At 41.8% G+C, this 144,179-nt stretch overlaps 6 protein-coding genes and 1 long non-coding RNA gene across 21 annotated transcripts; 6 read left to right on the forward strand and 1 right to left on the reverse strand.

Moving 5' to 3' along the window:
* The first annotated feature begins 3,679 nt into the window (after nucleotides 1-3,679).
* hoxb3a (homeobox B3a) lies at nucleotides 3,680-102,026 on the forward strand. Of its 15 annotated transcripts, XM_074655164.1 has the most exons (8): nucleotides 29,056-29,508; nucleotides 33,869-34,011; nucleotides 41,056-41,318; nucleotides 54,737-55,101; nucleotides 83,079-83,145; nucleotides 89,757-89,915; nucleotides 91,253-91,974; nucleotides 97,542-102,026. In XM_074655164.1, the coding sequence occupies exons 6-8, from the start codon at nucleotides 89,854-89,856 to the stop codon at nucleotides 98,411-98,413; spliced, it is 1,656 nt and encodes a 551-aa protein (XP_074511265.1). In that variant the 5' UTR covers nucleotides 29,056-29,508; nucleotides 33,869-34,011; nucleotides 41,056-41,318; nucleotides 54,737-55,101; nucleotides 83,079-83,145; nucleotides 89,757-89,853; the 3' UTR covers nucleotides 98,414-102,026. The 15 variants fall into 15 exon arrangements, with proteins under 15 accessions (XP_074511263.1, XP_074511268.1, XP_074511266.1 ...); XM_074655162.1 differs by lacking the exons at nucleotides 29,056-29,508; nucleotides 33,869-34,011 and adding an exon at nucleotides 3,680-4,519; XM_074655163.1 differs by lacking the exon at nucleotides 33,869-34,011.
* Nucleotides 11,553-43,662, reverse strand: LOC141780104 (uncharacterized). The gene is made up of 3 exons (XR_012596549.1): nucleotides 43,343-43,662; nucleotides 13,066-13,222; nucleotides 11,553-12,126 (listed from the first exon to the last, which is right to left on the reverse strand). It is a non-coding gene; the product is annotated as an uncharacterized LOC141780104 (long non-coding RNA).
* On the forward strand, nucleotides 15,990-19,438 carry LOC141780097 (homeobox protein Hox-B6a-like). The gene is made up of 2 exons (XM_074655187.1): nucleotides 15,990-16,876; nucleotides 18,823-19,438. Exons 1-2 carry the CDS (start codon nucleotides 16,333-16,335, stop codon nucleotides 19,101-19,103), a joined length of 825 nt encoding a protein of 274 aa, XP_074511288.1. The 5' UTR covers nucleotides 15,990-16,332; the 3' UTR covers nucleotides 19,104-19,438.
* Nucleotides 24,209-28,000, forward strand: hoxb5a (homeobox B5a). The gene is made up of 2 exons (XM_074655179.1): nucleotides 24,209-25,153; nucleotides 26,608-28,000. Exons 1-2 carry the CDS (start codon nucleotides 24,457-24,459, stop codon nucleotides 26,853-26,855), a joined length of 945 nt encoding a protein of 314 aa, XP_074511280.1. The 5' UTR covers nucleotides 24,209-24,456; the 3' UTR covers nucleotides 26,856-28,000.
* hoxb4a (homeobox B4a) lies at nucleotides 45,934-52,795 on the forward strand. The gene is made up of 2 exons (XM_074655189.1): nucleotides 45,934-48,502; nucleotides 50,680-52,795. The coding sequence occupies exons 1-2, from the start codon at nucleotides 48,037-48,039 to the stop codon at nucleotides 51,000-51,002; spliced, it is 789 nt and encodes a 262-aa protein (XP_074511290.1). The 5' UTR covers nucleotides 45,934-48,036; the 3' UTR covers nucleotides 51,003-52,795.
* A 129-nt stretch (nucleotides 102,027-102,155) lies between the features above and the next one.
* On the forward strand, nucleotides 102,156-110,462 carry hoxb2a (homeobox B2a). The gene is made up of 2 exons (XM_074655178.1): nucleotides 102,156-107,434; nucleotides 108,932-110,462. The coding sequence occupies exons 1-2, from the start codon at nucleotides 106,951-106,953 to the stop codon at nucleotides 109,768-109,770; spliced, it is 1,323 nt and encodes a 440-aa protein (XP_074511279.1). The 5' UTR covers nucleotides 102,156-106,950; the 3' UTR covers nucleotides 109,771-110,462.
* A 23,463-nt stretch (nucleotides 110,463-133,925) lies between these two features.
* On the forward strand, nucleotides 133,926-137,616 carry hoxb1a (homeobox B1a). Its single transcript, XM_074657452.1, has 2 exons — nucleotides 133,926-134,939; nucleotides 136,776-137,616. Exons 1-2 carry the CDS (start codon nucleotides 134,063-134,065, stop codon nucleotides 137,150-137,152), a joined length of 1,254 nt encoding a protein of 417 aa, XP_074513553.1. The 5' UTR covers nucleotides 133,926-134,062; the 3' UTR covers nucleotides 137,153-137,616.
* The last annotated feature ends 6,563 nt before the right edge of the window (nucleotides 137,617-144,179 follow it).

Genomic DNA, 144,179 nt, shown 5'->3' on the forward strand with positions numbered 1-144,179 from the left:
GTAATCAGGACTTTCACACATTATAAACCACAGTAATGAGTGTCACAGTGCTCTTAAAATATCCTCACCTTGTTTACAGGTTTAAATATATTAATAGTCTTTTACCCCCCACACTGTTAGCGCTAACAGCTAAATAACATTTAAAGTTTCAGTATTTACACTTGCATCCTTATTTAGCAGTGATGCAATCAGGGCTGGGGCTCCCGAGGAAAATAAATAGAAAAAATTATATATATAATATAATACGTACACACAGATGTGAATATATATATATATATATATATATATATATATATATATATATATATATACTGTGTTCCAGCAGGCGCTATTTAACATTTATTACACCATATAAGTCGATGACGAAATCCTTAACATTGAAAAATTTAAATGAAATGAATGTTCTATTTCTATTTTATCTGCTACAAAAAGATTATAATTTTGATACTCAATTTTAATACTTACATACTACATACTATTTATACATGTATATATAGATGTAGATTTGATTTTTTTAATTATTATTTTTATTTTTTTCAAAGCTTAATACGCTGATGAGGACCATGACATGCGGTTGAAAGCACCAGATTATTTTCCTTTTTTAATAATAACATATTAGTTTTTCTTTCTTTTTTTAACTGGCCGAATCCCTTCTTTAAATGTATTTATTTGTTTAGTTAGTTAGATGGCGCATTGAGAAATTGTCGCTTAAGGCTCAAAACACGAGCACACCTATAAAATGCTGTATTTTGGCTTCAGTGTCTGAATATGATACACAAAATGATTTTAACAGTAACATCTCTGAAATATCAACTAACCCCTCTGAACCTCACCAACACATGACACCAACAAGCTCGTGGACGTTTTGTTCTCCATCACCAGGTTTATACAAAAAATAATAATAATAATCAGAATCAGAATCAGAATCAGCTTTATTGGCCAGGTATGAGCACACCGGGAATCTGACTCCGGTTTTTGTTGCATTTATTGTACATACACAGAAATATAAATACGGTTGAAAAAAAGCAGCAAGGCTGAACAAGTGTATACATAAACATGTAGCTATTACGCACATACCAGTATGTGAAGATATAAAAAAAAAAAAGCTAATATACAAAATGATATAAGTCAGACTGTAACTGTAAAAAAAACATCTAAATCAATATATATATAATATATGATCTCATGACCAACCTGATATAGTGCGGAAATATTTGCTCCCATAAGAAAACACATTTTTGCATTAATGTCGCAGAACTAAGCCTCAATTAAAACGGAAACTATAGGCTAATAATGTAGCTTTCTTTATGAAAATCTCCTCTTTTAGTTCAGATGGTCTGAAATTTTAATAATTCACGCATTCATTAGGCCTCTCTCTGAAGATGTCTTAATGCCTGTGTGGTTTAACGCAATAACAAGAGATTGTTTTTCAACTGTTCTCCCTCCAGACCGACAGACACCCGAACAACTCCCACATTGCATGAACTGCCGAGCTATACGACCAGTTCACCCACATTTTACCTGAGTTACTCCGCAGCTTTGCGTGCACCAAAAACATCCAATCTGCTCCATTCGAGCTGCACAAAGTCTCACCACATCCAAACGAAATGTCTAGGGGATATAGGGTTGCCTCTGGAAGTCCTCGGCTGTCTGTAGAAACCAAAAAGACCACATAAAGAGGTGGAGGGCGGTGGTGTATATATGTGTGTGGGGGATGTTATAGCAAGTCCTAATGTCTTTATTGCGCCCGTGAAAAGGCCGGAAACCCCAATAAAAGCCCCAAACACACTAAAGAAAGCGGACCTGTTTGTGCCTCCTGCTCTTGATTTTCTGTTAATTTTTAACTCGGGACATTTGCATAGAGGAAGCTCTGGATCCGCGTCTCCTGCAAACCAGACAAGCAGTTTGGAAAGGTCACATGCGGGTCAGTGAAGGTTTAAAATCAAGTTTTCTGGGTTTTAATAGGATACAAACAAAATGTGATCGTTATATGTGCTGGAAGGGGATTTTCTACGACCAACAGTCGTTAGTTTTGACATGGAGTTTGCAAGTATTTGTGTTGATAGCAGTTTGGATAACGCCGTCACAAATCCTGGCTTTCTTTGTAAATTCGCATGTATGCTTTATGTTACAGATTAAAAAAAAGACGGTAATGAACTTCTGTTATGATTTGACGCTATATAGAAATAAATTGAATTGAATTGAATAGATAGGGAACCAGAAAAAACAAGAAACAGTTGATCAGGTGTATTGTGAAGTCATATGTGGGTCGCTGCAGGCCGAAATTGGATGCTTTGGTTTGCAGCATTTTAATTTGACCCGAGAGTTTCTGACAATTTAGCACTTAAAATATCAATTTGGACAAATTCCGCACCTGCACCGTGCACTCTTAGTGAATCAGTAATTGTTAGTGTCTGTGCTGCAAAGGAGGCGGCATATATAGCTTATTAAAGATTCAGGAGGCGTTTTGACTCAGGTTTCCTGTGTGTGGGAGGACAGGAACTTCATTAGCAAAAACCAAGAAGATGTATTTCAATATTTAACTCGTGAATCAAGCAGGTGAAGCCAACTCCCCCTCCAAACCCGTTATAGCCCTTATATATCCAGCTTCCGGTTATTCAGGTGTGTTTTCACATCAGCTCTCCTTTGAGACAGAGTCGTCCTCTAAACCGCATCGGGCTGCTTTTAAGTGCTGTAAAGCAAGATTTTGTGTTAAAAAAAACAACTAAAAAACTAAAAAAACACACTGCGGTGTGTCTTCGCAGCGTCTCACAGCCTGCGGCTCCTGGGCCTGCTAGGCCGTTAAAACGGTGACGCGTTGCCGCATTGCGAAACCGCTTTTACGCACGGCTTTTTAAGGCCCACAGCAGCACTCAGGTGATGCTGTTGTTGTGGCTGCAAGTCCACATGGACCCAAATTTCACCTTGTTCACTAAATGTGCAGGACTTCATCCCTCTTGGTAGATACAAACAAAGAGCACGGACGCACTCGTTATACGCGTATAGACCGAGCTATTTTCCCTCTGGAGCCTTATTATTATATTAATACGTTTTAATATCAACCTATGCTTGCCAATACGGCAGTGATCAGCGTTGTTCTTGGTGTTTTTTTGCGTTGTGGTGCAGAGAGCCAGGCTTCACCTCGGAGCTGCTTTCATTCACAGACACCTTTCTGCTGGATCTGCATCTGCTGGCTGAGGTTTATCACACTAACACCGAAACCTGATTCAACTATAATGAATGGGGAGCTTTGTGCATTCTGCATTAGCTAGCTGCCAAAGTTCTACATGTCTATTTTTATTATTAATCACATATGTGGTTATTTTTTTTCTTTACCTTTTGTGTTTTAGTGTTAAAATGCATTTGACAACACTTTTCCAACCTCCACATATATCATGTCCAACATCAGCAGATGAATAAAACAGCCTATATAACAAGCCATATATACCAACACAGCACAAACGCAGATAGTGTTTTTAAAAAAGGTTAAAAAAGACAAGAAGAAAACAAAATCAGAATGTTCTTTCTGTGTGTTTTTGAGAGAGGCAGAAGAGAAGGAGAAAATGGCGGCGGACAGAGTGAGAGAGAAAAGAGAGAAGGAGCAGCTCCCCTCCTCTAACAGCACTCCATGAAGAAATGCAATAAATTCCTTGTTGTTTTATGAAAATTTACAACTTTGTGATACAAGTTTATGAGTGGCCGCGCGCGGGGATTGGCCGACGGGCTGGTCATGTGGACGCGCTTAACGTGAACATGAACTTTTTATGATTTCCCAAGTGGCTATATTGCTGCTGCACTCCGCTCCGGCCCGAGCAGCCGAACTCTCCTCTCCTCTCCTCTGCCTCGCGCTGCCTGCCCGGGGCTCGCGAGGAGGCGTCGCGCGGAGCGGAGCGCGAGGAGGAAATTAACGCCCGGCTTTAATTAAACGGACTAGTTAATGAGAATACTAGTTGCTACTGAGGAAAACCGGCACGAGGAGACGCTGGAAACAACCCGCCCACCTCCACCCTCCTCCTCCTCCTCCTTCTCCTGCTCTTCCTCCTCCGCTATGGCTCCGCGCTCCGTCTGGTCTCGTGCTGCTGCTGTCTACGCTAAATCGGCGGATCGAGATCGGGACAGTTCCGCCCGTGATGAGGCCGAAGATGGGACGCCAAAACCCGCGGAAGAACATCAACCGGAGATGACCTCATTAATTTTATTTTTTAATTCTAATATGACATTTTATTTAATTCCTCACTTGTCACCGCGAGGAGGAGGATGATGATGATGAAGATGGGTGTTTTGACGACTGGGTGACAACGGGGAACGCACCCCCCCCCCCCCCTCCAATTCTTCTCATCCTCATCCCCCTCGCGCCGCCACCACCCCTCCATCCAATTATCATCCATCCATCCGGTCTACACGCGGTATGGGCTTGTCTCGTGCCATTCCGGGGTGCCTTGGCTGCCTGCACGCGGGAGAGAGAGCGAGAGCTGCAGGTGTGTGCATGGTGGGTCTCGTGACGGATTATCAACAAACGGTAAGAGAGACATGCATGCTCCACGTTCCTCCTCCGGCAGCCCCCTGCGCGCGCTGCTGCTGCTGCTGCATGCGCATTGTTAAAGCAGCAAAACAGTGCAGTGCTGTTGTGTGATTCTGCTGCTTCTGGTTTACACATTAACGTTATAAATGAGGTGTTAGTGGTGTTTCCATCTCAGATTATATAGAGCGCTTCCTGGCTGGATTAGAGGCTCCATGGTGGACTATATCCAGATGAATTGGCTCTCTAAGTGGTGGGATTAGCTGCGGAAGAGCCATCCATCGGTTTAGAAGTCGGCTGTGTGTGAGAGCCGGAAGATTAGCTCATGTCTTTTTTTTTGCCCCCGAGCCGTTCCCAGTGAACGGAGGGAGGGGGTAGGTTAGTCTATATCCATAAGAGAGAGTGAGGCTGGCTGTGGTGTGAGGACAGGTGTGCTGGATTTATCAAAGCATCTTTTTAAATAACACCAATTGTATTGATTTTTAAAGAGAGCGTTCTGTGCATTGTATACCGCTGGTTTCTTGTGTTTAGCAGCAGGTTGCAGGTAGCTTCTGTAGCTCTGCGTTAATAAACTGCCTTTTGTGCTCCCGGTGTGTGTGTGTGTGTGTGTGTGTGTGTGTGTGTGTGTGTGTGTTTATAATTGTTTCACTTCCAGATCTCAGTGGAAGAGCTTCCAGGTGTCAGCTGACTGACAGCCTGTGTGTGTGTGTGTGTGTGTGTGTGTGTGTGTGTGTGTGTGTGTGTGTGTGTGTGTGTGTGTACAGACACAGGAATGTTTTTTCTGTCTTGGTCCGTCCAGCCCACTTTTATGACTTTGTTTCCCTTCTCATTTCCTCCCTGCGGCGGGTGGGCTGTTTTTTTGTTGTCTACACCTAACGGGCCAGGACACCGCCCAACACCCCCACACCCACACACACACACACACACACACACACACACACACACACACACACACACACACACACACACACACACACACCACCACCAAACCAACCCAAACTCACAAACACATCTGCAGGTCTGTCTGTCTGTCTGTCTTCTCTTTGGTCTCCAATTTGTTGCTGTCTCAAATATCAAACACCTTTAAAAGGTGTTGGAAGGGAATTCCTTCATCCCACACACACACACACACACACACACACACACACACACACACACACACACACACACACACACACACATACACACACACACACACACACAAAGGGAAATTTCCCCCTTGGCCTGCGAATAGTTCCTCATTTTTTACCACCTCTCACTCTTAAATTAGTTTAGTTATGAATGTCTATACTCAGTTTATTCTCTAATGAATGCTAGCAACCAGATAATAACCAGACTAATGATCACAACTTCTTACAGAAGTCTTACAGAAATAAGAAATAAAATAGAACCTATTATTATAATATTAATTATTATTATTATTATAGTAGTAGTAGTTGTAGTAGTATTAGTATTAATATTAGTAGTAGTAGTAGTAGTATTAGTATTAGTATTATTATTGTAATTCTACTACTACTACTATTAATAATAATAATAACAATTATTATGTTTTATTATTATTATTAATATTATTAGAATTGTGCACTGTTTGCTATGAGAGAAGTATTGACTAACATTGGCACGTCGGTATGCAGCTAAATGAACTGTGTAGATATTCGTGACCGTGTGTAGATTTGATATAAAAATAAAAATATTTGTTCCCATAACCAGGTAATAATTTGCGGTTGGTTATATACATCTGAAAAAGCGGCGCACAGTTGCGCAACTGTGATGTTGGACATGGATGGTAAACATGCTGAGGTCTTTGGAAGCTTTATTTATGGTATTTTTTTCAAAGGCTTTCACAAAACACACATTTCTACAAAATATACATCCACATTCAACATTTTATTTTTATAGCTTTGACTATGTGTCCGCCGCTCCTCCTCCCTGCCTCCCCTCAGCCTGTAGGTGATCACGGACAAGCGTTGATAATATATCCGCTGAATGTCAGTAACACCTCTACCTGGGAGGACAGCTTCATTTCTGGTGGAATGTGGCACACTAAAAAGTCTACTTTACAGCATAAATATGACAGCAACATAGACACTTCTCTTCATCTCTCAACCAATAACTAAACAACACAGTTATTAAAAATATGACCAGCAGGGAAATAATGTAACTCACAGTGATAGATACAGTCTGCTTTAGCTTTAGCTCTGTCAACACCAGTGAGTTGATATAGCATTTTAAGCGTTATATTTCCCATAATATATAAGCGCATTATCGGCTTAGTATTTTCTTATGTTTAATTTAATATTAGAAGCTGTTTCACGCCTTTCAACAGACAATAAAGTCAATATTTAAATATAATATAATAAAACTCCGGATCAGTGACATTTTCTTTTTACGTCCAAGGCCAGTGTTTATAAAATATATATGGAAAGAATAAGGGATGTGCTGTGATATCAATAGGCGCTAGGTTTCAAGCTATCCGGCGAGGCGTTTTATTAAATATACTTCATGAACTTAATGTTGATAAACCAGTTCATTCCTTCATTACTGCAGCACAAACATTTCTCCGTTAAATTGGCTCATATTTAAAACACGCTCCGGTGTTTGTGAGAGGAGGAGAAGGGACAAAGAGCGTGCTCAGCTCGGGCACAGATTTATGCTATTAATATGGGTTTAAATATATTTTCATCAAATATGAATACTTAATATCTAAACATTAATTTATAAGTATAAATCTTGTTTCAGAAGATCTAATTAGTGGTCCTATAGTTTACCACAATAATCAGATCAGGAAACATTCAGTCATTTACTATTGCAGCTGTTCAAGTTTCTGTTTATAATACTGCAGTAGAAGAAGAGGTTATTATTGTTGTCAATATAGATATTAGTTATTTAATAACTATTCATATTATTTATGATACATATTATACTCATGTGTGGCTAGTTCTAACATAAGCGGCTAAAGTCTGTCTTATTTTAGGCTATCATCTGTCAGTAGCAGCAGTTATAGTATTAACAATCACGGGACTCAAGTTTACAAGTTTATTTATATAAATGTGCATTTGTACAAATATATATTTTTCATATATACACGCATGTACATTCATATTCTCAGTACAGATCAATACCAACTTGCATCACAGGCAGACTATGCATATATCATTTACATTTTTGGCACCAAATACTGAGCCTATATAATTCAAAAACATGTAACCCATGATAAAACAATATCAATATTGTAATAAGTTAATAGGTGATACAAACTGTGAAATATCAGGGGACTGCTTTGGTCTTTGGACTGTGGGGGAAAACCATGCTCACACGTGGAAAACACACTATAAGTGAACTGTGCAGCTGCAGGAGCTATACAGGAGCGGTGGCCACACACTGACCCAGCCCGGACAGAGCTTCAGTCGGCCGGGCGGTGCTCACCAGTAGGAGCCGCCGAGCAGCAGCCTCTCGTGACGCGCTCCTACAAAACGCTCTGGTGCCATCTAGCGTCACACTGACGGCAGTACCAAACATTCCCAAACACACACAACAGACACACGCTTCATCCTCTCTGGGTAATACCCACTCGTCAAAGACTCTCTCATATACACGCACGCGAAGCTTCCTGGCGTCGGTGCTGAATGTGTCTCTGTCGTCGTTCGGAGGTGTGATGAGCTGTTGGCAACGTGCGTGTGAGTGTTCTGTGGTGTGTAAGCTGTTGACAAACTGATGATGTGTGCGCGACTTTACTTTTTTTTTTGTCCTCTTTGGAATGAAACCACACTCAGGCATGACGAGGAGGCAGGGGGTGTGGGGCGAGTATGCGCATGCACGTGATCGTGCGGGTATGTGTGGGTACATTTAGTCTTTTGTCTTGCCGGTTGCAGGCTTCTCTCTTTCTTTCTTTCTTTCTTTCTTTGATGTAAAACGCACAGGGAGACAGATTTGTGGCGTGGAGAGAGAAGCTGCCCCAGGTTAGGCCTCACTGCGCTGAATGAGGCGTGGAGAAAACACATGCGCGCGCAGGAACACACACATGGTTCGCGCGCGCACGTTGTGCCCAAGGAAACTGTAAAAGTTGTGCTGATTGGTTGGTCGGTCGCTGTTTCGATTAACAAAGGCGACCAGCGGCTTCAATGTGCAATGTGCGCGTGCGTATGCAGTGTAGCGTGTGTGTGTGTGCGTGTGTGTGTGTGTGTGTGTGTGCGTGTGTGTGCGTGTGTGCGTGTGTGTGTGTGTGTGTGTGTGTGTGTGTGTGTAAACATAATAACTGGTCTTTAATCTCTGATTTCATCATCTTTACTGGCTCGCTCATCTGCAGATCTGCTGTTCAACCACCCAAATATATGCATCCAGGTGTGCGTGTGTGATCATTTGATTTGATTTGGAGGGTGGGGGGGTGCAATAATCCTCAGTATTTGATTTATGACTCCAGCATCATCTGACTTTAATCCGGCATTCAAAATAAAATCGAGCACATTAAATCAACGCCCCCCCTTCCATACTCGACATCCAAACACCTAAATTGCATTTTCTGTGTTATTATTATTATTATCAGGATGGTATCAGAGTGGGAATCCACATTATTATTATTCTGCTGCATATAAACGATGCAAATGCATCACCGCATTCATGCAAAGTAAAAGTATATTGCATTTTGGTATTATTAATGGTAAATTAGAATATACTCTGCAGGCTTTAATAAGTGAGAGTTACCAATACATTTTTAGTATTAACATTAGTTCATGATACTAACATCAACACTTACTAATATTACCGCTACTTGATGATACAAATGAGAATAATCTTAAATTATATTAAAAATTCAATAACAATGTGTTGTGTTTTAAAACTTTAATACACCATAATATGTTTCCGATGAACAGCTATAATGAAATGAGTTAGATACGTGTTTGTAATGAAGTGCACCTGCATGTGCGCGTGTTCCTTACTTAGCTAGTAGAGACTTTTTTTTTTTTGTTGAGAAAAACAAGCAGCAGCCCTCCCCGTGATGCTGCATTCAGCCTTCCGTTAATCTTTAACTCGTCCCGGGGCCCTCTCAGTGTGGCCGAGCTCGCGGGCTTGCGTCCACCACCGGTAACAGTTCGGTGAGCTGACACAGAGCACGAGCTCACGGTGCCGTGAAGGACGCGGCCAGCCGGCTCGCGCTGCCTGGAGGAAGGCGATTATTATACATTAAAACAAAAACCGAGGCACTTTCTGTCGGTTTGTTATTAACTCGTGCAGGAGAGGTCGGTCAGCGCGCGCACACACACACACACACGCACACACACACACACACACACACACACACACACACACACACACACACACACACACACACACACACACACACACACACATACACACACACTGTTTCCTATCCAGCATACTGAGCCTTACTACTCTAAAAGCATGGACTTTATTTTAACTTATGTTGTAGGTAAGTGAAACAAATATTATAGTTGATGTTCCGATTTATCTCTTCCCCTTACATGAACAAAAAGGTGATCTATTTAAACATGCCACAGCCTATTATATTTTTAATAATTTATTATTCAACTTTGGAACGGAAACCACCTTTGAAGATAGGTCCTATTGATTAAGCTATTTATAATGAAATATCTTCCATCAACTGATGATAACAATATTTCTGATATTGTTTTTTCTTCTAGTAGAGTTTTTAAATGGTTTGAACGATTCTCCAATTGTAAATTAAAAAAATAATAAAACAACAATTGGTTTCAAATACCAGGCTCATAGGCCTACATGTCAATAAAGAAGTTTTATTGTTTTAAATGTTAGTTGCAATATCAGTCCGACTATCTCTGAGCCGGTGAAGGAATATTTAAAAGAATTTCTCTCTCACTGCTCGCTCGGCTTGAGATCAACTTCAGGGTAAAAAAATAAAAGAACAACGGTGTAAAAAAAAGGTGTAGTCTAAGTCAATAAAAAGGCTAATCCACGAATGTTTAATTTCATAGACAGTTAATTATTTCACAGTGCTTTTTACTGAGGGAAACGCCGGCGCTTTGAGCATTGCCGGGGCTGAAATGAACCGCAGATGAACTGTACAGTGCTCGTGTGTGTGCACGCGCGTTCCTTGTGTGCAGCACAGCACATGTGTTCATCTGCTGTTTGCTGCGGGCCTGTTTTTCAGTTCGTCGCCATTCCTCGGACTTTACAAGGAGTCATAAACGGTCATAAAGCCATAAAAGTCCCCCCCCACACACACACCCACACACACACACACAGACACACGCACGGCCATAAAGCCATAAAGCAGCAGTCTGACTCCTTCAGCTTTAATTGTCGATAATCTCTGAAGTTTCTCAGATTCCTGGAGTTCCTTCAGCAGCCTTTAACTGTTTACACTGCAGCTCAATCACAGCTACAGTGGGATTCACTGCGCGAGGATATAACAGGCTTAAAGCGCGTGTCCCTTATTGGAAAATCTGCCATTAACGTATTATCACCCTGTCACAACTGAAAACCGCTTACACATAACGCAGGTTATTATTCTTGTTCTTATTTTTATTGGGCTACTTTTATTATTATTATTATTATTTCCTTAACTGGTGGTTAGCTGCTTTCCAATAGGAAACACACCTCAGAATGTTCAATGTATTATGATTATTATTATTATTATTATTATTATTATTATTATTATTATTATTATTACTATTATTATTATTATTATTATTTCGTTAATTGGTCTTCCAGTAAGAAACAAATCACAGAATATTCCCTGCACTATATTCAGTTTTAACAGTTTTCTTCATCTCCTTGTATTTTTATATCTGGTATATTTGTTTGTACTTTGTACTTTGCACTACTAACTTTTGTACTGTATTTTTACTAACATGTTTTGCACTATGGAACTATGATGCTGGAAACTTGAATTTCCCTCGGGATCAATAAAGTTACTATCTATCTATCTATATATATATATATATATCTATCTATCTATCTATAATTGGTATTATCAGTAATAGTATTATTAGGCTTTTATTAGTAGGCTATAGCCCAAGGCAGCCTATATTGTCATTGTTATTTTTGGCAGCCGTTGATATAGGCTACTTAGTAGTACAAAGTAAAATTGCTGATAGGGCCTATAGACTATTTTAGTTGTTTTAATTCTCGTATTTATCCCCAAACATGTTATTTAAATTAATGTGAGCAAAGGGTCCTAGAGTTTAATCCTATAAAACAACATTTTCGTTGCCTTAAAGTGGGTAAAATATTCTGGACACAATGAAGAGCGACTTTTTTCAATACCTGCCTATACGGCAAGCAGGAAGGCTCAAGTCTGGTAAACTCTATAGCTGTTGGAGGAAACAGCAAATAAAAAGTAGATAAACACCACGCATTGACAGGTTTTGGCGCGTGAGAGCATGCGTGACTGTCTCCCTTTAAGGTGACGTGATGTCTTTTCTGTTAGCCATTTGGTGTTTCTCTCCTTTATGCTCTCTCTCATATAGCCTACTATAACTGCTGCTTCCAACCGGACACCGACCGTCTCCCGTCTGTAGTGTCCAGTCTCCGCTTCCGACACCGAGTCTTCCTGTCCTCGTGCCGTTTGGTGCCTTTTGCCGCTTCTCTCCAAACTGTCTGCAACACACCTGCAAAAGACAAAACAATAACGTGCTCATTAGGCTACCAGTCATTTAACCAGTAACACAGATAGACTAACATGTACTGTATGAATATGTGACTGCATTCACATGATATATGGTAAATAGCTCACATTGGTGCCTTCAAGTTGTGTTGAATGACGTAGTATCAGTTTTAGTAGCATATTGGGCTATTGCTAATACTTAGTATTAAGCTTTTCTAACTGTAGGTTAACTTAAGATAGACTATTTTTGTGTTAAAATACGTTATTATAGAGCTCCCATCTTATTTCTGTCCTAAGGCTATTAACGTTATAGAATTTGACACTAAGTGAGACTTCTCATTAGGCAAATAAACAATTGTCATGTGCCAATGTGTCAGTGTCATATAAAGTTTTTTGATATAGGCTTTGGTAAAATAAAAATAAAAAACATGTATCTAAATGTGTCATAAGCCTGTGACGAAATAGATTTAGAGCAGGCTATATTCCTGAAATTAATAACATTACGTTTTTAAATAACATTTCATGTGGTAACCCTTAAAATAAGCCTTAATATTACCTGTTATTAAAGTAAATTTGTAGGTCAACGTAAGATGTTTTAAGAGGTTGGGCTAACATTATCCAAAACAGCTTCATAGTTAAGATAAATCCTCATAGAGCAGCATTTGTTAGCTTGAAACTCACCTGCTGATGCCTGTTATTCATTTACGTAATTCGAACACATGGTAAACACGTTTTATCTGCATAAAGTCTCCTTGTTAGACAGACTTAATTATTTCTGTGTCAAACACTGAATATATATATATGAATATACCAGAAAGTCATATCTACCCTCCAGCATGCTGAGCTGGTATAGCTATATGCACTTTCTTTCTGTCTTATGCCAAAGCCACAATGAAGTTAAACCTAATGCATATGGGCTGTGTATATGTAATAATGGTATTACCGTCCTGTGTGTGTGTCCCAGGCAGCCATGCAGGCTGTAGGCCATGCCTGTCCTGCCCCGACTGTTAGTGCTCATTAATGATTAAACCACAGTCAGCTCCAACACAATGCTGCTGCTTCCCGTTCCCACAAAGCGGAGAGGAAACGGAGCGTCCTGCCTAGAGAAAGAGAGAGAGAGAGAGAGAGAGAGGTCAAAATGAGAGTTAAAAAGAGAGATTCCCCAACTGTCTGTGTGATCCTTCACAGAAAGCGAGAGTCGAGGATTGAACTTATTATCTGTCTCCCAGCTCTGAACAGTGTTACTTTAAAAAAAAAAGAAAAAAAAAAGAGAGAGGACATGGCGGAATGGACAGAGGAGGGAGGGAGGGCAAAGTAAAAGTAAAAATAGAGTCTTTGTCTCTATTTGTCAGTCGGGCTGTCTGCGTTTCGGCCATGCAGACAAGTCAGAGCCTGTAGGGGAAACACAGAGCAAGACACAGAGAGAGGGAGATTTATTTATGGCTGCGGTTATTTTGTTATTTTACGACCTCAGCGACACATATTCCGTTTGTAAGTGCGAATGAAAAGCAGGCCGAGCTTTTTCCTTTTTCCTTTTTTCCTTTTCTTTAGAGTTCTTATCTTTCATTCTTTCTCTCTTTATAATAATAATGAGGAAAAAGTAGAAAAATCATAGTTCTGCAAGATTTCTTTCATAATTTTTAAGTCAAAAGTGCAAAGTAGTACTTCAGATGAGTGTGTGTGTGTCTGTGTGTGTCTGTGTGTGTGTGTGTGTGTGTGTGTGTGTGTGTGTGTGCGTGCGTGTGTGTGTGTGTGTGTGTGTTGTTTTTATAATGCTATTTCAATTCACAATTAAGAAAACATTAAAACTATTATGCTACGATTAGCCACAATTTTGTGATAATAACATAGGAATAAGTTTGTGATGCAGAACTCCATACTGAATTTGGAGTTTTGTCTTAATAGTCTGGTCCTTAAAGAAAACAACAATAACGAAAAAAATATACTGTTTTGTAAGGAATAAAACCATTTAACATCAATCAACCCTCGTAGGCCAGAGAAGGATTCATGAGACTGTGAAGAATTTTGCCAGTGAGAACATTTCTACATATTTACAAATTAATTTTGTGTATTTAAGATAATAGTTTCAGGAACAATATTTGTTACAAATGTTTAAATTATTTACAACATGTAATAATAATATAATAGTAATAATAAAGATAATAATAATCACGTGATAAATGTAATAGAAAGTTGTTTTCAGACTACATATTTATTTAAACATTTACATATTTAGTTTGAGATTTTATTTTATTTCTATTTATCTCTTTGTAATTGCCTAAACATGAGGAATTTAGGCCTACTAATATGCAGGCTATGCTAATGAATGATAGGCTATTGATTTATCATTTCTTAAGTTGCTGGATATGGCAGCGATAAGGTATAATATGTGTATAAAATATGTAAACATAAGTTTTTTTTCTTTCTTTAAGCAGTAGTGTGTATCAGTATTTTTGTGAATATATTCCACTGGAATACATATGACCCCATGGAAAGAGTTTCAGGCACGAGGCTCTGATCAGTGTCAAGAAAACGGGGGAAAATTAGGAAACTTGGGAGACTGCTTTCTTTCTTCTTCTCCTCCTTTTACTCTGCGGCCTAATCAGTGTCACAGAAGAAGAAAATAATAATTCACTGAGCGCATTGATCAAACCGAACCAACTCCTGCAGAAAACAACTGGAACACTTCACTTTTAATTATCCACAGACACCACGGCTCGGCTCTAACACTGTATATCATTCATACAGCAGAACACGGGACAGAGCAGCAGAGCATCATCTGGGTTATATCTTCCATCAATAAAACAATATAGGATAGGATATCAGATTATGTTCAGAAAATCCCTTCCAGATTATCAATTACTCTTCCGATGGAGAACATAACGATGAAAGGCTTACGATGCATACACACACACACACACACACACACACACACACACACACACACACACACTCACACACACACACACACTGACCGGCGTGGGGGGCATAAATCTACCCACCGGCCCCAAATATACCAATTACAAATGTACAAACACCTCAATTATAGACGTGGATAGAACACATTATATTGTGGGATAACTCACATCCACGCCACACACACACACACACACACACACACACACACACACACACACACACACACACACGTGGGACCACACATAACTCGCGCGCGCGCTCCTGGCTGTGATTTACGCTCGCCAAATTCATTTTAATACGCTCGGTATTATCTGCAAAGCGCCGGGAATATGTTTTATTATTCGGTTTTGCCTCTGGTGGTGCAGCAGCAGCAGCAGCAAACCTAACCCTCGAGGGGAGGGCGCGCGTGCGCGTGTGCGAGCTGTTTTTTTTATTTTTTTTTATGGGTCCAACAACAGACGGAGGAGGAGGACACACGGGGAGAGAAAAGAATCAATTTAACGCGCCGAGGATTCCGGTGTGATTGCGCAATCTCACCGGGAACCGGAGGAAGAAGATTGGAAAAGAGAAATTGAATGAGAATTAGAAAGAGAGAGAAAGTGGAGAAGGGAAATAGGAAAGAGGAGAGGTGGTGGTGGTGGGTGTGGGGGGGGGGGTCGTGGTAGTTCCCAGCCACCCCCCCCCCCCACCTCTTCCTCCTCTTCCTCCTCTTCTTCCTCTCTCCAGCGAAAGGAAAAGGGGCGAACGAATGCCAGGCACGGAGGCTTCCTATTGGTCAGTCTGAGGTCAGCTGGTCTCCCTTACACCCCTCCTCACCCCATCCCGTCTTCTCCACACACAAACACACACTCAGACCCCCCCCCCCCTCTCTCTCTCTCCTCTCTCTCTCTCTCTCTCTCTCTCTCTCTGTCCCACACTGGCACTCAGCCACCCAGATACCCCCCCCCCCCGCCCCCCCTCCTCCTCCTCCTCTTCCTCCTCTCCTCTCACCCTCACCCTCCTCACCCCACTCCTCCCAATCTGCGATAAACTAAGTGATAGCAGCAGCCCGTCGGACTGTCGGCTATAAAACACAACAAATCATAAAGTGCAGGCAGGGGAAGGCAGAGGAAGGAGGACGGGAGGGAGAACCGGTAACCGTTAGCCCGTTAGCCTCCGTCTACTCCTCCTCTTCTCGTCTCCATAGTGCGTGAATCGGTGTTGTTGTGTTTTGTTTCCGTGCCCTCCTATCCTCCCCTCTCCTCCTCTTCTCCTCTCCTCCTCTCTTCTTCTCCTCTCCTACTTTCTCCCGATGAGTTCCTATTTTGTCAACTCCACTTTCCCGGTGACGCTACCGGGACCGGGTGGCGGCGGGCAGGCGGCGGAGTCGTTCCTGGGTCAGATCCCGCTCTACTCGTCGGGATACGCCGCCGCGGACCACCCGCTCAGGCACTACTCCTCCGGTGCAGCAGCCGTTACCGCTGCCGCCGCCGTGGCGTATGGTGCAAGTAGCGGCGGCGTCGGCGGCGTGCACCAGGAGAAAGCGTACCCGGCGGCCACCTACTACCAGCAGGCGGCGAACGGAGCGTACCAAGCGCACCGGGCGGCGCAAACCGGAGCCGGTGCCTGCGATTACGCAGCGGCAGCAGCGGCTGCAGCTGCGGCGGCTACGAGCTTTTACCGGGACAAGGAGCACGGTCCGTGCAGCCTGGAAGAGCACCAGCTCGCGCTTACGCAGGACGCCATGCACCGTAAAGCGGAGTGCGCAAAAGGGATGTTCGGTGAAACGATGGACGACAAGCTGCAGTCATCAGCACCCATTTATCCGTGGATGCAGCGGATGAACTCGTGCAACGGTGAGTGTCTCTTCTTCTCCTTCTTCCTTTTCCCCCTCTTCTTTCTTTGCATATTTTATGATCCCCCCGTCATAAAACTGACGTTTGTTTCCTCTGTCAGTCTCTCTCTCCTCCTCCTCCTCTTCTCCCAGTAAGCTGCTTTATGATCCCCGTTTGTTGGCCTGTCAGTCAGTCAGTCAGTCATGTGCTCGCTCTATTTTATTGTCCGTCATAAAGCGGGTTTGTTTGGGTTGGAGCTCCTGTTACTGTATGTGACCCGCTGACCGCCGCTGCTACCGAGCAGGGGGGGAAGAAAGTTAGAGAGGAAACGGCTGTCAGAGAGTGTTGTGGGTGAAAACAATGAACAGATCCAAAGAAAGATAGATAGACAAGAGAGGAAACTAAAAGCATACTAGTCTGGTATCTATTGAACTGTCTCTGACTCCGTTTTCATTCCAATTTTTAAACGTTATTCCTCTTTCTGCTCCCTATACTCTGCCTTTACAAAAAAAATCAAATCAGCTTCAGACAAAACGTGTAATTTCACATGTTTTTCAAAACTTTTTAATATCTACTGATAAATGAAGAATGGTGTCACAGCTCCTGCTGCTATATCACACCTTGTCTTCTGCTATCTTCTATGGAGCCTGCACAGTTAACCTCGTATACCGCAGACAGTGTCATGCGCTACTTATTCATAACCGAGCAGATTAGATATTATAATCAGGCCTGCAAAATGCTGCCAAATTCGGAGTGAACGTGAGACACGCGCAGCCATATTAAAAGGGGGAATCATTTGATTTATTTGACCGTCCAAAATAAACCTCAGGTATACTGTGTGAATTAAACCACGAGATGGAATTACCGTTGTGGGCCACTGTATACTGCAAAAAAACCGCTAGTCTTTTGTCTGAGAGAAAAGCGGCCTGTTGAGAGTATACAGTGAGTGATGGCGGATGATGCAGGAGCTACTGTTGTACAGAAAGCCCTGCAGGACACTCCGAGTTATGACAGATGAGGTGGAAACAGGCTCCGCTTGCAGAGAAATATACGAGGAATAAAAACGCAACGCCGGCTATAAATGACAGTTGTGGATGTAAATGGTGGCTGGAGAGAGAGAGAGTGGCACACAAACCCTGAGTGCTCCCTCCATAATCCGGTTTGGCTGAGTTTTTTATTTATGGATATTTAGATTTAGATGTGCGCCCTGAGCAGCGTGCGTTTTTTTTTTTTCCCCATCCATGCTCAGATCGATACAGAGGCTGAAGCTGCTAAACTGACAACATGGCGATTTGTTTACCACCGGGGGCCAAAATACTGTTAGAGAGGATCAGAGGAGACTAAAGCCATGGAAGATGATCCTCACTGGGGAGGGGGAATACCCTCTGAAATATCACCATTACTTTTATTATTATTATCATTATTATTAAAATCATGGTTATTATTATTCTAGTGTGGGCTGTAAAAAGTGGAACAACGCGTTTCTTTCTTCTGTGCTGAATGCTGCCAATCGCCAGTGGCAACATTAAAACGGTATTTTGTCAAATTGAATAAATAAATGGTCTGTTATTCTTCCTAAGGCGTTTTATTTTTTGGTTCCACATGAAACCAAAATCATAATTCCAGCCTCCACATGCAGGGAGAAAACAAGTGTCAGTTCATCTCATCAGGCTGTCTGGATGAAACATTTAACTGATGCTTATAGAGGGACCGATTAATAACTGATGGATTAAATTGCAACATTATTGATCCCTAATTGCCAGGTGGGAGAACGGAATAAGTTTCATTAAACCACTGGTATTAAATCAGCTAAAACCAATGCGGTTGAAAGTGTTTTGGATAGAAAATAATTAGATAAAAACCGAGCTGAGTTCAGTGTTTCTCTGTGTGTGTGTGTCACCTGCATGTCTCTGTGGTACTAATTGGGTTAAAATGTATCTTAACTTTCTCAACTCTCTCTCTAACAGGGACATTCGGCAGCCCCGGGAGGCGCGGGCGTCAGACGTACACGCGCTACCAGACCCTCGAGCTGGAGAAGGAGTTCCACTTCAACCGGTACCTCACGCGGCGGCGGCGGATCGAGATCGCGCACGCGCTCTGCCTCACGGAGCGGCAGATCAAGATCTGGTTCCAGAACCGGAGGATGAAGTGGAAGAAGGAGAACAAGCTGATCAACTCGGGTTCGTCATCGTCCTCCTCTTCCTCCACGGTGAACGGTGCGGAGGAAGAGGAGAAACGGACGGAGTGAAAAAAAAAAAAAAAAAAGACTGATGTAAGACACATAAAAAGAGGAAGGTGGAGGGAAAGACTGGTTAATCCCTTCCACCCCCCTCATTCCCCGTTTCAAAGTCCATCCAGACTTGTTGTCTGCTGTGAAAAAACTCTGGGGGAAAAGTAGCCCACACATATTATTTTATTTTATTTTTTTATACCTGAGCAGGTGTGACAAGAAAAGTGGATTCATTTTTCAAGAAATGTATCCAACTTCTGTGGTTTGAAAATTGGGAAATCATTTGTAAAAAGTCTCTCGAGAAGGAGCCGTGGAGACTGTGGAAAGAACAGATCAAATTAAGATATGAAAAAGGTGAAAGAAGAACATTAAAAAGAGAGAGAGAAAGAGAGAGAGAGGGGGGTTAGTGGCGGGACAGGCTGTGGCAACCGAAGCGTATTTAAAAAATACAGTAAATAAGTAACCCGCCAGCCAACGGTGACAAACTGTGTTAAGACACATTGTTCATGTTGCATTCCAAGAAAACCACCTAACTTCTTATTCTATACTTATTCTCCTCTTGTCAGGCACTTGTTTTGAAGCTTTATAGGACCCCCTCTGATTATTATTATTATTTTCTTATTTTGTAAACGTGTTGTATTATACCTTCAATTAAAACACACTCAACGTGGGGACGACAAGCTCTTTGAGAAGTGTATGTATGTCATATGGTGTTCATATTTAAACTGTATAGAAATAAGCAAGGGGGAGAGAAAAAAAGATCACCTTGTACGGTGAAATACTGTAATTTTGGGGTTTGGGTGGTGGTGGTAGGGGGGTGTGGGGGGTGTGGGGGGGTAATTTAACCTTACTTTTCCCGTGTAGAGAGGGCGCGAGGGAGGGGGTGTTAACCTACTGATGTTATTCTCCAAAACTACCTAAAAACGTTCAGGAAAGTGTATATTTTATGGATTTTTACATTGTTTGTTTTAGTGTTTTTTGTCAAGTAATGACGTATACTACCTATGAGAAATGTTCAATAAAATGTAAAGTATGGATTGGGAGAGATTCGTCTTATTCTATTGTTAAAATTCAAACTAATTTTAGTTCGGCATCAAAAGTGAGAAACGGTTTATTTCATGATTTAGTGGCCTGCTTAATCCCGCGCGTAAATATAATCATAAACCTTTTAACCCTCTTCCTCGAATCGTGCGCGCACACATGTTTACGGCGCGCGAGGTGGGCCGAGGCCAAGGAGCAGCAGCTCGTGCTCCTTGTCACTTATTCCCACTCCGGACAACTGCGCGCGCTGCTGCTGCTGCTGCTGCTGATGTTCGGGCTGAACTAATTGATGAGCGGACCCAGGGAGAGAAAGTTGACCTGTCCTCGAGCCGACCAGCCAGACACGTCACACACATACACACACACACACACACTTCACCCAGACAAAGTGGACAATGTCCTCGCGACCCTTTGAACTCTGCTTGTCCCCTGAGTGACCGGCGCGCGCGGGTTCCAACTCTCTGCAGGGCTTTGGTTTCAGTGATGCACGCGCATCATCTCTTTTTTTTCTTCTACATTAGCTGATTTATTGCAAATGATTGTGATTATTGGCACATAAAAACATGAACACGCACAGTAACACGTTTATAAAAAGGAAACCCGCCATTGGTGTGGCAACCACGCTGTACTTTATGGAGCATATTAGTTAGCTTACATAGAAACTTTATATTAATTAAATCGATAAGAAAAATCAAAATAGGAAATGTAATGTATGAAATGCTCTTCTAATGTTAAAACACCCAGTTATAACACTCATAATCAGTCATTTTCTAAACTATACCATGCTGGCAACACAGGACAATTTATTTTTTAGTTTGTATGAGGCTTTTTTAATTATTATTATTGTGTTTTTATTATTGTTATTATTGGGCTATGACATATGACTATTGGAGAGACTGGCATGTAAACATCTAGCTCATTGAATGCGTATTGTCCTGACTATATTGAGTTGGAGTAGGCATATTAAATATGCCAATAAAAGCCCGTTAAATTGCAGAACATGCTGCCAAGGTAATAGATGGCAAGGGTTGTCAGTAAATAGTTAATACCTCATGGAGAAAATATAATATTTTAATCAGTTTGTGTGTGAGAGAAAGAATTTATATTTATAGTGATTTAATTTAATTCAATAAGCTCTGTTGTTTTACTGTAAGATTATGAAGTTAAAGTCGTATAACAGGAAGAGAAGTTGGTCTGTCGTGTCTTATGGTTATTGTGTAACTTCTGGTTTGGTTCTGGTGTCGCCAGGGTTGGCGGTTCGATTTCCACTCAGTGAGAGCATGTCTGCTTTTGGGAGAAGTGCACGCTGGCAGATGTTCTATGTTAAACACAGTGGACGTGGTTTAACTGTGACACCGAGAGGGCTCATGTGACAAGACCAACACATACTAACTGCACACACGTGATCTTTATTTTGTCTATGCTTTCTGTCCTTCACGTGCACTCTTTTACTCTCGATTTTGTGAGTTTTGAAAAGCAACTTGTGACTTTCTTTTTTTGCAAGAGTTTGAAACTGTTTCATTAGACTAAATCTGTGGCATTTCAACTTCACTTAAAATATGAAATTCTCCAACACGGGGGCGTTTTAACAGCATCTTAACATCTGCGCGCAGCTTGAAACGAGGATTTAAGTAGTCTATAGATTACAATGAATTGTGCTCACATTTGCGCGCTACATGAACGAATATCTAGCTATTTAGCGGATGATTTTATCCACGGACAATCACATTCACATAATGTGTGGCTCCAGCTGGAACACCTTGCTCTAACAGGAAGTCAAACCCTCAATCCTGACCATCCTCACAGCCATGGAGCAAACTGGAGAGCTTTATAACAAACCGTTATAATAACTGGCACAGGAATGGGGAATAAAATCCAGCATAAGATGCTCTGCAGTTTTAAACTAAATCACAGCAACTGACCACTCTTATCTGAAACGGTGGAATTTGTTTGGACCAAAGTGGTCAGCTAGGTGTTTCAAATATTCAGTGTGGTTGGAAATCTATATATAACGAAGGGAGTGTATTCAGATGTGTGTGCCAACTGGGTCAGTGCCTCCTCCTCATCGTCCCTGCAGCTTGCAGGCCCTTTCTGGCACACTTTGGGGTTCTGTGCTTTGAAGCCCCCTCGGCCTGCTTTCAGGCCAACAGTCGGCTTATTTAGTATTCATATCAGTGAGTAAAATAATACTTCTGATATCTGTTTTGTGCATTTGTGATGATAATTTCTATTCCAACTGCTGGTTGCTTTTTGCCGACGACGCTCAATGTGTGAGAGCAGCTGAGTGTCTGAAATATGGCCTGGTACTACACACACACACACACACACACACACACACACACACACACACACATGCAGAAGTACATCTATGCACACACGGTACAGAGTGCATGCATATGTATCATTGCTCACGAACAAAAAAAAATCTGGAATTCTTCCATCTGCCCCATGTTGTGCCTGTGTGCATGTACATGTGTGTGTCAGAGTTATAATGAAACATGCACACCCGAGTGCACATTGAGGCCTAATGCAAACACACACACACACACACACACACACACACACACACACACACACACACACACGTACAGTCAGACACGCAGAGGCACCCTGGCTGAAATGCATCCCAACCCGGGAATCAACAAATCATAAATCAGGAGATTTCCATCCAGTGTGGACGCCACAGATCAGGTTTAACATTCCTCCTCTGCAGCTGGAAGGGAGGCTGCAGGGAGGAGGAGGAGGAGGAGAAATAAAGAAAGAATGAAAGAAAGAAAGAAAAGAAAGAAAGAAAGAAAGGAAACACCGTAGTATGCCAAAATCTAAAGCTATGGTTAGACTTTGGACATTGTAACAGTTTATTATTAACACACTTCTTGGTTGACAGACACAATTTGAGTCTACAGTATTGTTGCATATGTGCAGATGTATGCATACTGCAGGGAACATGATTATGACAAGAACATAGAGGGAACACTATACAATATTAGCAATTAATGCGTAAATACTGTCGTTGTATTGGACTAGATGACGAGGCAGCTTTTGTGTTTCAGTGTGATGATTGGGATGAATAAATATTGATGATACTGTAAAAGATAGGTAGAGAAGTGACCCATTTTTTCCCCCGTTGGCTTCGTCGGAAATAGTTTTACGCGCATTTTACGCATCGCTGTATCTTGTCACGGCTGTTTTGGTGCTGCAGAAGTGCGTAATGACGCAGTAATGGGCCTTTGCGGCATTTATGGCGCAGTAAAGACTTCACATGACGTCCGACACGTCATTTATGTTGTTATCGTAAATGTTTCATTTGTTTTTTTAAGCCATATTATTATTTGTATTATTAATATTATTACTATCTATGTTTTTTTTTAATTATTTGGTTTTATTATTAAAAAATATTATAAACTCTCCGCAGCATTGGTAGACTGATTTTATAGGTTTGTCTGCCATGTTAGAGATGACATTATTTTATGGTTTATGATCTATGTCTCCTAATTTTCCAGCCTAAGCAAAGGTCAGTTAACAAGCCTGAGTGATGACACACACACACACACACACACACGCACACGCACGCACACACACACACACACACACACACACACACACACACACACACACACACACACACACACAGGAGGAGAGAGAATATTTTATAACAGCTATCTGAGACTCGAATTCGAATGTCTACTTTCTCCCTCTCCTTCTATTTCGGTCTTTTTAATCAGTGCAATAAATTATGTCTGCAGTAGGTGGCGCTCTGAGCTCACCCCCGGCACCTCCAGCAGCAGGATGAAGGGTGAGAGAGGGAGGGTGAGAGAGAGAGAGAGAGAGAGAGAGAGAGAGAGAGAGAGAGAGAGAGAGAGAGAGAGAGCGATTGGAGAGAGAGAGAGAAAGAGAGAGAGAGAGCTTCCCCCGCCCATCCCTTCATCATTAGAAACCTCAGAGCATGAATTACCTCTCCAAAGTCATCGGCGAGAATTTACGACTGGTCAACAAAAGCACGTGACCGCCTCCCCCCCACCTCTTCCCTCTGTCTCTCTCTCCTCCCTCACCTCACCCCTCACCTCCCCCATCTCTCTCTCTCTCACACACACACACACATACACATACACACACCCCTCAATCCAGCACACACACACACACCACCCCACCCCCATATTTGGACGGCGCATACATAGCTAAAAACGAAGTACAGTGCAACGCCATAATTCACTAATACATCATAAATCGTTGAAAGTACCCGCGTTATAACGACCGAGAGAAATCTAACAAATCAAGCGCCCCTTAGTACTCAAGCTGTAAGCCTTGCAACTCTCTAAAAACAACCTAAATGAGCTCTTACTTTGTAAACTCGTTCTCGGGGCGCTACCCAAATGGCCCCGACTATCAACTGCTGAATTATGGAGCCGGCGGCGGCGCAATGAACGGCGGGACGTACAGGGACTCTGCATCCGCCAACATGCACCATGCGACGGGCTCGTACGGCTACAGCTACAATGGCATGGACCTGACCGTCACCAACCGGGTAGGAGGGAGCAGCAGCGGCACCAGCCCCGGAGGACACTTCGGGGACGGCTCGGTGGTCGGTGGGGACTCCCGGGGCTTCGGCTCCCCAGCACCGGAGACAGCGGGCTTCAGACAGCCGTCCAGCTGCTCCCTCGCCTCTGCGGCAGACTCCCTGCTGTCACCCGGTAGTGGAGACACCAAACTGTGCGCCCAGAGCTCGTCTCCACGGTCGGAGCAACCAGGAAGCGGTAATCTCAGCTCTCCAAACCTGTCTTCCACCTCCAACTCCTCCGGTGGCGGCGGTGGTGGTGGCGGTGGCACGGCGCAGCGCTTCACGGAATTGGACGACGGGTCGCCAGAGACCGAGGAGTTGCAGCACAACCGGGACACCGGCGGCCGCGGCAGCAACCCGCCGCCCAGGACCGGGCCACCGGCGGGATCAGCCACCGGCAGCACGACGGGCAGCGATAATCAGCCACCACAGATATTCCCCTGGATGAGAAAGCTGCACATTAGCCATGGTAGATGCTGTTATTGTGTTTACAGCGTGTTTATTAGCTATGTTTCATAGGGCGATAATATTCATAATGCTGCCTCAATAGATTTTGGGACACATGTGGTTGGTGACAGTTTAGTGCTGGTAGAAAGTAGCCTATGTGGGGAGCCATGGTGCTCTTTGCATACACACTAAAGATTCAGCAGATTTATTGCTGCTTTGATTTGAGTTGAGGAAACTGATTGCTTGACACACATTTAGCCACGCTTCTTTTCGTTTTTTTTTGCATGTATGCACCCCACGAAACCTTTTCCTCCGCGTCAATTTTAATATTTTCATATGGCTGTCAGGAATCAGTCAACGACGTGTTTGAGCCTCCCAATATAAAGCACAGCGTGTCTGTTTATTTTGTTGTTTCATGCAGATAGAGAAGGGATATTTTAGTATTTAATTTTGTAGCCTACTTTATTTGGGAATAAGAGAGTATAGCCTAACTAAACAGGACAGCTGCATGGCCAGCCTCTCTCTGGTTAACCAGCTGAAGTTGTTGTGTATTAGCGTGTTTTCTCAGTGCACGCAGGGTGCAATTCGTTTTGCATTTCCCCTCTTGTAGAAAGAAGCTAAAGCGACGCCGGATGGTTGCCCCACTGTGTTTTCTCCCTTCTTTTTTTATTTTAGCAAATTCCACAAAAGCATCATAAATCTGTCAGGAGAGAGGCAGGCGAGACGGGCAGCAAAGGCTAGAGGAGCTGCAGGCAGAGAGAGCCGGGTGGGAAAAGAGAAAAAAAAAGAGGGGGAGATAAAAAGACAGAGAGGCCAAGAAGGCTTTGGAGGCTGTTGCTCCTTTGAAAAAGTGAAGCTTTATTACGTGTGGGAACTTTATTAGGGAGGTGAGGCGGAGGACGGGGGCAATAAAATCGCGAAAGGGAGTCAAACGGGGGGAATAGAGAGGGTGATGGTGAAGAGAGCTGGTTAAAAAAGAAAACAGCAAATGTGACAAATAAACGCAAATCTTTTTAGCGCAGGCTGTGGAGTGGAAATGGCAAGACATAAAATGTGCCATGAAAGACTGCTGTCAGAATAAGGCAACGGCTCTATACCTACTATTGTTGCGCCTTTACGCACGATCATCCTGATAAAACTATGGGTGAAATGAGCCTTCTGTATATTGAGTGGGGGTATAGAGGGGGTGGACACAATAATAGCAACACCTGTAGCTACAATAAACCAGAATCCAATGCAGCAAACCTTTAGAAAACACTGTGCGCTTGTGCTGATCCAATAGCGTTTTAGAGCATAGTTGGTGGTTATTCTACACTGGGGTGTGTTATGGTGTATTGTAAGGTGTTCATAGTATTTTGTCCACCCACTGTTAGTGCACATTTCTAAATGATAACCCGCTTATGCCACATGTTGGTGCATCCAAACACTCCTCACCCCCACCACCCTAACAGCCTTTTGTCCGTTCCAAACCACCAGATATGACAGGCCCGGACGGCAAGCGGGCGCGGACAGCGTACACCCGCTACCAGACGCTCGAGCTCGAGAAGGAGTTCCACTTCAACCGGTACCTCACGCGGCGGCGACGTATCGAGATCGCGCACGCGCTCTGTCTCACGGAGCGGCAGATCAAGATCTGGTTCCAGAACCGGAGGATGAAGTGGAAGAAGGACAACAAACTGAAGAGCATGAGCCTCGCCACCGCTGGCAGCGCCTTCCAACCCTAAGAGATCAACCCATTCATAAAAAAATAAATAAATACATCCATACGTCCATCTCTTTGGAAAAAGGTTTACTATACCACGTGCAGGCTCCCAGGAAGGAAAAAGAGAGACAAACCAGTAGATAAAATAAAAGAAACTTGAAGAAAAACAACAGAAGAAGCCAGCGGATAATGGAGCAAAAGAAGACGGTGATGAAGAAACATATGTACAAACAGATTCCAAATCTAGATTTTAAAAAAACACTTCCTATTATCAACTGAGTACTGTACAGCAGCGCAGCACTTTTTATTTGTTCGGCATGTTGGTCTTTTGGTGTTTTAGGGCAACGTAAAAAAAAAAAATGACTGTGGTACTTGCTCTTGTAAAAAAACAAAACTTAGTGTTCCTATATGTTGTCGTCGTTTTTAAAAATGTGTGGAGGAGTCGAGATAAGGAAAGGACGAATAATGCTACCTAACTACGTTTCTACTTTACGTCCTACCTTACAACCTTGCTACCTACCTGTTGTTTACTGTCTCAATATCGTTTTATGTGTCAAGTGCGATGTTTTATAATTGACAAAGTGCTTTCTAGAGATGTTAGCATGTGAGCTCTTATTGTAAGTTGTTTACAGACAATAACGTGTGTATATCCGAGTCGAATCTCCCTCCCACCTCTCTCTCTCTCTCTGTCAGTTAGTTACCATTCAAATCGGCTCCTATTTTTATTTAGGAAGCAGGGAATGTGTGTGTATGTGTGTATGTGTGTATGTGTGTGTGCGTGTGTGTGTGTGTGTTTGTGTGTGTTTGTCTAAAAACAAACCAGCCCTGCTAACCGCATCCATCCCCTAATGTTGTGTATAGCTCTATTATTCAAGAAAAAGTGTACCTGTATATTATTGTTATTATTATTGTAATTATTGGATACGTGTTTCAGAAAGGATGTACATAGATATATATTGACATTTTTAAATGTGACCAGTTGGCTATTTGTAGTTGCAGTATGTGTGTGTGCGTGAGTGGCTGCGTGCGTGAGTGTGCGCACGTAAGAGAAATGGCTACCGTCCTGTAAGGCCTGTAAGCTTTCTGCCAATGAGCTTTTTGTATTTGTTTGTAACTTGGAGTAAAAAAAAAAACAACAACAAATAAAGTTCCCCATACTCATCAAAACCAGACAGACTCAATCAGCTGCTCACGTGCCAAACTGCCGCACAAATGGCTTAACTGGGGTTAAAGATCACGCGCATTTTTACGAATTTTTCGAAGTCTTCAGGTTCTGCTTGAGCGGCAGCTGCGAAAACTGGTTTGCACAAATCAATCCGGAATATTTGCGCCATGTTGTGAATTTGTTGTGAAAAAAAAATGTTTTATGTGCAAATCTCTGTCGCAGGATGACTTCAGCTGTCGGCTGTCAAACTCTTGGGTCGGTGTGTCGTATCATAACGTCTATCTGGCTGACAAATAGCCCGTTATAGAGTAGATTTAGCCCTGTGTGGGTCTGGACTAATTGTCTGACCAATCTGAGTCCAATACTTGCAGACAATTCCCTCTTATACATATTTTTGTCTTCCACATTGTATTGTGTGCATTTCTGAGCCTGGTCTGATGAAAATAGCTTTGTCAGTTTTCAATTCTACCAAATGATTCAATCTGGAAAAACCGAACTGCATCGTGCGTAAAAACGCATCGCACCAAATGTGCGCCTGCAGTCTTGTTTTAAAGGCCGCGTTTTAACCCTGAGCGCCACATTTCCAACCCTACAACCTCCTATAGACCTGAGCACCATCACAGGGTCACGCTTACCAATCACTAAACAAGCTGATTAAAACACACATAGGCTACACACCCACAGAGAGAGAACAGACGCGCGCACAGGCCGATTTTCATCTCCGCTGACCAAGTCTGACAAGTCAACAAACTACCCGCGGCGGACAAATTGGTCACTTTTCTCTAAACGGCCTCCCTTTTCCGTCCTAACGGAGGCCACTCCCGGCCAAATTAGGTTACCTTCTCCCGGTTTCCAACTGTAAACAAGCAACTGAACTTTTAAACTCACCGACTGATGCTGCTTCAGCGTCCATGCGCATACACGGCTCTATTTCTGGGCAGATGGAGGGGTAGGGGTGGGGGGGGGACCAGGTCCTGCTCCGAGCCTCATCTGGACACAACCAGCTATCTCCTCTGTGTGTGTGTATGTGTTGAGATATATATATTTTTTTAAAGCTAACCTCCTTCTGCTTTGGGCCGAACTATAAAAAAAAAGAAGGTAGCTTTGACATTTACATGTCAAACGGATGAGGGTTTTTATCTCCAAGTTGGATCGTAAAGATCAGGCCTGGCCTCAGACTGATACCTCTCACTGGCTCTCCTCTGGTCACGTGGGGTCCATAAAGTTAGTTTTATGGTTTTGGGGAGTTGACAATGTACTATATATTTCACATTCTAGAAAGCAAGTGACGGTTTAACGGCTTCGCGGGGATCCTAAAGGGGTCAGTAAAGTAGAGACAGAGCTGGAGGGAGGGTGGTGTGTGTGTGTGAGAGAAAGAGAGAGAGAGCAGGCCACTACTACCGGCCGCTGCTCCGGCTCCGGTTCACACACCGAACCTCGGCGAGCTCCGAGCTCTGAGCCGCTCTGGAGGCTGGGAAAGCCCGGTGGAGAGACAGAGCCAGGACGCACTGTAAGTAGAGTTTGAAGGCTATCTGTAAGTGGGGGCTATGTGGAGCAGGGTGGGAGGTGGAGAAGGGGGGGAGAGAGAGAGAGTTGTGTAATTACCATGTCACTCACTCACTCTGTAGAGCTGCTGTATTAACGCGCTCGCTGAGTGCCACGAAGCTCCGGTGTATTTGAGATTGGTTGTTGTTGTGTCTGGTCCGGACCAAGCGACGGTGTTACGGCGTCACAGATGGAATGGTGCTGTGTGTGTGTGTGTGCAACTGCGCGCAGTTGGGTGTACTTTTGTATATAGCCTCCAATATATGGGTTTTAGTGCGTGCGTAATGATGGTGCACAGGGGTGCAGGAGACTTGCTCAGTGTGGAGAGGTGGCTGGCATCGAACCCAGATGGGGATTTACAGTCGTTGCGTAGCCGTATGGGTCTGCAATTTGTACACAATTAAAATGAAAAAGTTGGAGAGGTTGGAATGACGTTAAGACTGCGTAAAGATCAGGTTTTACCACGAGGTTCTCCAATTGGTATATTTTAATGGAGTGTATTAATAATGTGTGTGTGAAAGCCTGATGAACTGACCCCAAAACAGCAGATGTTGTTTATATTGTTTTTTAAAGATGTGGAACTGGTCTGACTGATATGTTCTCTCTCTCTCTCTCTCTCTCTCTCTCTCTCTCTCTCTGGATCACAATGAAATATGGCAATCATTTTGTGAACTGATTTCACATTTCTTTCCCGGATGGCTTTTATTGCAGTCAAGTTTTTGTGAGGATGAAACGTTTCATATCACTGTACGTTTGTATTGTCACTTTTACGCACGGCCATTGCGTGCGTAAAAATGGTTTCAATCAAGGATTAAGAGTTGGGAAAAAATGCCCGTGTGTGCTAACATTAACCAAGAAGTGAATGGACAAGGACACAAGCGCGCGCACACACACACAGTCTGTAGTGATGTGCGTCCTTGGGTACAAGAAAATCTTTGTCCGCCCCTCCGCCCTTGTGTTTTCCAGGCAGGATGGGTGTGAGTGAAAAAGCGTCGTGGATACAAACATCCCCAAGGCTCGCCATCAGAGTCCTTTCAGGTTATTTTACACATGAGCTTTTGGCCTGTTGTTTGACTCTCAGCGCGCGCACACACACACACACACTGTATATGTGCTTAACTCAACTCTTTTTTGATGGAGAAAAGCTTGTAAATCAAATCAAACTTTTATCAGACGCTAGGGCTTTCAAATTAACTCCCATACAGATAAAACTTCCATAGAATTATTCCAACATAGGACACACAACACTCAATCTAAACCAACTCTAATACACGACATCGAGATTCAATTTAAGCCATTTTTGCTGAAGGCTTCTAGATCAACTGCTACTGACGTTTTTGGAGGGCATCAAAATCAAAATAATAGTGAAACGTGTAATGCATAAAAATACACAAGAAATCCAAGCAACCATGGAATCAATGAAACAAGCATGAAACCAAAACTCTTAATCGAAAGCACCCAATCACATGTCATTAATCAGGAATTAAACCGCGTAACGCAAAAACAACCAAACTTAAATCCTCTCAATGACAGTGTCGCTGTCATTGAGAGGATTTAAGTTTGGTTGTTTTTGCGTTACAGAAATCTTCATTCTTTTTTTATCATTTCAATGTGTTTAAACAATATGAATTAATCCAATCTGATTGAACTGCATTAAATATTTATGGAAGTATGTGGCCACGTGACACCGAAACTCTCTATTAAAACAACCTAATGGACTTCTATGCAGCATGTAACCTATAATAACAAAACCATACAACACATATCCGTTTAAAATCAACAGGAATGACTCGATATGCATGTTAACAGGAACGTATTTGTGCTTCTAATATTGAAGGATATATGAATCAGCATGTTTGTGAATGTGATACCTAATGTATCCGTTGAAATTAACAGTAATACAAACACAAACAATTCCCCATTATTGGTCAATGATAGTGTTATAATAATATAATAGTGCAGGCCGTGTTGAAGGTGGAGGTGTCAACAGTACAGTGTCTCACCGTTTCCACACTGACCCTGTACATCTCTATTAGGTCTTCACACTATCCTCTGATGTCTGAAGCGGGACTCGAGCTGTCAAACAAGCCCAGCTACCAGTCACGCGGCGCCATGCTCTCTCCTCGCGCACGCTCGCTTCTTATTGCTTAGATCCATCATGTAAATTGTTTAATGTCTGCTGTCACGGCGGACGCTCATATTTCGGTACATACCGAGCGGAGTTTCAAACTTTTTTGAAAGCGTTCAATCACTGCGGCGTCACCGTTACTCGGTAGATAGTAATCTGCCAATCCCACGGTGGTAGAACTGTAGATGAAACAAAACTACGTCACAATAAGACAATTATTCATATCAAATGAATAGTTATCTGCGTCTGTGTTAAGACCAACCGCAACATGGCGCCCTGAGGAGAGGTGGATGCGTTGACTTACACAACACAATATTGTTTATAAAATCAGACAGAGTTTATCTATAATTTGGCAGCAAAAAGGATATTTCAGAAATTATAAAATAGTATCCACTAAGGGCTGAGGAAGGCCGTGAAGTGGACCTTAAATTAAGTGCGTTTTTTTCCTCCAAAATGTGGATTTAGTTCCAGGAGGAGTCTATTGTCACAATAAGGGTATTTTATTTTATTTTATTTTATTAACTTTTCCCCAAACGTTTCTTTACGTCCTATATTTTTAATACGTGTAAATCAGTATTTATATTAATATTTTTTATCCACTTCATTTAACTCTCTCAAATGAAATATTTATTTTTAATTTTCTTCATTTTTTTCTTTTTTTTTTACAAAGAATTTCCCCGTGTAGTCCTGAGTAACCATGACCTAAAGCTGTCCTTACAGTGTTTACGTAGAGCAGTAGCCTACTTCACGTATGAGTGTATCTCTCCTCGCCACGACCACACAGTTAATCCGGTGTCCTCTGCACCCCGCTAATAAGAGAGGAGGATTCTGCCCTCGGAAGTCCCTCTCTGCTCTCAAACTCTCATTTATTATGTTCACTTTACGCACGAAGTCGGCCTGCCCCAATGCATTTTCAGGCTGGGGATTCCAGGCGCTGCCCTCCGCCTTCACAGTGATTTTTCACCAGCTTCACACGAGTGGTATTCAGAGACATGCTCGGGATGCCATCAATTATTTCGAAAAATGAAGAAATGCGTTTTTCTTTGATGTTCTAAGTCTTCTCTGGTAATATATGGTATAAAAGGTTAATTTCATTACAACAGATGCCACCGCACAACTGACTTTTTCACAATCCGAATTTGTTCTCCTGAAAATAGAAATAGTGACAAAACCTCTACTTCTTTCCAGCTCTCTTATATTAATAGCGAATTGTATTAAAGCTCATATATCCGAATGAGAAAATTTGCCCATAATACGAGTCAGAAGTGATTTCCGCTCCTAAAATTGAACCCTAATTTAAACTAAACCTAAGATTAAGTTTTTTTTTCCGGGGCTTTCACAGGGGTATTTACTTTTACTTTGTTTTGTATTATTTTACAAAATATTAAAATATATAAAATATTATTATCCTACAGTTTGAGCTCTTGTCTCGTGAACTCTAATTATTACTTTTACATTCTAAAACAAACCAATAATAATAATAATAATAATAATAATAATAACAATAACAATAACAACAATAATAATAATAATAATAATAATAATAATAATAATAATAATAATAATAGTTACAGGCCAAAAATAAAAAATAAAAATATTTAATTCCTGCACGAAACTGAGTCCAGCCTGTTTGTTCTTGTTTGTGTGTGCTATGCAGCCTCTTTAGCAGCAGGACAAAAATGAATTTTGTATATCCGGTGTGAGATAACGGTTCATACCCCCCACCCATATGCCCATATGTTTGTGTGTGTGTGTGTGTGTGTGTGTGTGTGTGTGTGTGTGTGTGTGTGTGTGTGTGTGTGTCGGGACCTGGGTCCTTGAGGAAGTTTCAGTTCAGTAAACAGGAAGGCGCAAAAACTCCACATTTCATTTTTCATCAACTTCCTCCTTTTAATGATGATACAGAAACACCCCCCACCAGCACCAACACCAGCAAACCCCCTCTCTCCCACCCACCACAACAACGTCCCGTGGCCTCACACACACACACACACACACACACACACACAGGGATGGGACATGACACGCGTGACACACAAATGCAGTTCCTGTTCTTGTCGGGATAAAAGTGAGAGAGGCTGCTCTGACATGGGGAAGGTGCAGCAGCGGCGGCTCTCTATGGGCTCCTTTGTGTTTCTATGCTGTATGTGTGTGTGTGTGTGTGTGTGTGTCATCTGTTTCCCGTTTATGTACACAGGGCAGCTCCAGCCTGCAGAGCCGCTTCTCCCTCGCCATTATGTGCGTGATGTGTATTATGTGTACGGGCTTGCTGCTCCTTTGAACCTGTCGAGGCTGTCAGAAGACGGCTTTACAGTCTGTGTGTTGGTGATGATGAGTGGGGTGAGTAACTAATGCGGCTGACCCTTCTTCTCTTTTTTCTTTCGCTGCGTTGCGAAGGTGTGTGTTTGTCTGTGTGTGAGTGAGAGAGTTGTGTGGGAGTGAGTGGGGTGTGTTTTGTTGGGTTTATTGGCAGGGCATGAGAGAGCTGAGAGAGAGAGAGAGAGAGAGAGAGAGAGAGAGAGAGAGAGAGAGAGAGAGAGAGAGAGAGAATGACCATGGCATGGGAAGGTCCTGTGTGTGTGTTTTCACCCAAACCTACTGGCCTGTAACACTTGCACTGCTTTTTTTTTTTTTTGCTCAGCCTCAATCTGACAATTTAAGGCGATTTCGTTCAATTTCAGCTATTTGCTGCGTATTTAGAAGCCAATTGGAGCTATATTGTGAAGCCAAGTCCATTTAAAAAAGCAGATAACCTATTCCCTGTCCTCTGTAATCACACACACACGCGTCTGCCTCTGAACTATTTCCCTCCTTTTTTTTTTTTTTTCCCCCGTCGCAGCATCTCGTGTGATTGCTTTACGTTTAAATCGACATTTGCGAGGCTCTTAATGTCTTCTGCATACTGATAGGGGTGAACCGCGCGGCCACGCCTCATGAATAATGCACGAGCAAGGAGTCACCGCGAGGTCAGCAGACAGGCTCGAGCCACGCAAGGCAACGAGGAGAACGAGGGCGCGCAGGCGCAGTGGGGGTGAAAATGGTACACCAATAACCCCCCCATGAGAGTGTGTGTTTGTGCGTTCACTGCAACGACAGAGGGGAAAGGGATGCACAACTGGCTGATTGTATTTGTCTGTCAGTGTTGCCCGTTTCCGGGTCAGAAAGGGAGGGATGTTTACCACAGACAAACTAAACTTCCACTATTTAAATGAGGCTGGCAAATGGTAAATACACAGCGGTAACCCAACAGAGCCAACCACCAAACACCATGGCACTATAAGCGCACGATTCATTATAATGCAACATGCAATAATGTCATCATGGATAAAAAAAAACATATAAGATGTATTTTTTTCCACAGAAACACATCTCTTGCATTGGAAACATACAAAACAGGATAAATATGAAAGGGAACATAGTTTTCCAAAATTGTACATAATAGTTGGCCTCCAAGTATCAAACCTTCATTCTGAGCTCAATTCCATGCAAAACTCTAGTTTTCATCACTAAACTTGCTTTATCTGTCTTTCTCCCCGAAACCACTCAGAAACGCATTTCTCCTCAAGAAACACTCAAAAGTGGATTCGTATGAAAAATATGTAATTTCTTCACAGAAACACATCTCTTGCATTGAAAACATACAAAACAGGATGAATATAAAAGGGAACATAGTTTTCCAAAAATAGGCTATACCACATCTTTTAGTTAAAGAGGGATGGCACACACTAAACTGCACCCACAGTCTTATAAAGACGTTGGAAGCTTGATATTAATCCTTGATTGTTGCTTTTTTAAAAGTGTTTGCAGTCAATAAAATCCTCTTATCAGTGGTGCTTTGTGAGACTGGGAATACAGTCACAAAAGCTTTTGTTTGACTTGGCGATGGGTTATGACAAGCCGGTAACATTGCAAATATTTAAAGTGAGCCAGAGTCATGGGTGGGTAGCTTATTGTGTTTATTTAGCAGGTTATGCCAGTGTACGCCTGGGTAACTCACTCCAACGGACTAAAGCTGGATGTTGTTTTAGGACTGATGAAAAGAATGTTAGAAGTTATTCAGATGTGCTTTCTCCTCGGGCGTTTGGGACCGATAAGGATGTAGAGATATATAAATGTGGTCTTATTAAGATAATGTGAAAAATGAAGGATATTATTAACGCAACATGGGCATTAGCAGTGTTGTTGATTTAAATAATAAGATAGCCTATCAAGGCCCTACTACTATTTAAGGTAGGATGGGGGGAAATACCACTATTACTGGCTATTACTACTACTACTATATAATATAAATAATGATAATAATAATAATAGTATAATATACTACTACTACTACTACTACTACTACTACTACTACTACTACTACTAATAATAATAATAATAATAATAATAATAATACCACGAAGAAGAAAAAAGAATAGGTCAATAATAAGAATAGCAACATGCATTAGCATTGTTGTCAATTTAAACAACAAGTTAGCCTATCAAAGCCCTACTACTGTTAAAGGTAGGATGGGGGGAAATATTACTATTACTACTAATAATAATAATAATAATAATAATAAGAAGAAGAGGCCAATAATAATAATAATAAGGAAAATAACATGTGCATTAGCATTGTTGTCAGCTTAAACAGCAAATGAACCTATCAAGGCCCTACTACTATTTAAGGTAGGATGGGGGAAAATACAACTACTACAGGCTACTACTACTAATAATAATAATAAGAATAAGAAGAAGAAGAAGAAGAAGAAGAAGAAGAAGAAGAAAAAGAAGAAGAAGAAGAAGAAGAAGAAGAAGAAGAAGAAGAAGAAGAAGATGAAGAATAGGCCAATAATAATAATAAGAAGAAGAAAAATAATAAGGATAATAACATGCCATTAGCATTGTTGTCAATTTAAACAAGTTAGCCTATCAAGGCTGTACTACTGTTAAAGGTAGGATGGGAGAAAATATTACTACTACAGGATACTACTACTACTACTACTACTGTTAAAGGTAGGATGGGGGAAATATTACTACTACAGGATAATACTACTACTACTACTACTACTACTACTACTAGGGTACTACTAATAATAAGAAGAACAAGAACAGGCCAATAATAGGAATATGAATAAGAATAAATATAGGAATACAATTAATACGAATAATAAAAATAAGAATAATAATGCACTGCTGTAATAGCAGTAGCAGGCTAAGGAGTAGACTATAAAGTGTATATTATAAGGAGTATATTAAAAGGAGTATATTATAAGGAGTATATCATAAGGAGTAGATTATAAGGAACAGATTATAAGGAGTAGACTATACGGAGTAGATTATAAGGAGTAGATTATAAGGAGTAGATTATAGGCTCCTTTAGCAACAGCAGCATCATATCAAACTTTTTGTTGTGCTCAACGTGCTTTTTACTCGCCACTACCTACCCGAATGCACTCTAACTGTATTCAGTGTGTTTTCCTCGCCTCTCCGTGCTCGTGCACCAGAGGACTGTATTTTTCCCAGAGAATGATGCAGCTCTCTCGCGCCGCCACCAGAGCCCGCTTCAGACCAGGACAGCGACAACAAACCAGCGCGAGAAGCCCCCGCGCGAGCCCCACTCACTCCTACCTCCTATACCTCCTACCTCCTAACCTCCTAAACTCCCTCCCAGCACGCGCCCCCAGTCCTTTTGAATCGTAACCTGTAACAACCCCCCTCGCTGTTAAAATACACACCTGTCACACCTGTCGCCGTGAGTTGCTGTCTGAGCTGATTAATGGCGAGTTGTTGGTGAGTCTTTAGCTGTGAGTGAGCTATACACAGAGACAGAGAGGAGATGACGTCTTAAGGAGGCGCTGTCCATTAACGTCTGCCTCTTTTAGGCTGTGCGTCTTTATGTCTTTACGCAGCAACAGGCTCAGTCCGAGGCGCAACACTGTGGCTCATTATCAAGCTATAGCAAGTGAGTTGAGAGCTATAGCAAGCTACAGGCTACTGTCTCTCTCTCTCTTACTTCCTCCTGTCCTCCTCCTGCCCGAGGCTAGCAGCCTGGCCTGGATGTCCAAGCTAATAGTCAGCACCACAGCAACAAGGTTCACGGAGTTGAAGGGTCAAAAGTTCACCGTCGTGCGTGAGTTCCGCCCTCCTCTCCTCACTCACTCCACTCCAGACCAATTGCTGTATGTCAAAGGCAAAATGGAGGGAGTAAGAGGTAAAGAGAGAGAGAGGGTACAGATGAGAGGAATGATAGCAGGAGGCAAAGGAGAGGTGAAGGCCTGACCTTCCCTTCCCTTCAGCCGGGAACAAAAGCAGAGCTCCTCCTGCCGCCGCATGTACAGAGGGGGGGGAGAGATGAAGGGAGAAGAAAGGCAGGAAAAATGGAGAGGTTGAAGGTGGTGGTGGGAGGGCGGAAGGTATTCGGTGACATGGAGGTGGGGAGGTGGTGGGGTAATGGGGGGTGGGGGGGGGGGGGGTGGGGGGGGGGGGGGGGTGCAGGTGTTTGGCTACACATTTTGTTCACACCAGCTAACATTTGTATTTCATATGGAGCTGCTTTCTTTTCAAAGATTATTATTATATTTTATGGGCAGAGACCTTACTGAGGTGAAGGAAAAGGTTAACCAAAATGAAATATAGGTGTAATATTATACCTTTATTATGAAATGGACCTTTTACCACAAGCTGCTGAAACTAGGCCTGGTCCAAAACAAAATACAATAAAATAAACTAATAAAAGTTAAAATTAAAGTAAAATAAAACAAAAATAAAAATAAAATCTAAAAATAAAATAAAAATAATAAAATAAATGTTTTCCCACTTCAAGAGTAATACTTTAACAGTAAGGAGACAGGCTATTATATTAATGAAAAATATATAAAAGCATATTTATTAATAATACATTTTATAGGAAACAATATACCCAGTGCAACGTTATTAGTGGTGTGTGTGCGTGTTTGCATGTGTGTGTGAGAGACAGAGATTAGTGTTTGTAAAGTGGTGGTTTTATGCTTGCAGCTAACAGCAATTTATATATCCCCAAACCATTTTGCAGAAGGGAGTCAGAGCTCTTCCTTTCTTCAGCCTTATCAGCAACAATCCTGTCAAACATACACTCTTATCTCGCGCACCATCCACAAAATATTACTCTCCTTATCTGATTTTTCCACTGCAAGATTAATGTGTGGCCCTGTTTACTTTTCCAGTTGAGAAGAATGAGCCTCAAACCATTTTCCCTCTGCTGTCCATCCCTCTGTCTGCTTCCTTCCTTTCTTTCTTTCTGTATTCTGTCTTTCTGGTGATAGATATTGCTATTAGGTTGTAAAGGAAATTGTAAACTGTAGTTTTTTTCACCTTATTATTCTTAAACTCAAGTTTATGTTAACCCAAAGATTCAATATGTTTTGTTGCTATTGCTGTGTACTGTTTTGTAACTGGCATATCTTCATATCTTTTACACAAAGTTAGCCAGATGTGGGAAGAACAATCATAAAATAAGTAATCTGAAACACTCAATTTAGGGCTGATTTAAAAAAAAAAAAACTCCTTTTTTTTAGTTTTTTTTTAAAACAACGAATAACTGAATTTATTGAGTCTGTTTAATCTGGCAAACTGCTTTAACCTCAAACAACGAGACCAATAATGTGAACTCCGGATCGTTTAGTCTCAGCTCCTGTTGAATAGCACCGTTTGGACACATATTGTTGGAGCTATGCTTTATGGTTAAAATAAAGGGAGGTGGGGGGCAGACAGGCAGAGAGAGAGAGAAGGGGAAATTAGTCGGCACAGAGGAGCAAAATGATAATTCAGTAAATAAATAATCCGTTTATTGACGTAAACATGCTGGCCTGGGCTGGCACGGATCCGCCTGGCCCACCGCCCCCCACCACCACACACACACACACACATCGAAAAGGTAATGGGTGAATAACTACGTTACAAATTCCGTCTTTCTCCAAAGGTTCATCCTGAGTTCACCAAAGTAACTCGATTTAGAATGTAGCGCGCGACATGGAGGTTTTAATGCTGGTTGCGCGTGCATGGCACTTCTAAAACGTCACACAAATGAATATCATTTTATTAGTGTTTATCTTTATACATCGAGATACAGTAAAAAAAAACAAATAAACTGCAGGCTATTATTCATAAAAACGCATCATGTTAAACGAAATGGGACATAAGAAATAATAAAACATGTATTTTTGTACAACCGACACGGTGGAGTGATAAAATATAAGGAAAGTAATAGTATAGTGAAATGAGGAGATGTGAATGAGAAGTGTGGACATATGGCTGCAGTTAACTCGATAAAAAGAAAATCCATCGGCGGGCTGCAGAGAGTCGAATAACATCAATATAAATCCACCTGATACCTCCGCGTCTGATCTCTAAGCGCGCACTAAAAGAAGGTTTACACGAGCTAAAGCTGCAATACAACACATTTGTTTCTACCAAAATATTCATGTAAACGACTCTGAAGTGATGGTGCGCCGCTGCTGTGGGTTCACATGTCAGCGTGCGCGCTCGGTGTCATTTATATTTATACAACAAAAGGAAAAAGGAGAAATGATCCTGGGAGAAAAGAAAAAAAACAGACCCCCCCTCTCCTCCCTCTCCTTCTTTCGACCATTTTTCTTCAAAGTAATGACTCCAACTCAATGTAGCGGGCCTATGACGGAGAGGGAGAGAGAGACGCGTAAAGAACCAAATGACAGAAAGAGGAGAGAAGGGAGTGAGAGAGAGAGAGAGAGAGAGGTGGAAATGGCTGAAAGAAAGGGTGTGGAAAAGGGAGGGGGTATGAGGAAAGAAGGGAGAGAGAGAAGAGAAAGGGGGGGGGGGGCTTGGTTGAGCTCGGGGTGAACGGGAGGTCAGCGCGTCTCACCAATATTAAAATGTGTACCGGGGACGCGGAGTGACACGCCTCGCCCGTTAAACAAAGAGTGTGCCAAACTGGCAGATTAATTTGAAAACTTGAGTCCACGCACACACACACAACACTTAATGCCTTAAAGAGCCCACAGTCCTCCACAGCAAGCCCTGCTCGCTCTCTTCTCTCAGCCCCAAACCGCTCGCTGAAATACCGGGAAACACTTGGAAACGGCAGCCGCTGAGGTTTTTTTTTCCCTTTATCATTTAACGCCAATTTGCGTTTTGGGCTTTTTTTTTACGCACGGAGCGCTCCGGTGCTGGTGTCGCAACGATCCGGTGACGTGTTGCCTTCACTGTCGCTGGATTATCACCGTTAAATTGATTCTAAGTATGAAGTATTATTGCGGTTATTTTAACGCGGATGTCGTGTTTACGCTTTTACCGAAGACAGGAGTGGGTGCGTCTTGGCGCGCGTGCGTGCCAGCGGGGTTGTCCGCGGAAATGACAGCGACTTTTTTTCTTTTTTTTTTCTTTTAGGATACCACGAAGAAAACCCGAAGAGGTCAACAAACCTGTGGCGTCGGAAGAGGAGAGAGAGGAGGGAAGTGAGGCGTGAATGCTGGATAGGAAGGCTTCTCTGCGTGGAGAGAGAGGGAGAAAAAAGGATTTGTTGGAGATGTAAAGGAGCAGAAGAAGAGGAGGAACTTGTAATAATGATGATAACAAGAACAGGAACAAAAATGGTTGAACTTGATGTGACGACGACGACGCCAGAGAGGAGAACCGCGAGCTACAGAGGAGTGAGTACACAAAAAAAACGGCTTGTAGAAGAAGAGGGAGCTGCCTCATTTGCATATGGTTGTGTGTGTGTGTGTGTGTTCTTGTTCTTATACCGTGTGTGTGTGTGTGTGTGTGTGGCAGGTGCTTTGCCCACGCTGGGAGGAAGGGGAGTACCACGTGTTGCCGCAGAACCCCCCTCCTCCTCCTCTTCCTCCTCTTCCTCCTGTTTCCAAAGACACTTATACAACGTATAACGATTTTATCAATTTTATCATATTTGTTTTGATCGATTATAGGCAGTGCACGTCACGCTGGGTATATTTGAACTATATGTGTTTCCTCTCTGCGACCTCCATGTCCTTCACTGCACCTTCACCATCATGCTAGTTAACACTAATTAAGCCACTTGGGGATGTATGACATCAGGGGGGTAGTAGACATTTTGGCAATAATTGAGGTTTTGCTGTACCTTCCTCTTGTCAACTAGACACTAGCTTTTAATGATAGATAGATAGATAGATAGATAGATAGATAGATAGATAGATGGATGGATGGATGGATGGATGGATGGATGGATGGATGCAGCTTTTTCATTAACCTCCTCAGGCCTACATGCACCCTGCAACCACAGACACACACACACACAGGCTACCTAGGGTGAAGGCGAGGTCGTGGTCAGTGGAAGGTTAAAGGTCATGGACAACTTTCTCCATCCCATAGTCTTAAACTCAACTTTTGAAACATATTGTTAAGGTTTATTTAATTCAGAATAACAGGCAGCTCCATTGATAGATATTGTTATATTTTCGGTGTCTGTACTTTTGTAAAAAAAAAAAAAAAAATGCAAATAAAAAATCCTAAAATAGTATCAAAGAAATTGGATAGTAATGTTCCACATGTGGCATAATATTTATGCTCCAGAAAAACAAGCAAAAACTAAATCCAAAAAGTGATTATTCTCAGCTCGAGCACTGCTGCGGTTTCTATCATGAGTTTGCATCCAGATGTGTGGTTGTTCTTTTCACATGGTGTATCGAGCGTGTGTTGCCAATAGAAAGCGCCAGTGGTTTCCAGCTGTTTATTTCCCTCCGCTGATTGCTAATGCGCTGTTTCTTTTGATTATAAGCTGGCTGTGGAATAAAAGTCTACAGGGAGCGTTTGGTTTCCTTCCCATCGTCTGTGCGCTCTTCCATCAATACTGATGCTAATGCTGCACACACCCGGTCTGTGTTCACCGACCACTTCAAATATGCTACTGGAAGGCTGTGTCTATTTGGCATCGATGTTGAATATGCGGAAGCTTTGAGTGGAGCTATTTTTAATGTCATTTCGTTTGTTGCTTTGAGGAGGACAACGCCTTTAGCTCGCAGTGTTTGGTGGGAATTAGGCCTATAATGTTGGACTCTAAAAAATAAGTTTGATTATTGGATTTTACTGAACACACATGCATTTTTGCAGTTTGGGTTAGTCTGTGTTGCTCTTTATATTCTACCTGACGTGCTGCAGGCTGCTGCATTGTGAAGTCCATTTAGTCTTATAGTCAGAGCCGAGCTTCCACACAATAGATATATCATAAAACACCTTTAGATTAATACTTGCCATACGGAGGGACGGGCCTACTTCATTTCTCGTCCTCTTGTCCGATACTTTGCATGACAATAACCAGGGGAATTTATTTTTCAAAGTGCACAAAGGAGCAAAAAGAGCATTTCTCTTCTTCTTTGTTGTCCCTAAAGCTTTTTCACCTCGGTAATATTTCAGAACTTTGACAAGTGGGTCGCAGCAGATAATGACGCAGTTTAACCCCTCGATATGTTCATTTTCATTTTGTGGCAGTTAAGGCCCGCCATAGAAATAAAGGGAAAAAAGGCTTTTTCACGTCAGGTTTTAAGAAATACAATATTGTTTTTTTACGCAGCTGACAAAGGTTTATTTTAAATTAAGCTATTTACGCACAGAGTATTTAAGTCTTCCTTTTTTTAAACCTCACTATTAATCATTATAAAAAGAGCCCTATAGCCTACAAACGATAATGGAGTCTTACCTTAACGCTCGTTAAAATTAATCCATTTTAGACCAAAGCTTAGTCCCAGTTTGTGTCAGTAGAAGTGGAAGCAGAGAGACTGTTTATTTCAGCAGCTTTGCCAACAACAACTGAGTTTATTTGTGTGCTTGCTGATGGGACAAACTTGTTAGAAAGGTCGTAAATTGTGAGGGGGACTTAAAAGTTATTTATTCACCCCGGCTCTCTTCCGCTCCCTGAATATTTTATTGCTTTTTATTTCACCCCCCTACCTCCAAAAAAACAACAAAAAACCCTTTCAACCTCCCAAGAGTTACTGTTTGGCCTCGTGTTGGTGTTTGAGCTGTAAACGGAATTGACCCGCAATAAAAAAAACACATGTTTAAATCCAGATCCGCTGACCTTTACCACTCCAGCTCGATGTCATCCTCCTCTCTCTGATATTACATATACATGTTACAGCAGAGATAAATTATATTCTTATTTGTTTACTCTTGGAGCTCTCTAGTTCACTCTTCTTGCATGTGTGCGTGGTTTGGAAACAGGACAGTCTGGTTATTCAGGAGGGGTGAAGTGGTCCTCAGCTCTCTGACATGTTAGGATTTATCATATTTATAGTATTTAAATAAACTAAACAGCAAAATAAAACAATCTGTATTTTGTTTTTATTCATTTTTAACACACTACTAATTCCATTTAAAGGAAAAGCGAACATCTACATTTGCATTTAGTTGATGATACATGTCTTAATCATATAAATGTGGCCTATTTGGTGTGTTTTTTTCTTCCCGTATCTAAAATCTCTGTGCGGCTCTTCGTTTAGCACTTTGGACTCTACCTGTGTAGTCGGAAACAATGGGCCTCCGTTTAACTGAGTGGCTGCTGCTGACAAACTTGACAGAGAGAAGGGAAGTGCCGCAGTCAGACTCAAACACACCTTGATCGATACCTGAGATGCGCCCGCGGCAAAGGCGGAGGTCAAGGTGACAGAAACACGCCCACACCTGCTCACAAACAAAAAATAGAAGGAAACGGAAACTACACTGGATTCTATTGGAACTACAAAGAGAAATACTATTTATAATTATAACTACAGTATACTACATAGAAAACAGAAACGATGCAGACTAGAAGTGCAGGCTTGACAGTCTGAAGAGACTCCGTGCTCTTGATGCTCTTGGCTTTTGTTGTCCGCTCTGGTGATGTATGAGCAACTTTTTTGAGGAAACAGAGAACAGCAATATTGCCTGCAGCGAGGAGGGAGTGTCAGTGTCACAAAATCAATGTGGGAGCAGCACAGGAGCAGATGCAATGGAAATATAAAACACGTTTTAGACGTCAACAATGCACCAGCATTCTGTATCTGTAGAATTTGTATTTCATGTTGCATTAAATTATCTATTTCCACTATCAATGTGAGGTGTTATGCACTAAAAGAAACATGTAAAATTTGAACTAATTTAAGTAAAATCAAAGTTTAATCGTGGTTTATTTCATTTATTTATTTAGAAGAATTATGACAGAGTGCAGGCCCTTGCGTGTATGTATGTGTGTGGGTTGGGGTCAGATTCCTTTTTAATTCAGTTGAATCAGAGTTTTGGAGGACTGACTGCAATTCATTTCCCCCAGTGAAGGGACATTTATTCATTTATTCATTGGTCCATCCATTCTTCAGTCGAATCATTCAGAACCATTTTTGATAGGCCAGTGTTTCCCCGTGCCAAGACATTTATCTTTTCCTTCATTAAATTGTATTCATTCTGTTAGAACGCTCCACGGTTGGACATGCCAAGTTTCTTTTTTTTGTTTTTCTTTTTCTTTACTTGTTCTTTTGGATAATTACAACTGTGCTTAATTCTTTTTTTTTTGTGGTTATATACATGGATTTTGGAATAAAACATTCGTTTTAAACGGAGTATTGGGAGACTAAATTGGCCAAGGACAGAATTGATGAAATAAAGACAACAACAAAGATACTTTTCAAAGGCCTGATCTCCCCTCGAAATTCGAGCTTTAAAGGTATTCAAATAATAATTTTTTATAAGCCTATTATAAATAATATTTTACAATCCCCGCTGCATAATGCATTTTTCTCTCCTTGATCATTGTAACAGCTTAAAAAATACCAATAAGCAATTAATAATCCAATGCACATTCTATTAAAATAAGGAGAAAATACCTTATTTTTTATATTCAAGATTCATTTCGCTGCATCATTTTAATAGCACTATAATGCATCTGTTTTCTTTCACGATTTATTCCCTCTCTACAAGAAAAAAAACTGCAGAAACTGTATTATTATTATTTTTTAATCTCCTTGTTTTATTTGCGACTCAGTTAATCGTCGCCCCCTCGACTTGCAGGAAGTGTTACAGCATTATAACTTCATTTCCCAGATCCCCACCAGCAGCGAGGAGGTCAGGGGTCAGGAACAGTACAGACGGATGGAAATATTTCCAGTGTGGCTGTCTGACAGGGAGTTTATGAAAGCAATAAAAGTCTATCGACGGTGTAACCCGGTGCCTCCAGAGAGCCGCTGTCTTCTATATCTACCCTGTAGATCCGGATTTGTGTACAAATCATTAAAACAATCACAAATTCGCTTCTAGGGGAGTATATAGTGGATTTATACACGACGGCAACGATGGATCCGACACATGGAGGAGAGAGAGAGAGGCCTTTGAGCTGCTATTATTGGGTCTTACGGATCGCTGCTTTATATTGGAATGTGTAAGAAGGTTAATAAAATGTGTAATTTTTATTTCCTATCATCATTGACATAAGCCCTTTTATTTATTTATTATCAGGACTATATTGTTGGTGTATTTAGACGCGTCTGTGCGCCATGTTGTGGGTCTGTTCTCCTCCAGAGTGATGGAAACTCAATCCAAGTTTTCTACTTTTTTTTTTTTTTTGTTCGATCGTGAAAAAAGCGCCTCGCAGTTTTAAAGGCCAATTCCAGGTTGAATTGGACTCTTTTTTATTTATTATTTGTCCTGGTGAAAAATGATGCGGTCGACTTTACTGTTCATCTATAGGAAGGGGGTTGGGTGTGTGTATGTGAGTGTGTGTATGTGAGGGGGGGCGTAAGGTTTCGATTTAGAGACGGTCAATTTTCTCGAAACAAAGGACTTGGATATCTCCATCATCTTGCCTTAGTGTGTGTGTGTGTGTGTGTGTGCGCGCACCAGTCCCACTGATAACACCTTCTTTTGATTGGAAAAAAAACATCTATTCTGTTCGCCCGAAGTGCAGCACATTTTATGTTTTGGTGTCTTGTTTCTATACATGCCTTTGAACGCATGCAGATTTACGAGGCACAAGGGGGTTTACTGTAAAACTTGAATGCTGCAGGAAAAGAGTATGATTATTGTTCTTTATATAAGGCCGTGTGCTGCCTGTGCGTAATGCAGCAAATCACTCTGCGTAATGCAGGTTTAAGTCCTTCTTTTATGGTGTTTTGTGTCGGTTTTTATAACAGTAAGAGAGTGACAACAGTAGAATACTTTGTAGTGTATTGGTGTTGAAATGGAGGCAAGCAAAAGCTATGAAAGTCAGCTATAGTGTGAGCGGGTCACGGTTGGAGAGATGAATTTCATTTAGGAGGAAAGAAAAAAAACAAAGAAGCTGTGTATCTTCTGTTTCAGAGCTCAAGGGCAAAAGCAGCCGCGCAATTTGAACGGGGCATATGGACTTGCCATGCCAGTGATGTTAATATTTATTCATGCAAGGAAGGAAGGCACCCTGGCTGAGGCTGAATTACCATGCAGAGGAGGGGAGAGTTAAATGTTGGGAGTTGTTGTTGCAGGAGTAAGGCGGGTTTTTAAAAGAAGAGGGAACCGGTGCTGGATTCTCTCCTTCCTTAATGCAAAGGTCTGCTGGTGATTTAGAAGGCCGTGTAACCTGAATTAGTTGATGAATTTTCTATCGATCCTAAACAAGCCCAGATTTATCTCTGACAAGGTGGTGCTGCGTGCTGCTGGGTGGCGGAGCAGCAGCACTCTCCCACTCCCCGTTATTAGCGATTTAAAAAAGAAGAGGGAGGAAAAAAAAAAGAAAAAAGCTTTTGGCAAGCACGTCCCTACACATACACACACACACACAAATATATACACAGAGGCTGGTGCAGGCGCCACTTTAAATCCCCTCCAGCGCTGCTTCTTTTTTCTTGTTTCTTTAATATTTTTTTTTTTGTTGGAGTTAAAGCCAGACGAGTAACAGGAGGAAAGAGTGCGTTTTTTGCATGAAGGGAGGACTTGTCATCTCTACTGTATACTCTGTTGCTCGTGTTGCGCGCGCGCGTTTCAAGCTCGATCGGAATGTGTTTTCATCGCGCGCGTTGTTATTGTTGTGATTCTCTGGCTGCTTAGTGGCGGCATGCGCACCGACATGTGGCAGAGAGATGTGGAGAGAGAGACCGGGTTTCGGGTTTGTAAGACTGTGAATGCCCAACAAACGGAGGCCATATGATGATGCGCGTGCGTGGGGCCGTGTGTATATGCTTAATCCCATTTCCTTATCCGGGGTTCATCCTGGAGGCGCGCGCCATTGGCCGGCTGCGCGTCACGTGGCTTCTTTAACTTTGTTCACTTGACAGAAAAGTAGGAGGGTTCAACGGGAACAAGGAATAAACCGAAGAGTAAAAGGGATGAGATATAAATTGTAGTTATATATTTTCCGACTATAGGTGCAATTCCACAAAAAGACTGACATTAATGGCCATGAGCTCCTATTTGATCAACTCCAACTATGTGGACCCGAAGTTCCCACCGTGCGAGGAATACTCACAGAGCGACTATCTGCCCAGCCACTCTCCGGACTATTACAGCTCCCAGCGGCAGGAGCCCGCCGCCTTTCAGCCGGACTCTCTCTACCACCACCCACACCATCACCCACAGAACCACCACCAGCGAGCCGAGCCGCCGTACACGCCGTGCCAGCTTCCTGGGCAGCCCGCCTCGGTGGTGATGTCCCCTCGGGGTCATGTCGTCCTGCAGACAGACCCGGTCCCGGTCCCGGTCCCGGAGCTGAGCCACCGCTCCTCCGACTCGGTGACACCCAGCCCGCCTCCGCCTGCGTTTTGCGGCCAAACGCCTCACAGCCAAAGCACTTCGTCCCCAACGAGCACTCGCAAGGACCCCGTAGTCTACCCGTGGATGAAGAAAGTCCATGTAAACATCGGTAAGTGCTGCATGCAAACTTCTTCCTCTCTCTCTCTCTCTCTCCCTCTTCTCTCTCTATCTCTCTCTCTTCCTCGCTGCGCCTTTGTGCCTGCAGTCGCCTGCCTGCCATCCATGCACTCAGCTATAGGTGTCCACCGTCCAAATCTTTTCTGTTAGAAGTAGAAGAGTATAGCCCTTGGGTCAAGATTTACGATCGTCTGTTTGCAAGGGCCAATATAATTACACCCTCCATAAATTTTTATTACACCTTCTCCGCTGAGGTGCCTTTTGAAGTCCGATCTCAGAGCTCGTCTGCCTCCTAATTCCTCTCGCCTTATGACAACTCAGACCGAGCCCATAAGTTAGCTTTTATGCTTTGGTAATTTGATTTTAAGTGGTCGGGTTGTATAAACGGTGTACTTTACTCTGTCGAGCCTTTCCTTCCTCCACTCGCTGTTCCAGGGGAGGAGGGAGGGAAAGTTTTATGGCAGCTGAAATATTCATGTTTATGGAGCCGGCCGTAAAACACTAATGTAAAACCGAATAGCTCCACAGTCTATTATGGCTTCTTCTCTGTATAATGTTCTAATAGACTCGCTGCCTATTATTATTGCGCATTGTGGGAGAACCGGGAGCTGCACGTATCGAGGGGCGACAAAATAAAAAAATAAAAGGGGAAGCCACTTTTGTAAAGTCGCCGTATAATGCGTTCACTCCACCGGGCTGCTCACTCGGTAAGAACACTCTTTGTTTAATTTTTTTTTTTACAATTACGCACAGTTATTTTAGCTGTCTGGTGTTAGCAGAATGTGTGAACGCTGTTCTCCAGTGTGTGTAGCTTTTTGGTATTTGTTGAATCATCACCCACAATCCGCCATTCAGTGCCGTCGTGTAGCTGCTGCACCCCCCAGCACCCCCACCCACCACTACCATCACCACCTTTATTCCAGTTTATACAAGGCAGACAATGCTGCCATCCGTGCGCTCTGTCCGTTTGCATAAGATCATTGAAAGAGCTCCTTGTATCGTTGCTGTGTTTTTTTTAATTTATTCATATGTTCCGTCAGTCCTGGTCGTGCATGTGTGCGCAAACGTGTCGGAACAGAGCAGTGCGATTTTTCTCAAGCCTCTATAGGAAATGCAGCCCCGATTGCGCTCAAATCACAACATTTGGACACCAGCGTCAGGCTGTCGGTGCTGAGAGGATTCACACCGCCGCAGGGCCTGAAATGACACCTGACAACCATGTGTTCACTGAAAACACACACAAAGCCTCGGCAACAAACTGTATAGTGCAAAAAAATAATGGAGTTTCCGCTGTAACAGATTGCATAAAGCACAGACATGAGATTTGTTGTTGTGGGATAAAAGAGGATTTGCAATCATTAAAGGGTCTGCAGAGGTTACAGCCATTTTGTATTCTGACAGTATATATAGGTCTGACCGAGGTGGCCATGGCTCTGTCTCTCTCTCTCTCTCTCTTTCTCTGTCGTTGCATGCTCAAAAAATGACACTTCAGCTTCTCCATGTGGCTTGATGTGTTGTTTTCAGTTTTGCAAGTTACAATAGACTAATACTTGATGTATTTTTAGTGCAAACATTGTAATTAATAACGTCCTTTTCTACTGTAATGTACTGCTGAAAGCCGTGGCTTAATATTATTCTGTATTCTGTATTCTGTATTATTTTTATTATTATTATTATTATTATTATTATTATTATTATTATTATTATTATTATTATTATTATGAGTAGTAGTAGTAGTAGTAGTAGTAGTAGTAGTAGTAGAAGTAGATTTGGAGTTATTATTGTAGATATTATTATGGTTTTATTATGATATTATTCTGTATTATTATTATTATTAGTAGTAGTAGTAGTAGATGTAGTATTATAGTTATTATTGTAGATATTATTATGGTTTTATTATGTTATTATTCTGTATTATTATTATTATTATTTTTATTTTTTTTATGTTTACCATGTTATATTATGGAGGTATGATGATATCATATAGTATTTTATACAAAATTCCTTCAAAATAATATAGTAAATAATGAAAAAGTCATAGTGTTCAGTGCACAGTGCCACAACATTATTGTGGTTGTTGTATTTCCTTTATTATTATTATTTACTTGTATTTATTTGTGAGTGGTCAGTGTTAAATGGTCCTTTTTTCCCCATTGTTTATTCCCACAGTGAATGCAAACTACACAGGCGGTGAGCCGAAGCGCTCGCGGACGGCCTACACGCGCCAGCAGGTCCTGGAGCTCGAGAAGGAGTTCCACTACAACCGCTACCTGACGCGCAGGCGCAGGGTGGAGATCGCGCATACGCTGTGCCTGTCGGAGCGGCAGATCAAGATCTGGTTCCAGAACCGGAGGATGAAATGGAAGAAGGACCACAAGCTGCCCAACACCAAGGTCCGCTCCGGGACCACCGGCAGCAACAACAACAACAACAACAACAACATCAACAACACAAACTCGCAGGCTCTGAGCGGCTCCCAGCGGCCCCTATAGCCCGGTTCTTTGGCTCTCTAGTCTGATTATTGGCCCTCCCTGGTTCCTAAAACTGAACGCCGAAGCGGCAGCAACGCTTGTACCCCACCGGAGCCTGCACTTTGGACCGGAATAACGCCTTTTACTGTGGAGGGGAGGGAGAGCTATGTCATTGCCGCCTGTTCGGCCCTGATCTGTGCTGATGTTACACACTATAATATATGACGTGGGAGGGGGGAGGTAGGGGATGTCCCATTCATAAAACAATGAAACGAACAAAAAGTAGGCGAAGAAGAAGGAGACTGAACGAACTGTGAAAACGATGCGGCCGCTTCTTTGCTTTCATCCCCTTCATCCCTTCTATCCCTCACTCTGCTTTTTATATTTCTCTCTTTTTATACTCCTCTCTCTCTTCCTCTCTATGACAGAGGAGCACGAGACGGTATAGGCTGAGGATAATATGCCCGCGTGCGTGTGGTTTCTTTTTTTTTTTTTTTTTTCCACCCGAGACTTTTTTTTTTTTTTTTTTGGTGAAGATGGATCCTCGTTTTCATCTTTAATCATGCCAAACTCGGGCCCCATTTGTCATGTTTACTCTGCGGGTACAAAGCAAAGGGGTGAACCATGCACCCTCCCCAAACCACTACTACCCCTCACCCTCACCCTCCCACCACCACCCCACCCCACGCACACACGCACGTGTAATAAATGGATTTCGTCAGGAGCAGTATTCTTACACCCCCGCCACACACACTCCGTCCGTCCGTCCTTATAGTACTCTATAACATCCAATATAACCTCCGGTATGATCCAAAATGACACCAGGCAGTTTGTTCTGTCTTGCTGTTCGAATTATTATTATGATTGTTTTCTGTTTTGTTTTCATGAACAAAATATAGCTTTTTAAAATTTTAATTATTTTTTTGAATTCAGTGTTGATTGTAAGACTTTAAGCGACTTTATGCTGTTGTTGCTGAGACTGACAAGGAGCGTTTATGTGGTCCGTTGATTGTTCATGTTGTGATGTTGTATACAGGGAAAAAACAGACTGACAGGGTGATCCTGACATAAAGGTAAATTAATAAGGGACGTACCAAACAGGGTTTATAAAGCTGCCTAAACAAAAGGACACTATAATATCCAAAACCAAACTCCTGGTACGAGTAGCTCAAGAACACACTATAAACGCAGCACTATAATACAATGTACTACCTATTACCTCAGTTGTACTTATATATATTTTTTTTATTTCGTTGGTCATATTTTTATTTCCTCTTGCTCGTTCAATGAAGTGACAGCTTTTTCGAGCTTTTTTTTATATTTTTGAAATTGTGTGACGAGTTATTATAATAATTATTATTATTACCTGCAATACAAAAGAAGCGCTATTCATTTCTTGTATGTGGAAATTTAAAAAAAAAGTAATTTAATTATAAGACAGTCAGAAAGATAAAAAAGCCTTTTATTGCATGTCTGAATGGTGTTGATTTATTTTTCTATTTTCTTCCTCCTTTTCTCCGCACATTAAATGCGCGCACACTTCTTCTTCTCCTCCTCTCTCTGTCTCCTTGTTTTTAGATATTTTATTCTCTAAGTGTTTTTTTTTTATATTGATGTTATTTTATTTACATTCCAAAGATCAGTATCTATCGTTATTGATGATGATGATAATAACAATGATGGTATTGTTGAACATGTGTTACCTCCTCCGATATGTATGTTGCTCCTTTCTCTGCTTATATGCCTCCTCAGTGTCTACCTTCCTATTATTTGTAAATAGTTCATAGAAATTTAAATAAATGGCTAAAATGTTATTTCTCTATCCTTCTTCTCTCTTATTTCCTCTCTCTCAAAATTACCACTTCTTCAGATTCTTCTTAAAAAAAAGACCATAATATTAAATATTGTAAAAGACAAGAGTTATGTCTATGCTTTTAAAATCGTTCAGAAGGAATTAATAATCAGATTTTAAAGATTTTATTTGTCTAAAATATGTAATACCTCCACAGCAGGTCTGAAAAAAAAAAAAAAAACTTCAATTTTTCCTCTCCTGGGCGTTTTAACGGGTGAAAGATGGATTTAAAGCATGTATACACGCTCCTCACATGCACACACAATAAATAATTTCGTTTAATTTCACTGTTGGTTTTTGCCTCCAAACGCACAGAGACCTGTCTGGAGAAATCAGCAGCCTGCGATGATTAATCTGTCCCGGCCATGAGTGATCTTGGTACATTACGTCCTGTAATCTCGTTTTAAATCACAAACCGTCCCTCCGTTTCACTCCCGTTCTCCCGTTAATTTAACGGCTGCTCAGACGCGCTTGCACCGGCCCGACACAGAGAATGCGCTCCTTCCTCCTCCTCCTCTTCCTCCTCCTCCTCCTCCTCCTCCTCCTCCTCCTCCTCCTCCCTCTTCTGATTCTAACAAAAAAAAAAAACATTAAATAGTTTCTTGGTCTTTTAATGCTTTAATGAGTGTAATTTTTGCACAGCAGTTTTTTTTCTCTTCCCTATCGGTGTTTTCTGGACCGGTGCAGTGCGCGCATGTGTGTTTTATTTTTTTTATATATTACAAAAAGGGAGCGGGCCGGCGCCATAGCTCAAACCCTGACAACCAAATAGATAATCAACAAGACGAATGGCTTCTTTTGTAAGGCGCGGCTCCCGTATTAATTTTCATTTTCTTTTCTTAGAGCAGGTATCGAAAAATATAGAGCAAGAAGGGGGGAGGACGAGAAAATAGCATTCCTCTCGATGAACTTTAAACAAAAAAAGTGTGCCCCCCAAATTGGTCCGCACGTATTCCTCGGCCCAGAGAAGATTCCCTATTACTTGTTGGTTGATTTCTCCCTGGGCCTCTTGCCACAGAGACTCCCTCTGCCCATTTATCTGTTTTCTTCCTGTTTATGAAAGGCTGCTCCAGCCCTCCTATCAAACTGTACACCTAGATGTGCTCACACGCACACACACACACACACACACACACACACACACACACACACACACTGCGCCAAAATGGTAAATCCTTGCTCTCTGTGAAGCTACATTTTCAAACCTTTTTCTGTTTCATTACTGCAAAAATCAATTCCACTGTTTAATTTCTCATTCACTATCTGCTTCAAAGTGCGCGTTTTTCTTCCCAGAATGTGCATCCAGCCATATATATATATATATATATTTATATATATCTTTTGTGTGAGGATGCCCATATATATATATATAATATATTTTATTCTTATATAGTGAAGGCTATATCGTTTAATACCCCCTCCTCCACACACACAAGATCATATTTGTGACCTGTAATTTTCGCTATACACCAATTGTCCTATATTGGAGCATCCAAACAGACCCCCCCTCCCCAATATTCACACACACATATGTGCCTCCACAATAACCCCTAAAGCCCCTGAGCGCTTGCAGTCCGAGTTGAAATAAATGAATTTGCGTGCGGGGTGACACCGCGCACAATAAAATCCACCAAGGAATCCTTATTCTTTTTGTAGCCTCCTTTATCAGCCGGGGCCTTCTGCTGCTGCTGCTGTGAATGGGAGCAGATTTTTTTTGTGTGAGGATGCCCATCAGACCCCCCCATCACTAACCACCCCACTGAAAAGTTCACCGCCATTATTTTCTGGACAGCACAGAAGGGACGGCTCCTCAAGAAAAATGCGAGAATTATACAAGAAAGAAATCATTAATCACTTGTTCTTCTTTAAACACTTCTTCTCCTTCTCTATTGTCATTCGGCAGCCACACACAAGACCCCTTCTGCCAGGAGAGAGAGAGGGCGAGGAACAGAGAGAGGAGAAGAAAAAGAAGACGTCTTGGAAGACACTTGGAAGACACCCCCCACCCCCACCCCCTCCTCCTCCTCCCTCCTGCACACCCAACCTCGTCACACACACACATAAACAGTCATGAATACACCTCCCCTATTTTTTTTTTTACACCCCACAACTATCCTACTATAAGAAAAAAAAAACTTTTTTTTCTTCCTCATTGGAAAGAAGAAAATCCCTCCAAAGAAACTCCAACAAACCAGTCAGAGGGAACCTCAGACGAAGGTGCAGAAGAAGAAGATGGCCCAGAGGTCGCTCAAAGTGATGGCATCTAAGGTAAGAGGCCTGGGAACTTCAATTTGTCTCCCCCTTTTTTCTGTCTTCTGGCTCTCTTGCTCCTCTGTGTCTGATGGCTGGGTGGCGTTTTTATGGTTTTATTGCCCCCTGCGCATTTGGCGAGGTCAAGCGAAGGGGTGCGTTTATGGCCGTGGAGGGCTTTGATTTCTTTAGCGCAGGGACTTTTGGAGTTGCGTGTTTGTGTTGGAAGGTGTGTGTGTGTGTGTGTGTGTGTGACAGGCCCGTGTTGTGCTGTTTTCCCCTGAGTTTGTGCAACTGTCTCAGTCCAACCTTTTGCTGCGGTGGTGTCACTTCTGCGTCTGTTTGTCACTCAAAAGGCCCGCCGCCTCTTGAGCATCTGTTAATTGTGCGTCTTTTACGCACAGGGCCTTTGGGTGATGAAACTGATACTTTTCATATTATTTTTTTTTTCACATTCAGCTGAAGGTTTATTTTAATTTATGGGGTTTATATGATGCAGTTGGACAACAAACTTAACGCTATGCAAGCTCATATAACATTCAGAAAATCCTCGAGCTAATGTATGACAGTATATGGCCCGCACGTGAATAATACCTGGTTCACCCGGAGCTTATTATACATTTTGTCTTGGCTGTGATTCTGTGGTTATAAAGTGTTGCTATGGCCTATAGCTTTTAATGAGATACTGTTGCATGCGTGTGTGTGTGAGTGTGTGTGTGTTTTGTTGGCCAGGTGCAAACAGGCTGGATACTGCGGTGGGAATATGAATAATACGGCGCTCAATTGGAGAGAAGGGTGCAGGGGAGGGGGTGGGGGGGTGAAAAAGAAAAATTAAAAGAACAGGGGTGGGGGGAGTGCTGGTTAATGGATACTCTCTCGGTTGCGCTCCAAAACAATTTACCTCGAAAACAAACGATCTGCGAGGCTTTTCCAAATGAACTGCGAACGATCGCCGGGTCGCCGTGCGCGCTCAGCAGCAGCGGCCTCAGGAAGCGCACTCACTCCTGTTTGACCCCCTCAGAAATCAATCTGCCCGGGATTAAGAATAAAAGGGCAGCGGTTGAGGTGGAGGTGGAGGGGGGCTCCGGCCTCTCATGGGGATGCAGGCCATGGCGTGATGCGATGCGTGGAGAAGTAAGAAGAACAAATGAGAGAAATATAAGCGAAGGGAAGGTAGAGAGAGAGAGAGAGAGAGAGAGAGAGAGAGAGAGAGAGGTGGAGGAGGGAAAAAAATCGATGATCATGCAGGGCAGCGGAGTGGCCAAGCTGCGGCCGCAGAGGGTTCAATCAGGGGACACGTTTTCCTGACCGATGAGGTCCACTGGCTCTGAAGCCAGAGGCTGACCCGTGGTTACCCCCACGCACACACACACACACACACACACACACACACACACACACACACACACACACACACACACACACACACACACACACACACAACACACACACACACAGCACCTCGACCCCCCCATCTCTCCAGCTCCCCCTTGACCTCGCAAGGCTGCTGGTCCCTCCGCTCCCTCTCGGACATTCCCAGACCTCCGGAGGCCCCCGGGCCACTTTAGTCATAACAGGCGGAGTTCAGGGCACTGTACCCCGGGGGCACGGCGGCCGTATCTCCGCTCCCACACCCACCCAGACAGACAGACAAGCAAGCTAACCACCTGGGCAGGGGGTCAGAGACAGGCCACTGGTGGCTGTCAGTTGAATGGGGTTGTGTTGATGAGACTAGCTGGAATTCACAAACATAGGAGCATATGCTTAAAATTTTCATATTTTTGCATCTGTGTGTCAAGTTTTGGTCAATCTGCCATTTGAGAGCAGCTTTTCAAACGTGGTCTTCTGTCTCAATCTAAAGCCTCGAGGACACTAATACAAGGTGCTGTGAGACATTCTAACTGTATGATCTGGTATGAAAGGGTCAACCAGGCCTGCTAGACTATGCTGAAACCGAGAGAATGTGCAGCCTGATGTTGGACAGTATTTGGACAGACTGGGACCTCAGTGTAAACAGAGCCTTCCCCTGCTGATTGCCTCACTGAAAAGCTGCTGAGCAGCCTTTTTTTTTTAACCTCCAGGCTGGTTCCAGCAGCGTTTGCACGTTGTAAAGCCTATTCAGAGGATAATTTGACACTGTGTTTGGTAAAATTCACAACATGACAGGGTTCATTCATAGTAAACAGAATAACATAGAATATAATGTTGATATTGTTACAGTGAAATTGATTGTGAGCAATTCAGTGAGCTGCAGCCACCATTATTTACCGGCACTGGGCTGCTGGTCATTTTCCAGCCTGGTAATCTGACCTGCAGCTGGGAGGGGTGCTGTGTGTGTGTGTGTGTGTGTGTGTGTGTGTGTGTGTGTGTGTGCGTGTGTGTGTGTGTGTGTATGTGTGTGTGTGCTGGGAAGCATTGATTAATCAAAGGCACAATGGCATATTGGGAAAATGCTGTTGGTCAGTTTGGTTCCACCATGCCTTCATTTCCTATAGGTATGGCCTTTCATTTTTACATTTTATATGAGACATGCAACATATATTGAGCACTGATTGGTCCATGTTTAGGCTCATGTTGTGCAGTGAAGCTCTGTACAGATCCATACAACTTTGTTTTAATTTCAGCCAAACATACCAGACTGAATAATGGGGAAAATCTATATAATATAAATCGGTGAAAGCAGGATGTGGTTCAGTGTTGCTTTGAGTTCTCTTCAGTGGGACTTGTGGTTGTTCTCGGGATCAGACCTGGGACTTTTTGTCTATATCTAACCTTCTTCTTCATCTTGCATATTGAGAAAGCTCGACACTCACAGTGCTCACTTGTAAGGCAGAAGGAAGTGCTGCACGGCATACATGTATGCGGTGTAATTTTACCACGAGGGGTCCATATGTAGAGCAGATTGATTATTTTACATTTAAAGCTCGTCACTTGCCAGAGTGGTTTTTAAAGACACCCCCTGACGCAGCCCTGCATCACTCTCAGCTGGCTGTTTCGTTTGGAACAGTAGAGAAGTCCACTTAAAAAACACCAAGAGATGAAAGGTCAGAGGTCACAGCATATGTAAATATGATACCTGAGTGTCAGTACCCACTCTGAAATATAATCATTTTGATATCTTAAGTGGCTGAGTATGTATGCATTTTTCTTTTTCATTTAATATGAGCTAAACAATGTATTCATTTCATCTGTGTTTTATAGATATAATATTAAAACTCTCAACTAAAAAAGTACAATCAGACATGAAGTAGGTTCTAAATCAGCCAATGTTTGATCAAGAAATAAATAAAAAAGATCAAGAAATTCACCAGGCAATTGGTGCCAACTTCCAACAAATTTCAACACTTCAAGTAGTGGAAAAGTTTAGCATACAGCTATGCAGCACAGATAACTGAGCAGAGGAACCAATAGGAGTTTGGACTTCTTAATAAGTATGTATTTTCTGCCCTTGTATTTATTTTGTGTGTTTTTGCTGGTCGTCGCCTACATGCGACAGGAAATGCTTTCTGCAGAAACAGATATAAGAGAGCAGCTCGATGGTGATATAATACACACATGGCATTGGTTGTTTGCTCACACACATTGAAACCTCCTGTTTAGTTGTAAAGCTGGAAACATTCTGTGTGGTGTGAAGCCAACATACATAGTGTTACTGATAAACAAACTTCTTTTGTCATTGGGGTGTGAGGGCCTGTTACACATTTCTGTTAATTGTAGTAAAACCTCATGGCTGTTTGTAACAGGATGCAATGCATCAGTACAAGAGAAGAAGATGTTTCCATGTAGCTGTCAAAGCAAAACAAAAGTAAGATGTGGCAGAAAATGCCTTCAAGATTATACACATTCAGCTGACATAATACATATGTGACAGAGAAATGCAATGTTAACCCTATAGCAGCGTTAATGCTCTCTGATTTACACAGATATGCTGTGGATGAGTTTGTGAAGTTTCTCATCATAAAAAGCTTGAATGGAGTAAATCTAATTTCTGCCCTGAGCCCACGCAGGTTCATTAAAAAAACGAAATGAAAAGTCCTGCTGCTCTGCTGCTGCACAAATGCCCTGCTGAGCTCTTATTTAGTGAAATATCCCATTTATGTGATTTTAACTCTGTTTCTGTATGTTGCTACCTGTTGTGTTTCCCTGCAGCTGCCTTCTCTTATCCTGGTGCTTCTCTCCATCTAAAAAGGAGACGTGATTGTGTAATCTCAGCAGGGATTAGCACTTAAATAACTGTGAGGTAAAAGCATGAAACAACAAGGAAGCTCTCTCTCACACTGTGACCAGTGTGGTTCTATATACAGAGAAGCTGCTTCATGCTCTGCAGTCTGCTGTCACTGAGGTGTTTGAAGGGTTCGGATCAGCTGGTGGAGCTGATGTTTCAACAGCAGCTTTACGCAGGAAGCTGCAGGCTTTCAGGGTTCACACACTCTGTGACACGTTCAAGTCACCAAATGTCTCCACTGTGTGCTGTTTTGTGAGCGTGTTCCCATGGTTCATTATAGGCTGGCACACACACACACACACACCAACAGATCCAACCAAACACCAACTTCTCTCTCTGACCTGGGGAGTCTCGCGGTGGTTTACTAATTGCCAGACAAATCGCCCGCGCGTTTTTTGTGTGTGTTTTTTTTCTTCTTCTTCTCTCTCCATGCAGCTCGTTGCAGCCGCGTTGCCCGAGAAATTTATTATTCTGGAGAGCGCGAGGAGAAGGAGGAGGTCACGGTGCAGGCGCGCGGGCTGCAGGAGGAGGTCGTCACGAGAGATATATGGCTGCCAGGCTTTTTTTTTACTACTAGCACCGGCTGTGTGAATGTGTGTGTGTGCGCGAGGGAGAGAGAGAGCGTGCGAGCCATTTAAAAGTAGACATGTATTAAGTATTAAAAAGAGAGGGGCCAGATAATGGTTGCCAAGTTGCAACACGCAGCTTGTACACAATGTATTTTTAGGCCATGGCTGCTGTAACACAATGCTGCTTGGAGTGTAATATACTCAGTATGAATAGCCTATAATAAATGATTATTACTAACGAGAATAAATATGATCAAACAATGAATACATTGACAGAATGAAACTGTAGCTCTTTTAATCCTTTATCAGCATTCCAGATACTTTTATTATTAATAGGTAAAAAGGAGGAGGACTGGACTCTTCTGACTCCTCTCTTTCTAGAAAAAAAAGAGCATCTGAGTCAAAACCATAAATTACTTTTTAACTGTTGTAGCAGCAGGTTTTATTACTTATTGAAATATACACTACATTTTATCATATTTTTTTGCAGTTGGTACCCAACCTGGCAACCCCAAAGGATCTGTGTGCTATATTAAAGCACTCTACTGTCCAATCACTGATTAAATAATCAACCATGGAAAGGCGTATACATACCACAACATTACACGGACATTCCGCGTATCATAAAGACGCGTTTGAGCGTTTTTTTTTGTTGCATTTTTCGTCATTTGTACGCCACGCAAAAGTCTGCAGTTAGGTTCAGGCCAAAAAAAATAACACTTAGTATAGGGTAAAGGGAAGACGTCATGGTTGGGCTTAACATAAGTAAGTAAACTAAGTAAAACACGTCATAAGCGTCAACAAAAACACGTGACGTACTTATTACAAGCTAAACGCTTTGCGCAATATCGTGCCATTTACGCTTTTTTGTGCGTATAAGGGCTGAAATAATACATCCATTATTATTATTATTATTATTGATAAAGAAGTAACGCTTTTATTTAGTTCTCGTTGTTGTAAAGTGATCCCACAGTTTTGTCAGCGGTGGTGATGTCTGTGATGCTGCGTTCAGTGACCGGAGACAAGCAGCAGCCTACAGTGGTGATGACTCCAGCATTGTGTGTGTTACAGCAGCGCTCATATCCGTTAGATGGGAGTGATAAATAGGCTTCTGTGGCCTGTGTGACTAATGGCGGAGCATTAGGCCTGCATTGATACTCAAGTATTAAACAACCCCCTCCTTACCTTTTACTTATCAATATCCTATAATGACAAAGACGCGCTGCTGACTTCTGTTACATTATACAGGCTATATAAATATATATGTATATATAATAACATCATGTGGACAGCAGATGTAAAAAAACACACCACCATTATCCCACATGTGTCTACAGTTTATTGTGATTGTGTTATGAAACATTAAGTAGAGCAACAAGAAAACCAACTTCCACTCAGCACACACAGCAATTCATTTTGCATTTTGACCGAGACTTTTGTTTTTTATTCCTCTATGATAATTCTGATTGTTATGAAGCCTTCAGTAGATTAAAAACACAAACACGAGGATAAATTCACTACATGCAATATATCAGTTATGCCCTCTTGTCATATATTCATCATTCTTTATAGATACGTTCAATGTAGAGTGTAGAGATTCTGTAGTTTATGTCACCAGTAATCTAGAAGTGCATATCCATAAACCTAAGCTCCCATAAACGGGTTATAGGATCTTCATATTGTTATAAACTGGCACAGAAGATGATCCAAATCATAACCCAGCATTAGAGGTGTAACTGTAACAATATGAACTATGAAGTGATCTATATACTGTAGCTCTCTCTTTATAAAGGTAACAATGGTGAGACAGTTCGGACATTGTTCACAAGTCATTGATCCTGTCATGCCCACCTATTATAACGCACTGAATTCACCATTAAAAGCACAGAGGGACGGGTTTCAGATATCAATTATGGATCCTGTTTCCTTCATAATAATATTTTATTTTATTTTTTTTTAAATGGAGGCTAATGAGCGCGTTCACAGATGCATTAGAAATTACTCAAATGATATTGGTTATTGATTTTGATTGATTTTTGATTCACATTATATATATATAAAAGAAGAGCAATAATAAGGCAGATGAGTTGTTATGTGGTACTAAACCGGTTAAACCACACAGCTCGTGAGACCGGCCGGTGGATTTGTCTCCGGTGCAATCCCTTAACGGGAGGGGAAGACCTCGCGCAGGAGAATATATTTCAAAAAACGGTTGTGCGCGTGCTGCCGTTTCGAGACAGATTTACGAGCCGCAGTAAAAGGCGAGATGTCAGGGCTTGGCAAATCAATCTCTATCTCTCTCTGTCTCTGTCTCTGTCTCTGCTGTCTCTCTTCTCCCTCGAATGAGTATATGCGTAATACTAAAAATAAAAACAATAATAATAATAATTATTATTATTATCTCGTTTCTTGTGATCTAATACGCAACCACTTCATCACGTCTTGGATACTTTAATTGTACGGCCATTCTGCGTCTCGACAAAGAGACATTTTCAGTTTCTCTCTTTTTATTCAGAGCCTGGTTAATCATTAACGAGCGGGAAGAATCTACCTGTCTTAATCCATCACGGACCGAGAGACCCCCAAGATCTCCGAGAACTCCAGCACCACTTCAATTATTGCCTTTTAGTATCACTCTGTGTCTCACTAATAAGTGTTGAAATAACTGTTTTAATAACGGTTTTATGAAGATTTGATTCATGCAATATTTGCAATAATTGTCTTTAAATATACTGATTATTAGTAGGTTGCAGATAAGAATATGCCTGACGTTTTGTTTTAATAAGATTAAGCTTTTAAAATAAAATTATTTTTATAAAGCAGCCAAGTCCATCATCTCACAAAGACATTCCTTTGTGTGTTCTGTCGCCACACGTATGGCGGTGAGACTACCATCACCAAATGAATGATTGTTATGGTTTAAGCTTCCAGCATTACAGCACTACAGTTCAAAGTGTCTCCTTCTGGTTGACTCTATACAACCTCCTCACCCATCATAATTCGGATGTTTATGCTATTGAAATGATTTTCTGCAGCTTTTGCATGTGCATGTCTGTGCCAAGTTTACAGAGCTGGTTCGCATTGCTGCTGTTGTCAGGCCGGCTCCAGGTCTCTGCTGCTACTTATCTCCGCTGTTGTTTCACACTGTGATTGCTATAATTTATGGCCGTCATTACAGACGCCATCATCACCGCCGCAAATGTTTGATTTCAATCTTGTTGTGGGTAAAAAATCTCAGGGAAACCGCCGCGGCGCTCCGAATACAATACAAGTTTAAAGGGAGTCTCTCTCATATGTGCGTTTTTTAGTGCGTCAAAAAGGAATATAAATAATTAAATAATAAACCAGACTCTTTCACTGATAATAGGGTTTAGAACTGTTTCCTTCTTTTTGTCTAATTATGTTTTTTATGTCATGTTATAGATTTTATTTATAGAAGCTATAGCCCTATTGTGTTTTTTTGCTCTGATCTCACCACAGAGCAGTTCTGGCTAATTGCATCTGGTTTTATTTGTCTCCTCTTCTTCAGTGGCGTCTCAATTGTTTACTGAATAAATATAAAAACAAATGGGTTTAGTTGTAATGGACACTCCTAATGAAGTCGGTGCGTAAAGCGTTTGGTTTTGTATTTTTATTATCAGGATGGAGATGGAGATGGAGATGGAGAAGCAGGTTGCTCTGTAGCACGGTGCGCGTCTTGAGGCTGCAGCGGCCCATTGTTTGACCTTGAAGTGTTTCTTGTTAGCTCCTCAGCAGCAGCAGCGAGGTTAGCCCCGTTAGCCTCCACACTTTTTTTTTTCTTTTTTTTTTTAAAGAGTCTCGAGCTCCATTGTTCTGCTGGAGGCGGCTCGAGCTCTGGAACCGGGAAAAAAAGGATTCCAACGTGCTATTGTTGCTGCCTTGCACGGCCTCGCGACGGGGGTTTTTGTCTCTTCGTATGTCTCTCCCTCCCTCACTCTCTCTCCTTCTTCTTTCTTCCTCTTTAGTATCATTCTCTCTCTCTAATGTCTCCCTCTCTTCTCCATGTTACCTGTCTGCTACTCTCCCTTATAAATAAATGCATCCTTCTAAATTAAATTACAGCGCGTAAAAACTTGTTCATGGGATAAAAGAACATTTTGGACAATTTAATAAAAAATAAAATATTTAATTAATGTTTTCACAGAGAGGTGGAGGGAAATCCTGGTCTGCTTTATTTTCCTCGGTTTTCCAGCCACCTCACTCTCACATTTCAATGCGGAACATGAATTTGTAATTATTAAACAAACAAGCTGATTTGTTTTCCACTTGACACACTTGGCTTCTTTCTGTTGGCTGTTAAATATTTAGTTGAGCTCCGGGAAACATGACATCAAAAACAGGGGAAATAAACTAATGCAGATAATAATAATAAAAATATTCTCCGTCATTGTTGGAATATTTCTCATTTTGCTGGAAAACAGATCCATTGAAATATAAGACAATATAAGGGATCCCCTCCTCGTTCTGCCGACTAACGGCTCACCGGGAGGGAGATGACAGTGAGGAATAACGAAGAAACAGTCTGAGGCGTGCACTCATTTTTTAAAACGAACATAGTCGGTGACAATCATCTTTTATCGGTCTCTCTCTGTGCGTCTGTCACAGGCCTAAGCCCTGCTTTACCTTACACTTTATATAACACACACACACTGAAGAGGCTGAACAGAAGTGCTGTTTTTTAATGTTCATTTTTTTAAAAAGTCCTGCTTTTACGCACACTGGTCCGGATGGGTCCCACGAACAGAGAGGCGCACGGATTACCCCCCCCCCACATCACCCACACCCACACCCCCACCAACACGTCACGTGATTCATTAAATAATTAATGCAGAGGTTGCAGAATAGATATGTATTCGTCAGGAATATAACGGTAAGACGCGCTGCTGCTCCAGTGTGTGTGTGTGTGTGTGTGTGTGTGTGTGTGTGTGTCTGACGTCGAAAATTCAACTGTCCTTTCAAAAAAAAAAAAAAAAAATACAAGCCCCCCCTATAGCAGCGGAGAGAGGGGGAGAGAGAGAGAGAGAGAAAGAGAGAGAGAGAGAGGGGGGAGAAGAGGAGACACTGAGAAAACGCCAAACAGAGAGAGAGAGAGAGGAAGAGAAAAGAGAGAAGGAGGCTGCAATAAAACAAAATTTGGACGGGTGTGCGTCTTGCGGGTCGTTGTGGACACCGTGAGTATTGCGGAAGGAAGGCTGACTGCATGGGGGGAAACCAGAAACCACTCTTCTTCTTCTTCTTCCTCCTCATCTTCTTCTTCTCCGCCGCTGCTGCTGCGCCGCCTTCGCCCTGCATCCCTCTCACTGAATCATAGGGGCTATTTTAACTTCCCTGGTAAATATGCCCCCCACAAAAAAATACCCATCTTTTCGCCGTGTTTTCTCATCGTGCATGTTGCTGTCGTGCTTGTTTACACATCACCCCCCCACCACCACCCATCATCATCAGCCATTGTTTATAGGTTGGAGCGGTGCAGCAGGGCAGCCTGCAAAACCGGAGAGAGAGAGAGATGGAGAGAGAGAGAGAGAGGGATGTTAGCCGATGGCTGTTTATATTTTAAGAAGCACTTGGATATTCTTCTCCATCTTTCTCCCATCACCTCCTGTCTGCCTCTACATCTCTCTCTATCTGCCTGACTCTCCGTCCATCCCTCTCTCTCTCTCTCTCTTCCTCTCTCTCTCTCCCTCTCTCTCTTCCTCTTTTTTTCTCCCAGCCAGCTACTTCTCTTGATTTATAGTGAGGCAGGGTGTCAGCGTGCGGCCGCGCGGCTGCCATTGTGTGTTTGTGAGGGAGTGCTGTTGTTTATGGTGCTGCCTAAGATAAATCATGTTTTTTTCCTCCGCTGTGGGAAGACGGTGGGGTGGGAAAAATGACGGTCGATGGACCGATGATACACCGGAACGAGGATGGAGAAGGAGAAGACACACGCGGGCTTTCTCTTTCTGATCCGGCTCTCCTTCTTCTTCTCCTCCTCTATATACATCTTCATCTCCCATCACACACTCTCACACGCTTTTTTGATTATTACTCCAGGTGTTTTTTTCTTTTTTTTTCTTGCTCACTATGCAGCTGGCTCCGGGTCGTGAATTACTGCGGCGACCAATTAACGGGAGATTTGTTTAAATTTGGCACACCGTGGCACGCCTCGGCCAACATGAAATCTCATAAAATTAAAAAGAGGACCTGCCGGCCAGGGGGAATCTCATCCATCTCTAGCCAGGAAGTGTGAGTGAACCCCAAGTAGCTCAGCCAAGCTGGAGATGTAAATGACGCCGGTTCGAGTTCATGGCTTCCTCAAAGCACAATTAGAAGCTCTGGGTTTGAACTGAAAAACAAAATGATTTGAGAAGTGACAGAAGCTATATCCAAGGAGAACACAGCTTGGCTTTGGGATTTATATCCATTTTATTTACCTGCGTATTGTTGTAGTATATATATATATAACATCTAGTGCTGGTAATTGTATTTGGAGGAGATTTGGAGGTGTCTGCATGGTGTCCACTGACTCTGAGTTCATTTTTTAGAAGTTCCCTCCTCTCCATGCATTTTTCCTCAGTGTGTTTTCTTTGGAAGCCTGCTGGAATGGAGCTGTGCGCCATTATTCATGTCAGCACTCAGTGGCTCTGCCTTTGCTCAAAAAAGCCTTCACCGTGAATCAGACCTTCTTCTTCTCTTTAAATGTGGCGAGGAAAATAAGAGGCAAGACTGGAGGATTTTCTTTTTTTTCTCTTGCTCCCATGTTTATATTCACATATATTTCATATCAAATCCTGCGTGTATTTTGTCGTTCCTCGTGGCTGTGGGGAAAAAACACCAAACGCAATGACTCAATGAGACATTGTGAATCGGTTGTGGTAGCATTTTTTTTAGCCCTTCCCATTGCGAGTAGCAGTAGTGGGGTGGGCTGAGGAGGGGTTAAGGATGGAGTAACGTAATTCCGTCGGCTAGCCTCATAACTCACTATATAGTGGGTGACGCTGGTGTGGTGTGTGTTGTTTTGGTGTGAAGCCAGCTGGTAATATATGCAAAGTGCAATAAGTACAGTGGGCAGTCTATAATAATACATCATTTTATTACACACACATATACAACATCAGCTTGCAAGACATATTTTTTGGGGATTGGCATTGTAATAATAAGAAGCATAGTTATTTATATGTATTTATTAACATGCATCTCATGCAGCTGGAATGGATGGATGGATGGATGGATGGATGGATGGATGGATGGATGGATGGATGGATGGATGGATGGATGGATGGATGCGCACCGGGAACATCACTTCACCATCACATTTCTGACATGCCCCCCCCCTCCTCCCTGTGTCTCTCGGCCATCACTACCAGAGTAAACCTTAGCGTAACCAAATTAGAGCGTCTCCGCGGCTTCCCATCACATAATAATGGCAGTAGCAGCAAGAGGCAGCCTTTCTCAAAATGTGTATTCCTGCTGCCCGATGCCGTGTCAAAAACAATATCCCGCCTCATTTCTGTGGACGGAGAGAGATGGAGAGATGGAGAGATGCTGGGAGGTGGGGTGGGGGTTGGACATATTTCCTCCTTTTTTTTCATATATATTTAAATATTTTACTGTGTGTCTCGGCCTCATGTCTGATTTGGGTGACAGGGAGGAAATCCATTTCCAAACAGGAGACACAGGTTGTGTTGCCCAGCACTGAGGAGGGAGAAGTTAAGAATGAATTTACACATTTAAAAAAAAATTAACCAAAGCATGAAGCTCCTCCTGATGACACCGCTGCATTTAAAAAACATTCCTTAAGTCGCACAGCAGCAGTGAAGGCAGCGCGACAGCAGTTTATCTTATCTTTATCCACCGTCTGTGTCCACCGTTGAGTGTGTTTTGTCTGGGCCAGATAGCTCCACATCAAACCAAAGCTGAAATAGTTCAAATATTTGAAAACGGTGTTGAGAAATGATATCACTCCCTGTCTGACATCCATTATAGCTGCTGCTGCTGCTGCTGCTGCTGCTGTTCTCCAGGCTGCAGGAGGAGGTTTGAACTCCTGTGAGGCCTCGCAACTCTCTCGCTAAAAACAATTCTGCATAAGCTGCTGCTTGTGTGCTGTTATTAGTCATAATCCAGATGTTTGTTACCTCACTGTGAGAAAAAAAAAAACAGATATGTTAATGCGTTACTGTGTCTTCGGTAGTTTATTGTGACGCCACAAACATTTGTGGCTGGAATTAATGTTTACACCGAAACCTGCAGCAGGACAATGGCAGCAGCTCACTGTGGCTTCAGGAGAATATAAAGGAGTCTTAATAAGACGGGTAGCTTGTTTTGTTTTGTTTCTGTTTGATTTGCTGAAGCTGGAGCGGAATCTTTAAATGGAAGTGACTTGTGTGAATGGAATGATGTTGCATTGTCGTTAGATGAGTACCTTTATTATTATTGTTTTTTTTATCTACCACCTCTCATGGCTCCATACTTAAACACGTATCCAACGTCTTGCGCATTTAAAAAGATGCAAATGTGTGTATGAGAGAGACTCTTTAACCCAGATGTATTGTTTGCTGCTGGTTTAACCGCTCAGGAGGAAAGCTTGTTTCTAATGGTAGCTCAACGGAAGAACATCCAGCAGTGGCTATTATTATTATGGTCTCGTGGTGCGTTTCGCGAGGGGCTGCAACACTAAAACAAATGACGCTGATACGCACACAAAAAAATAGGCATATCTGTTTGTATCCGTCCTGATTGAGGCATCATTTTATCGCATGTGGTCAAAGACAAGGTCGGTGCAGACCCACGCGTCTGATAGACACGCGGACAAGACTTCACACAAGGCGCATCTTCCCACTCACACAGCCGGGACTGGCAGCCATATTGTCTTCTTCTCTGTTCTTTCCCCACGCAAAAAAAAAAAAAAAAAAAAAAGTCTAAATGTGCCGAGCGACCATTCCGGTATAAATGGTGGAAAATATCTTCGATTTACGTCGATCGTGTCGTCATTGTAACGCTCCATCGAATTTAACTGAATCCATTATTTTAACTTAACAATTCTAAAAGAAAAAATATAAATTAAATCACCTTTAATTCAAGCGTGCCACTTTTCAAACACAAGTTATAGGCTGCATCATAGACACAAAGGGAGCAAAAACAGCGCATGGCTTTATTTAAATATTCAATAGAGACACAGTTATGTGAAATTAATTAAAATATTTGTAGCAGATAAACAATGTGTTTTGTTTTGTGCACCTTCAAATTGCACAATACAAGCTGTTCTGTTCCCTGTGATTATTCCAGCGACGCAGAAAAAGAAAAACGCTGCAAAAAAGAAGCGTTTAAAAAGAGAAAATAAATCCACCCAACGATCAGCACTGGGGATATATATTCCATATCCATAAGACTGGTGCTTATTGCTCGAATCTGCCCTCAGCTATAAAACGCAGCGGAGTTAATTTAACTGTTAAGGGCTTTTACGCACACATAACAGTGGCTTTTTCCGACAAAGACGGTCTCGCTGAATTCTGTTTAAAAAAGGCCAAAAAATGATGGGAGTAATGAAAGCAGTTGGGTTTAAAAACGGAGCAGAGATTCTTCGAAAACAGTCCGACATAAATCAGAGGAGCGCTCGGACTCATAAATCTGTAGCCGCTGGACGTTAACGAGCGAAAGATTTAAGTGTGGTGGAAGAAAATGTTAACAAAACACGTTAACATGTGTTTAAATCAGCCCTAACAAGAGAAGGGGACACACTCTAAAGCCGTGATTTATTATAATAGAAATAATCGATTTAAAATAAAATAGCATTATTAATATTCTAATAAATATTATTAATATTGTTTAACCTATTGCCTTATCTCTTATAGAGGTTGCAGATATCCAGTCTCCATGCGCCATGCCAGGTATACTTCCGGGGCTCTTCCTCGCGCGCGGAGATGATTAGGCTACCCGTTCGGAAATAAATCAATAAGAAAGCCTCGCGCTAATTTATAATCGGCTGCGCGAGGGCAGTGATTCAAAGCGCGTGAAAAATGAGCGTCTGAAACCGTATCCAGAACCCGCGAGCTGCGCTTTTTTTCCTCTTCTCCCCTTCAACCGGGCCGGAGAGCAGCATGCACGAGAGCGATAAGAGCCACTGCTGGCCGGATATGTGTCCACGAGGAGGGGTACCGGCCACGAGCCTTTATTCCCTCTCTTTCTTTTATCAAACCAAAAATAACGGCTTGGTGTAATTGAACTTCTCTCTCTCGCTCTCTCTCTCTCTCTCTCTCTCTCTCTCTCTCTCTCTTTCTCCTCTTCCTTGCTTTGTCTCTCTCACTCTCTCATTGTGTGTGTGTGTGTGTGTGTGTGTGTGTGGCAGTAAAGGCATGTCTATACGCGTGGGCAGATAACACGAATACACACAGAGAGAAGGGAGGGCGAGGTACAGAGATAGAGAGAGAAAGATAGAGAGAGAGAGAGCCAAGTGTATCTGTTTGAGATTAATTCAATATCTAAATTGTACCTGTGAATAAGGGCCAATACCACCAAGACATGCAGGGCCGCTCAGAAACCTTCACAAAAAAAAGACATTGAACCCGTTAACATGTCCAAAACATATCCCAAGATCCTATCTCGGGTGAAAGGCTCACACAAGATGCGTCTGCTAATTTGATAATTCCAGTTAAAGCTGCATAAAAGTCTTATTTTTGTTTCAATATTTGTGCTTCCTGGGAATGCGTATGGGCCTAAAAAGTAGCAGCTGCTGTGACATCTGTATATATGGTTAAGTTGTTGGTCATCATGTGGGAATGGTTCAATCACACCAAATGATTCTGGTTACAGAAATGGTTAGGTCGATTTCACCCATTCATAAATATGAAATTGGATGTGAAACCTCTTTTTCTTTCTTTTAGACTCATGTAAGGTTTTGCTTTTTTCCTCATATAGGCCTGATTCACACCCCGCTGTTTTGACTGTAATTAACCCAAATCGCTCCTATATGATACTAGACTCTACCAGTGGATGTGTAAACGTGCCAAACACGACGGAAACAGTTCCCCTGTGTGGACGCGCAGGTCAAATCACAGCGGAATGCCTCCTCTCTTCTCCCTCTTCCTCTCCTCTGATCGCTCTCAGTTTGACGCCATGTAATAACCAACATCTGGCCAGGATGGACAGACAGGCAGGTCACGCTGAACTCCCCAAAACTCCCCAGACTCCCCCATTGGACAGGAACGAGAACCAGAACCCCCCACCACCTTCTTTCACCCCTCTCTGGGTTTCTTGCGGCCCTGTCGAGCTGTCAGTCCATATAGCCTGGTTCAGGAGCACTTCAACGGTGTCAATCCATTCTATACCAGCACCATCACCATCACCATCACCATCACCAGCACCATCACCAGCACCAGCAAAGCCCGACCAATTCAGCCAGGTCCGAGCAGGGAGCAACACCATGGTGGAGAGATGGACAGAGACAGAACCAGCTGATTTGTGATCAGTGAAGCAATTCAAAATGCGCATGAAGGGGACGTTTGACTATTTGAGAGACAGATGTAGAATATTTTGGGGTTAAAGGTCAACAAGGACGTCTAACGACAGCTATAGGTAGTACAGCAAACACCAAAACAACAGCAGTGCGGCTGGAACCAAAAATATGCCAGCCGTCAGAGGAAGGAGGCAACGACAAGACTGAAAGGACACATGACTCTGATCTGACTCTAATCTGACGAGCTGAGAGAGAGAAGGATAAAGAAGAGGAAAGAAATAGGTTGAGAGAGGTAGAGACAGAGGAGGGGAGCCCGGGGAATACGGCGTCACGCTCGATCCAGAAGAGGAAAAGGGCTCGCTCAGCATATACTGTGTTGCACACCGGAGCTCGCGCTGCATGGACCCCGACGTTCGCTCTCGTGCCGGTCGGACAGTGTGAGATATAAAGGCGTCAGGGGAAAAAGGAAAAAGCGCGAGCCCTGGCCGCGCGGTGCTGCTGGCCAGGCACGCACCAGGCCTTCTATACTATACGGGGGATTTTGCAGCACAGGCGGAGGGGTTGGGGTTGGTGAGGGGGTGGGGGTGTTAGGCGCGCGCACGCGGTGTGTTTTTTAGGGTAAAGTATTAGCACCGCGAGCCCCAGACCCGAGTAGTCCCCGACAGCCTGTGTGCTGTAGGTAGAGACTTTGATTGTTGGAGATTTATGGCGGAGCCCGGCAAGATTTATGGCTTTTCCCCTAAAAACCGCTTCACGTTGTGTTCTAGAGGCGTCCTAATGGATACACCCGCATTATTCTAACAGCCAGCAACAGTGCGCTTTAAACGCCGGGATTAACTGGCATACATTTGGTGCCATTTTGGACTCGAATAGACAAAAAAAAGAAGCCAAACCGTTGGATTGCGCGTAATTACGCACAGTGAAAAAGTAGGTCCAAGGTTCTCCAAGAAAGGATCTTCTTTTTTTACTCCATCCGGTGTCTTCGTCCCTGTCCAGACTGCATCCAGGGGAAAAACAAACAAAAAACAGGAGGAGAGCCACGCCGAGTGAGAGCAGGTAAGGTCTGCCGGGATGCTCCTCGCGCAGTGTCCCGGTGTCCCGGTGTGTGTTCCCGACGCGTCCCCATCCCACGCGCTCCGCCGCTCGACATGTCATTAATTATCTGTTGTGTGACCGTGGTCTCTCTCTCTCGAGCCTCAGAAGCAGTGGAGGCATCCGCGGGGTGTGCCCGCGCACAAGCATGCTATGGCCAAAACAGCTTCTTTTCAGTGTGTGTGTGTGTGTGTGTGTGTGTGTGTGTGTGTGTGTGTGTGTGTGCAGGCTGCTGAAGACAGATGCCTCAGAATAGGTAACAGAAAAGGGCGCCTCGCCATGCTCTCTCTCTCTCGCACATCATTGAGAAAGAAGTTTACTTGCAGCATGCAGAGCTGTGCGTGTGTGTGCGCGTGCCACAGCGAGAATGAGTCGTAGTGAATGGGGACCTGACGGCTAGGTGTAAAGAAAGAAGAGGAGGCATGTTAGCCACGCCGTGATTTATGATAGTGTGAAAAGATTGCTTACTCAAGAAGCCCCCCTCTCTCTACCTCTTTCTTCTCCTCTCTCCTATCCACAAATTGTCATAACCCCCAACACAACAAATCCACAAATGGTCCTATACAAACATATTGTTTTTCCTCTGATCAGATCTTAAGCAAAAGCAGGCAAACTGGTTTTAATTACAAGTGCAACTATTTCATTTTGAATGATTATATACTGAAGTTTATTCCATGATGACACTAATCCACCTTTATTCTGACTGAGGTGTTGGGTTTCTCATTGTTACACTAGCCAGATGTAACGGGATATATCATAATATAATAGGAATCTAATCATATTATAGAATCAGCTGAATGGAGGTATTTATGTCCATAACAATACAGACAACATATGCATAAAAAGGTGATTTTACCAATGAGCCACCAGCCCTCTTGATACCTTTGTTGTGAGGGGACAAGATTTCAGGAATCAAAAGATGAATTAATTGATTTATTTAGTGTTTGCCTTATGTGTACTGAACTATTTTCATCTTATTTGTTTCTCTATAGATATATGGTCCAACTCAATTTACCCTCAGGTCTCAGGAAAAACAGCATCGACCAAAAAAACAACTATATTCAACATATTCTCATGCAACGGTTTGTAAGATATCTTGTGAAAAATGATTTATCCTTTATTGTTTGTTTTCCTGCAAATCATTTTCCTAATCATTTTATACACTTAAAAAGTTTAAGTTTAAGTAGGAAAATTATTTGAGTTTAAGTAGTCCAGCAACACTTGTCCATTTCCACTCCTTACATACATACATTCTCAGGTCTCTAGACCTTTTGGTGCTCCGGGTGAAATTCAGATTTGGAGCCCCGCCGCCAATGCTGCTCTGGGGTTAGAGTTCTGGGAGACTGGACCCTGTCCCTACAGCAGCACTATAGGCAGCGGGGCTCCAAATCCATAAAAAGCAACACACATCAGACATCACAATGGTTTTAAGACAAAAATTAAGATTTTTGATTTCATAAATAACTGTATTTATTATGAGGGATCTCTTGTTGGGTCTCTAATTTATACGGTCTAGACCTGCTCTATATGAAAAACATCTTGAGATTACTGCTGTTATGATTTGACGCTATATACAAATAAATTGAATTGAATTTGATAATATAAAAAAACAATTGGTCCCTGATATTGTTGGCATAAAAGCGTTTAGTTTGTCACTACAATTTACACTTTTATTAACAAATAAGTTTGGCCGGGCAGATGAAAAAGTGTGAGGAAGAGAGCTACAGAGGCGAAAAGTGTATTTTTTCTTTCTTTCTTTATTTTATTAATTTGTTACTTCAATGCAGGAAATGAGGAAGGGCGCCCACCGGCATTCATTATCATTATTATTATTATTATTATTATATTTTTAGAGGGCGAACAGCACCCCCCAGAAGGTGGCACCCTAGGTGACCGCCTATATGGCCTATATGCATTAAGCTGGCCCTGTACGGTCTTTTCAAAATAGCTTCACAGGAAACAACTTTCACATTCAGGCGATAAAACTATTTAGTTAGGTTTAGGAAAAGATCGACTTGGTTAGGATTAGGCAACAAAACTACTTAGTCAGATTCAGGCAATAAAACTACAAAATTAGACGGTAAGGAAAAGACTGTGGTTTGACTTAAAATAACCGGTAGCAGTACTTATGTATGCTATTAATATTTCCTGGTTCTCAATTACGTGATTTACACACAAATTGATTTCCGTAGGTAAAGCTACGAACAGTGTATGAGACCAGCCTGAGCTATAACTACCTTCATATTGGACTTAAGTTCAGTACCATAAAAGGTCAAATAATATGTGAGACGTACTGGGTCACATCCAAATCTATTATTAAATATAAGTATATATTGTCTGTTATCACAAGTGTTACATGTGACTAAAGGTTGATCCAAATGAAGGGCCAGGATTTTAGAAATACTGAGGCCGCTTTTGCAGATCAAAAGTGTTTTTTGTTGTCTGATGTGGTTGGAAACATGACCAACCAGTTAGCCCTCCAGTTATAGTACATGGTCATCTGCAGACACATGTCTAAATCATGAGACTAAGCGTCTAATCCCGTATGGGCTGACATACATTTTTCAATGTTCATTTTTTTTAGTAATCAGTGTGACAAATATGTGACTTTATTTAATCTACCACGTCTAACACAAATCTTTATAAATTTTGATTTTGAACATAGATTGGAAGTTAAAATGTTTTTTTTAAAAATGCTTTAGGCTACAAATTCTAACTTTTTATCAGTGTTTGTCAACCTGGGGATGGGCATACATTTATGATAGCCTAAATCTAACGGCTCACAAGATGATAGAAAGATAAATATCAAAATATTTATCCAACAAAAAATAGTTTTATTTATTTATTTATTTATTTTTTTGTTCTTGTGAAAATACTGGATAATTTAATGTCTTTGGGACATCCAAAAAATCATTCAAATGATATAATCTGAGAAGGAAAAATCACCAAACTGATGGCCAATCAACACTACATTAAGGCCGTAACCAGTTATTAGGAGTCACAAGAAGATAGTCCTGCATTTCAGAGGCTCACTTGCCAAAAAGGTTGGGGACCAATTGCTTCATCATATCAAGTCATATCTGGACAGCTCCTCTGGAAGCTCACCTGACCTCAGTGGTTTTCGCTCACTTCCGGGCATAGAGACTTTAAAGTCATGAAAAACCCACAGCAACTCCAACGCGGCTGGGATTTAATTGATTTTTTCATACATCACTGACAAACTATGGGCAAAACACCGATCAGAGTAAAGTAGTGGGGGCAAGCACGCCTAACACTGTCGCACTGTATAAAGGCTGACAGGTCTGGCCCAGATCCATACAGCCGCTTTCTCCTGCTGTAACAGGCTTAATGGCAGGCCTATCTGCTGCTGGGCCAAGTGGCCTGATTATATTACAATCTCTGGCGTCTTTTTTTCTGATCCATGTGTCATAAGAGGAGCATGTTGTTAGGAAACAGATACAGGCCTGTTGTACTGGCGCAGGTTGTTCAACACTCAGCGTAATGAGGCCTCAAAGCTATATAACAACAATTTAGGAAAATCCATTTTTAAGACAATGCCAAACCACAAATTTACTACGGATACATATCACTGGATGGACTGACAATAGAGGAAGTGATCTTGTTTAACCAACAGTCACAATGAGATTCCAGCCCAGTTGCACAGCAGTTTGTTAAATAGTCAAGAAATTTTATATATTGATTTGTATACATAGACAAAAAATTTACTTTTTTTTTTTCATGATCGTCAGCACAAAATTCATTTGAACAGTATGTAATACAAGTAATTGTGAACCGGGAAGTATAGAGAGCTGCAAACGCTCAAAGGACTGTTGCCCAGGAGACCGGTGTTTGTGTCCCGTGTGGAACCACAAGTGAAAGTAGATCTATCTGTCACATTACTTCTGTACTTAAGTTTCGCCACTTCCAGTGTTATTTAAACTCAAGCCGGGATCTATTCCTAAACCTAATTTAGTAGTTTGTTGCCTAAGCCCAACCAGGTCGATCTTTTCTTAAACCTAACTAAGTTGTTTGTTGTCGAAGCCTAACCAAGTCAATATTTTCCCAAAGCTAACTAAGTAGTTTTGTTGCCTAACTCTAACCAAGTCGATCTATTCCTAAACCTAACTAAGTAGTTTGATGCCTAAGCCTAACCAAGTCAATATTTTCCTAAACCTAACTAAGTAGGTTTGTTGCCTAAGTCTAACCATGTCAATCTTTTCCTAAACCTAACTAAGTAGTTTGTTGCCTAAGCCTAACCAAGTGGATATTTTCCTAAACCTAACTAAGTGGTTTGTTGCCTAAGCCTAACCAAGTGGATATTTTCCTAAACCTAACTAAGTAGTTTGTTGCCTAAGCCTAACCAAGTCGATCTTTTCCTAAACCTAAATAAGTAGTTTGTTGCCTACACCTAACCAAGTCAATCTTTTCCTGAACTTAACTAAGTAGTTTGTTGCCTAAGCCTAACCAAGTCAATCTATTCCTAAACCTAACTAAGCAGTTTTATTTTGAAAAGACTGGGGCGGAAATTGACACATGCGTCACGTGTTGCTGTATATTCGTAGGAAAATGCATGAAAAATTTGTTGTTGAAAGTCGTGCTGAGCGTCACGAAAAAAAAGGGGAATTCTTGTCTATGTACACAAATCAAATAGATTCAATTTTGTGACTATTTCACGAACTGCCGTGAGACTGTGTTGGAGATTGTGACTATTTCACGAACTGCCGTGAGACTGTGTTGGAGATTCACCATCTACCATTGGTCACACATCTGGGCAAAACCCCTGGAAAAAGCTGATCAGTCATTGGACAAGGTGGCTTCCAGACGACACCCAAACCTCCAACCGTCCTTCTATAATCCTGAGGAATACACAGAAGCTATAGTGGAACTGTGCTTAGCGCTGCAGTGTATACAGCAGACAGACTTGACAGAAATGAAACTCGCCCTCCACAAACTAAACCGTTCCTATCGTGATTTCTATCTACACACACACACACACACACACACACACACACACACACACACACACACACACACACACACACACAGACACAAGCAGTCACATCCATCCCTGTTCTTCCAATGCCTGACAGACTTGGTGAGCTTGGCACTTTTCATGGCCCAGGAGCAGAGAGGGCAATTTGACCCCCCCGCACCCCACCTCCCTCTAAACCCCCCAAACACACACTCATCCTCTCTCTCTCTCTCTCTCTCTCTCTCTCTCTCTCTCTCTCTCTCTCTCTCTCTCTCTCTCTCTCTCTCTCTTCCTTTCCTGGCGTCAGGGCTTTCTTTGAGTTTGAGGTTAAAGATTAGCATCTCTGATAAAGATTAACTCTCTGTCAAAGGAAGGCGCTGATGGCATGAGTTTCTGGTTCAGGACTGTTAGTGACACCGGGGCAAGCACTGCAGGGAGATGAGCGACCCGGCCTGCAGCAATAGAGGAGGGTAGACACTGCATGGGCTAAAAATGTTGGCTCAATGAGATATAAAATAAGGTATAAAATCAGGCAGGATAAAATAATGTAAGTTTTGGGTAAGTGATTTTGTTTAAAGTGATGTCATTAAGTTAGGTTTTGGTCTCCTTAATATAACTTGGTTGCATGTAGAAATAAGATCCATAGCAACAAGTAGAGGCAAGAAAGAACAACAAGTGGCTAAATGAGACTACCAAACATCATCACGCCGACTCGTCTTCCTTTACAGCCTCGTTGTGTATATACTCGCACTCATGCAACCGTGGTGGAGTTTGTTTATAGCCTAACGTTAGCTTTATACTTCTGGTGATTGCAATCACACTTCAAAACTCATAAAAGTGGTGTTCATTTGTGGAGATTATCCTGCTGAATAATAAACATGTCAGTATCATAAACATTTCTTTGCCACAGAGTTTATTTTCTGCAATAATCCAAAACCCAACGGAACAATCCGATTGGCTGTTAGTGGAGGGAACCAGGGAGATGATCACATCCTGGTTGGCCTACAAAAATATGTCATCCCCGGAGAACTCTATTTGAATAAGGTAGATTTCTGCTTATAAATAATATTAATTTCAAAGAAGGACTAAGCCAACTGACATTTCCAGCTTCCAAGTCACCCTCAGTGTAGACTTCAATAAGTTCTTGGAGTCTAAGTTCAGCTCTGATTGTTGGTCAATTTGTGCGTGATCGCTGCAAACTCTTCCAAGAGCTATGAATTGGAAAGAGTCTTAGTCCTCTCCAGCAGCCTCTGGCTCAAACAGGATTCAAATAGGTCTTTTGTACACTGCTCGAGCGTAATGCCTCAGTTATGTGTCGACAGCCAGGAGCAACAGAGTTAATAAGTGGGAGATTTGTTCAGATTTTACAAGCTGAATGAAAAGAACGTGTTCACCAAAATAACAGGATGCTGAAGATATCACCCTTCCACTCTATAGCATGCTTCAGTTGGCAGCCCGGCGGCGTATAACACATGTAAAGCTGAAATGTCAGTCTTTAGAAACGTGGTGGCACAGACACCCATGGAGGTTATGCAATTTAGACTGTTTGTGAAATGAATAGCAATGTGTACTCAAAGTGTTTGCATGAGCGCATGTTGGTTCATTCCACAAACCTTTACAATGAAGTGTTGGTTTAGAAAAGAATCAGTTGTGTCGCGGTTGATGAATTTCAAAACAAAGTTGTCAAAGTTGGCATAGACGTTGTTTTACTTGAATTTGATTATAAGCTTATTGGATTGATTTGATTTGAACAGGTAACAGTGTGTGGGCAGCAAACTGAAAACCCTTTACCCCTCTGAGACCAGCACTTAACAAAGTGGAAGCAAAGGAACCGGTACGGTGTCTCTGCCTCTCTCTTTCAGTATCTGCTCTCTGAAAAACGGTGTTGAAACGTGTGTGTCGTTGGCTCAGAGCAGGAGGCGAGGAGATGAAATGTGTTGTAGGTTTGTCGTCGCTCGCCCATTTGGTGTGGCGTTGGTGATGATGCCGCATGGCCGTTCACCCTCATTACACTTGAAGGAGAGCTTCAGATGGACTTGATGAAAAATGGATGGATGGATGATCTTTGGGGAAGCAAATATGTGGTGGCAATGGGTGCTCTGGTGGCCCAAAAAGGTCAACATTTCTAAACAGACAAAGTTGACCTTTCAGTGGGAAAAACACTCTTTCAAAGTTTGCTGTTTGTAAGTGTAAGAAGTACTCATTGTAAAATGTACTAGCAGGGAAAACCACTGTGAAGTGTAACAATAAGTTTACATGTGTTTACAATGTGTAAATGTTTGCATATGTGAAACAACAACATGTGTCTAAAAAGCACGCATGCTCTAAATTGACAGGTTTTCTTATGTGGCTTTTTTGCCATTGAAGTGAGACCAAAACAGGAAGTTCAGCTTCTGGGAAAAGAAACGTGACGAGTCCTCCAAAGTTAATGCAATTTTAAGCATGGAGATCATTTGAGAAGGATGCAAGTGGCCAGAAGCCCACTGACGATGCAGTAAATTATGTCAAATTCGGAAATTGGATACACATGGATGGGGTGGGGGGAAGTGTCCAACAGATAGGTTGTTTGAGGCCAGGGCGTTATGAAATTCTTTATTTTTTCTTTTTCTTTTTCTTTTTCTTTCTATTTTTCTTTTTCTTTCTTTTTTTCTTTTTCTTTTTATCAAATTCTGCCGCTACTTTGCATATAGCTTTGGAGGCAACAGTCTAATAATGCTCCTTGGTTAATAAAGTTATGAATATTGAGCATCCACAAAGACTACATGGACTGTAATTTAATTGTAGACTAATTGAGCTCTGACAGTTGGGTGGAAACAGTGCTGTATGCTAAAACATTACATTTAAGTCAAACAGAAAAACTCAACCTAACTTAAACAACTTTGACAAGCTACAGTTGTTACATGCAAACGTATATTTTGGATGATTATCTTGCACGTAGTATAATTCATTTGTGTTGGAGTCGGTAGAGATCACTTTATTTTAGTTTTTGCCTATCCTGTTATCAGCTGGCTCACATCAACAGCAACAAAAATAATCCTAATGATTTAGATAAAAAGTTCTATAAATCCTGTCTAAATGAAAAGGTTACAGGTTTAAGGATTAAACCATAAACTAGTATACGAAAATGAGTTTCTGCAGCACTTTGCTGGTAGGTTGATCATTAAAGAGGTCCGGGGTCAAAGGTCGCTTTTGGAGAGCTGTGCGCCAATAGATCACTGTGTGAGTGCTTCGCTGGGGCAGCTCCTGTGTTTATACCACGAGATACTTCTTCTTCTCTTTTTTTTTACCACGTCTGTAAAGTAACAGCACTGATACTAATATACTGGAAGGTCTGAACTTATTCAGACGTGTTGTAGTTGTCCTCTGTGTTTCTGTTGGTGGATCTAAGGTCAGAAAAGTATATTATAAGAACAAAGAAAAGCTCAGCATAAAACTTTTAGATGAAACACCACAGCTGTTTATTTATATCCAGCACATAGATTTTCATAGTGAGCGTGAGGAGTAAAGCTGTTCTGAAAAGGAGCATGTTTGTGTGTGTGTGTGTGTGTGTGTGAGGGCCGAGGCAGGCCGGTGACAGCACCACCAGACCAGGCAGAGATAAGAGCAGAGATTAGTGATAACGTTTCTTCAGGTCATGTGAGACTTTAAAACGAAGCTAAAGCAGCAACATGAATCCATCCATCACCAAGTCAAAATATAACATCTCAAAAAACTGCACGTACTCAAGTTCCAGAACTTACTTTATTTGAATAAATGCACTTTGATAGGGTTTTGTTCCATCCATTTATTTCCCAGCAGTCTAAACATGCTACTAAATATGTATTGTGTTCACTTGTGCACCTACAGACCTTTTGTTGCTTCCACTTATGGTGCTGTTTCTGCCCCTTTTTCATCCCCAAATTCAAACTTTCACTTCATCCAATGCTGAGAAAAAAAACAAAAAAAACTTTTTCTGTTTTATTCAGAATCAGGATCCTGATCCAGGAGCACTGACTTCATCTAAAAAGTCCCCCTCTCTCCCTCAGCCTCCACTCAGAATGTGGCTCATCAGCTGTTCTGGGACTCTGGAGGCGGCCTCCTCCCTTTGTCTCGGCCCATAGGCTAGCTGGCTAAGCTAGAAGGCCCCTGCATCACTTTCTGGGCAACTTTAGACTAGTCCACAGCTCCTGTATAGCTCCAAATTTCCGACTAACCCGCGGGGCCTGAAGGGGGGACACAGGGAGGAAAACCCCGGCTGGTGCTGGAGCTGGTGCTACTGCGATGGGGATGGACTGCAGCCAGAGCTGTGCGTGAGTGCATGGAAAGGAAACAATAAATAAGTTTATAGCAGTAGGAGTAGTGGTGGTGGAGGTGGTGATGGTGGTGGTGGTGGAGGCTGGTACAGGGAGGTCGGGGGATCCTTGCTTTTGATTTATGTGTTTGGGGGAAGCTGTCAGGGAGCAGGAACAGATCGAGGCAGCGAGGGCCACAGATTTTTATTCTAGCACTATAATAAAAATAGATCAGCAGCTATGCAACAGCAGCACGGACAGCGCGTTTCATCCGGATGCTTTTATACAATAATACAATTTACCTTTAAATGTTTACCAACGCAGTGGATGGATGGATGGATGGACATGGTCCGACCGGGATGCGTTATGGGTGCTGAGGATAACCGGGACTATACAGCGCGCTAAATGTTGTGTTTTTCTCTCCGAATGATGCTCAAGTTATTTATGGTCTGCATGGACTCATAGCCGCTGGGAGACAGCTGTTCTCCTTATGGGGCCGCTTCTCCTCTAAGCTTGCTTCTCATTTTTTATCCTTGTCGGGCCGTTTGGTGTTTGGCAACGTTTCGGACGTTTTTTAAGAAGTCATCCTGATCGTGATTGTTGTGGATTTGTTCAGTAGTAATGCAAAGAGTTCATGTGTTTTAACTTTAAGTTTTTGTTTTAAACTTGGCTTTAAAGTTTATTGTGATAATTTCCATTAGAATTAACCGGAATCAGGATTTAGACGCACCCCATGCATGTTGTTCGATTGTAATTATTTTATATTCTAGATTTTGGCAGTATTTATGCAATAATTTATGTGATTTGTTTATGTTAACATATTGCAGCTTTAAGGTTATTTCTATAAGATAATTAGGGTGTAATTAAGCAGACTATTTATTATTTGAATAACTTTATCTTTTTTCGGATTACACCCTCGAACACAGATTTAGCTATTACTACTATTATTACGCAATGAGCTGATCGTTTCAAATGATTTATGGATATATTTTTTTTAAATATTCGATTATTTCTTTCCCTCCAACATTACTGGTGGGAGGGAGCGCCATTATTCCTCGTTAAATGTTAGACTTTCCCAACAGCATTGCAACCCAGATCATATCTGTCCACCGTTTTTTTTTAAAACAGCATAAATAAGAGGATGTGTAATATGATAACCAGAATCAATAACATGTCAAATCACTCCCACCTAGCCCTCAATTCCTCTCTCTCTCTGCTCTTATTGCTTTTATTCCGGGATTTCACCGGGAATAATGTCCAGGTCAGCGATACCTGTCTGCTGTCCCGACCGCTCGATTAGACTACAAGAGGTCTCTGCTCTGTATCGGATTTTAGCAAGACCTTTTGATTGCATATCTCTATCTCTTTCTTTCTTTATTCCCTCCCTCTATCCCCCCTTCCTCTTCTCCTCCTGCAGTTCTTAGGAGCTTTCTGGAGGCCGTTTCCTTCCATCAAAACATCAGAGAATAAGACGCAATCTTTCGGTGAGTTTTGCTGTTTTACTTTATTTCTTTGTGATGCTGAAAATAAGTTGATGATTTTGTTTAAAATATTTGTGCTTATAAAGTGAATTATTTACTGTTAAATCTGGTCATGACTGCGTATCTTAAAAAAAAATATGGACACGAATCAGTTTTTTTATGGCTATTTTTAAGATATAATATATTTTATTATTTATTTATTTGTTTGTTTAATGCACACAGTCTTTATAGGATAATCCCTGCCACGTGCTACACTTTTACCATACATGTATTATTATCATTATGGATATTATTATAATTCGTATCATTATTGTGCATTTTTTGCCACCATGATGTTGGAATTTCAGCAGCTATAATGTTAACGCAGATACATGAATGTGGAAAGTGAGTAGGGAGATGTTGGTGATAAATAGATGATTTATTTCTTATGATTTACTTTAAAAAAAAAGAAGAAAAAAATCGACTGAATTATTAGAAAGGTGCAGCTGAATGAATGCATGCGACATATGATGGGATGTGTATGTGTGGGTGTGTGAGTGGTGTAATAATATCATGGAAGGACACGTGCTAATGTAATATAAGCCAGAGGTGTGAAGGGCAGTGTGATGACCGCGGGTTACAGCCGCAGCAGGAGACATAGCAGGGTCACTTCATCATTTTTCACAAGACAGTTATTAAAACAGCACTTTGTAAATGCAATAATGACCCGAATGCTTAACAGTAATAATAGTAATACCAATAATAATAATGAAACTAGCGGCAGCATAAAATAGGTCACAGTTGTAGAAAAGTTATTTTCATCCAGACCACATCATAAAGGAACAAACATTACAAATAATTATTCATCCTTTAATTTTTTTGTTGAATATTTTAGCATATGCATTTAACACAGTGTTTCAACAGAGAAAAACTGTGTAAAATATGATTTGAAATCCCGTAGTTGGAGGACATTCCTTTGTGTCATCCTCCGTGGCCTACATGTCTGAAGTCCTGGGGGAAAAAAAAAAAAAAAAACAGGAGAAAAAAAAAATGGAAAGAGGATTTCCATCTCTCTGCAAAGCCAGAGAGTTTCAGTTGTGAAACCCAATATCCGTGACTCGATCCGAAACACGGAGCCGTCGATGCGCGTCAGCCATCCAAGGAAAATAAAGAAGAGCTGCCATCCTTTTTACAAGCACCGGCGTGCTTTTACAAGTCAATACCTATACAAGTAATCCGCTCTGCTTATTTCTCCACATGCACGGCTTCTTCCCACACTGTTGCTCAGTGGAAAAAAGAAAGAAAGAAACCAAAAAAAAAAAAAAATAGCTGATTTTGGTTAATGAGTAATGAGGGTTTTTCAGCAGCAGTTAGCAGATCCTTCACAAAAGATGGTTGGAAGAGACAAAAAAGTTGCAGACGGACACATTTTTAGGCTCCCACCTTCTTCCACCTACACGGAGCTCATCCTCTCATTTCAGCAGCCCACAGCGAATGCTATCTGTTTTAAAGTTGGTGCTGTTTACACACACACACACACGCACACACACACGCTGCTGGGTGCGAGAAAACTCATAAATCTTACGTAGCCATAAACGACAGGGGTAGCGTCCTGAATAATAAAAATAGAGGGAAGTTGGAGAGAGAGAGCTCTAGAGACACAGAGAGAGAGAGAGAGAGAGAGAGAGAGAGTGAGTGTGTGTGGTGGGGGTATGGAAACATAGTAAGACACCTTCATATTTTCATTTCCATTTTTGGTCTCACCTCTCTGTGTCTCTTTTCTTCTGGGTTTTCTTGTCACTCTTGCTTCTTTTTTTTTTAGCCTACTTCACCTCTTTCTCCAAATGTATGTTGCACTTCACTCCTGTCTTCCTCCACTCTTTCAAAACACATGTTTTCTTCCATTAAAAAAAGACCTGGAAGTGGAGAATTTAAAGTTCCCCTTCCAGACATGCCAGTTATAGCTGCTTATATACTACACATGTTATCTTCTGTTGGTTTGTTATAGATTGTTGCTGTTTGTTACCTCTCTTCCACTACGACCTCCTTTTCCTTTTCTTTTTTATTCACCATTTTCCGTGCATATATAGCAGCAGGGGGAGACAAGGTGTTGAAATGTTAACAATACAGACTATATATCTAGTTTCTACAGAGAGACGTGGAATGAGCTGCAGGAGGGGCTCTGTAAAAATAATAATGAAAAAAAAACCATTTCCTGGAAAAGTAGGAAGACAGAGAGAAAAAGGGTGAGAGCAACTAGTTTCGTCATGTTGCCTGTAAAGATGACACAAAATAGTATCAAATTAAATGCCACAAACAGGTTGAATGACGAGTGATGCCTCCCAAAAGAGTGGCACACATATAATCTGCACGTCTTCACCTCACCTTAACTCGTGGATCTGGCTTTTCACCTGAATGTATTGTGGCTGTAATAAACTTTCAAAAGTAGCAGTCTTACTTGGTGTAAATAGAGATACAAATGTGAAAAAAATAGATAGATAGATAGATAGATAGATAGATAGATAGATAGATAGATAGATAGATAGATAGATGTACTTTATTTCCCAGGCACTGTACCGGAACAGTAAACACAAAGTAAATATACATGTCAACACAAGAGATAAATATATTATGCACTATATACAGAATATATTAGAATATACTATACATATAACAGACTACTACAACTAACATATAGAATATAAACATAGACTAACAATAGCATATACATTTGCAAAGTGTGCAAGTAACAATTTTTGTCTTAAATACAAACTAAATTACTAAAAATAGGCTACAGTGAAATAAGTAATGTTGTGTTTTAGCCTCTTTAATTTGGCAGAAAAAAACGAAACATGTTCATAATAATGCTCTCAGATGAGGTCTACAACGCCTGTTGCTGTACTTCATTAGATTGTCTTTAGGCTTTATTTTTGCTGTTGTCATGCGTTAGATTGTGAGCCTAGTTGATTCCTGCAGAGTAATTTGATCGGTGTGTCTATTTTAATTTACATGGTCCTATCTGAGAATACTACACTAAACTAATCCAAACTCAGCAAAACTGATAACCCCTGATAGGAAAATGAAACTACAGCTATAACATAATGGGCCTTATACTAAATGTCTAAGGGTGTTATCTCTGACCTTCTTATCCGGTTCATCACCCTAAACTATATTATAGCCACTATAGGCTACAGAAACCCGAGTACAGCTAAGTCTAACATTATATTTGGAGTTTATAGCCTACTAATTAGAAATGCAGGAGAAGGGCAAAGATGGATCCATCCAAAAATGCTATTTAAAATCAACTGTTTAAAGAGGGAGAGAATTGTAAACAACATGTTGTATACATGGCTACTAACTAAAAGTTACACCAAAGTTCATGGTGAAAATATAGCCAGATGTGGGCTTTATGTAAACATAGAAAACAAATCTAATTTAATTCTGAACTAATGCATGGCGCCACAGAAAGTCGCCGGCAGGAATAACATCAGAGCCTGCTGCGTGTTTCACTTGCAGCCAGAAGGAATTAGCATAATGTGTGAGTGACGCTGAGATGTTTGATGGAATCAACGCGTCCGCGAGTCAAGCCCCGTTATTTCCTCCGTTACACCCCCCCAGCCCCGGTGAGCGCTGCTGATACCCGGTGCTTGTTGTCAACAACATAATGAGAATAGCTACTGCGATACTACCACCACGGTTCCCTCCTATAGGCCTACTATAGACTACCACTACTACTACTGCTGCTGCTGCTGGCCGTGCAATAAGAATAAGAGAACCCTTCCAGAGACCGGAGCGAGGCGGGAGCACAGCCCGAGAGACAGAGAGCAAGACGCGGCTGGAGAGAAGCAGGAGACCCGGGGAGATAAAAAAAGAACCAGAAAAAAAATGCAATGGGGTGACATTGTGTTCTGCTGCTGCTTGGAGGCTGTGTGAGCGACACCAGCTTAAAAAAAGAAGGACATTTGAGGCCATTGTTGTCAGACAGCAGCGGTGGTGCTGGGGCGGAGGGTGGAGGGCGGAGGGTGGAGGGGGGGTGGCGCGGGGGGCGCGAGCAGGCAGCAGGCAGGCTCCCCGGTAAACTCGTTCAGCTCGTGCGCTAGCTTGCCTGCCTGTAGCCTATTAGCCCGTTAATTCTGCACCCCAAAGTTGGACGTCTCGAGCCCGCTCCGCGTGTCTCCTCCGCCGTTCATGCCACACGGTGTCCGGCTCGCCGCCCACGCGCAGCCCGGTCCGCCGCCGCTGCCGGCTCGAGGAGGTGTTGTGGTGCTGGTTGTGGTGGTCGCGAGCAGCCGTGCTAGTCTCGAGCACCGAGCACCGGAGGAGCAGCAGCGCATTTGCGGAGATAAGAAGAAGAAGAAGAGGAGGAAGAGGAGTAGGAGGAGAGGATATTTATTTCATTCTTGTTATTGATTAGCTAGTGGAGGACTATAATAATATCTGTGATGCGGTGTTGCTGTTGGGTCCGTGCGGGACTGGACCGGGACCGCCGCCGGTGCTAGAGAAGGTAAGGAGCATCACCGGTACAGGCCAGCCCGGTTTAACTGCACGAGAAGCAGCGAGTGTTTGTTTCTCTGTGCAGTTTGTTTCGCTCTGGAGCGGCTGAGCTCAGTGATTTATGGCTCCGTATGACTTCAATCCCGGTTCAAGAAGAGTTCACAATGCTTTAAGCTGCCCCCCCTCTCCTCTCCTCTCCTCTCCTCTCGGCCTTCCATCTCTGTCCTCTTTTCTTTCTTTCTTTCTCTTCTCTCATCATTTCTCCTCCTATTCTGTCCCTGCCTCTTCCTCACTTTGAGCTATTTATTTACAATAAGCAATGGCCGGCCATGTTTATATTATGGATGATGATGTGGTGGTACTTTCACTTTCATCCCCCCAAACACGGGCCTCCGTTTTATTATTATTTCTTACTATCTGACTGAGTTTATTTAAATGTTGTAAATGCTGTAATTTTATTCACACGCTGTTTGTTGATATGAGCCTGCATGGAGGCCATGAACACACAGCAACAATAGCTCTGATCTGAAACAATCTGTTATTGTTTGGGCTCCATATTATTGGCCCCTCTCTCTCTCTCTCTCTCTCTCTCTCTCTCTCTCTCTCTCTCTCTCTCTCTCTCTCTCTCTCTCTCTCTCTCTCTCTCTCTCTCTCTCTCTCTCTCTCTTTCTCTCTCTCTCTCTCTCTCTCTCTTTCTCTCTCTCTCTCTCTCTCTCTCTCTGTCTCTCTCTGACTGTGTGTGTGTTAATGGGATAAGGAATACGTGGATTGTCCAAGTTAATGCATCCTCTCTCTCTCTCTCTGTGTGTCTCCCTGCCTGCATAGCTCTTCTTCTCATGGCAGGCGCCATTTGTAATTTTATATCCCAGGATAAAACACAGACACTGGACACCAAACTGGCCGACCTCTCTCTCTCTGTGTCTCCATCTCTCTCTCTGTGTCTCCATCTCCCTCTCTCTCTCTCTCTCTCTCTCTCTCTCTCTCTGTGTTGTTTTTGTTTGGGTGGCTGTTTCTCTGTCAGTATAAATGGATTATTCTGGGAGGCGTCTAGTAAAGTTGGTGATTGTATTAAGTCGTAGCCCTACAAGCAAGAGGGCAGAGACATTACGTGTCCCGTTTAATGGCGATACAGCGATATGATTTAATAACATATTCCTCCTACACTCACTGTGCCATGGCCTCTCTCTCTCTCTCTCTCTCTCTCTCTCTCTCTCTCTCTCTCTCTCTCTCTGTCTCTCTCTCTCTCTCTCCTTGGGACTATTCCTCAGAGTAAATAATTAGGATTCCAGCTTGTCTACTAGAAAGATAAATGGGCTGACATGTGTGACGTGCTGAGAGCTGGAGTAGGGCTGGACAGTAATCACAAAAAAACGAATAATATAATACATTTTCTAAAAAACTATTATGGACTATAGAGGTTTATATATTTACCCAAAACATTCACATCTAATTGAGAACTTATTTATTTTATATTTTATTTATTTATTAAGGGAACACGTATTGTTATGTTTTGCATGTTCTCTCTTTTTTTGCTCTATAAAAAAGAATAATATAATACATTCAAAAAAAAGTATGGGCTATAGAGATTATATCTTATATGTTTACTACAATTTGACCCAAAACATTCACATCTAATTGAAAACTTATTTATTTTATTTTTTTAAAGGAACACCCATTATGTTTTGCATTCGCATTTCTATTTGTTGATTTAGTAATTGTAGCCTATATCATCTAGGCCTCGTGTGCTGCTAGCATTAAAAAACTACTTCATAGTCTATGTGAATCACAAATATCGTGTCGCCAACATAATTAGGTTATTTTTTCGTCTTTTTTTGTAGCGCAGGCCTGATATTTAACGACGTAATGGTGTCACGTTATCTTCGCACGCGCTTTAATTAGCTATTTTTTTGTTTTTGTTTTTCTATATATTTCTCCATAGTGAAACACGGGCTTTAATTTCATCTCTATTAAATAGACTCGATGGCTCTCTGTTTTTAGCTGGTGTTGCGTTATTAACTCATGCGTGGACTGAGTCATTGGTGGCCTCAGTAGTTAGTTAGCTGCAGCGCTAGCATCCAGCATCAAGCACATCCATCCATATAGGGTCTCAGTGTGTGTGTGTGTGTGTGTGTGTGTGTCAGATGGCAGAGCCAGCAGAGAGCCAGCAGAGATCTGCAGCAGGGCCGCTTCACCTCCGCTTCTCCCCCGTTAAACATTTTATCTCCAGAGGAGGAATGAATGCCAGGTGCTCTCTCGCGCCTGACAAGCTGGCCTCTCGCGGCCACAGGCCCACCCCAGCGGTGAGCGCCAGATAGGGAGTCTGTGGGGGGCTCACTCTTTCTTTCCTGGGGCCGTGATAGAGCACTCGACCCTAATGAATCACTGACTCGTGAAGCTTCTTCCGGGGTTTCTTTCTTTTTCTTTTTTTTTTACCCCATCTATCTATCTATCTATTGTTGGCCTCTTTTGTCTGAAGTCCAAGTGTTTTTCTTTTTTTATTTATTTTGCCATTTTTCTTTTTGGCAATATTAACCAAATAGAAGAAATTATTAACCTTATAAATCTATAACAACAAATTCCCTTAACCAAAATAAAAAAAAAAATGTTTTTTAGAAATATTCCAATTGCTTTATACATCTCAGTTTGCCAGTTTCAAGGCATTTGAAGTCCCGTTAATATGTTTTTCTTTGTTACTCCGTTCAGAAAATCCTAATAACGCGCAACACTCTGCATTACTCCGTCTTTCTTACCTGTTAAAATAAAAAAAAAATTCTACCGTGATGCAAGAGTATACAGCCTGTTATTCAGCAGCAATGATCGCTTCCGGAGATATAGACTGCTATGAGTGAGGTAACAGCCGAGCAGACGGGATACACTAAATCATACGTTGGAAGGCAGAGGATGACAGAAATAGGCTACCTACATCAGTCACAAAGGAGAATATATATACAGGCCACATTCACTGCCGCCATTACACAACAAAATGTCACGTTCAGCCTGAATAACAGCAGACATGGTGGGGTAGTGCTTTAATAAAAATACAAAAATAAAACATAATTTAACTGAAATCGAATAAGTAGGAAAATGTGACATACATTTTAAAACAATAGTGAAAAGAGATGTTTGCCTCATTTTATTATTAAATTCAAAGGTGAAGCATTGTTATCATGGTTGGATTAATTGCTAAAAAAATAGAGAATAATTAGTAAATAACAACAACTACTAATTCTACACCTATTACCTCTATTAATAATACCAGTAGCTGCTATGTTACTACTTAATAATGTTATAATAATAGTGATACTAATAATAATAATAGCAGTAAAAATAACTTTCAATTACTACTATATGAATTAATAGCAAATTCTATGGAAAATTGACATAATCTAATAAGTGTATGCATGTCTCCATGTATGTATGTGTGTGTGTGTGTGTGTGTGTGTGTGTGTGTGTGTGTGCCTCCTCCATAGAGCATCTGCAGGCTGTGCACTGGGCTCAGAAGGGAGGGGGAGGGTAAAGGGTGAGGGGGGGTGAGGAAAGAAAAGCAGTGGTTTCTATTCATGTCATGGTGCCTTTCATGGGAGGAAGATGGATTTATCTCTCTTATTTCTTCATTCTGCCTCTCCTAACCTTTCAGGTCAGATTGCAGGAGACCGTTGGAGAGACACCGTCACGTGACCCCCGGTACCAAATGGTCTTCCGGCAGTGGCTCTCAACAAGGACCGGAGCACACCAAGACGCCGCCACTCCTCTCAGAAATGCAGAAGACAACATACTACGACAACTCCTCTGCGCTTTTCGGTGGCTACTCGTCCTACCAGGTGCAGGGGGCGGCGGCGGCGGCGGCAGCGGCAGCCGCCAACGGCTTTGGGGGCTACGATGCACCGGTCCCAGTGTCCCACCACCAGCCGGCCTTCCAGTCAGCGACCCATCTGGATGTGGACTCGTACCAGCGCTCGGCCTGCTCTTTGCAGTCACTGGGCAGTAACAGTGGCCACCAGCAGCAGCAGCAGCAGCAGCTAGCCAAGACCAAGGAGCTGAATGGCAGCTGCATGCGGCCCAGTCTGCCCCCTGAGCACCACCCCAGCTCCCAGGTGTCCCCTCCACTGCCCCCCAACCCCAGCAACGGTAATACTGGGGCTCAGCAGCCGGGGGGCACTGCTGGGGCCTCCTCGGTCTCTAAATCAGGCCCCAATAAGTCGTCTAATTCTTCCTCCTCCACATCGTCCTCCACGTCGTCCTCCTCCTCGTCACTGCCCCCCAACCCCACCATGTCCAAGCAGATCTTTCCCTGGATGAAAGAGTGTCGACAGGCGACCAAGCAGAAAAACGGTTCACCCAGCAACAACTCTGGCAATGGTGTGTTAGACTACACCTGTCTCTGTCTCTCTGTCTGTCTTTGCTTTGTCCAACCCCCCCTCTCATAGCACCAACATGGCTTACTTACTTATTCCTCCTACACCAGTCTCTCTCTCTCTCTCTTTCCTTTCCTCAGTTCCTTCTATTTCTTTTTTCCTTCTTCTTCCTTCCTCATTAGTGTCTTTTTTCCCTATTATCCTGGCCTTCTCCTTCCCATCACCACTTCTCTCTTTCCTCACCTCTCTTATCAACATCCTCTTTCAAGCTCCGGATCCCCAGAGGATTTAAAAGGTTTCTCAGACTATTATGGCAAAACAGGTTTCCTCAGGCACTGGTTCAGACAGGCAACTAGTGAAGCTGGTTATCTGTAGCTGGTCCAAGGTCATTTTATTTAAGGCGTCTAATATTGGAGCTAATGTAGCTGGTGAGCTGGCTTCACTGAAGCATTTATACATGTCTCTGAGAAAGCAATTCAGCATGGAAGCTGAAGGTTTGAGCCTAAAATCAAAATAATCCTGCTTCACACTCAAGTTCTTTGATTGAGTCGTTTGAATGACTTAAGCCTACATCAGTAGAGTAACTGTCAAAACCCCTAGATATGGCAAGCAAGAGGTCAAAGGTCAGAGGGCATGGCAAAAGAGGAGTGCTCAAGTAAACAAGTAAAAAGCAGGAAGAAAATTTATATTTTTAAATACAAAGAAAAACTACTTTTTTTGTTTTTGTTTAATCTGTACACAATGTAACAACATCTATTGGTGGTTTCAGAGGGCGTTACATGCTGGAACTATTTTTTGGCAAATAACAGCCAGGTGCAGTAACTTCCTGGAGGCAATTATTTTTGGTTATGTCCAGAAGATAACCTGCAAATTGCTAAATCTGGCAAAAACTTGCAAAACCTTTCATGAGACTGGCTACCCGATGACCTATCCCAACCTTAACCATTTGAAGTCAATGCCAAACCTTAACAATCTTGCAAGAGTTTCCCAATTCGTGGATTACCTTCTAGACATGACCACTTTTTTTCCTCAGATGGTGAGGTCATGACTTGCCCTACTCTGCATCTGATTGGCTAGTACTAGTTGCCTTCCTTGGTTAGGTTGGTTCAGTTTAGGCATGAGGAGGTATGGCAAACCAATCACAGGCAAAGTAGGGCTGGTCATGTCCAAATAGTAGGAAGCAAAGAGGCAAAACTGGTGTTTTTTTATTTTTTTTGACAACAGCCCCCGCCAATTTGGACTAAACATGCTTATTATATTTATAATATTGTATTGTTCAACACAGGCCATTCTGGTAGAATATGACAATAGAATAAAAATAATTTAGTTTTACTCTTGCATTGCACGTTTTACTGGCGTCCGGTAGTCGCTTTCAGTCCAAAATGGCGGAAGCGTAGCTCTGCTGCTGGGCGCTGATGTTGACATGGAACGAACAATTGACTTTCACATCTTGGCAATGTACCTTCTTTGGTAGGCCTGGTCATCCCTTTGCCATCCAAGGACAAACAAATTTGCTTCTTGGAGGCTTGTCGTCACAATGAGGTTGCCAGGTTTGGTTCCATCACGGCTAAAGAGAGATCTATAATAAATCCTGTGATCATGGACCATTAATCTGGCAACCGGAGTTATAGCTGGAGACACTGCACTTGGTACTGGGCGGATGGATACAGTGTTCATCAAGAAATAGTTCCAATACATAACTCCCCCTAAGACCACCTTAAACTGAGGGGAAAACCATAAGAAGAGAAAGGTTAACATTGGAGAAAATGCATATCTGGGAAATTATTAACACAAGGTAATAACAGGATGAGTTCAGTACCAGCAGAGGAGAACGGTAGAACAGAGAGAAAGAGAGAGATTTGGTGTTCTCTCAGTATTCAGTCAGATCTACAACTCAGACAACTGAGAAGTCGGGGATTCATTATAGTAACAATACAGTCAGTTTTAGGACAGTCTGGCTAACCAGCTGCCACTAACCTGCCGCCAATACCCTGCACACCTTCATTCATTCATTTACTTTCTCCTCTTCACCCACCTCCTCCTCCTTTCCTTGCTCCCCACCCTCTGGTTATTACTTGCCTTTCCGATTGCTTTCCTTCGTGCCCTCTATCCTCCTCCTCCTCCTCCTCCTCCTCCTCCTCCTCCTCCTCCTCCTCCTTCTCCGCCTCTCCTTTTGGTACCTTCTTGGAAGGAAGATATTAACAGTGTGAATTTAAATGTCATGTACGATAACAGATGAATAGATTTTCAGAGAGAGGGAGAGTGACACACAGGCATTTGAAATGGAAGATATTAGTAAATGGGGGGAAAAATACAGCAGGGTGATACATTTGAATATCATCTGCATGTCTGATAACAGGCAAAGAAAACAGTCATTGGGGCAGACAGATTGGTAGTTATCAATGAGAGAGAATGTGTTCCGCCATAATGAATATGAGTCTCATATTCAAAAAGCGTTCAGTTGACTGGACAGAGAGTTGAGGGGAGATTAGATTGTTTATTGATGAGAATTTGAAACAATCATTTCGAGAACGTCACGGCTCTGTGAGACGGATGGTTTGATGGTTGCCTCTCTCATCTTTCTGTCTCTGTGCATAGAAATAAACACAAGAGTCAACTGTTTATACTGTTGAGAGAGAGAGAGAGAGAATTATGGAGAGATAGGATCTCAGTGCTCGCTTTGAACTCTACGGCATCAGCTTATTGGTATGAACACGTCGCAAGCATGCACATAGGAACATTCCTGCGTATTCATAACAGAGACATACGCACAGAGAGAGATGGAAGAGGCACTGCAGTTCAGCACTATTGGTATGGAATAAACACCAAGATGGAAACAACACCAGCCCAGAGCCAGCCAAGTATCATCTGTTGCTGTTTAAGCAGCAGACCAACCCAAAGTCGTTTTGACACATGCAACCTTCAGAATTGCTGGGTTCAAATGTTGTGGTTGCTTTTGACATTTATGCTCATGGCACACATACAGTATCTATATATATATATATAGCTCTGGCCATTGGCCCTGTCATTATAATACAAATGCACACACCAAAGTAAATGCGTCAGCAAGAAACACCAGGGGTCAGATGACCAGACAGGTTGTAAAGAAACTCCCGAGAGAGAAAAGCTATAAGTTAATTCTAAAATGCATGAAAAACGCTCACTATTCAAAAATGGCCAACCTCTGGTTGGGCGGAGCTAATGAAAGCAAATGAGAAATATGTCCGAAATGATGAGAGCAATGTGGGTACCAAATCTCGTGAATATCGGAGCAGCTATGTTCCAGCTAAGGCTTTCCACGCATTAATGGGCGCTATGGAGCCCACCACAAACACATGAATCCAATCGCTGTATATTCTCAGCAACGTTCAAAGGTTTTGATGTATGCGCCAAGTTTTGTGAGTGTTCAAGTATACCAAGGGCGTCAACAATTAATGCAAAGACTAAAAGTAAGTAAGGGGCGCTATAGAGCTGACATGCCGTGACCAACCCCGATTGCGACATCAACTCTTTAATAGTTGGGTGCCACGTTTCTTGAGTTTTTGTGCATTCTAATGTCCTCAAACATGGGTTCGTAAAATGAAAATTCACGTAGGAATTCCAAAATGACTGAATTCCTGTGGGGTGGAAGAATTTCAAAAGGATTTGATATGTTCTTACTGAGGAGAACAATGATCCCACCAATTTTCATGAACATCAAAGGAACATTTTTGCAACTCTGGCTTGCATTTGGGGTGCGTTCTGGAGCCCGCTGTCCACGCCCGAGCCCAGTCACTGCAGAATTGTGCAGTTTTTGCCACCTCTAAAGTGTGTGCCATTTTTTGTGAGTTTTCGTACATTCCAAGCCCCTCAAAAATGTGAAAAATAATCTTTACAAGAACAATAGGTTTCCTTTCACTTCGTGCCAGGGACACCATTGGGCCCCTGGTTCTTTAGTGCTCGGGCACTAATGAAGAATTATTACCAACTTAGATTTGACCTTCAAACACTCACTTGCCAGTTTATTAGGTACACATACATAGCTAGATTGAATAAATCCGAGCTCTATGGAGGTTATGATGTTTTGTTAAAACTGTTTTGCGTTGTACTGACAGGTGTTGCTATTATTTACTCAATCTTTACTCTACCCTCATTGAATGAAATAAACGGGTTGGAGATAATAAGAAAGAAACAAGATAAGAAACACCCCTCAGTATGATGCAACTTATTTTAATAGCGCCAAATTGCAGCCTCCAAAATATAAGCTGAATCAACGCCAACGATTTCAAGGAAAGCTGAACACTGTAACCTTCATGAAGGACTGTTGCATTACATTACATTAGGTGTTCCCAATAAACTGACAACTGAGTGTAGCTAATCCGCCTGTTTACAACCTGTCTGATTACACCAGGACTCTCGTTTGTTCAACCATTGGACCTATTTTTACTGATGTCGCCATGTTCCAAGACCTCAGCAGTTTGATGACACAATGTTATCATAACCGATATGACTAAAGGCCACAGCTGAAAACGTTCTCACTATGGAGACTACTGCTGAAGGAGGGTAAAGATTTGGAAGATAAGGAAGAAGAGCCTTTACGTTTCTCATACGGGCTGCCTAAATTCAGAATTTAAAAACTTGTTTTGCAATATATGTTCCAAAATCATCCTTAATTGGTAACACTATATTAAGGTCCTTGTAATAAGTGTTAGTTAAAAGGTAATAAGGACCTTATAAGTCCTTATAAGATGCTTATTAACTCTATTGTGTGTTAATGAGGCTATATAATTGTTAATAGTAGCATCATAAACATGTTTATTGTTAGACTTTAAGACATTTATAAGCACTAATAATAAACTTAACAGTTTATAGACTGCTTAAGAATTAATAAAAAGCTCATGAGTTTGTTATAATTGTTTATAATAGCTTTACAATCACCACTAACAATGCACCAGTAGCCCAAGGTTCGTGTATTTCAACATAAACAACAGTGGTAACAGTTGAAGTGTCTAGTTTGTGTAACTATCACATAAATGTGGTGAGGAGCTCGGCTTTTCTTGGCAAGCTGATGGAAGTGAGAGCGGGTCAGCCTGAGTTCCTGCTCGTAGTCCTTGTACTGCAGCTGCTGTTGCTGTGGGGGGTTTGTCTTTCCAGCCAAGATGCAATTTAGCTGCCCTCGGCCAGCGCCGGGCCCGCCGTCTCTTAATAACTGCCACTGTTATGAAGTGTTGACAACTAATATCAAGGGATAATTCCGCCAGCAGGCCCGGACCCCCCTCTGCTTTATTAAGAACCTGAATGCTTTCAATTTCCTCCAGCATGCAGCCTGAGTGTGTTTCATTCTCTCTTCCTCTCTGGCTCTCCCAATTTTCATTTCATCATCTTTTACTTGTTTCCTACTCCTGTTTTCCATTTTCACTCTTCTCTTCCTTTTTTGTATGTTACTCCCACTTTCACCCTCTTCGTTTTCTAGGTTTGTTTTCATGTTTTTTTTTGTGATAGTTTCTTCCCGTGTTCTATCCAGTTTCATTATCCCTCTATTTTTCTCCCTTCACCCTTTCCCTGTGTAATGTTTTCTCTTTTTCTCCTCAGTATCAGGAGGAGCTGAGAGTGGCAGCAGCGGGGAGAAGAGTCCTACCGGCGGGTCGTCAGCGTCATCTAAGCGGGCTCGTACGGCGTACACCAGTGCCCAGCTGGTCGAGCTGGAGAAGGAGTTCCACTTCAACCGGTACCTGTGCCGGCCGCGGCGCGTGGAGATGGCAAACCTGCTAAACCTCTCCGAACGCCAGATCAAGATCTGGTTCCAGAACCGACGCATGAAATACAAGAAGGACCAGAAGTCCAAGGGCCTGAGCTCCAGTTCTGGAGGGCCCTCACCGACCGGCTCCCCACCCCTGACCATGCAGTCCTCCGCCAGCTTCCTCAACTCAATGCACCCCATGGTAGGGGGAGGCGGGGGTGGAGGGGCCGGCTACGACGTCCCATCTCCGCCATCCTTCGGCAAGCCCCACCAGGGAGTGTCTTACTCCATGTCCACTGCCTACTCCAATGTCCCAATGAAGGGCTGTCCCCCCCAACAGAAGTATGGCGCCCCAGACCCGGACTACGGCGACCCCCATCCTCACCACGGCTTAGTGCAGGCCAACAACGCTGGCTACGGGACTCCCACCAACATGCAGGCCAGTCCAGTCTACGTGGGGGGTGGCAGCTATGTGGAACCCATGCCCGGCTCGGGGCCCTCCATGTACGGGCTAAACCACCTCGGCCCCACGCCACCCCACCACCAAAACATGGACTACAATGGCGCGGGGCCCATGTCAGCCGCCAACCAGCACCACGTGGGCGGAGGGGTCCCCCCGGGTCCTTGTGACCCGCCCACACACCCGACGTACACCGAGCTGTCGGCGCACCACAACTCGACTCAGGGCAGAATCCAGGAAGCACCCAAGCTCACTCACCTGTAGCAGGTTTGGAACAACGTAGGAAATAGTGAAGATGACACAGAACATGTAACACGACGTGACTCACTAACAGACTAACTAACACGCGGGGACTCTACTGCTGCAACGGGATGGCAGGAGAGACAAAGGGAGACAGACAGGAGAGCATCCAGTGGTTTGTCCTGTGCTCATGCCACAAAGGGGAGCAATCAGTGTTTGGTGTTGTCCAGCCCACCCTGTTTCCCACCCTAGAGCTTTCACTGTTACCTTTAAGCTACATCCACACTAATACGTTTTCGTTTTAAAACGCATAACTTTTACTACGTTTATGCCTAGCGTCCACACTACTACGACGTTTTCAAGCCCTTAAAACGGAGACGTTCGAAAACGCTCCTGACCCCGTTTTAGTTTTAAAACTCTAGGGTCGTGTTTTAGTCTGGACGGACAGAAACAGGTACCGTTGAAAACAATGACACAGACGCCCATGTTCGCATCTTGATTGGGTCTTATAAGTCATGACGTGTCCTCCCTGATTCGTCACGTCCCATCACGCAAACCTCAGCCTCGTCCACCAGCGGTTCATTTCAACATGGATAACGAGTTACAAGCGTTGCTGATCTTGTTGTCTCTGCAAGCAGCTGTTGTGCAGTTAAATTCTGCATTTTATAATGATACTACTTCCAACATGTGGAGGAGGCAAGCTGCAGTATTATTCGAATGCTTTAAATCAATTCCCGTGTCCAGTGCTGCTTCCTGTTTACACCGGGCACACATGTCCAGTGTACTTGAATGGTCATGTGATATGTGTTTTCAGGTGTGAGATTAATGCCGAAACAGTCCTAAAACGCTCACCAGGATGGAGATCGTTTTGAAACAGCTTTTTAAAATGAAAACATATTAGTGTGGATGTAACCTTGATGTGCAGTTAATTTGATGTTAAAAAGACAAGAGTTGTGCCTATTAAGTAGCAGCAATGGACACAAACCATTTGTGTTGCCAAAAGAGTCAATAAAAGGCACATCTTCGCAGTGTAAAAGTACTGAAATCAAAGGTAGTTGCCAATACATGTCCACGTTTATTTCTCTTAACCAAATTTGCCAACTTTCTCTGCTACTGAAAACCTCACATCCTCATACAGGAATAATTTGAATAATAATTTAACGTATACATTCAAAAACTGCTTAATATTTGAGTAAATTATCCGTGATTTTTCACCCATGCCTCCATATTTATCATGAACCTCTTTAGAGCACTCTGCTCCGAGTGTCCCAGGGCAGCGAAGCATATTGTAGGCGTGGGAGAAGAAGTGTACAGTCAATTGTCTCCCACGTCCCCCTGGGGACAATAAATGTCAGGGAGCTCATCTTGTGGCACTGGTGCAGAGACATATCGGCAGCTGTATGGCATAAGAGGATCTACGGTGAGCTCCATTGTTTAGTCATTAGACTGATAATCTACTGCACAGTCAATCAGAAAAAGAAACTGCAATATGGATATTCAAACAAAGCTAGTTTTTCATTCAAAATATTTCTCAGAAACCAAAAAAAAATCTAATATGAAAGAAATATCTCCCTGTATAATGTGTTATATTTAAGTCACTCAGCAAAAAAAAAAAAAAAAAAATGTGTGTGGGTGGAGCAAATTGCAGCAGTAGCTCAGCTAGCATGTTGTTAGTGCTAGTATGTGGTTTAAAATTGTACTTTGGTAATAAAATCTCCCCCCTAAGACACACACATATACAAACAGCTCTCCCGCCTGGTAAATGAAATAGTTGAGATTTTAATGGGCAGTTAACGAGGTGGTTAGATTTATGACGCTGAGCTCTCTCCCCCTCCAGGCAACACATGTTGTTGTCAGCCGAGCTGAGCTATGTGGAGGGCTCTGCCTCTCCATCAGCCGGAGAGAGAGAGAGAGAGAGAGAACAGAAATATATGGCTGGAGCTGCCAGCACTCGTCTTCCTGTGTTCCCCTCGTTCCACGGAGCACATAAAACCACTGGATGGTCTTCCCTTCACTGTCTCTTTGTGCCTCCTGCCGTACCCGTGTCTGTCCGTCCAGACTGAATCACTACTAACCCACCGTCTCCTGTCTGTGGCAGCAGCACATGGCTTCTGAAGGAGGCAAAATTTCCCACAATCCGCCACAGACTGACCCCCCCCACCACCCCACACACACACACACACACACACACATGCACACGCACACATCCATCACCACACACGCACTCCCCACCCCTCCCATCAATCTAACAGGGTTTAAGAAGCTACAAGCTCAAAGGCTGAACTAGCTCCCATAGACATACACATCTGTGCTAAGCTAAGCTCACATCTCCACACACATGCACACGCACACACACACATGCACACACACACACACACACACACACACACACACACACACACACACACACACACACAGCAATGCTAAGCTAGCTTCCTTTTGTTGACACACGTCTGCAGCCAGGTTACGCCAGCTGTTGACAACTTTAAACAAACACATGAGAGGACATGGAAGAGACATTTTTAATGTTCTTATGTTAGCACATCATCGACACAGGGTAAATAATAAGAGTGGAGAACACTATTTATTTATGTTTGGGTAAATCATTGCCCTCCCCTCTTCTCTCTCTCTCTCTCCTTCTCTCTCTCTCCCTCTCTTTCTCTCTTTATCACTTTGGAAGGGTTCACTTAGGCTACATTAGCGAACACCAATGCGAAAAAGTCCACATTTTTATATTGTTTTTGTTTTGTTCTCGCATATCTTGACTTTTAACGTGGATACAGGGTATATATTTGAACAAAAATGCATGTCCCAGAAATCTGAGCAGATGTGTGTATCACACTTTCTTTTAAAACAGCTGGGTTTATTTGTGTGAACCGTCATTGAGGGGAGTTTTGGGGCAACAGACTGACACAGCAGACTGTTTCAGCCAGTGTTGGTAAGGTTGACCCCTCGCGACCTTCTCTGCTGTTCTCCAAATAAACCCTTTGGACGTTTTTCAAAAAAGTGCAGATTTACACTAAAGCTTTTTCACATCTGGGCATCATTGTTGCACTTAGAGTTTACATTTTGATGGTTAAAAGGTAAAAATAATAATGATAAAATCTTATTTTGAAGACGGAAGGCCCTCCAATCAAAGCGTCTTTCGTCAATGTGTGTTCAAGTGAACATTCATATATAAATATTTATTTGTTATAGTCGGTTTAAAAAGACTTTCTGTTTTGTATTATTATTATTTATCCTTCATGTATTTATATCGAGAAAAAATACTGTACTTTTTTAGTATTTACCTGTTATGAAAGAAAAAAAAAAAACGTTGTGTTTCTTCTTGTCCATTGTACTGAAGTTACAATTTTTTTAGTTCTTGTATTTTAGAAGAAAAAACGTAGTTTTTATGTTCCTATAATGACCCCTTGTACATACATGTCTTGGCTTGTACAGGGAAAAAGGGCAAGGGTGGGGATTGGTGACCCATCCGTGTCATAGTCAGAAAATTTAGACAAACTACTAGCTGGAAAAAAAGAGTCTTTTTGGAGAAAAACAACTTCTTTCTTTGTCCTTTGTAGCTCCTTTTTCTTTCATTGTTGAGAGAGTTGTCTGTCGAACAATTCTTTAATAAAATGTTATGTTATTCAGAGATATCGTCAGTTTGTTTATGATTCTCAGGTGCTTTTGGGAAAGAATTATTAAAACATCATCACCTGAAAGGGCAATAACACTTTGTCAGGCAGTGTTACTGTCAGGTGTAAACCAGGTGTAATGGTTGCCATGGCAACATACAAACAACCCTCTGCATGTGTGGCTCCTGTTGGCAAAATGAAGCCAAAACCATGACTACTTTTGTCAAATGTATCATTTTAAAGCTTTTAACATCCAACCAGCTGTTTAAATATTGCACAAATAATCATGCCAGGGATGTTATGTGATGTGTACAGCCAGAATTGGTCTGCGCCCCCATTGTGTGGGGATCATGATGTGACGGTTGAGGATCTGGTATGTAGGTGTGACTTCTTTCCAACAGCATGTCTCTGGTTCAGGGATGACCTGACACTGATGCCAGTATTGAATATTGGGTCAATGCCTCAGGCTAAAGCATGGCATCACTGTCAGAAAACTCTCCCAATAATTACATCTGAAGCCTAAAGCGACATGTAACATGTCAGAAGTAAAAAAAAAAAATCAAACATTTAGGGAAAATGGTCTCCAACTAGACAGAAAGAAGGAGGCTATACTTGGCAAAGTCGCTGCTGGACAAATGTTCCAATTGCAGCTATTGTGCTACTGTTTTGCTACCAGCAACAACGATCCACCAAAAGCCAATGTCTGTCAGATACTGGGCTGCATCCCAGTGAAGGTCTAAGGTCAGATCCAAGAACTATTCCTGAACTAAAACCTGATACCTGTTGCTGCTTGGGTCCTCTCTCTGAGACAGAAACATTGACTTCAGCTCTGTTGTTTCTGTCTGATAACTCCAAACGATTGGTCAACGTCTGTGTTTTGTCACAGTAAAAGCCCAGAAGTTGATATTTTATTGTCCAGCATGGCACCGTATTGCATTTGACAGATTGTATTTAACTCTCACTGATGCTGGAGAAAACATTTCAAACTCGACAAAAATAAGATTTTTAAAATAAAAAATTCTGAATACAGGTCATTATTTAATTTTGATAAAAATAGATTTGTTTTTGCGTTTGAGTTACTAGTTATTTGGTGGCAGCAAAGGTGACTTGAGTTCAACCCCACACACATGCAAACCCATGCTGCTGAAGTGTCCTTGAGCAAGACACTGAAACCCCATCTGACCTCTAAACACTGATGTTTCCAGCACACAAGAACAATCTGTTCCTCTGCATGAACACTGCTCACTTTATTCCACGAATCCCAATTAACTCAGTCATGTTCTTTAGCCACTTCTGTGGATGACTTCAAATGGTTAATAGGACCATGCAGTGTGGTTGAAAGCTCTGGAGGAGCCTGCATGAATTAAGATGTGTCTCTTTTTTTTCATCAGACAGTCCAGCAGATGGTTGGAGTTATAAATACATATTGGCCATTACTTTGACACACTTCTTGTATGGCTTAGTCATACCATGCATTTAGACTTTTTTACTATTCAATTAATGAATTACTGACTTCTTTTAATAATTGACTGATTGTTAACTGCCTGGAATTACTTTATTTTTTGAGAAAGTTAAATTTCATTCTTGGGGGGACAGAATATTTATACTACTACCTTTTTTTTCAACAGATAGGAGCCCCAAGATAAGTCACCTGTGACCCACATTGTGACTACTGAACCAAATAGGAACCAAAAGCAGAGAGCTTTAAAACAGAGATCAGATCTTACAGCTTTGACGTTTTCACAACTTTCTTTTTCTCTTGTTATTTCTCCTTTTCCACACACATTCTGATCCTATGTGTCCTGTGATGTTTATGACTAAAAAAAGCCCTGAGGCCTTTGCCTTGGCCCGGTCACATGGTCTCTAACCCCTTCCCCTCTCTCTCCCTCTCTCTCTCTCTCTCTCTCTCTCTAGCACGCGCTTGTGCTGAGAGGCCTGAGAGCAGCATAAAACTTGGGACATAAATCAGACTCCCATAAATAATGGCCGTACTTCCCTTTACATCTCCGTTGGACTAACAGACAATAAAAACACCAATAAGCAGAGATTGGATCTAATTTATTGCCTCATAAAAACAGACGGAGAGCTCGGCTGCAGCCACCGCTGAACACAGCACAGCTATTACTACAGAACACGCTCACAGACAGGTACACGCACTGATCTGGAGTCAGAAATTACAATTACAACTTCATTAGATTACGGTTTTTAGTAAAGTAGGCAGGAAAAGTTATCTGACAGATGTGAAAAGATGCCTTGTTTTGTCATGCAGTAGCTAATAATAGTAATAAAGGTAACAGTAATACTAATAATAATACAAATAGCCTATAGAAAAATCCTGGTAATATTTTAGCTGTTTACTCTGTAGAATAAACAGAAATAAATCATTAACTTCTGAGGCTTCTTTTGAATTTCTATTATTTTTTTCTTTCTATTTCGTTTTTTTTTTTTAACAGTTGACAGGTTTTGGACCAATCAAAATCCTAAAGCTCAATAATTAGTAGGCTAATTATAATTTAAATTAGATCCAATTGAATCTTAGTAACTGGAAAACATAATAATAATGCTAATACTAATACTAATACTACTACTAATAATAATAATAATAATACAAATAGTAATAATGATAATAATAATGATAATAATAATAATTGGTTTACCCTCAGTAACCCCAAAAACAAAAGAGGTGACTGCAATATAAAATAAAACAAATAAATAAATAAAACAAAATAAAATCAGTCACAAATTGCCATCTTCAGTCGACCAATCCACGCTTCCCATGTGATGACTAGCATTACAAAAAAACTGTTTCTGTTCTCCAACAAAACTTTCAAAAAACTCGTCGGAATTTAACACAAAAAAAACAGCAATATTTCTCAAAAATCGTGAAAGTGAAAACGAGAAGAGTAAAATAAACCAAACGGCTGTGCAGTGCGTTGTGATGTGTGAGCTCAGTCAGCAGCTTGTGTCTGCTGGGTGTTTGCTGTGCCTTCATACAGCCTCGGCCTACTCACTGCTTGCTCAATGGCCCTCACTCCCACACACATTTCTGCCTCTTTTTCAGAGTCAAGGGGCGAAGCCAAATGGCATGGGAAAGAAAGAGCTAAAACAGCTTAAATCCATTTGTCCCTATAGTATCTGAATAGTTTAATTATTTTGTTTTCTCCTCAACAGATAAAATACTTTTTCTGCGTGACGTTTATATATATAGGCTATTGGAGCGCATTTGGCTGCGCGTAAAAGCAGAGTTAAAAAATAATAATAAACCACGGCGAATAATGGATGTGAAGGGAGAGAGATAGAGAGAGTGAGGACTGGAGGTTCTCTTGTTATTTAGGCAGAGAGAGGCGCTGCTGTCAGCCTCTTTGCAGGGAGTGAAAGATTGATCACCGCACTTTTTACTCCCCACTCGGGCCCTCCCCAAAATATCCCCTGCTAAACTCCCGAGTTCCTGATCTTTATGTCTTAAAAAAAAATCTACATGCGCGTCCTGTTGAGTGTGGCCACTCAGCACACTCTCACTTACTATTAGCGCTCATATTAATGCTGCTGTGTTATTATTTTGTTACTATTAGGGAGGAAACAGGAGGCCTGAGCTCTCCCCTCCTTTTTAAAGTTGCACGTAGCGACCTCGCTGTGAACTCTCTCTCTCTCTCTCTCTCTCTCTCTCTCTCTCTCTCTCTGCGTAAACACACCGAACATTTTTAACACACATACATCACTAGAGAGAGAGAGAGAGAAGGTGAGAGAGAACCATGGGCACATTTTGGAGAATGTGTGCAGAGGCTATTTTAGTGAGATTATATTTAGACATTTAGGTTTCTACCTCTCTGGCAAACACAACAACTATTACAAAAAACATAATCCCAAACACACATACATCACTGGAGAGAGAGAACCATGAACACATTTGGAGAGTGTGTGCATGAGGCTATTTTAGTGAGATTATATTTAGACAAAATTTAGGTTTCTATCTCTCTCGATATTAAACACTATTAAAAACACATAATCCCATTACATGATATGAAAAACACAAAATGGTACACTTACAACAGGCTCCCTCTCTTTCTGCCTCTCTTTTCCAGTTAAAAATCTAAATGTCTATTTCTCTCTGCTCTGTTAGAAGCCAAATCTGCTTCATCTCTGAGTAGGAATCTCCATCATCCTCTCCTCCCGAGCTGCTGCTGCCATCTAAAAACCCTCTCCAAGTTTGTCTAAATTGGGGATTTTTCAGCCTCTGTCACACTTTATAAGATTAATGAGCTGAGTGCTGTAAACAGTATTCTGAAGGAGCCATATTGTAAACGGGTGCTGGCCAGCTCCGTTCAACATAACCGTCATTACATCACCCAGAGGACCGCAAAAATGTCCGAGGGATGCTCTATTGTTTGTGCGTAACACCGGGTTGAGATGCGCCCACACGGCGCACATGGCGACTGGCAGCCTTGTCTCTTTTTTTTTTTTTCTCACCAGACTTTTTACCCCCCGTTAACACTAAACAATAGCAGCTATCCTGTCATATAGCCACAGCATTTGGTGGAAAAATAATAATGCTGCTTCCCACAGCCATCGCTGCCTGCCAGGCCCGGACACCGGATTGGCTGATTTGGGTCACATGACCAGGAATTGGCTGCAATTTCGCCCCATAGTTCTTCAGTTTAGCCTACCCAGGTCCCCATACGCTAGTAATATCACCAATATACACTATTTATTATATAGCCACCGCATTTACTACGCCATTGCGGGTCGGGAGACTACACATGCTTTGTGCGTTTTTTTCATTTTTTTTTTTAAAAAGAAGCCATATTGTGTTGCGTGCGTGTGCGAGCGTGCGTGTGCCTATGTGTTTTTTTTTTTTTTTTTTGTATTATTTTTGGGGAAGGGATTGTTCCGGGGGTCTCGCAGCACGTTTTAAGGTTGAAGCCGGTTTTTTTGAGGGGAGCTATGAATTTTGAATTTGAGAGGGAGATCGGTTTTATCAACAGCCAGCCGTCTCTAGCAGAGTGCCTGACGTCCTTCCCCGCCGTCCTGGAGTCATTTCAAACTTCATCAATCAAGGAGTCGACAGTAATTCCGCCTCCCTTCGAGCACACCATCCCCAGCCTCAGCCCCTGCACAGCCAGCCAGCCGAGACCGGCTGCTAGGAGCCAGCAGAACCGGAGAACCTCCGTCACCAATGGCCTCCAGACGCACCACCGAGGCGCCCAGCAGCCCTGCCCGGCCGGCCAGACACCTGGACCGGCCACGGCCACCCCGGCCGGTCCGCTGGCCCACGAGTTCCCCTGGATGAAAGAGAAGAAGTCATCAAAGAAATGCTCAAAGCCTGGGAGCAGCTCCAACGGTGGCGGATCCATCATCCCTCCTGCCTCGTCCTCACCGTCGCCGACTGCCTCCGGGTACGCTTCGGCGGGCATCGAGTCACCCACAGGTCGGTATATGCTGGGATATGTGTGTGTGTTTGTGGTGGGAGTGTGAGGGCTGTGCAGCTTGTGCTTTAATTCTCTGTCTGCATCTCCATTTCACTTCAGAAATAACATCCATTACGCACAGCGTGGATTTTGGTTAGATGACATTGTCGTTTTCTTCCTCAGTGTGTGTGTGTATGTGTGTGTGTATTGTGCAGTGATGCTGTGTCAACAGGGGTAGCCATATCTAGACCACTGCATTATGCTGCAGTGCTGTGCACTCTCTCCTCATGCATGTAAATATGCACCCACAAACATCTCACACACATCATCATCTCTCATTTTCATTTTTTCGATGTGTAGAATTCAGCTTTATAGGCTGATTGCAAATCCTTCCACACCATCACAGCATCCTGTGTTAGTTCTGTACCATCTATAGCACCAAATTTCCCAAATGCATTCTGTCCATATAGAGTTATTTATCGTGCGTAAATACGCACAGAGGGGGATTAGTTTCTCTTTATCCATCATGCAGATGATTGCTGCTGTAGACTGTATCATTGTGTTTATTGGGTGCTGTGATTTCAGCAGCAGCAGCTTCGCCCTGCCATTATATATTCATAACACAACTGAGATGGTAGCCATATTGGATGGCGGTAGGAAATATAATGGCGAGGCAAAGCGAATGGACCAAATACGTCTGGGTGGGTGTTGGGGGGGAGGGGTATAAACTATACATCCACACAGGATATACACACTGCACACAATCTGATGTTCTTGGGTTTAGGTCATTTCTGTATTTTACACTGACCTCCATTTGTATTTTTTTTTTCACACTTCTCCAAACACACCCCCCTTTTCATTTTAATGGAATTTCTTGTTTTCTCCTGTTCCTTTCTCGCCCAATTTCCTGCTTTTTTTCCTGATCTCGTTCATGAAGCCAGTCGTGTTTTTAGTTATGTTTCTGACAGATACAGCCACATCGACATTCCCACATCTCCCTGCACATTTCCTCCCAATCCCGTGATTTATTTATCCCCCTCATTTCTCTGCAGCCTCTCACAGCACGCTCGCTGGCTTTATAGAAGAGAGAAAAGCCCTCTCTGACATTATGATCATCTGTCTTTATCTGCCTTTTCTTTTGCTTTATTATTATTATTTTTTTTACCAGCAACAAATTGGTGCGCTCTTACAGTTATGGCTATATGGCTGCTACTGTAATTGGAAGGAAGTATTTTTTTATGAGGCTTTTTTTTGTGTGTGTTTTATTACTGTTTTATTACAGCCAGAAGAGCCGAGGGGATTTTTTGCTCGATGCTGAAGCAGCTTATTTCTTGGCTGGGAAATCTCAGCACGCAATAAAATTGTAGAGGTTTTTACAGGGCTTCTCATGAAATAGGCTAGATTACAATTTGAAGTTTAAACGAAATATAAAATTAAAATGAAAAAAAAAAGAAGATCTCACACAATAAATCCTCCACATAATTTCCCTCTCTCCCTCTTTATTTGTGTCCCTGCAGACCCGAGCCAGGCGGGTCTGGATTGTGGAGGAGCCGGGTCCCGCCGGCTTCGCACCGCCTACACCAACACGCAGCTGCTGGAGCTGGAGAAGGAGTTCCACTTCAACAAGTACCTCTGCCGGCCCAGGAGGGTGGAGATCGCCGCCCTCCTGGATCTGACCGAGCGGCAGGTGAAAGTCTGGTTCCAGAACCGACGGATGAAACACAAGCGCCAGACTACGCACGGTGGTGGCGGAGGACTAGGAGGCCATGAATCCAGCGACCCGGGAGGGTTTGAGCCGCTCGAAGGCGCCGATGCCTCGTCGCCGTACTCGAGCCAGCCGCTGGAAGCATCTGGCACCGGGGAGGCGACGTCGGACGCAGAGCCCGGGAGCTGTAATCCATCTTCGGCCTCCGCCTACGCTACTGACAGCGGGGACAATGCACAACCCACGCCGGAGAAGGGAGGCCGATTGAGCCGTGCCGAACGCCCACCGTTGCCAGCGGTATCTGGCTCCTCTGACGCGGCTGCTGCGGCGCACCACTCTCCACCGGCTTTCACCGCGACGGACTCCGCTGAGAACCTGGCCCTGATGCAGCTCAGCGAGGCCGTGAACGCACCACCAGCAGCAGCAGCGTCCGATCCGTCGTTGGACTCCTCCATCACCTCGGCTCTTCCTCCTCCTGCCGCCTCCTCATCGTCTACCGCGCTCCCGGACCTGACCTTCTTCTCCGGAGACGCGTGTCTCTCACCCAGCCTGCAGAGCTCCCTGGATAGTCCGGTGGATTTCTCCGAGGAGGACTTCGACTTGTTCACAAGCACACTGTGCACCATAGACCTGCAGCACCTCAACTTCTGAGGCCAGTTTAAATAGAAAATAAATAAAAAAGGAGTGGACTGCGAGGCCTATACATGTGGATGAACAATCTGAGGAGGAGACGCACGGAGAGGACTCTTCTGTTGTTGTTTAAAAAGCGTAAAAAGCTTCTCGGCAACATTCCTGAAACATTTCTGAATGAAAAATCATGTTCGTTTTTAAATATATTTTTTTCGTCTTCTTGCTGGTTTTATTTTGAGGCTATAATATACCTAGTTTAAGACAGATCATTTTTATTATTTTATTTTTATTTTAAACATCGAAGGGAATTTTTTCCACGATCGAAACGTTGTGGATTTTTTTTTCTCCACATGTTCAGGTATTTATTGCCTTTCTTGTTTTGTTTTTTTGTTGTTTTTAAAATGAATTTAACCTTCATCAGTGTGTGTGGATAGCGCATTCTGGTGCAGCTTCATAATAACTTCTCAGGAACTGTTCGCGGAGTCTCGAGGCGCAGATATAGCTGCTGGACTGAAGGATGAATTCATTCTCTCTCTCTGAACGAGACCAGACGAGAGGGAAGAAGCCCTGCTGACGACCCGAGTTTTAGACCCTAGTTTATTTATTGAGATTCTTTAATAGTGAAAATCCAAATTATTTATTGTACATATATTTTCATAGTGGAATAATAATAATAATAATAAAAAAAACACAAACATTTACGATGTGGCCCATGTTGTTTTGTTTTAGGCTATATGCATTCAAGGAGTGCTTATATAATAATTATGTGAAGACATAATGTGTGCAGTAAAAATTGTTTTGTAACACTAATAATACGGTGCAATTTTATAATACCATGAATATGAAACATATGCATATTATAGACCTATTATATAGATTTTTTATATTTAATTATTTGGCTGCTGTTACTTGTATTAAAGGACACTATTATAATACATTTAATAGAAATTGAATTTCACCATAAACCTATAATTTTTCTTCAAATTATTAAGGTTTAGTCATTATAATGAAATATTTGTCATTTTATGATATTTTAATCTTCTGATATATATTTTAAGTTTGGCTCATAATTTGGATTGAATGCATATTTCAAGTGTCTAGTTTTCCCACACTATAGCCTACAGCATATAGCCTGATATAGCCTGGTATGGCCCAGTATGGTTCAACTCATGTGTTTACACAGAGATAAGCATGAAGAAGGAGATACTTTCCAGAGCAGATAAAAAAAGAGGAGAAAGAGTCTGAGGCCAGAGGGTCATTGTTTTCCTCCATCATGTTAGCTTAGCATGGCTAGCCCTCAGGAGAGCTAATGGTTAGCCTAGCACGGCCCTCCACCACCAGCAGCAGCTTTCGCCATGTGGGGAGAGCAGAGGAACTGTAATGTGTAGCCTTTTACTGGCAGAGAGTGAGACTATAATATAGAATATACACACTGTAGCACAACTACAACTACTACTGGATGTAGTTTATGGCCATGGAAGCTATAACTGTAGCTTTGGCATTGCAAAGTCTCTCCCACTGTTCAGCTGGTAGTGAATGTGGAGCAAACCCTGGCTAACTCCCTCCATTAGTGTGTGCGTGAGTGTGTGTGTGTGTGTGTGTGTGTGTGTGTGAGTGTGTGTGTGTGTGTGATGCTAACTAGCTGCTCCTCCTCCCACAGAGTCAAAATGGCGCTGAAGACAAAGCAGGATGTGAACAATGAGCAGTGGCAGCCATTACAGGATGACTGGCTCAGTGTGACAGGCATGGTGTGTGTGTGTGTGTGTGTGTGTGTAATTTGGAGAGTCAAAAAGAAAGAAGAAAGAAATGTGCCTTGTTTATTTAAGGCCATGTGATTCAAGACAGGTTTATGGCTGCTTGTTTATTTATTGTAATAAAAATTTTTTATTAAATTAAAAATTAAAAAATTAAAATGATAATAAAAATATATATATTTTTTAGGATGTAAACATTTTTAGGCTATATCAAATTGTCAAAAACTGATATTTGCTATCTGCGAACCTTCTGAACCAGAAACACTGAGTGGGTTGATTTTGGTAACACAACCAGTTAACAACACAGGAAGCTGCATGAATATTTCAGTTATTATATTGCAGTTTCATTGTTAATATAATTATTGGCCTATAACCTAATGCATGTCTATTGTGAAACAAATCTGAGAAAAAACTCTTTTCTGAGCATTTAGAAACACAACAGTAACCCATACATAGTCCAGCCAAGCTCCACTGCCCAACTGCCACGCCATCATCATGAAAGAAATATATCTATATTCTAATATATAAAAAAAATCTCCTTTGTTTCTCTTTATCACACATTTGTGGTGCATAAAAATGGAAAGCAATAAAACGTTGTGTTCAAGCTAAATGTGGAATTTATAAGCTGAAAACACACCATTTTAAGAGTACTCCCATTGGTGCTCTCAGATTTTCTTTTCAACCACAAACACAGGGGATTCCTCACTTCTTTAAATGTTACAAAACTTAGTATTCCTACGGGATCCTTACACTGTGGCAAAGCATGTAATAGAATCATTCAGAGACTCACTGATATTCACTGTATCTCTGACTGATGATTAATGTTTGATCAGTGTAGTAACAGCAGCTTAACTGTCCAAAAAGGCAATATCACTCCCGTTGTGTGGTAATAATAAAACATACAAAACTGCACCGAGACAAACTCATCTGAGGTCCCTGTGAGCACAAGTTTTAAACTGTGTAGCTGTAGTTCCCATGGGAACCAACAGGCACAATACAGGACAACAACCTGGTTTCCTCCCTACAAGAAACACCACTCAGCTGATGTGATTTCAAATGCTGAAATAATGCTGTAAATATCAAGAATATGCAACAGAGACATATACGTAGTGATAATAATTACAATAATAATCAATTGTAAAGTGTTTACATAAAATGAAAATGTATCAATAAATTACAAATAGAGCAAATACAGTAAAATACATAATAAAAAAACATGTATTCAAAATATAATGAAACCAAAATCTTTCGCAATAAAAATAATATTTAAAGAAAATATTTATTTTTTAAAAAAAGCAGAAAAGCAAGTCCGTCTTAATCTTAATAAAGGATAACTCTATGAAGCCATGATCACCTTTAATCTAGTCCTTTGGATCACGAAAAGGCCAGAGTCCGAAAAGTATTCGGCGTCTATAGTCCTTGGTATGCTTTAAAAATCTTAAGCTGTAACTAAAACTGCATGTTTTCCCTCATCCTGGGTCAGTCTGGCATTATACTTTGTACTAACTGCAGTCTATAGGCAGTTCTGGTTGGCTCAGGCAGCCACGCAGTGAGACAAGATGTGACAAATGCACTAATAACAGTTTGCATATTGCAAAAAGTGAGATTTTCTTTTATATTATAAAGCAGGTTTAAATGATATATAAATACTCTTAAACTATCAAAACAGATAATAAACACAGCCCGTATTCAGTAATTGCACGTTTGAAACAAGCCGTTAGGATTTCTGTCCATTTGTGATGTCACAAATATAAAATATATAGACCATTACACGTTTTAAACATAAACATTCTATATGTGTCCCAGTTTATTTCCTGTTGCAGTGTACAGTATGTAAATAACATCAGCTGACAGGAAGAAAACATGGACCCAAACTGTTGCTTAGCAATGCAATTCCGTTGCAATTCCGTTGAAATGCACTAAAACGGAGCGTTTCAGACAGAGGGTAAATATAGGTATATTCAGGCCGACAGTATGATGAAAATACGTTGTTTTTTTTAACATTACAGCCTGTAAACATGTTCTAGTAGAAAACACAAAACACAAGTTTGAACCTGAAAATGAGCACGATATGGGTCCTTTAAAGGGACAGTGTGTAGGATTTGGTGGCATCTAGTGGTGTGGTTGCAGATCGCAACCAACGGAATACCCCTCTTCTCACTCCTCCCTATCCAAGACTGCGGTAACGTGAGCTGCCGAGTGCAAAACCGTGGTAACGCCGTTCGCTCGCTCAGAGGCCATCCTTACCATATTAACACACAGTTTCACAAGTGTGTCTGAGAACTTCAGGTAAGGTAAAAACGAGAAACTCCGGAGCCGGAGTTTGGTTTGTCCGGGTTACTGTAGAAACATGGTGGAACAGCATGGTGGACTCTGTGAAGAGGACCTGCTCCCTGTGTAGATATGAAGGACTCATTCTAAGCTAACAAAAACACAACGATTCTTAGTTTCAGGTGATTATACACTAATGAAAACATAGTTTTGAAAAAGATATTCCATTTCTGCAAACAGATCTCTTGAAATGTTACACAATGTTCCTTTAATCTTTGATGGTTTAGTTAATAGGATCTTAAAACTGTAGTCATATTTTCTGGGTCCGTTCGGGGGTCATGTCACAGAATATTAAAAGAATCAAAAGAAAATATATGCAGAGAAATTTGGTCAGTATTGTGACCGCATTTAATGTGAATCAGTGGAACAGACAGAAAATAGTAGTGGCCCCTGCACAGGACGTTGGGGAACTCCACTGAACGAAGGCTCCTTTGATGAACTTGAATCCCAATCAGGTATAGTGACTCTGACTATGCTACTATTCTAATACTGACCTTGCCCCCACTGTTGAAACGACCAACACATGAATCTAAAACTTGACACTTCAGTATCAGCTGGTTATTTCAAAGAAGATCCAGAGTATGGCTCTTCATACGTGCGGTTCCAAAAGTGTTTGAGACACAGCATGAAGACTGTTTCTTAGTATTTATGTTATGTAAGGGATATCGTAGAGTGAGCCGGTCATTGTTGTGAAAAAATCCCTGACAGGGCAATGCTGGTCTCTCATCGCCCTGAAGGGGATTCCCTCACAACAATGACTGGCTCGCTGTACATTATCCCACTTATTACACGGCTAGTAACTTAAGAAAATCAATATTTTGACACAAAAACGGTCCGCCAGTGTCTGACATCAGAACTGCGCCCATAGCAACGGTCTGTTCCACATAGCAACGGTCTGTTATTTCTTTATAACAGACCGTTGCTATGGGAAGCTAAGATATCATCTACTGGCTCCAGCCACATATTTACTTTACAGACATCAGAGAGGCATCAATCTACCCATCTAACTCTCAATAATAAAGCAAATTTGTGTATTTCCCAAAATGTTGATCTATTCCTTCAAAAAAAGATGTTAACATCTGTTGGACTTTCACTGTTAAACTCAACAGAATCACATATACTGTATTTGTCGCACCCCTTGGTGTCACTTTATTTTCAGCATCACAACCACTATAGTTAGTTTTAGGAAATAACTACATGGTTGGACTTAAAACTACAACGACTGTACGGTGAGAATGACACTGAGTGTTGTGAACACGGGACACGAACAAACAGCTGATTGTAATGTGACACACGGAACACGAACAGCGGTCTCTTGGATGAAAGCTCTTTTGCTCTTTAAACTACATCACCACACTCCCGGTGCACATTCTTGGAGCATTTACTGTTGCTGCGCATTGGTTTACATTATAGGCTAGTCAATGGAATGCTTTCAGTCGGGTGTAAATGACTGTACAATTTGGCCACATTCTTAGGAAACAGATCACACACATCATCTAACTCTGCTTTCCCTTCAGCGATGCTAAAATGAAGCGTAAAATCAAGTGGAAGTCTTCCAAAGTTGCAGAGTTTTCAGTATAAAATTAGTTGTGTTTCTCTAACCAGTGCTTTTTAAAAAAAATGTTTTTAGCAGATCAGTTTGATCTATTTGATTCGTGTACATAGACACAAATTTCCCTTTTTGTTGTGACGGTGAGCACGACTTTCAACAACATATTTTTTGTGCATTTTCCTACAAATGTCCAGCAACACGTGACACACGTGTCAATTTCCGCTACAGTCTTGTCAAAATAAAACTACTTAGTTAGGTTTAGGAATAGATCGACTTGGTTAGGCTTAGGCAACAAAACTGCTTAGTTAGGTTTAGGAAAAGATCAAGGTTTGGGTTAAAATAACACCAAAAGTGGCGTAACTTTAAGTACGGAAGTAAGTGAACAAAAAGTACTTAGTTGGATTTAAAATAACTCCCGAAGTGCTGTAATTTCACTCAACTTTGACTTGTGGTTTAACACGGGACACGAACACCAGTCTCCTGGGTGAAAGTCCTGTGTTTTTTGACCCACTCAACCACCTTCACCTCCTTCCTACTCAGACTCTTTATACTTCCTGGTTCAAAATTATGTGGATTACATACAAATTGATTTTGTGATGACCATCGCAGAGAAAATGTGAAATTAGTGTATATGTACACAAGTCAATAAAATAAAATGTTGTGACTATTTCAGAAAACTGCTGTGCGACGGGGATGGATGCTAATATGAAGCATCAGCAACGGATCAAGTGGGCGTCTTCCAAAGTTACAGACATTTCAGTACAACATTTGTTGTGTTTTCCCAATTTTTCTTTGCAGAACCACAGCAAAGGTTTGGTAGCCCCATTGCTGCCAGGAAGAAATAACAGCAATAAACCTTTGGACATCTCCTAGGATGCAGATACCCACTTGATTTGGCAAATTCAGACTGCTGAAGCATTTTATCTGCTCATATTAAGGTTAGAATGTATCTTTTCACCGATCGAAGACTGTTGATATCTCATATTTTACAGTGTAATCTGGTTAGGAAGGGATCACCACCAGTATGGAGCAGATGCAGTAACTATTTGATTATACATGGTAGGTGATTATTGTATTAAGAAAGAATTGAAGGAACTAAGCTATCCTTTAAAACAATGAAAACTTGCAAATATAGATCCAAGCAAACATATTAAGCTCATACAAAAAGTGTTTCGAACATGGCACAGCAGACTGAAGACTGGGATTTACGGCATATACACTGCAACACACTCTCCTGTAACCATCCATCTAAGTGTATCTTGTAGACAAAGAGATTACAGTAGAGTACATCTCTATGCTGGGAGACATATCTCACCTTCTGAGTGCCTGTATGTGTGTGTGTGTGTGTGAGGGAGAGATTGTGTGCGTGTGTTCCAGTAATCTCTCTCTCTCCTGGCTGTCACCGCCTGTCGGCCCGCTGCCACGCTGTAATACGTGGACTGCTCCTTTATCTCTTGCATCACCGTCACCATCACTGTTATGATTTCTGCCTCTTCTGTGTGTGTGTATGATATTGCATAACTCAGGCGTGATAGATCACCCACTTAGCAGCTCTGGTGAAATATGTGAGCGGTGGATTTTTATCATCCTGGGCGTCAAGAGGAAACTTTACCCTCAGACACACAGACGGTCCTGCTGCACTGCTACTGCACTAACTTAGTTTACACACAGACATGTGTTGCAACGTGCCAAGTCAAAGTGGTGGGATTAAGGAATAATTGTTACTTCATGGAATGTCTGTCCTGCCTCAGTCTAGCAGGTAGCCTACTGTAGGTTCAAAATAGTTTCCAAAAGACAGCAAGCTATGGCACCACTTTATAATAAGAGGCCCTTCATAAGGTTGATTAGGAATAAGCCATAATAAGAACAATTTATGCATTGCCCAATTGTGAAAAACATAGCTCTAAAATCCAGTTACTAACACCTTCTTAACATTTACGACTGCAAATTTGATGACTTATTTGAAAGAAAACCATTTTATTGACTTACTAACATTTATAATTCAATACTTGTTAGAAAGTAAGAAATCTATTATACCTTTATACCTGAATTATTACATATAATAGACAGATTTTTCACAACATGACAACCCAAAAGTTGTCTTTTTGTAATTGCATATAATTGATAATACTATGACTTTATGACACTTTTCGACATACTTTACTTTTTTTATGACATTTTGGCACACTATACATTCTAATAATTTTTTAGAAATATTATACTATGACTTTTTTACATTCTATACTTTTCAAATTTCTTTTCCCCATACTATATTATAACTTATTTCGACATACTATAATATGACTTTTTTATGACTTTTTGGAGATACTATACTTTTTAGATTTTTTTCAACATACTATATTATGACTTATTTTGACATCCTATACCATGACTTTATAATGATTTATTTCGACATATTATGCCATGACATTTTTATGACTTGTTTTAACATACTATAATATCACTTTTTTACATAATATACTTTTATGATATTTTTTTTTCGACATACTATACTATGACTTTTATATGATTTATTTTGACATACTACAGTATACTGTGACTTTTTTCATGACTTTTTTCAACATACTATACTATGACTTATATATGACTTTTTGGATATACTTTACTTTTTCGGACTTTTTTTATTATTATTTTTTTTTCAACATACTTTACTATGACTTCTTTTGAAATACGTTACTATGACTTTATAATGATTTTTTTGACATACTATACTATGACTTTGTTATTACTTTTTTCAACATACTATACTTTTCTTTTTTTTCCAAACACACTATACTGTGACTATTGTATGACTTTTTTGGATAAACTTTACTTTTGGATTTTTTTTTTCGACATACTATACTATGACTTTTTTATGACTTTTTCAACATACTATACTATGACTTTATAGTGATTTTTTTCCGATATACTATACTTAGACTTTTTATGACTTTTTTTGGATATTCTATACTTTTTTGATTTTTTTTTCAACATACTATTTTACTTATTTTGACATGACTATGACTCTATAATGATTTGTTTCTACATATTTTCCTATGACTTTTTTATTACTTTTTTTCCAACATACTTTACTATGATTTTTTTGTGGCTTATTTTGACATACTATCATTTTTTCAATATTTCTTCTACATACTATACTATGACTTTTTTTATTACTTTTTTCTCCAATTTAAAATCCGGTAGGCTAACACGAATGTGCCAAATGATTTGAGTCCTTCCACAGGTGGAAGGCATAACTTGCACTGTTCTGTGATGTTGTTCCCCTTTTTCTGCTTTACATACAAAATAATGGCGAATTTTCAGCATGTTTCATTTCTTTTTTTTAATATTTGGTATTAAGTTAATCCAGAAAGTAACAAAGTTGTGTTACTTTAATATCGTAATATTCGGATTAAGTTACTGATTACATTTTTTAACCGGTAATAAGTCATTGTAGTGTTTAAGTAACCCTCCCAACCTTGAGTCCAATGTGATAAATAGACAAGCTACACCATTGTGGGATTTACATTCTGCTTTAATGGAAGTATTTCTTGTTTCACTTACAGAAGGCTTCAAAGATGAGAACTCTGTTACTATCATAAGGGAACGTTTCCAGCAGGACTAGTCTGAAAGTGTTGGATCAAAAACAGATGTTGATAAAGGAGAGTTATCATCTTATGTTCAGCCAATATGGTAACAGTATGTCCTTGGAGCAGCTACAAGATATCTGACATCAAATTACATTTTTCCAAGGCCCTGACCTTTGACCTCAGCCTGTAATGCTGATGGTTGAGAGTCTGAAGCGTACTGTACAGCATCACATTATCTTATATTATGCTTTATTATCTACAAGTGTAACTTGTTTCAGTTGTTTTGGGACCTGAACAATTTGTTGAGGTGCCTCCACCCAACTCCTGCCCCTTTAATCTGAGCCAAAATGGCCGCCCAGTGTGAGAGGGATCAGGTTTAAAGAGAGGATATAGGAGATCAGGGCAGGGTCATGGCTGAAATAACAGTCAACCAGGGTTCACATTTGTACATGCTGTGTGTGTGTCTGTCACATATACATATGCACAGAGAGGCCATATCATTTCCATACCTCTCTGTTTATTCTATGTGTGTGAATGGTGTGTTTATTAGCATCCACTAAGCTAAGTTGCCATCCGTTCTTTAGGGGAGTCAGCGGCAGATGATCAATGCTTCAGCCTCTGAGGGCCCCATCAATTCACAGCTTAGGTGTGTGAGAGATGGTTGTACGCACACATATAAACACACACACACCCAACTGTATATTGAGTTGTCAGGTAGGAGCCTTGGAGGATACACACCAAACACTAATCACTCTGTATTTGTGTATGTGTGTTGGTGCATCTCCCCCTGCAGTCTCTCTCCCTCTCTCTAATGGGTCAATAAAGAGCCATTCCACAGGATTTACTGGTATTTACCAAGGGACCAACACAGACAATTGTCAGTCAATCCAACTGCACCAATTAACAGCAAGTAAATGGACTGCTGAGTGGTCAACTCATGGATGTATGTAGAGGACAGGATACAGCGTTGGAGGCGGGGCCCTCGTTCATTCCTATAAAAGTTGCTCAGGGGTGCAGGAAGCAAAAAGAAGCTTGACTTTTTTCTTTTGGCGATCTTCCGCATCCTTTGGACCCATAGAGCAGGTGTTTCCTTTAACCCTGCCTCCAGCTCATTCACATGAACCGAGGAAGTGAAATAACTCTGGATTCGGTCACAGGCGTCTCTTTCTCAATGTAGGTCTATGGGAAAAAAAGTATTTATGGGTCCAATGGCATCACGTGACAGACCCAGAATTTGTACTTCCACCGTTTGACCACTACGTAAAATTGGCTTTAAAGCCCAGTGCTCTTCCTGGTGGCTAGGGTTAGCTCAGATCGCTAACCAGCAGCCATGTTTATTTAGGCTTATTATACTGACAACACTAAAACTGTCCAATCAATATGAGTTACATCAGTCATGTGACTTCATGTTTATGTCCCTCAAGAGTTCAGAGGTCGGTGAATTGTCCAGTGTTTGTGCCACATAGTGCTCCAGTTATTGGAAGGATCAAGCCGCACCATGTCAAGTGCTGTAGCTAATAATTAGTTTCATTATTCTTGAATTTAAAAAAAAAATATCCATCATAAATTCATAAAAGCCCTAAGACTTGAAGCTAGCATGTCCTTAGCTGCAGATCTTCATACTCACCACTGGATGTCAGCTCCAAGAAAACTCTACATGTGTTGAAATGAATGGAAAAAACTACAGTCATTACATTTTCCCAATGTAATTTTCCCAAATCTCATATTTAAAAAAAAGTTTTTAACGTATGTTTTAGAAATTATTCTATCATTATAAAGCCTTTAGAAAGGGATCCTTAAGATGAGTTTCAGGAATGTTTTTCTTTGATAAAAGAAGCTGGAAATCATTGCTTCTAGGAATTTGTTGTATAACATAAAGGTGTCATCCTCAACAAGTAAAGTATTTCCATGTGAAATGGTAAGTTATTGAATGAGGTATCTGTTTCCTGAGTGATTTATTTCTTAATCTAAAACCAACAATGTGTTAGTCCATCTCTCAATACTTTCTGACCTCCCCAGCCTGCCGGTGGCTTTCAGACCTAAGCCCATTGGTTTCTACTGAAGATGTAAGTCTTGAAACATGAGTCAAGAAGATATACTTTCATGTTTTGTTCTGTTTTTAAAAAAAAGGCACAGCAATTTCAGCTGGTCCCTCTAGTTTCTTTTCTTTTTTTTATCAAACTTTACTCAAGCAGAAGGAAATAGTGCATTTGTTGGGGACTATTTTTAGCGGTGGATTAATCCACATTTGGTGCTCTCGTGAGTATTAGTGGCATCAGGACAGTGGATGTGGGATTGAGTCAAAATAAACTACAGTGTGTGTGTGTGTTAGGGATGCAAAATCGAACCATTCAATGACCGTGGGCTTGTTGAGCCGGTGCACCACTATTAAATACAGGCCTGCTAATTATTTGATGAGGTGCCAGAGACATAGAAGAGGCAAGTATAAATTTATAATATAAATATAAAATAAAGAAATATCATTCATTACTATCAATCAATCAGTCTATCTATTTATATGTTTTGGAGTTCAAACACATTAGAAATGGTTATGTTTTTCCTCTCCCTAATGTGCAAAACAAACCCGAACCGAAACCCCCAAAAACTAAATACAAAATGAACCATGGTCTTGTTTAACCATTGCACCACTATAGTGTGTGTTCATGGTAATGAAGGAACATATCGCCCAGTGCAACAGTGTGGCTCATTGATGTGTTTTAATAGTTGTTAGATAGCACTGGAGCTCTTTGGCACAGAGGAAGAAGATATATCTGTTCAATAGTTGAAGCTAGGGTCGGTAATCTTAAGAAACTAACAAGAGTACGCAACCGAAAAACAAAGCCCAGTGTTGCCAACTCTTTTCCAGTGAAAGTAGCTAGCAACACTAGCTCCAAAACTCCCTAAATCTAGCAAGAAAGATCGGCCATACTGACAGTCCGTCCCTTCAGGTCTCCCTCCAAAGACACTCCCCCAAAATTATCAGTACGAACATAAACAACAAATATGGCTGATTTATTGATTTCTATTGGGATGTAAAGAGAATATCATCAAAGATAACAAAAACGTGTTTGAAGAAGAAAACTTATACCAGACTTTAAGTTCTTGGACACTTTTCCTCTGCCTCACAGAAACACTGAACACCAAACTCCTGTTCTCGCAATATTTCTCATTTAATAACATGAAATTCATTCAGTTCCATGTATAAACATAAAGGGCTTTAATTAGCTAGAGACAGTTGTTGTCCTACGTGGCCCTTCTCCTCTGCCGTAGCCTGGGTGTAAATGTGTTGTGTAGATAAGAGCGGCCCGAGCTGACAGCGTCTTATCTGACGGCTGATAGCAGCGAGCCAGCAGGAAAATCCCCTCGAGCTCTGATTCCTCTCCTCTGCTCTCGACCGTTCCCTCATGTCATCGTTGTGTGTACACAGGAATATTACATAGTTGCTGTGACCTCCGACTTTTGACCTCTGCTTGAACATTTTATGTTTGATAATTATTCCTCCAGCAGTTGCATGATGATGCCAACGCTGGAGTGTCATGATCTGCGATACTTCTACTGTAATGGCCACTAGATGCTGCCTTCAAGGAAACTTTAACTGCATTTAAACCAATAGAAATCTCTTTAGAAGTACAAAAGGTCTATCCCAATACTCACACTTTCAAGGGAGCCAAATGCCCTATACTTGTGTGACATATTTTTTGTAACTGCTACAGTGTCCAAATGCCTGTTGAGACGGCACGTGTATGCAGATTCATCAGAGCTCACTAGGACATGCTTGGCCACAGTAATGAATACAAAGACATGGCTTATTTAAGATTCAACATATAGTCTCACGGTAGTTTGTGAAATGTACTACATTTCATGTATGTAGACAACTCAAATTTCCCATTTTTTTCGTGACGTTTTGAGCGTTTTCCTATGAATGTCGAGCAACACGTGACGCACGTTTCAATTTCAGCTCCAGTGTTTTCAAAATAAAACTACCCAGTTAGGTTTAGGAATAGATCGACTTGATTAGGCTTAGGCAACAAAACTGCTTAGTTAGGTTTAGGTTTAGGAAAAGATGGTGGTTTGGGTTAAAATAACTCTGAAAGTGCTTTAACTTAAGTAGGGAAGTTAAATGACAAATAAATCTACTTTGACTTTTGATTTCAAGACAAGACAAGAACAGTGGCCACCAGGGTGAAAGTCCTATGCTTTTTGACCCATCCACCCCGACCTCCTCCCTTTGTCGCTCTTTATACTTCATGGTTCAGATTTACGTGGATTACATAGGAGTTGATTTTGTGTGGACCATCAAAAAATGTGAAATTCGTGTCTATGTACGCGAATCAATACATTACATTTTGGGACTATTTCACGAACTGCTGTCGGTTATGTTCAATTTTCCCCATAATAAACAAAGAAGTAGAGTCAGCCATCATCACAGTTACAATCAGATGATAATGAAAACCAAACACACATCCAGGAGCTGAGAGGAGCAATACATACAAAGCTAAATGTAGCACATAGGTCTACTGTACATAAAGGAGACGTAACGTTGCATTATTTTAAATGATTTGTGATAAAATATTTAGGGGAAGAACATATTCAGATATGCAATATCATTCTTATCAGCTCCATCAAGAATACATTTTTGATATTAAGTGATAACCATCTGTAGTTGTGTGATTATGATCAGTCCTAAAAACGGATTATAGGTGCTTCACTGCCAACAGCTGGACTGGTGGTGCACAGAAGATGATGCACTGTGGGATACATGTAGGTCTGAATACTGCTCTCACTCTGAAGGGGGTATTAGGAGAAGTGTGCAGGAAGTAGCTACACCTCCGAAAAGTAATGCATTGCAATTCGTATATAACCCATGAAATCAATGTGTTATTAATCCACGTAATTGAGAACTAGGAAATATAAAGAGCGGTAAACTCTGTGTAGTTAGGAGGTCGGGGTGGAGACCGCTGTTTGTGTCCCGCGTGAAACCAGAAGTCAACGTTGACTTATTTGTTTTGTAATGTCCTTACTTAAGTAGCGTCACTTCTGTAGTTACTTTAACCCAAACCATGGTCTTTTCCTAAACCTAAGCAATTTTGTTGCTTAAACCTAACCAATTTCCTGGGAAGCTGGATGTTTATTTTGAAAACACCGTATGCATGTAACATGCGGAAAATGACATGTGTTGTGGACATTCTCAGGAGAATGCATAAAAAACTGAGGAATAACTTTTCATACAAACCATTGTATAAGGACCAATGCCCAGAGATAATGCCATTGTCTACAAGAAAGAAAAATAAACTCAAAACACAAGGGCTTATGGGTAGGATATGGATGTTGAAAAGTGAATGCAGCACTTCCTAAAACAGCTGCAACAAAACTGCGACCCTGAACTTACCTAGGAGCGGGAGATGTATGAAAAAACACAAGTGTCCGAATCAGTTTTACCGGATGTTACCCTGCCAGCTCCCTAGTACAAAGCCTGTGTCATGTCCGAACATTGTCTGGAGAATTCAGAAGTGGGGGAAGAATATAAACATCTGAGGGTGAAGAAGACGGGTCATTTCGTCAAGATGATTCAAAGAGTTTATTACCAAATTACAAACTGGCTATGTGACCTTGACGTAATCCGCAACATGTCCTGCCTCCTGCACGCTCTACCCAGGCGCCACCCCTCGCCTAAACCGAACAGAGCATTTCCAGTAGGTGAGTACGCATGTGACACGGACAATCTCCTGTTGTACGCCACATGTGTTAAAGGAAAACTCCGGACAATGTCTAGACCTTTAGTCGGAGTTCAGACCGAAAGCAGCCCTGTGTTAAAACAATGCGAGGGCTGCATTGGTGGAGGCCTGTTGCTTCAGGTACCAGTCAGACAATGTAATCTGCTCCAGGAAGTCCAGTTGGAGTAACAGATTACTGCATTTAAAGACGTATCGAATGTCATAACACTGCACAGCAGTTTATAATACTCAGGGACAGGATTTTGCAGCTCCCAGTAGAAATACAGTGATGAAATCTACCAGGAATGTGCACTTGCGCATATTGGAACGGCCAACTTGCCAGATGATGTTGCATTGCGCTCCAGGTTTAAACTTTTTTGCTAAAGCCCTCCGCGTTGGCTCTCCTGCTATTTCAGGAACTATTTTGGTAATTACAAAAAACATCATCATAACTGATAGAACCAATTGAAAAGCTACAAAATAAAATAAAATAGAATATGTAATGATCGTATGTCATGAAAATACTTGCGAGGGGATAAATAATTAAGCTGAATGAAATGAAACTCAAAACAAAGAGAACCATCTGGAGGATCTACTCGTCCGCATGCTTGTCATCCAACACAGTCTCATCGCAGTTCGTGAAACAGTCCCGAAATGTAATCTATTTGATTTGTGTACATAGATACGACTTTTAACAAGTTACTTTTCCTGCTTTTTCCTACCGATGTCCAGCAACACGTGACACACGTGTCAATTTCCGCTCCACTCTTTTCAAAATAAAACCACTTTTTAGGTTTAGGAATTGATCGACTTGGTTAGGTTTAGGCAACAAACGACTCAGTTAGCTTTAGGAAAAGTCTGCAGTTTGGGTTAAAATAACTCCGGAAGTGCTGTAACTTTAGTACGGAAGTTATGTACGTAACAAAGTCTGGTGTTTTTTGTCCCACCCACCCACCATGAACTCTTTCCTACGTGGTGTTTGCCGCTCTTTATACTTACGGTTCACAACTACGTGGATTACATATGAATTGATTTTGTGCTGACCATCACGAAAAAAAGATTTGAAACTCGTGTCTATGTACACAAATAAACACATTCAATTTCGTGACTATTTCACGAAACTGCTGTGAGACTGAGATGTGTCATCACATACCAACTCCTCAAAACTGGGAAAAAAGTATGCAGCAATATGGCCGACCACAATGGCTGCATGCAGTTTAATTTAATCATCAGATTTATTCAATTTGAAATGATGCTGTCAAAACATCATAAAGGAAAAATGAAAAAAGAAAGTTCAGTCTGCTCTGCTTTTTCTTTTTTTCTCTTTCTCCATCAGCTGAGATATGTGTGTATGTGTGTGTGTGTGTGTGTGTGTGTGTGTGAGTAAATGTTATTAATAACGGTTAATAAATGCTGTTATGTGTCTGCATCAGTGGTTCAGGTTTCACAGCTAATGCAACAACGTCAGCAGTCTGGATGCACAATTCTCTTTCTTCCACTCAGTCGTGACTCTCTCTCCCATATCATCTTTCATGATTTTCAGAAAGCCCCTCATATCACACACACACACACAAACACACGCACACACATGCACATCCCCACTCTTTTCCAGGAATCCTGGCGCATAACTTCCTGGTTCTGGAGTCATTTGACCTGTCTGATGGGACTGTTAGAGGAGACAGACAGACAGACTGAACAGAAGGACAGGAAACCAGATTTGTCCAATCAGATTGCTGCGTTTCTCTGAAGCGATGTACTGCGCACTATTATTTCTCAGCTTTTCAATCATATAGTTCTCGATGAACCCTGAACCGGGACTGCGATACATCCTGGACGGACATCCCAACTACGCAGACCAAAGGTCAGAAACACTAACAGATAGTTAGAGGTTTACAGGGCTGAGCAGATTCTCAAATTCCACTCCTGACCTGAGACAGAAACCAGGCTGAGCCCGCCGTGAGGTCATGACCCCACAGGAGGTATTGAAGGTCAGTCTGTCAAGAAGCCAGAAAAGTACTGAAAAACAGCAGCACTTCACTAGACGACCTGTAGCTCTTAACTGAAGTTGAACACTTCTGGATAAATCTGACACGTCAGCCAGTTGGTAACATTCGTCAGTTGTCTTTCTTCACTGTGTAGTGGCAAACAAGAACAGAAGTTTGAGTTTATGGGCTGCACATACACAATACATCAGTACTGAAACTCTTTAGAACCGCTCCAAAGGCAGAGAGTCGCTAGCCGAGGCTGACTACATGGTCCTCACTAGCAACAACATAGGAAGCATCTTCATAACCAGGATGCAGCATACTGTTAGAGCAACAGACCATTGAAGCGCTTCCTGAAATCGACTGTATATCAAGTAAAATGTCTGTAACTATTATAGTTCTCCTCTTTTCATACATTTGCACAGTGGAAGTCTAGAATAATTTTTTTTTTTTTAGTTTTTCTTTTCCTAATGAAAGTTCCACACATTGTTTGGCTCCCTCTCATGGCATAATATAACATAGGTATAATATAATATAGCTGTTTTAAAAGAACGTACTGTATAGGCTAAGTCTGTTGGTCCCTTGCTGTCCGTATCCTGTAATCAGTGTTAGACTTGATCTCAGCTCCCAAATGATTTCAGAGATCTGCAGAGGCAGCGGCTGCATACTTTCTGTATTTTAGAATTGTATGATGATGAGTTGGTGAAACATATAAGGGCTGTAACAATACACCAGTGGTGGAGTCTGATCTTTTACTTAAAGATGTAACAAAACCACAGTGTAGAAACACTCTGTTATAAAAGCCCTGCGTTTTACTTCAGTAAAAGTACTTAAGTATTAGCATCAAATATATACGTTAAGGTGCAGGGAGTAGAATTTTGTGGCATCTAGCAGTGACGTTGCAGAGTGCAACCAAGTTAAACTTTTCCACTGTGCCAATCAAAATAGAGCTGTTGCGTGTAAGAGTAGCGTAGGTCATTTTGAGAATAGCAGTCAGTGTGTAGAGTGTGTGTACGCGGGAAGTGAGGGGTGAAGCAAGAAAGAGAGAGAGTGGTGGCAAGTGTGATCGAACAAGTGAGCTAGTGGTGCAGAAGACAGAGTTAGTTTAGCTTTGAGAATATCATAGTAATAGTCATAAATGAGCAAAAAAATAATTAGACTGATGGGGCCAGCAGTATGCGAGATCAGCTGTGGACAGACAGACAAATGCACACACGGCTGTGCACATAATCTCTCTCCAGGTTTACGCCTGATGGAGATAAAGTGAAGCATGCAGGCACTGAACACAGTGAAAAGTGGGTATAGGTTTAATCATGATGTGTCAGCGTGCACGAAGCTGTGATGCAGATACGCTGACACGTCACTTCTGGAGGCCTCCTATTGGCTGATTCAGTGCTCTAGCTGGGGTATTATGGGTAGACATGATTGTAGTCCTTATTTGACAACACTGAGGAGTCACTGCAGGCAGCACTGAACAATCACACAAAGACTAATCTTTACTTTTCCCTTCTTTAAAGAAAGTTCCAAACAGTTTTGGACAATTCTTACCTGTCCAGACCTCCGCCAGGTAGAAACACAATCTGTACAGTTTAGCTTCTTTCTTAAGAGAAAAATCTGCGCAACATTTTGGAAGGTCACCTGATTCCCCATCAGATCTACCCATCAAAAAGCTACAGTGGAGCCCTTCCTGTGCAAGTGAGTCCATTCCCTGGTTCCAGCTTCTCATTTAGTAAACTCAACTACATCTTTGCTTTTGGTCTGTTAGTTGGGGGAAACCAAACGTTGAAGATTTTACCTTGGACTTTCGGGGATTGCGATTTACTGACGTGTTTTTGACTGAATGATTAATCGATTAATTGAGAAAACTATATGACAGGTTAATTGGTAATGAAAAAAAAAGTGTTGGTTGCAGCTCTTAAGTAGAGATCCCATACAACAGCATTGCTTCACTTGACCTGGAAAGTAGGCTACCACGTTTATTGACCACCAGCTCCACCTACTTAATTTGCATATTCAGGATCAATCTCAATGCAGACAAAGTTGAGATAATGGAACGCTTATTAAAAACAGGTTTAAACGCAAAGACCTGTGATCAGATGAAATTATCCAGGTAATGTATTATAATATTATTATTATAATAAATAAAATATAACTTCATCACTACATGAATTAAAAAAAAAATGTACACACATTGGAGGTCTGACCTTTTGACCTCTCTCCTGTAGTCTCTTCACCACCCAGACAGCCGTGTGGGTGTCATTTAATCTCCGTCTTGTCCTGGTCTGTTCCTGCAGACTTCCTGCCCACTCGCTCTCTCTCCCTCTCTCTCTCTCTCCTTTCAGCCCCTCACTGATCATTAACCTCCCTCCTTGTCGCACGCCCACGCCGCTCGTCCTGATTTCGTCCTGGCGGCGGGACGGCGGTGCGTCTGCTGTCAAGCCCTTCACAGAGGCTCTGGAGGGGAGAAATGGATGAGAGGTTCATTGGATAATGGGGGAGGGATAATCGGTAACGAGAAGGTGTGCAAACTGTGAAACAGATACTCCATGAGCAAATATTTGATATAGACATGAAGAGATTAAGATAAGATTACATTGTATTTATCCTGAGGGTAAGTGCTGTGCTGTGCTGCAGTTGCGATGTAAAGTGGGAAAAGTGCAAATATGAAGAGTCCAAATATGAAATATAATATATACAATGCCAAAGTCAAGAGAGCAACTGTTGCTGGCTGCTGCTCGTACGGCGCTAAAACCGTAATTCTGGAATTGTGGAAAGATTTGCCCTAAAAAGGGTAAGAGTTTTTTATGTCCTAATACTGGAACAATTCAAGGACAACAGATAAAATGCTTCCAAAGAATACAATTAATCACAAACCCTAAGTCTTCATCATGTACACTGTTGGGGGTCATTGTTCTACTCACACACACACATTCAAAGAAAGAGCATTGTGCTGTCGTCAAGGCTATCCCTGCTTCCTGTCCATGCTGGACCGGCAGGGTTTGGCCGACCAGAAGGCCTCCTGTCTGCCTTAACCTCATTTCTATAACAGATCAGCTCATTCATTCAATTAGCAAACACACACACGTGCACGCGCACATGCACATCCAGCCATCAGAAATCTATGGCCTCCCAATCCAATTGTTGAAAAGTAAACTGATTCCCAAAAGTCTCCGTGATCGGTTCTCTGTGGTCGATAGCAACCTTTTGATCCATTAAAAGATTTCCGGCGTCCTGTAAGGAAAACGTGCAGAGAGGAGATATATAGTCTAATCAATAATCTTTAAAAGTGACGATCAGTGTTAGTGAACCGGGGCCGGAAGGAGCACAAACAGAAAGGCGTCTTTAAACAGAGAGGAAAGATGAAGCTCCGGTCCGTCAGTGCTTGGTGTTACAGTGGAGGTCATAGAGTCAGTCAATCAGCCTCACTGACGGATTTAAATGTCAGAGCCGAGCAGCTGGCACTCAGTGCGGTATTACACTCACTGTAGCAACAAGATGTTCACAGCGGATTTACAGTCCAGGTTAATAAATCATCAGTGTTGGTTTGAACACGCTTGTATTTCCTGTTTTTAATGCTACCATGTGCCCGGGCTAGAATCTCCAAAACACACTGATTTGATTACAACTGTGGTCACTAAACACACCCTTGCGGTTCTCCTTTCACATTGTTGATCTTGTATTTGAAGTGGGGTTTAGTTAGGCCTGGCTGAGATCCAAGTGTGAAACCAAATGTGTACGCACAGAGTATAATGAAAATGTCCTTCAAAAAGAATAATTCCAGTTTATTACAACTTGGGTTTTATTTTTGTAGGTTTGGCCATCGTTTCTATCGGTCACGGTAACATTGTACTCAGCATTTGCTGAGATCTGTGAAACACAAGTAGTCAGATGATCACACGTCTCAGCCAAACTTATTGGAAAGAGAAAATGAAGGTGAAATTGTTACCCAATTGTCTATTATTATTACTTTAATTTTTACCTCCAAATAAAGAGGTTTCAGTAATTGAACAAAATGTTTGCTTGTTTAAACCTTGTAATATTTTGTATCATCCATTCATTGAATAACGCTCACAGTTACAAGGTAAAATGTAACACATATGCAGTAGGTTCAATAGTTCTGCCAATTAAATACACCATAGGTGCAGTGTTTCTACAGATCCAGATCCTTTCTTTCCAGACTAGATCCCTCAGACCAGAAATCCTTCTTTGGGCCCTCTCAGTGCAGTCCCAGTAAAGACCCCAGATCTTATAAATTCAGAAAGGTTTATCTATAATCCACACTCAATATACTATATTTTCATGTGTAGTGCTAGAGAGCATATTGTTTCCTATCCACATCCCAGCAATTACTTTAGCCAAACTTTTGAAGATGACATCAAAGTAATCCAATATATAAATGATTGAGGTGGTAACACTTCCCTTTGGCACAAACTGGACTTCATTATCTGATGATGATGACGAATTCATAAATGACCATAAAGCATAATTAATACACTAAATAAGGATATATTTCATGTTTTATATGCTATATGAGCTATACATTAAGAAAAAGGTCGTTCACAGACGAAGAAATGCACAGTAAGTTATCCTACAGAGTGGTGTTAGCTACTTATGTTTGGGTCCATTAGAACCCCAGAGAGGTAGACCCCCCCTTCCTGCTAGAGCTCTTATGAACACACTCTTATAAAACTCCAATAACATAAATCCTGTTGGGTTTCGGGAGGAGTAGTGCTGTGTGAAATCTACTGTCAACACCAATCACATTTATGAACATCCACTGTAGCCTATATTTAACCACAGCTTGGGTCTCTGCGAGCCCAAACAGAAGTAATGTGACATTTACTGAAGGGTTGTAAATACATCTCTTCAATGAGGATAAGTCCCAATGCAGCACGCTGATGAAACAATGTTAGGTAGCCTATATTTTTAAGCTGTTAAAGAGGACCTTCGGGACCCTGAACACAACATGAGGGTTAACTGACACAAACAGATTCACTCTATAGTAATGTGTGTAATGTTTGGTGGATACGCTTTATGACCTGTAGCAGCAGTAGTAGTAGGCTTTATTGATACAATAGTTACTATTAGAACCATGTATCAGTGTGTTACAGAAGTTACTATTAGAACCATGTAGCAGCAGTGTGTTACAGTTACTATTAGAACCATGTAGCAGCAGTGTGTTACAGTTACTATTAGAACCATGTAGCAGCAGAGTGTTACAGTAGTTACTATTAGAACCATGTAGCAGCAGTGTTAGAACCATGTAGTTACTATTAGAACCATGTAGCAGCAGTGTGTTACAGTTACTATTAGAACCATGTAACAGCAGTGTGTTACAGTAGTTAGTAGAACCATGTAGCAGCAGTGTGTTACAGTTACTATTAGAACCATGTAGCAGCAGTGTGTTACAATAGTTACTATTAGAACCATGTAGCAGCAGTGTGTTACAGTAGTTACTAGTAGAACCATGTAGCAGCAGTGTGTTACAGTTACTATTAGAACCATGTAGCAGCAGTGTGTTACAGTAGTTACTATTAGAACCATGTAGCAGCAGTGTGTTACAGTAGTTACTATTAGAACCATGTAACAGCAGTGTGTTACAATAGTTACTAGTAGAACCATGTAGCAGCAGTGTGTTACAGTTACTATTAGAACCATGTAGCAGCAGTGTGTTACAGTAGTTACTATTAGAACCATGTAGCAGCAGTGTGTTACAGTAGTTACTAGTAGAACCATGTAGCAGCAGTGTGTTACAGTAGTTACTAGTAGAACCATGTAGCAGCAGTGTGTTAGTTACTATTAGAACCATGTAGCAGCAGTGTGTTACAGTAGTTACTAGTAGAACCATGTAGCAGCAGTGTGTTAGTTACTAGTAGAACCATGTAGCAGCAGTGTGTTAGTTACTATTAGAACCATGTAACAGCAGTGTTAGAACCATGTAGTTACTATTAGAACCATGTAGCAGCAGTGTGTTACAGTAGTTACTAGTAGAACCATGTAGCAGCAGTGTGTTAGTTACTAGTAGAACCATGTAGCAGCAGTGTGTTAGTTACTATTAGAACCATGTAGCAGCAGTGTGTTACAGTAGTTACTAGTAGAACCATGTAGCAGCAGTGTGTTAGTTACTAGTAGAACCATGTAGCAGCAGTGTGTTACAGTAGTTACTATTAGAACCATGTAACAGCAGTGTGTTACAAAAGTTACTATTAGAACCATGTAGCAGCAGTGTGTTACAGTAGTTACTATTAGAACCATGTAGCAGCAGTGTGTTACAATAGTTGTAGTAGTAGTACTATTAGACCCATGTGCAGTGCAGGTTGTTTCAGTGTTAGTATTTGGCAGAGAGGAGGTCTGGAGGCAGCAGGCCGGCTCACAGCTCCTCTTTTCTTCTCTGCCTCTCTCTTTGCTCTGACAGATCCGTGCTGATATCAGATTGATGGGCCGGTTTGATTGAAGTCTCTTTGTCGTGCTAATGTCACGGCGAGTGATGGATGAGGCGCGTGCGTCAATGCAAGCGCGCGCGCAAAAAAACTCCACTCCTAAACCGAAAGGTGCCCCTCCCCTCCCCTACACACACACACACACACACACACACACACACACACACACACACACACAGTGGTTTCCCCGGTCCTGTGACCGGCTGACAAACTTCTGTCCCTTCGGTCACCATAGGCGACGTGTGACGAGGAGCCACGTGACGCGCAGCAGAGGTAAGAAAAGAAGTGACACGGAAAAGAGAGAGAGAGAGGGGAGAGAAAGAGAATCACGGAAAAAGAGGTGGAAAGCAGAGAAATAGAGAGAAAAAGAAGAGAATGGAGGACGGAGTGTGACCTGTGTGGAGGTGAAGAGGTGACTCGGCTCTTCTCGGTCTTCTCGCAGGGTTTTGCGCTGTCACCAGTGAGCTTTTGGACAACACAGGTCGAGTTGAGCTGTTGACAGTAAGGCCTTCCGTTTACGCACACACATACACACACACACACACACACACACACAGCACAGCAGAGCGCATTATTCATGTGTGTTTCTGGTTTGGGGACGTGCAGATCACCACTTTCTTTCCTCCACATTGGAAGTTCCTGCTGGTTTTATTTCATCATATTTTTGTTGAACCTTTCACATTTTACGCATTTTTTTTTCTCCAAATATTTTCTTTTCTTTTGGAGTTTTTTTTTTTTTTTCTTGAGATTTATGTTCGTTCAGCAGAGGGATTTCAAACCATCCAATTTACTCTTGGAAAAAAAAACAAGTTTTTAATGGAACTTTTCGATTTTTGATGTTTATTCTAACTCATTGGAGTCAACATCATCTGTGGGCTCTTTTTTGTTTCCTGCTGATCATTCCACACTCCGTTCATTCAGCCCCACCGCCGTGCCTACTGGTCTGAATGGACAACATGAACTCGTTTGTGGAATACTCCATTTGTAACAACCGACCGGTGACAGGCGCTTATTCTGCGCCTAAATCTGGATACCACCCCCAACACCACCACCACCACCACCACCACCATCCTCATCATCTGCACCATCATCCGCTGGATCCTCAGCATCAGGGCTTCCCGGTGACCTCCAGCTCCTTCCATCCTGGGCCCACAACCGGCTCTCCAGCTCCCGTTAACGGGCCGAGAAGTGACAGCAGCAGCGCCGGTGGAGCGAGTTACACCGGGGAAACGGTGCGGCAGTACGGGGCCTCTGGAGGTACCGGAGGGGCCACCCAGCATCCACAGCAGCATCCTCCTCCTCATCATCATCCTCATGAGCAACAACAGCATCAGCACAACGGCTACCATCATCACCAACTTCACCAAACCCAAAGCTTACAAAGCGGAACACTGTCTCCTTATAATACCGGGAATAGCGGCGGCAGCACCGGGGCCTACGCGGGTCAGGCGTGCGCCACAAACTCGGATTATGGCCCTCCCAACACCATTCACCCGCAGTATTTCATGGAGGAGTCTGTGGCCTCCACCTACTATCATCAATCAAGCTTCCCCAGCTCGGCCCCCACCGTCGGGCCCAGCTACGGGGCCCTGGCCGGGGCCTACTGCGGGCCTCAGGGCGCTCTGGCCGGGCAGCAGTACGTGCAGCAGCTCGGCGGGGGTCTGGACGCAGCGGGCTTCTTGGGGCTTCCACCCGGGGGAGGTTACGGAGAGCTACCGGGAGCTATCTCCCAGGACCGGGAGAGGGGAGAGGAGGAAGGCCAGCAGGCCGGGCAGGGCCAGACCTTCGACTGGATGAAGGTGAAGAGGAACCCGCCGAAAACAGGTGAGGAAATTGGGGATTTGTTCTGGGTCCAATGGGTCAGATGTTGAGATATTCAATAATGATTTGTGAGGTTTCCACTGAAGACACGGGCCAGTGGCCTCTTTTGCATTTATCATAGTGGCTGTCAGGTCATGGGACCTAAAAGAGGCTCGTTTCAAAAATGGTTTATGAACAGTTGAGATGAGGAAAGAAAGGGAAAAAAAAAGTGGTCTATAGTAAGATAAGATAAGATATTCCTTTACTAGTCCCACAGTGGGGAAATGTGCAGTGTGCAGCAGCAAAAGGGATAGTGCAAAAAACAAGAAGCATCGGTAAAAGACAAAAAGCAAGATACAACACGGTGCAAAAAGCAAAACAAAAGTGAAACAAAATATGAACAAAGTCAGCAATACAATGTGAAAAAGAAATCTTAGAGGAGCGGGCTTTAAAACAGTTGGGCCTTGATTTTAGTAAATCGTAAGAGATTCGCTCCCTCTGAAAATAACGAAATTAACATTAGCCTAAAATGTTTTTTTTTTCTCCAGGCCTCAGTTTGTAATTCCTCTGTAAACACAGATGTCAGGCTTTTCTAATGTAAATGTTATTTTCCGTCTGTTCTTTCCTTCTTTTCACTCAAGTCTCAATTCGTTTCACTGTAAACCAGCTAAGAAAAAAATAATACATGTTTGAAATATGAAACATGAAGACAGGTCCCATATACACTGTATATAAAAAGGTACTGTTTTATTATGATTATGATAATTATGATTTAATTTCACAAATCTTTCAACCACATTAAAACATTTTTTGACGTGGCCCTTTCACTAATAATGACCGCTTTATTTCCATTATCATTAAAAACATACATTTGCCCTACAATAAATAAATACAATTAATTTTATAGACGCCAATTGGCTGTTGAGATTTTTTCATTTTGAAAAAATAGATATTTTCATTGTGTTTAACTTTTTTAATATTTGCTGTTCCACATATGGAACATCGGATAAAAAAAACGTATAATTGTCTCATTGCGAGGTAAACTTGACTTGTCACATTTTGTCGTTAAAATAAATGGTAAAATATAAAAACGGTGTTTATGTGTTTTCAGGACTTTTTCAGGTCATGGTAGTCCTATCTCAGGACAGATAGCAGGTCTGGTCTGGGTCCACTATGGCCCCCCGACGTCTGATACGGTTCTCTCTCTCTCTCTCTCTCTCTCTCTCTCTCTCTCTCTCTCTCTCTCTCTCTCTCTCTCTGTTTCTCTCTTAATGGATATACCAGACGGGTTACTTCACCCTAGGAAGTCTGTCCTGCTCTGTTATCTTTTAACCCCCCTCCATTACCCCCCCAACCCTGCTTCTCCATCCCTCCATCCGTCTGTTCACGAGCCCTTTCCCTCACCCCTCCTTTGTTTTCCCCTCTTGTCGAACCTGTGGTATTAAACTTATTTTGTTCTAAAATCTGGACTTTTACCATCGTGATGAGTTGGTTTGGAGATAACCTCAATACAGATAATTAAACACATTACGCATGATGATAGTCTGTATTTAAATAGCCCGATTAGCACTAAATAAATAAATACATATTTACAAAAATAAATATTCATAAATAAAGACATGAACATCAAGTCACACAACAAATAGGATACGAAAAAAAGAAAAGGGGCTTTAGGCCTGAACTGTCTCCTGAATGAACGTGAAGGGCATAATAATAATACAACAGCTTCCAAACAAGGACATATTTAATATATACTTTGTGTTCTTTATATTATCATTCATACATAACATGTATTAATAATATCAATAAAAAAAAGTTCCTAATAACCGCCTCTCTCTCTCTCCTCTCTCCTCCACACAGTCAAAGTGTCCGACTTCGGCCTCGCGGGAGCGCACAACAACGCCATGCGCACCAACTTCAGCACGCGGCAGCTCACGGAGCTCGAGAAAGAGTTCCACTTCAGCAAGTACCTGACGCGGGCGCGGCGCGTGGAGATCGCCGCCACGCTCGAGCTCAACGAGACGCAGGTGAAGATCTGGTTCCAGAACCGGCGCATGAAGCAGAAGAAGCGCGAGCGGGAGGGCGCCTCCGCTACGGCTCGCCCTTCCTCCTCTTCTTCCTCCTCCTCCTCCGGTACCGACGGTACCGACGGGGGCTTCAGCAAAGACCTGATGGAGGACACCTATCACTCCTCCGCCTCCACGTCTCCGGGCGCGTCCCCGAGCTCGGAGACGTAGTCAGCGCGCGAGCGACGTGACTGGTTCTGCAGAACTGGCTCAGGAAACAGCTGATGCACTAGTCAGCCTCATCTACTTCTGCTTTGGTTACTGACTGCCTACATGTCCCAGAATTCCCTTTGAAACCCACCCAGCACCTGGACTTTTGCATTCAAGGAGTTTTACATGGAGATGGAGATCCAGAAAAAACTGTTCTGTTCTGGTTTATTTGCTGCTTGGTTAGTTTTTTTATAGTGGAAAAAAAATGATTCCTTCAAATCAATGAACTCCAGTGACTTATTACGACGTCAAAAAGCACTACAGCTGGATACACAGTTTGCCCATAGTTGATATTTTGACTACAAGAGCTGCACTGATGTAATGTCTAACAAAGGGGATCTACTTTATACTGTGAGGCATTTGGACGATGACTGGCGATGCAAAATGCCTCAACTGGAGTAGAAAGTTGTAGAAATAACAATAATGGAAAAAAAAACTCAGATACACCACCCACCGCTTATCTGGGACATTGTCCAGTCAAACTCTGCAGGTTCTTCCAAACCAAACCAAAACCACCACATTGTTGCATGGAACCAGTGGTAGTGGTCGTTGATAAAGTGGGTGTACTACTAGGTAGAGAAGGGTAGGTTACCAAGGACAAAGTGGGTATACGCTCCTATATATTCCAGTGGCTTTTTGGCTGATAGATGGGTATAATGCCAGAAAAAGAGGTGGGTATACTCCATGTACCCGCATATACCCTCCACCACATTTGGCCCAAACAAGTCTGGAGGGTCATAATTAAAGGGATACGGAAGAAAAAAAACAAATTACACAAAAAAAAATTTTCATTGATTCCCGGCTTCCTTTATTAAAGTACTGATGTTTTTCCTCTTGAGGCCTCTAAAAACCTTTAACAAGAAACAAACTGAGAAGGTAAACAGACTCACTGGTTAAACTGATCACAATAAATGTCCCTGGTAAGGCCATAACCTTTGCTGTGGTTAAAGGTGCTAAATTCCAAAATTCTGAGCATTAATATAGCAGCAAACAACTATTTGCTGTTTAAAGATAAAGGCTAGCAACACATTCACATTACGTCAAATACCGCCACTTGGTCAGCGCCCCTCGACATCAGAGACCGACGCACGGGGTTCCCCTCTAGCGTTACTTTTAGGCGGACCGGGGACGGCGTGTCAATATACGGTCGTTACATGTATAGTGTCTTTTCAAAATTAACTTATGTTTCCACAGGAAGTTAGGTTTAGGCAACACAACTACTTAGGTAGGGTTAAGAAACGGTCATGGTTGACATTAACTTCACTGACTAGCGACTCATATGACTACCGGGACTAACGAGTCATGTGACTAACAACTGACGTGACAAAATAAGTTACTTTTAGTTCCACACGGTACATGAACAGCGGTCTTCTGGTTGAAAGTCTTGTGTTTGTTTGACCCGCCCACCTCCGCTCCCTCCCTCCCGCCGTGAACGGAGTCTCACGCTATGCTCTAACCGTCTATTAACGCCATGGGTGTGTTTACATTGGAGTAAGTTGAAAGCCCGGTTCGTACTGTTGCTAAAGGGTGTCTGCCTGGTAGCACTAGTGCCATTGTTTGCACTGTTTGTGCTGTTAGCACCATAAGCTGCTAGCCGTCGCCATGTTGAGAGCCCCGTGGAGGCAATCCCTCCATCACAGATATGCTCTGAATTTTAAATTCTGCACCTTTAACTTTGAGGTAAACTTTGCTTTTAAGGGGACGAAAGACAAAAAGGTTTGTAACCGCTGCCTTACTGGACCTTTGGTGAAGTGACTTCCTGACAGCATAATGGATCACACTTCTTAGCTCTGGGATAATCAAAAACCCATGCCACTTTTAGAGTCAAAGTCTTCAGGGACCATGTTCTCAAACTACTAGTCTTTCACTGATGAAGATAGTGTTAAAATATTTGCTGAATTGGACAAAAACTTTTTGAGAATCCTGAAGTTTAGATGGACACACGCATTATTTTTGAGATTGTCTCCTTAATTGGGGAGCTACTAATAACCATAAGATAATAGATGGACACTGTGTCTGGTGTACAGGATGATGATGATGATGATGATGATGATGATGATGATGATGATGATGATGATGATGGGATGCACTTTGCCATCTTTATGCGATGTCTGATTTACAGGGTTTCACTGGTATTGGGTTATTTAAGGTGGATCATTTCTGCTGATTAAAAAGTAAATACTGTACATTTTTTTTGTATTTTTGCAACAGTTTTTGTAAAAACAAAGCCCATTTAGATCATTATGGGACACTTTAACTCCACTGAAAGCCTTCATGATCGATGTCAGTGGAAAGGAACTCGGGGATATGCTACTGTGTTGACAACATGACAATTCAACACACAAAACCTTTCATTAATTCTGTAAAATATGACAAGCTGTGGTCCATCCTTAAACCCACGTACCAGTCTGAGCCCAGCCTAACTAAAATGAGCCTTATGATCAGGAATACAGGGAGCCTCTGATGGCAAAACACACACTTATGTCTTATGTGGTTGTAGCTATTTTTCTTCCACTTTTAAAACCTTTAACATTGTTTTATTTGTGAACGTTGTAAAGTGTTGTTCTGTGTCTCACCCCATGCAGCTCTGGCCTTTGCACTATGTGACTACAGGGTACATTTTCAGACTTGAATACATTAAGCTGGAAAAAAAAAAGGATTGTGTCTTGAACATGTTAGTTAGACTCAGGGGCTGAAAACGCTGAGCCTGTTAGAACACACGTCTCTTTGCTGAATCGGAAAAATAATATTTTACTGACGCCCTTCCCCCATGAGAATAAATTATTGGATGCATTTAATGTTATTGATTATAGATTATGCGAAAAAAGTGTGTATGTGAAGGGGGTGTTTTCCCTGTGGACATCTCCTCTTGTTGCTGCAGGTACTTAAAACCTGACAAAATGACTGTATGCGAGTAGTTTCACTCCTAAACATTCCCCTCTCATCTCTTTCTATGTGTAATGTTGTCAGGTTAAAGGCCGGCCTCGACTGTGAATTAGTGTGATGTTTTTTTTTTTTAATAATGATGTCTGTTGTTTTTAAATGAGAGCAGACTGACTGAGTTTTATTAGTTCTGCTGCCTTAGAGACGCTACTAATCATGTTCCTGTCTGTCTTTTTCTACTTTAAGCTACCTCAATTAAAGATTCTTTTGTCAATCCACTGCAATTGCCCTCTTGATGATGTACTCTTTACACCATATGATACAAATTACAGAGATTTTCTGCCACATTTCTAGCATTTGAATGCAACATCTCAAATCTTCGGCATTCTCCAGGGGTAATGTCGAGCCATAGAAATAATGTTGGTGCTCTACAAAGTCCCAACAGCACCTTGTCTTTTTGCAATATCACGGCTTTGTCAGGGTACCAGAAAGCAGAGCCGTTGAGGGAAGGGTTATAGGGAATGCTTGTCTCCGTGAGAGTTTAGATTACCATTTAGGCAAAGCAGGCAACTGTGTGTCAAATGGTTTGTAGTTATTGGATTCATTTAAAAAATGTTTTTTGGGAATAGGCACCATTAAGCAAAAAATGGTATCCCTATCTCCCAGAAAGGACGTTTATATACTTCTAATTTGCGATTTGCAAGTTTTGAGAGATATGCTGCCAGTATCTTATGCTTTTTTTATCAACAAAACAAAGAAATATTGTTAAAAACTTGGCACGTCGCAAAATGTTAATTCTGAACAGTGAAAACTGACAACACCATGTCTTTATTTCTTCTGGGGAAATATCCAATCTTGCAATATAATATATACCCGTAACAACTGCAGCATCATTAGACTTCTCATGGTTATGTTTAGGAACTCACAACACTTAGAGAAACCAAAGTGCTTTTGTTGCCGAAGCCGAACCACAGATGATTACATTTGGCACTGCATTTGGCTTGAAAGGTGACACAGCACATTACATAGACTCAGCAGAACAGTGATATATATATGTCAAGGAAACAAAATGTTTGATTGCCCAGAAATGATTGATTGCACTACGGTTGCAGCAGGAGAAGTCAGTGAAGGAGGGAAAATAGAAGGAGGAAAAGGAGCTGGTTGTCTTCCTCCTCGTGGATTAAAGAAACAACATTTGACACAACACAACATTCAGGGAACTTCATGCATTTCAAAAGCATCCAGGCCTCTCTCATCCATTCGGCTGCATGGCCTCTGGTTGACCCACACACATGCAGGGCTACAGTGAGGAATGTAGTGGGGCTTTCCGGGTGGCTCGGTGACCTGTTGACCTTTGGAGAGCCTCTGGGATATCTAAACATGTAAACACACTCCTCCTCCTCCTCCTCCTTCTCCTCCTCCTCCTCATCTTCATCTCCCTCTGCTCTCTGCTGGTCTGAAGATGCCTGACCTGGAGCCTGGGTGGCGAGCTCAGTCATCACCTCATCACACACACACACACTGGACACAAACCTCCCTCAGATCCTCTTCCACACTCACACCTCATCCTGTGCAGCACATGACAGCAGTTGTTTTCTCATGATGTGTTGCTGTTTTGGTCAAACTCTATATATATATATATTTTTAACTTGTCTCATCATCTACTGCAGTCAGTGGGTTTCTACATTTCCAAATATCCGACTACCAAGAACCTGTTTTCAGCTGGGATTTAGACTAGTCCTTTCCACCTCTCTTCTAGTCTGACTCACCGGATGTAGACTGTGTGTATGAGCAGCGTTGGATAACGCTAAGTAACTTGTTATGTTACAGCATTACCTACTGAGAAAAGTGACCCATTAGGGTACTTTGCATTACTAAAAATAAAAACCCCTTTACGATTCCATGTTGGTTATATTGTCCACACGATGCGTAGCCTGCTATATGCCTATGCATAGCCTTACGGCATCTGTTACTCTGCAGGCAGGACTGAATATCCCCTTTACATCTCTTTATTACATCAAGATAGCCAGCAAATGTTTTTTTTTTTTTCTGTCAGGCACTGTGTCACGTATCCAGACACCACAAGTTTGTTAATTTTCCTCAGAGTGAGAGCTTTACAGCAGCGCTCTCCTCGCCACCCACTAGTGTTGTGGAGCTCTGCGTATGTGAGTGATTCTTCAAATCTGAAGTAGAGTTCTTCGCAACCTAGATTTATCCTCTAGGGACAATTTGCATTTCACTGTGATGTTCTTGTAACAGATTGCTTATTTGAAAACGTAACTAAATAACTGATTACTTGAAATGCAAATTTACGTCCTACATTACTCGTTAAAACAAAAAGGAATCTTAGTACTCTAATGAATTACTTTATAACGTGTTACTCTCAACAACGGGTACAAGCCTGCCATTGGCCTCATATCTCACACGGCATTCTCCTCAACTTCCACTCCTCCATCTATTTTGCAAGGGCACCATCGCTGCATCCTGAGCTTAGCACCGCCCAAGACGATTGTGATTGGTTTAAAGAAATGCGAACAAGCCAGAGCGTTTTTCCCCCCTATACCAGAATGACACAGTGTGGAGCCAGACCTTTCTTTAGCGCTGTGGAGATAATGTAGGTCTGGCTATTGGAGATGACCTCTCTACATAAAGGCCACGCTGCTTTGTGCATTGGTACTGGACGTTGGCATTGGATGTAAATTGTGAGGTGTGGAATCGTCCCATATGAAAGTAATTGCTAAGGATACTGGGCTGGAAATTAAAAATATTTCCTACTTCTTGCTAAATAAATGCTAGAAGTTAGTCTCTGTGTTCACTCATTTGTCTTTCTTCTTCTCTTTTTTAATGGTGGCTCTAGCAAGAACTCTTTCAGTCTGAGGGACTAAACTGATTTTACAGTACAGTACGAGTGAGCCTGTGAAAACTGTAGATGTCCTCTCAAGAACCTTTGACAAGTCTGACACGATAACTCTGATGATGTCACAAAATAACATGATGATGTCATTAGGGTTTTCTCAGATTCGGCATGTAGACTACAATTTTTGACTGAAAGCTTGTGTTACAAACTTGTGGAGTTTGAAAGATGCTACCATTTACTTATTAGGGAGGGTCTAACAAAAGATGTGATTCATTGCATTGCATTATGGGAATTGTAGGACTTATAGTAGGGTCTAAAAGTCAGGATATCTCAGCCTCTGTGGTTACAATTTGACTATTCTTTATCAAATCTGCCTCTCAGGTTTCCCAACGTTTTAGAGTGCAACACTAAATTGCTGAAATGACTCTTTAAAGCATTTCCACATCCAGGCTGACACTAATCTCCTCTACTTCTCTCTGAATGGGGCATGAATTAAGAGATTTTTAGGCGGAAACAACCCATTCTCACTCCCAACTCGTCAAATACCACAGACTGGGCAGCGTCAAGCCGACCGTCGCTCTCACCTCCGTGGTCAAATGGGCCGACACTACGACTGTAGAGCACCCATATACTGACATTTATGTTAAATGCATTCAAACGGCCCCGATGGAGCTGACCTTGGATGTATTAAGAGAACAGAGCTGACGGGAGAGCTAGCGACGGACTTAGAGAAGTTAGAGGATGTATAGACATGTTACTACGTCCGGTTTTCAAAATAAGGTGTTATATACAAAGTACATATATGGAAATAAGATTGATGGATTATATTCACCAGAAGTATAAAACATTACATGCCCCTTATAAATTAAAAAGAAAAATACTACTAATTTGTGAGGGAAATGTCTTTATTCTTTGATTTTTGGGTTGCTGGAAAGAATATAATAAATTATTCCTGACAATGACTGATATACAGCTGACTTCAGGACATCTCTGACTACATACATGCTGAAAATCTAAATTTTTACTGGATTAATTTAGATATTTTCCAAAGTAAAAGTCCCGGAAGTGTATGATTAATCTTTTTCTCAAGGTCTATTGTTAAAATAGTTAACAAAAATCACAATAAATCTTGATGTCCAATTTGCATCAGGAGATAGGTGAATTGTCCCAGACCTATCAGATGACACTTTTTTAACTCATACCAAACACACCACACACAAAGTATCTTGTGCTGGAGAATCAATGAGA

Source organism: Sebastes fasciatus, chromosome 13 (genome assembly GCF_043250625.1).
Source record: "Sebastes fasciatus isolate fSebFas1 chromosome 13, fSebFas1.pri, whole genome shotgun sequence".
NCBI classification, from domain to species: Eukaryota; Metazoa; Chordata; class Actinopteri; order Perciformes; family Sebastidae; genus Sebastes; species Sebastes fasciatus.

What these genes read in the sequence shown, in the direction of transcription:
- LOC141780097 (XM_074655187.1), top strand. Translation starts at nt 16,333, where the DNA reads ATGAGTTCCTATTTTGTCAACTCCACTTTCCCGGTGACGCTACCGGGA. An exon ending in GCGGATGAACTCGTGCAACG is followed by an intron (nt 16,877 to 18,822) that starts GTGAGTGTCTCT and finishes TCTCTCTAACAG; the next exon opens with GGACATTCGGCAGCCCCGGG.
- hoxb5a (XM_074655179.1), top strand. Translation starts at nt 24,457, where the DNA reads ATGAGCTCTTACTTTGTAAACTCGTTCTCGGGGCGCTACCCAAATGGC. An exon ending in AAAGCTGCACATTAGCCATG is followed by an intron (nt 25,154 to 26,607) that starts GTAGATGCTGTT and finishes CCAAACCACCAG; the next exon opens with ATATGACAGGCCCGGACGGC.
- hoxb4a (XM_074655189.1), top strand. Translation starts at nt 48,037, where the DNA reads ATGGCCATGAGCTCCTATTTGATCAACTCCAACTATGTGGACCCGAAG. An exon ending in GAAAGTCCATGTAAACATCG is followed by an intron (nt 48,503 to 50,679) that starts GTAAGTGCTGCA and finishes TTATTCCCACAG; the next exon opens with TGAATGCAAACTACACAGGC.
- hoxb3a (XM_074655162.1), top strand. Translation starts at nt 89,854, where the DNA reads ATGCCAGGTGCTCTCTCGCGCCTGACAAGCTGGCCTCTCGCGGCCACA. An exon ending in GCCACAGGCCCACCCCAGCG is followed by an intron (nt 89,916 to 91,252) that starts GTGAGCGCCAGA and finishes CTAACCTTTCAG; the next exon opens with GTCAGATTGCAGGAGACCGT. An exon ending in CAGCAACAACTCTGGCAATG is followed by an intron (nt 91,975 to 97,541) that starts GTGTGTTAGACT and finishes TTTTCTCCTCAG; the next exon opens with TATCAGGAGGAGCTGAGAGT.
- hoxb2a (XM_074655178.1), top strand. Translation starts at nt 106,951, where the DNA reads ATGAATTTTGAATTTGAGAGGGAGATCGGTTTTATCAACAGCCAGCCG. An exon ending in GGGCATCGAGTCACCCACAG is followed by an intron (nt 107,435 to 108,931) that starts GTCGGTATATGC and finishes GTGTCCCTGCAG; the next exon opens with ACCCGAGCCAGGCGGGTCTG.
- hoxb1a (XM_074657452.1), top strand. Translation starts at nt 134,063, where the DNA reads ATGGACAACATGAACTCGTTTGTGGAATACTCCATTTGTAACAACCGA. An exon ending in GAGGAACCCGCCGAAAACAG is followed by an intron (nt 134,940 to 136,775) that starts GTGAGGAAATTG and finishes TCCTCCACACAG; the next exon opens with TCAAAGTGTCCGACTTCGGC.